Source organism: Hydra viridissima, unplaced genomic scaffold (genome assembly GCF_058129835.1).
Source record: "Hydra viridissima isolate aposymbiotic clone 2 unplaced genomic scaffold, HvirCarnegie_v1 scaffold_4, whole genome shotgun sequence".
NCBI lineage: Eukaryota > Metazoa > Cnidaria > Hydrozoa > Anthoathecata > Hydridae > Hydra > Hydra viridissima.
This window is the reverse complement of record NW_028324303.1, coordinates 17,771,397-17,913,893: the sequence shown is the minus strand read 5'-3', so window position 1 is coordinate 17,913,893 and position 142,497 is coordinate 17,771,397. Positions and strand designations below refer to the sequence as shown.

At 29.8% G+C, this 142,497-nt stretch overlaps 7 protein-coding genes, 1 long non-coding RNA gene and 3 pseudogenes across 19 annotated transcripts; 9 read left to right on the top strand and 2 right to left on the bottom strand.

Moving 5' to 3' along the window:
* Window positions 1-5,417: 5,417 nt before the first annotated feature.
* LOC149890232 (uncharacterized) lies at window positions 5,418-8,908 on the top strand (annotated as a pseudogene). The gene is made up of 3 exons (XR_016451500.1): window positions 5,418-8,124; window positions 8,256-8,472; window positions 8,616-8,908. The product of XR_016451500.1 is annotated as an uncharacterized LOC149890232 (transcript).
* Window positions 8,909-14,802: 5,894 nt separating this feature from the next.
* On the top strand, window positions 14,803-18,232 carry LOC149890231 (uncharacterized; annotated as a pseudogene).
* Window positions 18,233-30,577: 12,345 nt separating this feature from the next.
* LOC149890230 (uncharacterized) lies at window positions 30,578-33,525 on the top strand. The gene is made up of 6 exons (XM_090084054.1): window positions 30,578-30,593; window positions 31,289-31,442; window positions 31,887-32,059; window positions 32,332-32,399; window positions 32,605-32,719; window positions 33,378-33,525. Exons 2-5 carry the CDS (start codon window positions 31,364-31,366, stop codon window positions 32,714-32,716), a joined length of 432 nt encoding a protein of 143 aa, XP_089940180.1. The 5' UTR covers window positions 30,578-30,593; window positions 31,289-31,363; the 3' UTR covers window positions 32,717-32,719; window positions 33,378-33,525.
* A 2,830-nt stretch (window positions 33,526-36,355) lies between these two features.
* Window positions 36,356-40,226, bottom strand: LOC149890229 (uncharacterized). 7 transcript variants are annotated; one of them, XM_090084045.1, is made up of 7 exons: window positions 40,052-40,216; window positions 38,858-38,901; window positions 38,320-38,473; window positions 37,699-37,871; window positions 37,359-37,426; window positions 37,039-37,153; window positions 36,356-36,469 (listed from the first exon to the last, which is right to left on the bottom strand). In XM_090084045.1, the coding sequence occupies exons 1-6, from the start codon at window positions 40,089-40,091 to the stop codon at window positions 37,042-37,044; spliced, it is 591 nt and encodes a 196-aa protein (XP_089940171.1). In that variant the 5' UTR covers window positions 40,092-40,216; the 3' UTR covers window positions 36,356-36,469; window positions 37,039-37,041. The 7 variants fall into 7 exon arrangements, with proteins under 7 accessions (XP_089940171.1, XP_089940173.1, XP_089940172.1 ...); XM_090084047.1 differs by having other exon boundaries at window positions 38,861-38,901; XM_090084046.1 differs by having other exon boundaries at window positions 37,359-37,423; window positions 40,052-40,212.
* A 1,965-nt stretch (window positions 40,227-42,191) lies between these two features.
* LOC149890228 (uncharacterized) lies at window positions 42,192-44,318 on the top strand. 3 transcript variants are annotated; one of them, XM_090084056.1, is made up of 6 exons: window positions 42,195-42,446; window positions 42,689-42,745; window positions 42,933-43,072; window positions 43,344-43,408; window positions 43,615-43,730; window positions 44,066-44,310. In XM_090084056.1, the coding sequence occupies exons 3-6, from the start codon at window positions 42,944-42,946 to the stop codon at window positions 44,080-44,082; spliced, it is 327 nt and encodes a 108-aa protein (XP_089940182.1). In that variant the 5' UTR covers window positions 42,195-42,446; window positions 42,689-42,745; window positions 42,933-42,943; the 3' UTR covers window positions 44,083-44,310. The 3 variants fall into 3 exon arrangements, with proteins under 3 accessions (XP_089940181.1, XP_089940182.1, XP_089940183.1); XM_090084055.1 differs by lacking the exon at window positions 44,066-44,310 and having other exon boundaries at window positions 42,192-42,446; window positions 43,615-44,033; XM_090084057.1 differs by lacking the exons at window positions 43,344-43,408; window positions 43,615-43,730 and having other exon boundaries at window positions 42,196-42,446; window positions 44,066-44,318.
* Window positions 44,319-56,904: 12,586 nt separating this feature from the next.
* On the top strand, window positions 56,905-78,544 carry LOC149890227 (ribosomal protein S6 kinase-like 1). Of its 2 annotated transcripts, none has more exons than XR_016451501.1 (12): window positions 56,905-56,990; window positions 57,104-57,214; window positions 62,395-62,433; window positions 67,134-67,248; window positions 67,920-68,035; window positions 74,326-74,416; window positions 74,616-75,837; window positions 75,945-76,072; window positions 76,195-76,272; window positions 76,403-76,498; window positions 76,646-76,676; window positions 78,318-78,544. XR_016451501.1 is itself a non-coding variant. In XM_090084037.1 (12 exons), the coding sequence occupies exons 2-12, from the start codon at window positions 57,107-57,109 to the stop codon at window positions 78,407-78,409; spliced, it is 2,121 nt and encodes a 706-aa protein (XP_089940163.1). In that variant the 5' UTR covers window positions 56,936-56,990; window positions 57,104-57,106; the 3' UTR covers window positions 78,410-78,544. The 2 variants fall into 2 exon arrangements, 1 of the variants encoding a protein (XP_089940163.1); XM_090084037.1 differs by having other exon boundaries at window positions 56,936-56,990; window positions 76,195-76,277.
* A 4,438-nt stretch (window positions 78,545-82,982) lies between these two features.
* LOC149890226 (delta(14)-sterol reductase TM7SF2-like) lies at window positions 82,983-94,746 on the top strand. The gene is made up of 10 exons (XM_090084039.1): window positions 82,983-83,271; window positions 83,497-84,312; window positions 84,511-84,568; window positions 84,716-84,898; window positions 86,571-86,674; window positions 90,899-91,018; window positions 91,373-91,541; window positions 92,946-93,026; window positions 94,068-94,190; window positions 94,316-94,746. The coding sequence occupies exons 1-10, from the start codon at window positions 83,089-83,091 to the stop codon at window positions 94,474-94,476; spliced, it is 1,998 nt and encodes a 665-aa protein (XP_089940165.1). The 5' UTR covers window positions 82,983-83,088; the 3' UTR covers window positions 94,477-94,746.
* LOC149890225 (uncharacterized) lies at window positions 88,238-98,525 on the bottom strand. The gene is made up of 3 exons (XR_016451503.1): window positions 95,741-98,525; window positions 95,359-95,590; window positions 88,238-88,424 (listed from the first exon to the last, which is right to left on the bottom strand). It is a non-coding gene; the product is annotated as an uncharacterized LOC149890225 (long non-coding RNA).
* A 3,003-nt stretch (window positions 98,526-101,528) lies between these two features.
* On the top strand, window positions 101,529-107,446 carry LOC145182720 (meprin A subunit beta-like). Its single transcript, XM_090084038.1, has 16 exons — window positions 101,529-101,943; window positions 102,055-102,102; window positions 102,452-102,511; window positions 102,623-102,694; window positions 102,923-103,078; window positions 103,154-103,268; window positions 103,700-103,884; window positions 104,548-104,769; window positions 104,846-105,016; window positions 105,093-105,269; window positions 105,355-105,498; window positions 105,880-106,142; window positions 106,228-106,318; window positions 106,568-106,591; window positions 106,716-106,852; window positions 107,217-107,446. Exons 1-16 carry the CDS (start codon window positions 101,874-101,876, stop codon window positions 107,355-107,357), a joined length of 2,076 nt encoding a protein of 691 aa, XP_089940164.1. The 5' UTR covers window positions 101,529-101,873; the 3' UTR covers window positions 107,358-107,446.
* Window positions 107,447-114,432: 6,986 nt separating this feature from the next.
* LOC149890223 (uncharacterized) lies at window positions 114,433-131,230 on the top strand. Its single transcript, XM_090084040.1, has 6 exons — window positions 114,433-114,494; window positions 114,622-114,757; window positions 124,849-125,013; window positions 126,599-126,854; window positions 129,958-130,246; window positions 130,441-131,230. The coding sequence occupies exons 2-6, from the start codon at window positions 114,659-114,661 to the stop codon at window positions 131,084-131,086; spliced, it is 1,455 nt and encodes a 484-aa protein (XP_089940166.1). The 5' UTR covers window positions 114,433-114,494; window positions 114,622-114,658; the 3' UTR covers window positions 131,087-131,230.
* On the top strand, window positions 114,769-124,827 carry LOC149890224 (uncharacterized; annotated as a pseudogene). Its single transcript, XR_016451499.1, has 3 exons — window positions 114,769-117,128; window positions 119,073-119,159; window positions 119,239-124,827. The product of XR_016451499.1 is annotated as an uncharacterized LOC149890224 (transcript).
* Window positions 131,231-142,497: the final 11,267 nt, after the last annotated feature.

The following is a 142,497-nucleotide window of genomic DNA, read 5'->3' as shown; positions in this document are numbered from 1 at the left end:
TGATATCACAGAGTCCACAATAATCAGGGACATACCCCAGTTTTTGAATGAAAATGAACTTGCAACTATGCAACTAGGACAACATAATCTTATGGAGGTTGGGGCAAGTCAGTATAGTACAAGTTGCAATTAAAGCTTTTCTTCCTTTCATGGCACTTAAGAAAATAAAAGGTGGTCAGAACAAAAAATCTCGTAAAATTGTTTCAGATGAAAAGAAAGTGGCTGGGAATGCTCAAATTGCTATGTGGAAAGAGATGACGAGATGCTTATTTGAGAGATGCAGAGTATAATGAAAGACTTAATTTGAACAAGTGTAACATGGATTGAATTTTCCATGTGTAATTTTCTGAACAAATATTGGGTCTACATTTTTATATATTTGTAATATAACGCTTCATTTGATATTAAAAAGATTGTTACATTGAATTTGGAAATATCGTACTTGTATTTATTCAAACCAAAGTATATGGAAGAAACGCGCGATCTATTGTTGATACTGGATGTTCAATAATAAGTATATTTCAAAGACTGGTTTCGAACGACCGACTCGAGCGATCAAGTGATGTAAAGTTTACAACATTCGGAAGCGAAGTTCAAAGTTGTGTTGGAACGGCAATGGTTTTCCTTGAGGTTGGTAATAACTGCACGTGGGATCAGGTTCTAGTGGCAATTTTTCGACCTTTTGGAGCAGATGTAATGCTTGGAATGAGTTCAATACAATTGCTAGGAGGGCGTACCATTTTTCCGTTAGGTAAAGCAAGTTTTGGAGGGAATGTATGTGTGTGTGCGGTAGTAAAAAACGAAGAAAAAACAAGTCTCGAGATCTAGAAACAGGACCACGAAGTAGTGTTCGATCGAGTGGACTGGACAGTTAAGGGGATATGGAGAAATGGAGATAATCCGAATTTATCTGTAAATACTGTAGCTCATTACACGGTTCCGGAAGACGTTAAGCAAGAGATGAGAGCGAATTACAGGAGTGGATAAAGCAAGGATGGTTAATTGAATATGATGAACATACGATGGGACCGCCAAAGGGTCAGTTACCACTAATGGCAGTGGTTCAACGCAACAAAAACAAAGTTCATCCGGTACTAGTCTGGAGAGAAACCAATTGGTCCATCAAGGCGTTCACAAGAGATTCGGACGTCTGTGCTGAGATGCTGAGGCAGTGGAGACAATCGCTAATAACCAAATAATTATCGATTTGCGCAAAGCATATCTCCAGCCGAAAGCTGAAGAGACACTGCAGCCCTATTAAACGGTGATATTTAAGAACACACGGTATTGTTTGATGCGACTTGACTTTAGACTTAATGTGGCACCGATGATCATGAAATCCATAGCGCCATCGTTTAACAAGATAACAAAGTGAAAAAAGGGACATTGACATAAATGATATTTTCGTTAATGAGAATGTAGTTAACAAAGAATATGTTAGAAAACATTTTTTTAAAATAAAAGCAAGGATGGTTAAAAGTTCGATGGTTGTAGGGGAAGAGTGCTCAGATTGGCCATGAAGAAGGTCGGCGGAAACCTAAAGTAGTTGAGAGGCAATCGACAGGAGGAAATTCCGCGGAAATCATTGAAGAGTTTTTTCTATTTGTGGACAGTTCGCGAGTCACTTGCCGGGTAGTTGTTGGTTACGTTTTTTTTTTGAGCATTTTCAAGCGGAAGGTAGTTTCTTTGACAAGTGAGTGAGATGATGAGGTCAATGATATGAGGGTGAGGTGTGTGCTGGAGGAAGTGTTAAAGACGGTGGCAGAAAATGACCCTGCTCGTTGAGAATGGGAAGTACGTAGTGGTGAGGCTAAAGTATAGGTTGAAGCTAGCTTGTTGGCATTAGGAGCTCTTGTCTAAACTGGAGGAGTCACTATTGAAGACTCAACATGGCTGCGTAAAGACGGATCTAAAGTTCACATAAATATGGCAGAGCTGGACGCCGTATTACACGGTTTTAAGATGGCTTTAGAATGGAAGCTCAACAAACTCCAGTGGTTAACAGACTCCATAACGGTTTTTCACAGGATTTTTATGCTGTGACCGGATAGTCTGGACTGAGATCAAAAGCGTCAGCTGAACTACTTATACAGCGAAGAGTGAACTTGTTCCGGGAGTTGGTTGACGATTATTACAGTAGGTCGAGGTAAATATGATATCTTTTAAGGACAACTTGGCCGACTAGTTAATTTGAATATCTTGTCGGTGGATGAGAATGCTAAAACTTAACGACCTTACAAGTTGTACCTGAATTCGAGTCGAATGAGTAAATTGCATAACTACACCGAAATGGTCAAAGGATTGGACGGAGTTGTCAATGAACGTACCCGAAAATTCAAGAGCTGGCAAGAATGTGTGGCTAAAGCCACCAGAGGCACTGTGAGTGACAAAATAGGGTTAAGACACCATTTCTCGGAATGTATTGGAGCAAGTAGTCAAAATGGACTGGATACCGCGCCACCTAAAATACATTAGACCGAGAAGAGGAGCGCAGCAAACTTGAATAAATAATGTGACAGATGTGGAAATAGAAGTTGGAAATAATGGTATATTGAATGGCGAAAACTTGGAAAACACGCCGGTAAGCGAGGACGTGAATCATCTGGAGGCTGACGATGAGGTGCGGGAAACCGATGTGCCCTGCGTAGGAGCAATCGAGAACGACGGATACCCCTAATACACTCTGAACAAAATTGCTCTTGATTGTGATTCCTAAGGATCAAGGAGGAGTGTAATTGAATTACGTGGAAGAAATTACATAAAGCGGATATTGAAGTAGTTTTCCTTGAAATATTGTAAAGATAATTCGAGCCGTTTTTTTTATGAGCGTATTTGAAGTAATTTGTAAAGCAAAAATTGAAGGCGAAAGTTTTGTCGAGAGAGTTTTTAATCAGTAAAGAAAATTTAAAATTGCCACGTTGTGTTCACTGCGAGAAGACTGCAGGAGCATATGATTTTTTTTTTTTTTAATTTCAACCCATTTCTCATACAACCTTGAATAGCTCTAAAATGGTTTAGGCTAATGTAATGCTGTCAGCTAATTAGCTCTTAAATAAGCCATTTTTCTGGTTCAAAATTTGTTTTTGAATGTTTAATACTGAATTTTAAGATTTTTAGTTTGTTTAGAATGATTCTGAGAAGAAAAGCTTTAACGATTCAACAAAAAATTCCTTTAATATTTGTCATGTAAACTGTCTTAATAACATGTTTTTGCTGTAACTAAAACTCACTTCTAAAAGAAAAGTACGTATTGGTTTTAATCAACAAAAGTTATCGAAGAAAGAAGCTTTTTTTTGTAATATAAAAATTGTAAACTACTAAAGATTGAGTTTTTAGATTCTCTTTATTGAAAATATTTTATTGTTTTAAGCGCTTAAAAATAATTTTCATCTTATCCTCTCCCATCCCCCTCCATCCCTTGAAATGGCAAAAAAGCATAAATTGTTATTTACTTAAGAGCCATTGTCTGAGAAATGTAGGCAAAGTCTGGAAGTGATGTCTTCAAATTGTACTCATTTTTAGATATTTTGTAAAATACAATGAAAATGGGCCACTGGTAAATTTTTTTTCAAAAATTTTTATTAATTACGGAGATATTGGGTCCCAAATTTTGGCCCGTTTTGAGAAAATTTTGCGCATGGAGTGCAATTGCTACTTTGAGGAGTAGTTTTTTTTTTTTTTTTCAGTTTTACATTTAATTAGTCGTAATATAATAAAGTCTGTGATATATGCTCTCATAATACAACAAAATCCATGACATGTGTTCTCGTAATACATCAAAATCCGAGATATATTATTTCGTGATGCAATTAAATCCGTGATATATAGACTAATTTAAATAAAAACTTGGTATCTGATAGAAGATCTAATGATCTTGTCGCCAGAACCATAAAAAGTTATAATAGAATATAACTAAAGCCATTAATAGATATAGACAAATAAAAATGACAAAATACAAAAAACAAAAGAGCGTGTTTATACAAATTTCTTAATTTTAAAAGTATTTCAACATATTGTCATTAAAGAGAATGAATTTTTTAAATTTATTTTTAAAGAGTTTTAGCAACATGAATATGACAGAAACATTTCTTTTTAATTTTTTTACTAATCTGGGTAGGTTTCTACAGTAAAAGTAAAAATTCAACATGATTACATTTTCAGTTGTCTAGAAATCGTGGTCCGAAACCACAACATTTGAAATTTTACCCTAACTTTGAGCTCTAATATCTCTTAAGGCCAATACTTGCACGTAGTTGTTTTAGGTGTTTTTGAAAGACACTAAGACATACATTGATTTTTTGAAACAAAAACCATGTGCATGCAAGGACCTGGGAAGGAGTAACCTGCCAAAAATCGCTTTTTGCGTTCAACGCGCTTTGATAGATTACCCATAACAACTGTGGCCTTAGGTCCACCATGAACAGTATAAGTTATTTATTTTCCTTAAATATGCATCTTCCAATATATGAAAAAAAATCCATGTGCTCTGGTGATAAAAAACCTACAGAAGTCCTAGAAGTAGCCTTATTTTGCCAATTTTTTAACTAAAAAAATACCCTAGCAACGGTATAGATATACTTAGCAACGGCTACTTTACAGCCATATCAATTAGTGCTGCTATTAAAAATTTTAATATAATACTTTTTTAAAAAGAAACTGTACAAGAGAACTTGAAAAAAACACATATAGCACATAAAATAAAAACAAATAAAAGCTATATATAAATAAATACAATGTTCTATCTAATTTAATATATTATATCAGGTGGAACATTGTATATATATATATATATATATATATATATATATATATATATATATATATATATATATATATATATATATATATATATTGTGTTTATTTTATATATTAAACAGAACATTTTATTTATTTCATTTGTAGATAGAACGAGATAATACTGCGGGGACGAAATGACTGCCGACTTAGTGTGACATTTTTGTTAATGACTACTTGGTACATACCATGGTTTACTTGAGTTACATAGCATAATTTTTTTTCAGCAGTTTACAGTAGAAGAATTAAAATTTGTTAGTAAAAACTGCATTATTTTAATATTAGTCAATAAATAATTATCAATAAACAAAATATGTCAGAGAGCAAGAATAAAGTCAGTCCTTATGAGAAATGCATATATTTTAATAAAGAGAAGACTTCTTGTGGTCCCTTTAAGCGTTGGAACAAAGATGGAATCTTTCAAGTTAATGAATTAACTGCTGACATAACTAATCATTTACAACCTTTAAAGGTATGAATAATATTAGAGCATTATTTGCTTTTTTATTAAAAGAAACAGGATTTCTAACTCCATAGGCGGAAAATCTAACGTTACTGTTTTATAGCTACTACCGATAAACCAGTGAATGAAAAAACCTTGATTGATAGCCGGCTACAAGCTTATCTTTTACGCTATTACTCATTATGTGCGTACCATTGTTATTCTTTTGGTATTGGCTGGAAGCAGACAAACAGTTGTCAACACCCAATACATGAATTTCAAATCGGTAAAAAAGCACCAAAAATTAGATCCGTCCCTTTGAACACCCTTGCTGCTTATAGTAAAAAGAATTTATCACTTCCTGTTGGAGCCGTATTTTGCTTCAGCCACCTAAAAAGTATTTCTACAGGTAACAATATTGACATCTTAGAACCAGCTCCAACACCAATAAAGTCTTGCTTTCCTGCTGATGACATATATGTTCCAGATATAACAATCATTTCAGATGAAACTATCGAAGAATCAAAAAAAGCAGCTAGCTCTTTGTGTGAAACATTTAGAGCAAGTCCACTGTCCTTTCAGATAAAGCAAAAGTGAATAGAAGACTTAACCCCAGGAACCAAACAGAAAGTTAAGAAGAAATTTGAAAAATTTAAAATGCAGCTTGAGAAAATATTTGCTGAAGCAATTGCACCAGATCAATCAGAGGCACTAATTTCTCAAGTGTTACACAATGAGGATGAAAATGGTTCAACACAATTGGTTCCAGAAGACCTTGTTGTACCAGTTAAGATGTTTCAAGAAAGCGATTCTGTAGGACAAATTTTTTTGCTTTCAGTTATTAACCATAAAAAGTACACTAAAGAAGCATTAATGAAAATCTTTAATTGCAAAAAACATCAAATTGAAAAAGCACGCAAGTTGCAAAAACAAAACAGAGAATTTTCCATACCAAAAAAGGAAAAGGTAAACATATGCTGAATGCCACAGGAAAAAATAGAACATTTTTTAGAATTTATGTTTTGTCGAGGTTTGCTGCAAGATGTAGCTTATGGTGTAAATAAAATAAAGTTTGACAATGGAGAGGAAAAAAAAGTGGCTAATTCCATTTTAATGATGAAGTTTAGCCATACAATCACATTTTATAAAGAAGTTTGCCAAGAAAGTAATTATCTCCCTATGTCCGATACTTCTTTATGGAGAATTCTTCGTAGAATAAAACCTTCTCAAAGGAAAGCTTTGGCTGGTCTTGATGATGTCACGGCAGCTGGTATGGATGGGTTTCAAACTTTGATTGCTATTTCTGAAAAGTGGAAGTATAAAAATATTACTAAGTTCCTTGAAAAGGGTAAAAGGTATTTGAAGAGTAATTATCCTATCAAGTGTAGTGAAAGTTCCACTTTGCATAGTCACTCTACTTCTTTTGCTCTTTCAGATATAGATCCAGACTTGAATCAACCCTTTATAGCTGCTGAAAATGAACAATGTTTTGACTGTGCAAACCTCATTTCAGCAATCAACCAGGTTCGTGAGTTAGTTATAGAAAGTAAAGATGAAGATCTTCTATATGATTTAAATGTGGCTACTGAAGATGTTGAAGCCTATATGAAGCATCAAATACGTGATGCACAACAAAAAATGGCCAAAATAATGGCTTTTGAGCAACTTGATGAGGAAACTGGTTTTTGGCTGAAAGATTTTTGTCAGAAAATTTTGCCAGCTAAATTCCGTGAAAGCCAAAAGGATTATTTCGGGAAGAAAGGAATGACTCTACATGTTGATGTCTTCTTCTTCCATGAAAATGGTCAAATGAAAAAAAAAGTCTATTTCACTACTGTCTATAGCTGTCAGCAAAGCCTTGTTGATGTACTCTGTTTCGCTGATGTTGTTTTAACCAAAGTTCGAAATGATTTTCCTTGTTTAAAAAACCTTTATGCTAAGTCAGATAATGCATCATCTTATCATGGCAACTTCTACTTAGAAGCTCTTTACAAAGTTTGCAAAGCAAAAAATTTCTTTCTTAAAAGGTATGATTACAATGAGCCGTCACGTGGAAAAGATCAATGTGACAGAGAGTCAGCAGGAGCGAAATGTGTCATAAGGAGTTTTATTGATGCTGGAAACAATATGTTGACTGCAGAAAATATTTATGAGGCTCTTCATTATGGCAATGGAATTCAAAATGCTGATGTCGCTGTAATTACAATAGACTCCAAAGCTTCTACTTTATCAGGAACAAATCTGATTCCCAACATTAACAGTTATCATTCTTTTCAGTTTTTCTCTGATCACATGATAATGTGGAGATACTTCTGAATTGGAAAAGGTAAAAAATGGAACTATACTAATGTGACATTCCATTCTTCAGTTCAAATTGTTAAGCCCTATAGTTCAACTTGCAAAAGTTATACTGCGCCATCAGTTTCCAAAAAAAAACGTGTTGATAGAAGTGTTAACACTCTTAAGTTTTGTACACAAATTGGTTGTGCTGAATCATTTTATGATACTGAATTATTAGCAGAGCATATACTTTCAGAAAACCACACTTCTCAATCTGTGGCAAAATCTATGGTAGACAGAGCAAGACTTTCCTATGTCAACAAAATGAACCTAAATTCGAACCTTAATTCTTCTGATCACCTTCTATTATCCCATTCTATCATTAAACAAGGGATTGAAAACTTCACAAACATCACTGGATGGGCATTACCAAAAAGAAAAGTATTTAGATATTCTTCAAAGCAAAAAACATTGCTAATGCAGATGTTTATGGCTGGAGAAGAATGTGGGAAGAAAATGAATCCAGAGCAAGTTCACTAACAGCTGAGGACAATGTTAAAGCCAAGTGAATATGTGACAACTCAACAAATTCGATCATTATTCTGTAGGCAAGTAAATTAACTTGTATATTTACAAATACCCAAAGTATGTATGCTAAAAAATGTGACTTTTTTTCTTTTCTTGGGACTTGAGATAAATATTTAGCAATTTCCTTTATCCTTCAAATGTAATTTTTTAGATGGAGTAAGCAAAAAAGAACAGGAAGGTTGGCAACCACTTTTTGTGAAGAGATTAACTTAACTGATGATGTGATTGATGAAACTGTTGATATGAAAGACGCACTTGAAAACAATGATATTCAGTTGATTGCAAAGGAGTTAGCAGCTGATTTTCAAATTGGTGATTGGATTGTTGTTCCATACTTTATGCAATGGTATCCTGCAATAATTAAAAATGTAAGAAGTTTTAACACTATAATATTGTATTTTTGTGTATTGAGATCTATTACAAAATTATTGGTTTATTAACCATATTAATTAATTTCAAGGAATATTTAGGAAGCAGCAATGATTAAACGTTACTTTACCTCAACCATTAGGTCAATGATGATGATATATATGTTTCTTGTATGGAATATTCTGTTACACCTGGAAAGAACTGCTTCAAGTGGCCAACCAAAGAAAATATTCTCCAATGTTCGTCTCTTGACGTTGTTTGTAAGATTGATGCACCAACACCAACTAATCAAAGAGGAGATTATTCACTCTCAACAGACGATATTGACAACGTGGAGATCAGATCGGCCATTAATAAATTTATTATATTTTTTTGGTGATTCTTAGAAAACTGTATTTCCCATCAGTTTTAAACGGAAAAAACGTTGATCTTGAAGTTTAATGGTTCTTTCTTTCATTGATAAAGTTAAAAAAAAAATTTTTTTTCAAGTTCTCTTGTACAGTTTCTTTATAAAAAAGTATTATATTAAAATTTTTAATAGCAGCACTAATTGATATGGCTGTAAAGTAGCCGTTGCTAAGTATATCTATACCGTTGCTAGGGTATTTTTTTAGTTAAAAAATTGGCAAAATAAGGCTACTTCTAGGACTTCTGTAGGTTTTTTATCACCAGAGCACATGGATTTTTTTTCATATATTGGAAGATGCATATTTAAGGAAAATAAATAACTTATACTGTTCATGGTGGACCTAAGGCCACAGTTATTATGGGTAATCTATCAAAGCGCGTTGAACGCAAAAAGCGATTTTTGGCAGGTTACTCCTTCCCAGGTCCTTGCATGCACATGGTTTTTGTTTCAAAAAATCAATGTATGTCTTAGTGTCTTTCAAAAACACCTAAAACAACTACGTGCAAGTATTGGCCTTAAGAGATATTAGAGCTCAAAGTTAGGGTAAAATTTCAAATGTTGTGGTTTCGGACCACGATTTCTAGACAATATTCTATCAGATACCAAGTTTTTATTTAAATTAGTCTATATATCACGGATTTAATTGCATCACGAAATAATATATCTCGGATTTTGATGTATTACGAGAACACATGTCATGGATTTTGTTGTATTATGAGAGCATATATCACAGACTTTATTATATTACGACTAATTAAATGTAAAACTGAAAAAAAAAAAAAAAACTACTCCTCAAAGTAGCAATTGCACTCCATGCGCAAAATTTTCTCAAAACGGGCCAAAATTTGGGACCCAATATCTCCGTAATTAATAAAAATTTTTGAAAAAAAATTTACCAGTGGCCCATTTTCATTGTATTTTACAAAATATCTAAAAATGAGTACAATTTGAAGACATCACTTCCAGACTTTGCCTACATTTCTCAGACAATGGCTCTTAAACTTCTCATGTTAACTTATAGAGTTTGCGTAAATTTAAAAAAAAAAAAAAATCAAAAAATTGATAATAAAAAACTTTTAACTTCGAAGTATTCAATTAAATTAAAAAACATTTCAGTATTTTACAATTGTTACATAATTATGCTATAATTAAGCGCTTTTCTGTTAAATCCCCAAAGTTGCGCTTTTTACTTTTTTAGCTCACGTACATAAAATACAACTCAACCAATTTCACGTTCTCTTCTCTTTATTATTTATTTGTTATTAACAAAAAAACTAAAAACTCAAAACTAAAAATTATAAGCTGACGATAAATTGAAATTACTTATAAAAAATACTTCTATTGTAACATGGCGTCAGATCGGAAGTTTTCACGAACTCACCGAGATAAATATACTTAAGGAGAAAAAATACTTTAGGCAAAGTTTGCAAAAATTACAAAAAAGGGTACGAGTTATCGGTTTTGAAAACTCCCAAAGAGTGAGCTATAGTAAAAAAAGTTGAAAACACTTTAAAACATTGCCACGTGGAGGTTACGTTGCAAGAGCTGTGTTTTATTCAGACCTTAAAGACGTTAAACATGATAATCACACATTAACAAAAGACCTAAAACTTGGGAAAAGATTTCTAAGCTAAGTTGAGGCAGATGAAGATGCTGTAACTGCCCCTCCAATAGTGATCGACCGAAACAGAGATTTTGCCGGAACCAGAACCAAACCGGTAATAGATTCTAAATATTTCTAACAGTAACCGGAACCGAAAATTAATCCAAACCGGAACAGGAACAGAAACCGGAACCGAAAATAAGTAATATATTTTTAAAAGTTAGTTTTTATCTAAACAAAAGTTAATGTAGTAAAAATAATTAAAATTTTACATTTTTTTAAAGTTTTTCCTAAACCCAAGGCACAGAAAAGCAATCGGACAATCCTAAATATCATTCAACACTTAAATGATTTTTTGGATTGCCAAAATGCACATTAATCATTTTCCCCTGTTCGAGATTGCAATAATTTTTAGAATGTGCGAAAAAGATGGAATTTTTTTTCATTGTCGTCAGACTTTGAGCTGCAGGAGCAAATTCATCTTTAGGAGGTTCAAAATTGTCCATTTGGATCATGACAATATGTTTAAGAAAATGAGCTGGTAAGAATCAGAATGGTGTAAGTTCAGCTCAAATAATAGCGATAAAAACATTACAAGATATGAATATTAATTTAAAATTAATTTAAACAAGAAAATTAATTAGTTTTCAAACAAAGTCAAGTTTTATTTACATTAATGCTCAAGCTTAACTACTAATTTAGAAAAATTTTTAATTATTTTTATTAAAATGATAATATCGGTATTATGCTAAATAAAGCTTTATAATATATATTTCCGATAGCGTTTTGAACCGGAAATCCGGCCGGAACCGAAATCTTAAATATACCCGGAACCGAAACCGGAATTTCGGTTCCGATCGTAATTTTGGCCGGAAACCGGATCCGAACTGAATTCCGGTCGATCACTACCCTCCAAGCAAATCAAAGAACTGTCAAGCAGGAGGAGGACAAAAATTAACCATCCCAGATGTCAGACAAGTTTTATTTGAGTGGTTTGTAGACATTCTTGGAACCCTTAAAGCACGTTTTGCCAGGAAAATGTTTACCACGCAATGCAGAAGATGAGAAAATTACTTTCTCCAACCGTTGGATGAATAACTGGATGAGTGAGTATGGTGTCAGTCTGCGCCATTCTAAAAAACGCTTTCAAATAATGCAGACAGACCGCGAAGAAAGAATATTTGAATACCTGAAAAACATTTGAACTGTACGAAAATACTTTAAAATTGAAAATTTTGGAGTCAATCCACCTGTGCTGAATGGTGACCAAATGCCTCTCCACCAGAATGAAAGTTTTACCCAAAGACTTTGAACTTCACTGGTTTGGAGAAATACTTCAAAGAAAATTATTCTCTTTCAAGAGAACGAATTACTGTTTACACTCAAATTTTCAGTGACCCTAAAGTCTTACTTAAACCAGAATTTGTGTTTAAAAGCAAAGGTGTTCAGGTGAAGCTTATTCCTCCTCAAGATGTAAAGTTTTAATGGGCACCTAAAGGTTCATATCTCCTAGAACATATGCTGAGTACAGTAGCTAAACCACCAAACAGGCACAATATTTTTACACATCAAAATTACGGGATTTATGTTCTAGATGACTGTAGTGTTCATATAATGCAAGAAATCAAAGCTGCCTTACTGAAGAAAGGCTACATTTTTGTTGGAATAAGTGGTGTCACAAGGGATATTCAAATTAACAATATAGATTTCCATAGCCCTTTAAAAGCTAAATACCGAGATTTGGAGCAAAACCTTCTGATGGAGCAATTAAGGTCTGACCCCAAGAAAATTCCACTGCCATCCAGGCATCAGATGATGTAAATGCTGCTAGAAAGTTGTAATTCGCTGGAGATTGATTTAACTAGTCGATTCAAGGCCCTTTGGGTATCCAATGCTCTGGACGCAAGCGAGGATTATCCTGTTTCAGAAAGAGTGTTTGCCTAAGTGAGAGAAATACTTCAAGCATTTTGAAGAAACCTGATGCTAATCCCAAGCCCAAGAAAATTGAAAGATCCCAGGGACTAATTGCACCTCCTAAAGGAGTGAAACGAAAGCAAGGATACAAAACTAGTGAAACGGAGCCGGTAGATGAGAGAGATGTATTATTTGATTGTGAAAGTGATAAATTAATTATAAATGAACAAAATGAAGAACATCAGTCAGTCGAGAAAAACAATGCAAATTTGGAAGCAGGTGCAATTGAGAATTAAGATGAAAAACAACAGCCTTGATTTAGAAGGTGGTGACAATCAACATATGGAAAACGAAGTGGTGCACCACGATGAAAATGATTTATTGAGGAATGCTTTTGAGGATCTGTTTCAATAAATGGATCATGTTTATGTATTTTTTAAATGTTGATAATAAAACCTGTTTTAAAAGTCGTTCATTTTCTTTTGGGAAATCATTTTTTTACGTGGGGGATTCATTCCTCTGTCCGTCCTATCCGTCCCTCCGCGAGAGTATGATAGAGAATTTTATGCTGATTCAGAAAAATATTAAAACATACTTGAAAATCAACGAAAAGTGACTACAAAATGGTTTGCAATAGTTCCTTTTTTAATTTCGATTTTGCAATGCTGTAATTTAGCACGAAAGAATTTTATCGTTTGCGCCAGATAAATATAGGTTTAACTTGCGCAAATTGTACAAGATAAAAGTACTTTAACGACATTTTAATGTAAAAACCATATTGTTTTTGTATTGCTTTTTCTGGCTAAAACATCATTAACTTGTTATTCTCAAAATGGCAAAATGAGGGTTTTTTGTGAGGTTTTTTAAAACTTTGACTTCGAATTAGAGCACTTTCCGTTAATTTTCAGGCTTATATTTTTCTGAATCAGCATAAAATTCTCTATCATAATCAATCATTAAAAAAAAAAGGGGTTGGGGGGTGGGGGTGGGGTGGGGGGACTGCAGGAGTGCTTAATTTTGTAACAATAAGTTAACCATGGTATTTTAGCAAAGACTACAAATCTCCAAATATTACCCAAATGTCTTCAAGTCTTTGATACCGAATATGTCTTGAATAAATATATAATATAAACACCAATTGCTACTTTTATATTTAGGAAATATAAGTAAACAAGCTTTGAACTGCTTTTTAAAAATAAGATATTTAGTGCAGCCAATTTTTTCGAACAAGAATCAGTCTCTAAATTTCCCCCTCAAAAATATAAGATATACGACCGTTAATATAGGCCATGCATTAACCGATCGCCAAAAACGAAAAAAATGTTGTAAAGAGCGTTTATTATTCAGCGGAACAATCGAAAATGATTATCTTTAGCGATGAGTCTAATTTCGAAATTATTAACAGAAAAAATAAGAGATTTGTTTGTTGCAAAAATACGGAAAAATGTTTGAAGTAACACATAGACAGCCACATTCACAAAGGCGATGGCTCTGTCGGTACATGGGTATGCATATCAGGTTCAGGCATTGGCAGTCATAAAATATACGAAGGAAGATTGAACCAGTATGGGTATCGTGACATTTTGGAAAATTCACTTATCCATAGCTGTGATTTATTCCAGGCTGATCAAAACTGGTTAATTGAACAAGACAATCCTCCGTACCATACACAGCATTCAATCACCGATTATTTTGTTGAAAGTAATACTCATGACTTGGCCAGCACGATTATCTGACTTAAACCTAATCGAAAGTTTATGGAGCAGAATGGATTATCAACTAAAATAAAAGCAAATAACTTGTCACGAAATACTAAAAAAAGAACTAACAAAGTTGTGGTTTGAAATACCAATTAAGATGATTGAAAATATGATTGAATCAATGCCAAGGCGATTACAACCATGTATCAATAACAACGAGGTCATATCCCATATTTAAATATTTCCATAAAAAAAATTTAGTGCGTTTAAACTTTATTGCACTTTCCTCTCATTAATTTTGAGACTACCTGTATTCAAAATTTCATTTTAGAAAAGATATTGTTTTTTCTTTCAAAGTTGTGTTTTTTCTTAATAATTGGCCAAAAAAAAATACGTGGACTCTGCATCGGAATTTCTCTTTGTACCAATCAAATTTATATATGTAAATTTTATATATATACACATAAAAATGCATACAAATTAGTATATATACTTACATGACTATATATATATATATATACACACATATATATATATATTCATATATATATATATATATATATATATATATATATATATATATATATATATATATATATATATATATATATATATATATATATATATATATATATATATATTAGGGTGGCCCTTATTTTTGAAGTTTTAAAATATCATTGTCTGACCCCTCAAATGAGTTCCAATATATAAAAAAATAATTCAGGCCAAATATGAGCAGGATTGAACAATATTTAGAGGTGGCTCAACTAAGCTTTAGTTTTGTGAGAATACCAAAATCGGCGAAAAAAAATTTCAGGTTCTTTTCAATAAATGATTTTGAATATTAAATGAATAAATATATTTCAATCAATAATTTGAACTAGATATCATGTTTCAATAATGTACTAATCTAAAAAATAATTAAATATAAAATTATAATAAATATAAAGGTAATAACGCATAAAAAAATGTTCTTCAATATATCTAAATAAATAATTTATAATTTTCCTCAGTAATTTTATTAATTCATAATTTTCTTCAGTCATTTTTTTCAGTAAACAAAACTAAACATGTAATATAATTTAATATTAGCACCTATTGGGCATCTTATATAATATTTAAATAAATCTTGTGCTAGTTCTTTGTAGCCATCTTGTATTATAAATTTCTTCTTCTACTGTTGTTTGTTAATTAATCAAAATAAAATTTCTATTTAATAGTTATCAATAATCACAGATATTAGCAATCAGCAAAGGTTAGTATGTCAATTTAATTATAAAATATATTATGTTATATATATAATTATATGAGGGAGTCTGTATGACTGTAGATTTCGTTTTGTATTATTGCATGGCATGTCAATGGCATGTGTAATTTTGTAATTTGTTTATGCCAAAAATTGCATAGTTTAATATTATGTTATAATATTATGATGATTAGTATAAATCTGTTTGGCATTTTCAGATGGCATTGCGTTCACAAATTTATCTTGTTAGCCCTGCTGAAAGAATTGAAGGTAGTAAATTGCCATCAGGGAAGCAGGTTCTTGGTCACTTTCTACATCTCCACAATGTTTTGAAAGAGGATATTCGAAAGGCTGCAACCCACGCTATTGAGAAAGTTGAAGATTTCTGGTTTCGAGCTAAAATTCCAACCAGGCATCATCAAGATTCCATCAAAAAGCTTGAGCAATTATTCTTCGAGTGGAAAAGTCTAAAGAAAAACAAGAGCCGCAAGACCGAGACTCAACAAACAAATGAAACCGTATTTTCAGCCGCAATAGAAGAACTGTTCGACATTGCACATGCTGACGCCATGGAGCTAATTGAGAATCAAGAAGATAAGGTCTTTCTGGAATCTCAAAGAAAAAAGGGACGACCTGGCTGCATGGGCGGAATCGATAAGGTTCTGCTTCAACAACAAAAAAAGCAGAATGAGAGAAAGCAGATATTGCAAAAGAGAGTACATCGATCTCAACTTGATAAAAACACCTTGCTAGATAAAGCTGTGTTGGAGAGCAGCAGCGCTGATTCAGAAGAAAGTCAGTCTAAACCTGAAGATGAGGATCCAGTTCTAAGCACAAGTACTGTTACTCCTTCTTCTTCATCACGAAAGCGAGGACGCCAAAGTGTTGTTTCACCACAGCTGGCATCTATGCTTGATAGATGCTATGATGGTCATCGTTGAGGCTTCGAGGGCTCTTGGACAAGACGCTGAATCACTCGCTTTGAATAGATCAACCATCCAACGACTCCGTCGGAAACACCGACAGCAAATTGCCTCCGGAATCATTCAACATTTCAAGCCAAATACTGCTCTTACAGTACACTGGGATGGCAAGCTGATGCAAGATCTGACTGGAACAGAGAAGGTGGATAGGTTGCCCATTCTTGTCACAACAATGGGGAAGACAAAGCTTTTGGATATTCCAAAGATTCCTGCAGGTAATACATAATGGTATAATATATAATGGTATAATATATATGCCTACTTTTATTTTAGTTAAATGTTTTTATAAATTTCGAAATCATTTATTATTATGAAATGTGAATGTGAAATCATGTCAGACAAACTTTAATAAAGACTACTATAAATTACTTTTTAGGCACTGGACAAGACGAGGCCAAAGCAGTCTATGATGCTATCCGAAAATGGGAGCTGGAAAACTTTGTCCATGGTATGTGTTTCGATACAACCTCTTCCAACACCGGTCGGCTGTCTGGCGCTTGCGTTCTTCTCGAACAGCTACTAGGGCGGCCTCTACTGCACTTTGGTTGTCGACATCACATCATGGAACTGGTATTGGCTGCTGCTTTTTGTGTCTGTATGGGACCCAGAAATACAGCTCCGGAAATACTCGTTTTCAAACGATTTCAAGCACAGTGGTCATCCTTTGACCAGGAAAGTTATGAAGATGCCTTTTCGGATGATGTTGCCTCAGCTGAACTCTCCGAAGTCAAACATGTAATCATTGTTTTCTGTGAACAGCAGCTGCAAGATCATCAGCCACGAGATGACTATCGCGAGCTGCTCAAACTGATGCTCATCTTTTTAGGAAGAAAGCCTACAGATTGGAAGAATTTTCGAGCGCCTGGGTCAATGCATCAAGCTCGATGGATGGCGAAAGCCATTTACAGTATAAAGGTTTGGCTGTTTCGATCACAGTTTAAGCTGACCTTGCGAGAGTCTCGTGGCCTCCTACGTGTGAACATATTTCTTGCAAAGGTTTATATCACGTTCTGGTTTTTGGCGCCTCTGGCTTACAAAGCCGCTAGGAATGATCTACAACTTATTCAACAACTCCAGGTTTACCCTGATCAAGATATTGGTGCCGCAACATCACGCAAGCTTGCGGGCCATCTTTGGTACCTGTCAGAAGATTTGATCCTTTTCAGCCTCTTCGATCCAGAAGTGGATTTCACTACGAAACGCGAAATTGTTAAAAGATCATTAGAACAGGAAGGAGAAGAAGTACCTTTGAAGCGTGTCGTGGTGGACTTGGCGACAGTACAACAAAAGACGCTTCCTGATTTTGTCTCAAAAAGAAGCAGAAACCTGTTTTCTATTCTGGGCATGCCAGATGGATTCCTGGCCGAAGATCCTGAATCATGGAACAGGAGAGATGACTTCAAGGTTGCAGAGGCAATCGTGAAATCCTAGGCAGTAACAAACAACCATGCAGAACGAGGAGTTGCCTTGATCCAAGATGCAACAAAGTCTGGCCGATTTAAAAGCGAAGAACAGCTGCAATATGCTCTGCAGGTTATCGAACAGAACCGGGCAAACTTTCCGAATGTGAAAAAATCCACCTTACTTCACAATTAACTAGTTCAACTAAGTGAAGATGTGTAACTTTGTGTATTCTATTGTTTCTGTGTTTGTCTCTGTAATTAAGAACTGTTTTTAGTAGTTAGAATTAATTTTCTGTATGAAACTGATGGCAAAATGTGCTGAATTCTGTCACAGACATCAAAAATTCGTATATGAGAAAACTTTGACGGCGTTGAGCCACCTCTAAATATTAATATTTTTTTATGAAACTTTACACATAATTTTTTTGTATGAAATGGAACCATTTAAAATGGTCAGACTTAACATTGCTCTTATTTAATTTTTTATCATCATATAAGGGCCACCCTAATATATATATATGTATATATATTCTTTTGTATATATATAAATATAATTACATATATTCATATGTATATACAGTACGTTTATTAAATACCGAAAAGAATAAATAAACAATATCTTAAACATTTCATTAAAACATATATACAACAAAATTTCATAATTATAACCACTCTTGGAGGTTTTATTTTACATGTTCAATAATACCTCCATCAACTTGTACAACCAATTCACATCGATGAAAAACGTCGGTCACAGAAACCAATAATTCATCCTGTGATACATCAGATATAACCTCTAAAATTCTTCTCTTAATTCATTCATGTTTTGGACACCACCTCTTCGATAAACTCTTGATTTAATCACACTCCAGAAATAAAAATCTAAGAGATTAAGATCTGGTAATCTGGCAGACCAATTGAAATCAAATCTACGACCAATGACACATTCATGGAAGTGCTCCTCCAGCACTTCTAATGAGGAGGTGCACCATCGTGCTGAAAAACTGTTGAGGATAATTTACGTTTTTCACGCAATTGTGGGAGAACGGGAGTCTCTAGCATGTCTGGATAATTTTCTCATGTTACAGTATCCTCAAAGAAAAATGATTGCGAAAATGAGGCTATAAAACCCACCCAAACACAAATTTTTTATCTGCATGGAGCATCTTTGGTAATGTTTTAGAAAGTTTTCTATCAACCCAAATGACACAATTGTGTCTGTGAACATAACCGCCCATGTAAAAATATGTCTCATCACTCCAAAGGATGTTCGGTAAGAGATACTGATTTTCAACTTTTTTTTTTGAAAAAATTGACAGGTGCAATCTTGTCAGCTGCTGTTATGGCCTGTGTTAAACGCAACTTGTAAGGATAGTGATGCAAATGATGTCGCAGCAAAGTGTAAACACTTGATTTGCATATTCTAGTTTCTCTTGAAATATCAGATGTTGTTGCAGCACAAAAAGGATGATTGCATTGAAGTTCTTTCAGAGCATTGAACACAGTGCCACTTCGTTCATCGATGGACGTCCCGATTTCGGAGCATCGTTAACAGACTCAGTGGTTGCAAATTTGTCAACTAATCTAGTGATTGAGGATACTGAGAATGGATTCTTATTTAAACCATGATTTGTTTTAAATTGCCTAAGAGCTGCAGTTGCACATTATTTTATTTTCATAAGACAATTGCATTATCTAAATGCGCGTTGCTAAATCCATGTTAGTTTTAAATACGCAGAGAAAAAAAATATTTTTTCGAAAAAAATAAGTAAACCTCCATATATACGCCATATATTTAAAATGTGTCAAAATTCTGTTGGTCAGAAATATAGTTCTATGATTTTTTGCGTTACTTAATAAGCGCACTGTATATATCTACATATGCATGAGTATTAATGTTGATATTATATATATACATATATATATATATATATATATATATATATATATATATATATATATATATATATATATATATATATATATATATATATATATATATATATACATATACATACATATATATGCGTTTATGCGCTTGTACGCGTTTTGTAAATGAAAGTGCTTTGATTTTTTAAGGTGTTTACCAGTGAACTGTGAAGCAGAAATATTCAGTGTGCAAGCCATGATATTTACTTTAAGCATAACACGGAATCTTTTTATTATCAGTTTAATCGTATTTCTGATCCTGCTTGTACTTATAAGTTTTGACCAAACGCTGCGCATTAGTACCCCCACTTTTAGGCATAAAGAAGAACCATGCCCAATGCCTGGAACTGATATTGACAAGACATGGTTTAACATTTCATTTCGTCCATCTAATGAAGACAGCTATATTTTTCTGAAGTCAATAAATGGCTGTAACCAAGTAAAGAAAGTAGGAGGTGACTTTTGGTGGGTAAAAGTAGTTGGCTCGGCATCTTTTGTTATCCCATTAATAGATGAAGATGGGGAGTATTACAGATTTTTCCGAATACCATTAGAAGGAACTTATAGTGTCACCATTACCTTAGACTTCAGTATTCATGAAGGGGAAAAAGATCCTCCTAAAGACTTCTTTAAAAAAGGTAAATTAACATGTGTTTAAATTGCAGATACGTCATAAGTTAACTTGTTTAATTAGAAGTTCATTAAATAAGTTTGCAATCTAAATTCTTTGGTGTATTTGATTTGGTAAGATAACTAAATGAAGCTGAGCACTTCATTTGAATTAACTGCAATTTTCTTTTAAACATTATATAAATAAAACAAATAAAAGACTAAATGTTGCTTAAAGAAATCTTTTATGGAAAGAACAGTAGCTGCGCTCATCCTGCATTACAGTTCCTAGAAAAATTAAAAACAAAAACTAAAGAGAAGCGAAACTACTTTTTAGTTAACTTGTTGTATTTTTATATCAAAAGTCATAATAATTATCATCTTAATCTTATTGTAAGTATATTAAGTTATGTTACTCGGTGAAAATTTTAGTGGTTTGCCACAGTCTAAACCAGGGGTGGGGAACCTTTCTGAGCTTGGGGGCCGCATAACCCTTAAAAAAAATTGTTTGGGGGCCGCACTAATAAATATGCAAATTTGGTGTATAGTACTCGTACTAATTTTATATTTCCTAAAGCATCTTGTATCGCAATATTTCTTAACGCATGTATCACAAAAGTTATCAATGGCTTTTCTGATTCTGTTTCTTTTGAACCAAATGTTTTCATAATGTCTCTTTGAAGTAGCATTCTTCAAAGTAGCAATTGTGAGGTCACACAACAAGCAAAGCACTTTATCCTTGGTTGGAATCATGAAGTAATCTTCCTCCCATTTTTCATTAAAAGACCGATTTTCCTCTTGCACTGTTCTTGCTTTTTTAGAGAGAACTGACATTTTGACACTAGTTGAAAAATTAGACATAAATAGAAAACCATGATATGCATTATAACACAAAAACTTACAGTCAATTGATTTCTACTCCCACAAAAAAAAATCCGTACGTTGTTTTTATTTATTCATTTTCTTTCGTTTTGTTGTTATTTCTGTCAATCAATTACTACTGTACCAGCTTTGCCAAGTTAAACAATTTTTTCCCCTAATTAACATTAGCATTCATACACTTTACTATAACTAAAATTTAAAAATAAAGTAATTTTTTAAATTTCACTTTATTCTCTAAAATATTTTTTAAAAAATTTAAGTTCTTATTTTAACGTTTCGGGGCCGCACAAAGAGTGTCTGGGGGCCGCATACAGCCCCGGGGCCGCAGGTTCCCCACCCCTGGTCTAAACAGTTTCTTAAGTATAACAAGGACATAAATGACTTTCATAAAGCTTAAACTTTGACTCCATAAAAAATGATGCATTTTTTGTTTCATGTTTAATGTAAACCACTTTTTTGTTAGATTTTAAAGTTTCCTTCCATATGCAGTACTTTCCCTTTTTTTAAAAAAAAGTAGCCAATCAGAAATATGAGATAAGCATTTCGATAAGATTTGGCGCTAAGCTCAAATTATTACACTGATCATGTTCATGGGTATTAAATCCTTGGCATTGTCATCGGGTTCCAGGAAACTGACCTTGACTAACATCTTCAGTAAAATTTATCTGAAACCAGATTTATTTTTTACTTAGTCGATTTGATTGCAAATTCAATTACTAAGACAATTCAAGTTGCATTATCAACACTGAAAAAACAATTAGCGGCTTTTGTTAAATCTAATTTCTTGCATTTATAAAAACTGATTTTCTCTGTTAAAACTTATTTGTTATATTTCTTAAAACAAATTTACAATATTTGTTAAAGCTAATTTCAAAATTTTACCAAAACTAACTTTCAATGTTCGTTAAAAGTATATAGCTGTTTTAACAAAACCACTCTTTTCAAAAGATGAAAAAGATTTACTTTCACCCCATGAAAGATGAAAAAGATTTACTTTCACCCCATAAAACTTTTGGGTCATCTCATAGGGATATTTCCCTATGAGATGACCCAAAAGTTTTATGGGGTGAAAGTAAACCCATTCTGCGCTCAAAATAGACGTCAAAGTTGATGCTTTTTCGCTTAGTATTTTTGTTGTTAACAGGTTGTAAGTTAGGAATGCATTTAAATTTTTGGTTAAAATCGGATTTTTTAAGGCTTCCTCATACATATAGGAAGAATTTCTGAAGATGTATTCGCTAGATGAATTGGCCGACAATTGTAGTTCGATGGAGTGCGGAATTTGCTTTAAGATGTTTGGGGGATTGTTGGATTCAACATGAATATAGCTTAAAACCTTGTCGGGTTTACTGTAAGGCCAGAAAGAGTAGTCATCGAGGTTTAAAGTAACGTCAAGATAATTGACACTTTTCATATTACATTGGATGGAAATAAGTAGGTCATTGTCTTTGAAGATTTGAACAAAGTATTTTCTGATTCTTTTCATCTGTGGACTTCCGGTGTTTTTAAATACAGCTAAACCGTCGTCTCAATATAATCCAAAATCAGTCTTTTTATAATGTTGCGATAGTTAGAAAATTAGGAAAATACCAACAAGTTCACAAATTTCTGCTCCATCAAAAGCACCATGGTAACATCAAACAAACCGCTTTTCTTTTTTACCTAAACTTGTTCATCATTGAAGAGCAAGGTCTATAATATATATATATATATATATATATATATATATATATATATATATATATATATATATATATATATATATATATATATATATATATATATATTATAGATATTTAGTCCTCATATATATATATATATATATATATATATATATATATATATATATATATATATATATATACAGTATCGGACAAAACATGGTGGACAAACTCAAATTTAGAACAAAAGTTGATCAAAAGCTAAAAAGAACTAGTAAAACAATTGTATATATTAATTTTTAAATAGTTTATTATGTTCTTAACAAAATTTAAAACGTTTGAATCATACTAAGAATCACAAAAAAAATTTATAACACATTTTTCTCAACAAACCACATTTTTCCTTGGACAAAACAAGGTGGACAAATCAAAACGAAGCTTTTTTTTATAAGATTTCATTGTCTTTATTCAATTTCCGCATTCTTTTGTTTTCACTTTTATCATAACATTACTCTAAAATAATAAAATAGATTTTGGGACGTCTGGCCAATTATTTTTTCAATTAAACTAAAAATAGATTTAACTCGTGATATATGGGGTAAATTGCAACTTAAAATGGCTTACGACAAATTAGGAAGTGTTTTACGTGAAAATATTATTAAAGATTTTAAAAGCGGAAAACGTCAAGCTGAAATTTGTAGAAAATATAATATAGCTAAATCGACTGTAAGCAAAACTGTCAAATCATATGGATCTCGTGACTGCTATAAAACAAACCATCGGGGCGGACGTCCAAGAAAAACATCACAAAGACTAGATGGAATAATTGTTAAAGAGCTTAAAAAAGATTCATCTTTGTCATCCACAAAATTAACCGAAAAACTTGAACTACAAATCTCTAATCGCACTGTGCGACGAAGAGCTAACGAAGCAAAATTGTTTTCTCGAATGCCTGCCAAGAAACCGCTAACTTCCTTTAAAAAAAGAAAGCTAAGACTTGCGTTTGCCAAAGCACACCAAAATTGGACTGCAGACCAGTGGAAAAACATTTTTAGTGATGAATCAAAATATAACCATTTTGGAAGCGACGGCAAGAAGCGAGTCTGGAGACCAAAGAACACCAGATTCAATACTAAATATACCAAGAAGAGTGTTAAGCATGGAACGTCTGCTATGGTTTGGGGATGTTTATCAGCACTAGGAACTGGTCCTATTCACAAAATTGATGGAATTATGGACCGCTTTGTTTACAAAGATATAATGGAAGATGTTATGTTACCACATGCTGAATGGGAGATGCCCCTAAAATGGATTTTTCAACAGGACAATGATCCCAAACATATGTCAAAAATTGTAAAACAATGGTTCAAGGACAAGAATATCACCATAATGGAGTGGCCTGCACAAAGCTCTGACTTGAATCCCATCGAAAATTTGTGGGAAATAATTGACAATAAGATTGAGCGTGCAAATGTGAAGACCAGTGAGGAATTATTTGAACAAATCGAGAAGGCCTGGCGAGAGATTGATATGAGAATTGTTGACTCATTAATTGTGTCTATGCCCCGAAGAATGAAAAAAGTAATTAAAAGTAAAGGAGGTCCTACCAAATATTAAGTTAACTTTTGAAGTTTTTTGAAAAATGATAAGTTAATTTTTGAATTTTTTTGAATTTTCAGTCGATTTTTTGAATGTCCACCTTGTTTTGTCCAAAGAAAAATGTAGTTTGTTAGGGAAAATGTGTTTTAAAACTTTTTTAGTGATTTTTAGTATGATTTAAAAGTTTTAAGTTTTGTTAACAATATAATAAACTACATAAAAAATAATATGTTCAATTGTTTTACTAGTTTTTTTTAGTTTTTGATCAACTTTTGTTCTAAATTTGAGTTTGTCCACCATGTTTTGTCCGATACTGTATATATATATATATATATATATATATAGATATATATATATATATATATATATATATATATATATATATATATATATATATATATATATATATATATATATATATATATATGAGGACTAAAGCTGCACTAAAACTCACGGCTTTTTTGAAATAAAAAGTGTTTTCAGTTCATTCTTTAGTTATTAATTGCAACTTATGCATGTATATTAAATTTCAGAAATCAGAAATATGAATGAGATCCGATTGATTTTTGAATTGGCAGGTAACCAAACAATGACAGAATTGATGCACAAAAACTGCTGCAATCTAATAAATTGGTATAAAGAACCCATTTCACTCATGCTTTGGCTTGAATGGAAGAAAAGACGAAAAATAAACGAAAAGAAAAAAAATGCAAAAAGAACCGTTTTGGAGACCACATCACAGTAGAGCTTTAAAATGAACTTAATGTTGATTAATTTAAATTTTAAAAATAAATTTTTTTTACAATCGGAAGTTAAAAGAATTTATACTTTATTTTACTTCAGAGTGGATTTCTGATTTCTAACAAAAAAAGTGACTCAAAAATGACACTTCGATTTATTTGCCACGTCAAGTATGGTTGGTAGGTACTTTTTGAGGTTTGTTAGAATAAGTTTTATGCCTTAAGAAAAACCAAACTTTTGATATTTGAAAAAAAAGTTTGATGGAGTTAACTGAAAGCACTATAGTGCTTTTCTAGAAAACAAAATAATAGAAGAATTGAAACAAAATAATAGAAGAATTGAAACAAAATAATAGAAGAATTGAAACAAAATAATAGAAGAATTGAAACAAAATAATAGAAGAATTGAAACAAAATAATAGAAGAATTGAAACAAAATAATAGAAGAATTGAAACAAAATAATAGAAGAATTGAAACAAAATAATAGAAGGCATGTGAGCCATCGTTCATAATGTTTTATGGTAAATACATGTTTAAAATACTTATTTACAATTGCATAAGCTAAACAATTCTTGTTTCGCATATTTTATAAATGTATTTAGTTTGCTTTCGTATTTCATATCACAATGTCTAAAAATCTTTTTTTATATCACAAAGTCTAAAAAAAATTTATTATTTCTCAATAGTTTTCAATACTTATTATGAGAAAAGCACATGTAATATACGTGTATGAGTAAATTAAGCCCTAGAGTATTTAACTTTAATCCTTTAAACACTCCTGGGAAGTTTTTCGAGATCTATATGGTGTCTTTAATCCATAGATGGTACTTTATAAAAAAACTTTATAAGGAGACATGATGATAAATTTACTTAAAGGTTCTCTCCAGTTCAACTTTTTTAAGAAAAAAGTTTGCTTATCTTATCGAAGCTTTTTGTGTTTTCTTGGCACGGAATCTTTAAAGTTTTCAATCCTTCGAACTTTAAAAATTTTGTACCAAGATGGACAATGTCTTGGCGTTTGTATTAAACGATATTTTAAAAAATTTCAAAATAGCTCCTTTTCTCCATTTCTCATTTCAATAAAAAAAAAATTTGTTTTCATCAGTTAGAGGTAATTTGAATATTGATATTAACATTCTTTATTCATTTTTTAAAAAAATCTTTTATTAAAACAAAATTTTGTTTTATCTAAATCTTCATCTTGCAAAATAATAAAGATAATATTTGTAATAAAATACAAGATTTTTTGCAAAGGTTGTAAAATTGAGGAAGGGGTGTCAGATCAGCTGTAACCGTTTGCACAGCAATACTAAAAAAACGGTATTAATTTCAGGGTTCAAAATTAACATTTTAAAATGTATATAAAAAACTATACATTTCTAATGTTTGGTTTTTAATTGACATATGGTTGAATCGGATAAAAGTTTGCTAAAAATGTGTAAAAATTAGATATATTTTAAACTTAAGTAAAACTCTAGTTGTAAAAGCATTATCTAAGACTGAAACGTTTTATTGCAGCAAAACTACTTTATGCTGGTTTCATAATAAAATCCAGGAATTTATACCATAGGAAAGAGGTATTTTTGAAATGAGAGGAATATAGTAGGTATACGAAATGTAAGCAAAAAAGATAAACTAAATTAAAAATACCTCATGCCCTTATCAAATTTAAAAATTAGCAGAACTTGCAATTTTGTCGGTTGTATCGGTGATGTCGGTTGGCTATTTAATTAGGAAAAAAAATGTTTGCTTCTTAAAAGCATATTTTAATCAAAATTGGCGTACATCAATTATATTATCAGAAATTTATTTCTTATGATACTTCATGTCCAAAATGATATTATATTTTTTGCACGATTTTCTTATTTATGATTAGTTTATTTTTATTAGATTCAAATTTTAAGTTAAAAATAAAAAGCTTTTGACTTTTTTACTACATATAAATTAATGCTTTTTTAGGGACATACCAAGGTCAAATGCAAGATTTGGAGTATTTTGGATTTTCAGCTTCTCATCCTATGTTTAGCAAAAAATTTTAGTTTGAGGTAAAGTCAAATAAAACTATAGCTAATAGTGTTCCACAACCTTGGTACGATCAGCATGTTTGTATAGTTAACGATGGGTATGGTGTTTGGATAAATAACAAGTATGTTACACCAAAAATATCCACATACAATAATATTAAAGAATCCTTTGCGAAAAGAAATCCGGAGCAAATAATGGCTTCAACCAAATCCACTATTTGGTTTTACGGAGATTCAACACAAAGAAGCATTTATCTTTACATGCAAAATCATTCACCGTTGTGTATAAAATATAGTTGTCAGTTTACTTTCACGTGGACTTATACTATAATAAAAAATGATATAACGGCAGTAGAGAATACTTTATTTGATGAAAACGATTTCAACCAGACGCATTTTCTAAATGATATTAAAAATACATTGATTTCTAGTCCTATGAGAGACAATAATAGCATACTCTTTCTAAACTTTGGAACACACCAGATGAAGAATTTAAACATGAGCGTCTCCGAAGCTCTGTTAGATGAATTCATAAAAATGATTCAAAAAATGAGACAAGAGTTATTAGCACATGGCTTTGCGAAAATTCTTTGGAGGTTAACTACACCTGTTCAAGTTCAAGACGGAAGAAGAAGGTATCTGACAACGCAGGTTTGTTAAATTATTGAATGAAGTGGAACATACAGCTTTTATAGATTTATACATGCATAAAACTATAAAAACTGTATGCTCCAATAAAAACGACAAAATGATTATATAACCTGTAATTTTTTCGTTCTTATAGAATTGATATTTAAGCTTGTAATCTTATACTTTTTATAATTTAGTGTGGTTAAACTGTAACAATAAAGTGTTAAATGCTTAAAAACTACATAGGTAATCTCTATTTACAAAAATTAGAATTAAAAAAACTTCCATCATAAAATTGTTTAATTCTTTATCCATACGCGTATAAAGTAAAATGAAATTATTGGTTTGTGCGAAAAGTTTTTCAACAAAGAAGTCTTTTTCATGAATTAGGAACAAATGTATATTAATCATTAACCCAAGAATTTGGTGTCACAAAAAAGTCATAGTCCTTATAAGTGTGTGTGTGTACCCAGCAAACATGTCAGCGTTGAATCAACGTTGAAAACCGGTCGCAGCGTAGAAAAAGCGTTACAGTGACAAAAACAACGTCTTTTCAACGTTGAATCAATGTCCGTTTTTGTATACTAAATCGCGGTAAATTGAAACGTTGAATAAGCGTTGAAATTGTAACGTAATTTAGCTTCTCAAAATGAAACGTTTATTCAACGTGGAATCACTTTACGCAAAAAGCCACTTTAAAAACGTTTCAAAATTTATGCTTTATCAACGTTAAAAATAAACCGCTTTTTAAACGTTACATTTTCAACGTTGAAAAAGCGTATAAATTTCAACGTATATTATCTTCTGAAAAAATCGCGTTTATTCAACGTTGAATAAAAGTACGCAAATAATCACAGTAAAAACGTCGCAAAGTTTAAGGTTTATCAACGTTACACATTAGCTGCTTTTTCAACGTATTTAAGCTATTTATAAAACAACGTTTATTCAACGTTACATATACCAACGTTGAAAATGTGGTAATTAAAAAACGTTGAAAAAGTGTTTTTTTGCCAAAGTTAATAAAACGTTGCTTTTGCAACGTTGAGGAAGTAGCACACTGACAATTTTTGTCTCATTGATGTAGCCATTAGAAAAAAAATTTGCCGTAATGGAAAGGCAAGGAAAATTTAATAGAATGCATGCAGATGGTAAAAAAAATAATTTAAAGTTATATTTTATAACCTATTTTTATTGCGACTAATTTAAAACTTTTAGATTTTATATCAAATTGTATATAATATACATAAATCTCAGGGTAAATTCGATTTATTCAGGTTATTTTTGTCTACATTTTTATTTTATTTTAAGTTGACCATTTTAATAAAATGCTCAACTTTTTAAAAAAAGTTATTTCTTAGTTAGAAATAGGGCGCTACTGCAGTTTCTCCCCCCCTCCCCCCCTTTTTTTTTATTTTTGATTATGATAGAGAATTTTATGCTGATTCAGAAAAATATAAAAACATGGACCTGAAAATCAACGGAAAGTGCTCTAATTCGAAGTCAAAGTTGTAAAAAATCCCACTAAAAACCCTAATATTCGCCATTTTTTTTCAAAACGCTTTCATTTTTAACGAAAGTTAATTACCGTTACATTGCGCAATAAAAAGACCTGGTTTCCATCAGCCTTTGCATTAATATTTTAAAGTATTATAACGAAAGTGTTATAACGAAATGAAATTAATGGAAGATTTTAAATGAAGGTTGCACGTAGAATGTGAGAATGTAGACAAATTGATGAATAATTATCATCGTATCGTACGCTGGTTTTTTTTTATTAAAAAAACGGTTTGAAGGTTACTATTTCTAAATTTTACATGTGATAAAACAACTATGAACTTAGTTTCAAAAGTTCTTCTTTTAGGAAACAAAACTGTTGAATACTTTTTTAAAATTCATTACAAAAGTACATTACTTGCAATATAGTTTATTCTCTAATAAATCAAAAAACGGCTATTTTCATTGCCACAAAAAATTGCGCAAGATAAACATACTTTAACGACTTTTTTTAACGTAAAAACCGTGCTATAAATCTATTGCTTTTGTCAGCTAAAAAATCATTATCTTAATATTCTCAAAATGGCGAATATTAGGGTTTTTAGTGGGATTTTTTACAACTTTGACTTCGAATTAGAGCACTTTCCGTTGATTTTCAGGTCCATGTTTTTATATTTTTCTGAATCAGCATAAAATTCTCTATCATAATCAAAAATAAAAAAAGGGGGGGAGGGGGGAGAAACTGCAGTAGCGCCAGAAATAGTACCTCATTTTAATAATGTTCAGATGTACAAAGTAATATCAAAACTAATAATATATAATAAGTCAGACTAAATTTAGTATGTTAATAGACTAAATTTTAGAGACATATTGTGTGTTTGTTTGTCTGTATAATATATACATGCTTTTTTTAAAATTTCACATAAATGTATACAAATATAATTTTCAGCTCAGTCAGTAGCAAACTTTGGACATTTTAAAATTAGTTGTTGGAGTAATAAATCATTAAAAAACTTTTGGTTAGAGGAGGAATTTAAGTGGGCAAACATCCTGTGGTAGAAAAGTTTTTGAAACATTTTCAAAACATGACAGCTATTTGTATATATACACGTAAATTATATATATACATTACATACATATATATATATATATATATATATATATATATATATATATATATATATATATATATATATATGTATATGTATATATATGTATATATATACATATATATACACACACACAATGGCTGATGATTGTCGAAAGGCATGAAACTCAGAGTTCCATAAAAAGGTGTTTTTATTCATTTTAATAAATATATATATATATATTTATATATAGGGCTACCATAGTCCTGATTTTCATCAAGACTGTCCTGATTTGAAGGGTCTGTCCTGACTGTCCTGATCAGGTGCCAAAATGTCCTGATTTTAAAAAACCATAACAAAAAAGAAAAAAATTTCATTTTGACAAAAACTGAAAAATAAAGCAAAGAGAAAAATGGTGACTTGGCAACTCCAACTTCTCCATTCAATTTTTACTATTTTCTTGCAATTTTAGGCAGTGCTGGCAGAAATGACAGTGGTAGCAGACATGATAAGGCAGTACTTTACTTTTGTTTTTGCTGGTTTGGTACTTTCCACTTTCACGAAGTTTCTACTTCGTGACAGAGGGTTTTTTAGTGTTAAACTTTTACTTTAACTTAAAGTAAAAAAAAATCCCAATCTCCAAGAAATAATTCTTGTAGCCATTACAAAAATGTAAAATAAAGCTGGTTTTTAATGTTGTATTTTTTGTCATTTTCACTTTTAGTGTGACGAGCTTTTATCCTGATTTAGACTTTCTGCTTATTTTTATTTGTCCTGATTTGACAGGTTAAAAAAGACATGATGTCCTGATTTTTCCAAAATTTCATATGGTAGCCCTATATATATATATATATATATATGTAAATAAAAAAAATGATATCTATTTATTTTAAAAATTAGATCGAAACAGAGGCAGTTGTTATATCTTGTTGGGTAAAAGATGGTTGTTTGTTTTGGCCAACTGGTGTTCATGTAATGAAAGCTGCCTATAATAAGTTTCCAATTGATGATTCCTTAAACAAGCTCAGAGTTAAAAGAATTAAAGTAACTGGAGGTCATTAAATTTTACTGTATTCTTTGCTATTTTAATTGTTAAATATGAATAAAAAAAACTATTATTAATGTTTTATATTAATAGTGAAGTACATCATCAAATAAACTTTTTTCTTTCTAATTTGGGAAAAGTAATATTTTGAATCTGTTTATTTTATTATTATTGCCTAGATATATATTGTAATCTGTTTACACTTATTCTACATTTTAGTTTTTACATTTATTGTTTATATTTATTTTACTAAGTAATTACTAATAGATAAAGAAGTATGTGAAGGATTTAATTTCATGACTCTGGAATGAGGAAGATTTGTGAATAATTGTGTTTCTTTTTGGATTTGTCTTTTCTTTGTTTATTATATGGTAAAGAATAAAAAAAAAAAGAATTGTATGTATTAAAAAAAAAATGTATATACATGCTCAATAAATTGCATTTTTTATTTAGAATTTCAGAAAAAGGTTTTTAAACAACTTTTAGAAATTAAAAGTATGGTAAAGGATCTTCAAAATGTTTCTTTAGTTGTATGCAAAGATCTGCAAATAAATGCATTGAGTTCAATAGAACAACTTATTGAGCTAGATACTACATTAAATGACAGTGTCATTTTTTCTAAATGGGTTAGTTGCCCTGTTGCTATTGCTAGTTTGATTTTTTGAATTTTTTGAATTTTTCTTTATGTTGTCATGGTAAATTCATTTATATTATTAACTGAAAAGTTGATTAAACAATACAATTTTATTTTATTTATTATAATTTGTCATTCTATACATACTTTTTGTTTTTTCAAGTTTCAATGCTTTTTAATTTGTTTAAAAATGTAAGGGATTTTATAAAAGATTGCCTTTTATTATATAATTATTTAAACATTGATTCAAAATTTTTTTGAAAGCAGGTATCACAAATAGCAAAAATTGGTGGAGTTAACTTAAAAGATAATGTAAAATATGTTATTGAGCGGTAGGTAAATTTTCTACACCTTTCCAAGCCGAAATGGCAATGGTTTTTAATGGATTATTTAAAAAGTGTTTGCAAAATATGTTTATTATATTAAATATAATTATACGCTTTTTTAAGCATATCATTACATGTTTCTTTCCTGTAGCATGAATGTTGTATTGTACAATATTGTAAATATTGATTCAAATAATTACTAACTTTTTAGGCTGTTAACAATCGAGTTGCGCTGTTTGTTAAACATGAAGGGGCAACCAATTCTACGAACAAAACCAAACAAAAGTTTGCTTTTTCAAAGACAAAATTGTATCGTGTTTTAGTTGGTAATATATTTTGTATAAACTTTTTAAGTATGCAAATTTTTACTAATAGCATTTAAGCAAGAAGTTTGAATTTTATATTTTAAAGAGTGTCTCAAAAAGATACCCAGATGAAGCAGGGATTTATGAAGCTGTAAAATCAATGAAATATTCGCCAATAAATTTTTGTAGAAAGCAGAAATCAGAAGTTTAGAGTTTTTTAATGACATTTTAGGATATGATATGATTTTGTTTGTGTCTTGTGTAAAGCGCTTTTTCTAAAATATACGTTTATTTATTTAATCTTTCATTGTATTATAAATTGTTTTATTGATAGTAAAAGTTTGTTATATATATATATATATATATATATATATATATATATATATATATATATATATATATATATATATATATATATATATATTTATATATATTTATATATATATATATATATATATATATATATTTATATATATATTTATATATATATATATATATATATTTATATTTATATATATATATATATATTTATATTTATATATATTTATATTTATATTTATATTTATATATATTTATTTTTACTTTATAAATTTATTTATAATCATACTAATTCATTAACGTTTTTTTTTTACATTTGCTATCAGACCACTAATGATAAAAGTTCTATTTTTTGGTTTAGATTCTGTATCTCAATGATATCCTGGCCTATCGATACGATATCCTGTAAATTGTATTTTTATATATTGTATAAATGTATATACAGACACTCACACTCATAAATCTTTGAAAAAATATTTATATTTTTATATATATCTATTAATTGTATATTTTAGGCTTTTTTTATATTTATCATTCTATATTACTGTTGTTTTAAAAATCGATTTTGAAAATATTGCAAGTGTAGAGTTCAACATACAATTTTGTTTTATTTGCCAATTCAATATATATATATATATATATATATATATATATATATATATATATATATATATATATATATATATATATATATATATATATAAGCGTTGATTCAACGTTATATTTCAACCTTTATTCGACGTCTTTGAGTAACGTTAAATCGACGTTTTACTATCAACGTTACAAATCCTTGCAAAATCGACTGCTTTAACAACGTTTAAGCAACGCTTTTTTAGTAACGTTTTTTCAACGTTATGTTGCGACGTTTATGCAACGCTATTTTAGTAACATTTTTTCAACGTTTAGTTGCGACCTTTTTGTAACGTCTTTTAGTAACGTTTTTTAAACGTTACGCAACAACGTTTAATCAACGTGTCTTTAACAGCGTTACATATCTTTGCAAAATCGATTACTTTGTCAACGTTTCCGCAACATCTTTTGCGACCGGTTTTCAACGTTGATTCAACGCTGACATGTTTGCTGGGTATGTATGTATGTATGTATGTATGTATGTATGTATGTATGTATGTATGTATGTATGTATGTATGTATGTACACATATGTATTAATAGTTATATATATATGTAGATACATATATCTGTGTGTGTATGTATATATAGCTATAACACATAATATCATGTGATTTAGAGAATAATTAATTGGAACAACTACTGCATTGCAAAGTTATGTGAATCTAAAATACCTATTCTAGATATTTTTTGGATGGCAGCGTCTCTTACATGTTTTCGTGCAGTTATTGGGGCTAGAGCAGTTTCTCCCCGCCCCCTCCTTTTTTTATGATTGATTATGATGGAGAATTTTATTCTGATTCAGAAAAGTATAAAAACATAGACCTGAAAATCAACGGAAAGTGCTCTAATTCGAAGTCAAAGTTTTAAGAAATCCCACTAAAAACCCTAATATTCACCATTTTGAGAGTAAAAAGTTAATAACGTTTTAACCAGACGTAAAGACAACATGGTTTTTACATTGAAAAGTCGTTAAAGTACGTTAATCTTGCGCAGTTTGCGGAAGTTAAACCTCCGGTAATTAAACCAACGGTTTTTGCTATTAAAATTTGTTTGTGGTTTAATGTGTTTGTGGTACACCAATTGGAAAGCAGCAAGCGGAATATGTTAAGAATGAGTGGGATAAACATGGGTTTGATAAAGTTGAAATAAAAAGTTATGAGGTTCTTTTGTCTTATTTTTATGAATTTTGTTTCATATTATAGGTTTGCATTGCTGAAAAGTATTAACAACGATATACTTGTAGGCTAAATGTCTAACTTAGAAATTGATTTTAACTGTTTTTTTTAATTAACTTAGAAACTGCCAGCAGGTAATACGAGTGGTAAATATTAAAAACTGTCCAACTACACCCTCCCCTAGCCTAAGTTTTTTGAAAAAATGTTTTAAACAAATTTGTGGCTATGAAAATATGAAAATAAAAATGAAAATAAAAAAGCCGCTTTTTTTGGTTTACCAGAGTATAAATTGTAAATGCAAGTATAGTTCTCTATGCACACAATAAGAATCATGCTGATCACACAGGATATGTTGTTGTAACTTGGTCCCAAAAATGAGAAAAACGATGTTCGTTGAATCGTTGTACCCACATAAATTCAGATAAGTAATCTCCTATTATCTCGCGATAAGTTGAATCCATCATTCATTTAAATTTGGCTTTAGCTCTATACCATATAGCTTCCACGTGATTTGTGGTCACTCAAGTCTGCGGATCTTCGACATAAAGCCCCTTGCAAATCATTATAAGCTGCTAACATATCGCTCCAAATAGTAGTCCCAGGAAGGATCCACTCATGTATAATTAGAATCAATTTTGCAGCGTCACGATTTTGCGCTGGAATTAAAAAACCTTTCTTGGTCGTAGGTTCGTAACCACCAAATATCCACTGCAGCGGAATTATACGACCAACGTGGTTCTTTCTTCTACAAGAAACGGATTCATCAATTTCAACAATGCACCCAGGCGCGCTTATTGGGTCAGGGTTATTGATGAAATATTCGACGCAAATAACCTCTGCAATATTGATTCCAATCAACAATGGTGCGATCAGATTCAATGAAAACGTTTAATGAAAACCCTCGACTTTTACCTGCACCTCTACTCCAAACGTATGTCAAGCCTAAAACCTGCCTTAAATGTAAATGCGATTTCTCGAAGAAAATGCCTTCCCAGCAAACATGTCAGCGTTGAATCAACGTTGAAAACCGGTCGCAAAAGATGTTGCGGAAACGTTGACAAAGTAATCGATTTTGCAAAGATATGTAACGCTGTTAAAGACACGTTGATTAAACGTTGTTGCGTAACGTTGAAATAACGTTACTAAAAGACGTTACAAAAAGGTCGCAACTAAACGTTGAAAAAATGTTACTAAAATAGCGTTGCATAAACGTCGCAACATAACGTTGAAAAAACGTTACTAAAAAAGCGTTGCTTAAACGTTGTTAAAGCAGTCGATTTTGCAAGGATTTGTAACGTTGATAGTAAAACGTCGATTTAACGTTACTCAAAGACGTCGAATAAAGGTTGAAATATAACGTTGAATCAACGCTTATATATATATATTGAATTGGCAAATAAAACAAAATTGTATGTTGAACTCTACACTTGCAATATTTTCAAAATCGATTTTTAAAACAACAGTAATATAGAATGATAAATATAAAAAAAGCCTAAAATATACAATTAATAGATATATATTAAAATATAAATATTTTTTCAAAGATTTATGAGTGTGAGTGTCTGTATATACATTTATACAATATATAAAAATACAATTTACAGGATATCGTATCGATAGGCCAGGATATCATTGAGATACAGAATCTAAACCAAAAAATAAAACTTTTATCATTAGTGGTCTGATAGCAAATGTAAAAAAAAAACGTTAATGAATTAGTATGATTATAAATAAATTTATAAAGTAAAAATAAATATATATAAATATAAATATAAATATATATAAATATAAATATATATATATATATATATATATATAATATATATATATATATATATATATATATATATATATATATATATATATATATATATATATATATATATATATAACAAACTTTTACTATCAATAAAACAATTTATAATACAATGAAAGATTAAATAAATAAATGTATATTTTAGAAAAAGCGCTTTACACAAGACACAAACAAAATCATATCATATCCTAAAATGTCATTAAAAAACTCTAAACTTCTGATTTCTGCTTTCTACAAAAATTTATTGGCGAATATTTCATTAATTTTACAGCTTCATAAATCCCTGCTTCATCTGGGTATCTTTTTGAAACACTCTTTAAAATATAAAATTCAAACTTCTTGCTTAAATGCTATTAGTAAAAATCTGCATACTTAAAAAGTTTATACAAAATATATTACCAACTAAAACACGATACAATTTTGTCTTTGAAAAAGCAAACTTTTGTTTGGTTTTGTTCGTAGAATTGGTTGCCCCTTCATGTTTAACAAACAGCGCAACTCGATTGTTAACAGCCTAAAAAGTTAGTAATTATTTGAATCAATATTTACAATATTGTACAATACAACATTCATGCTACAGGAAAGAAACATGTAATGATATGCTTAAAAAAGCGTATAATTATATTTAATATAATAAACATATTTTGCAAACACTTTTTAAATAATCCATTAAAAACCATTGCCATTTCGGCTTGGAAAGGTGTAGAAAATTTACCTACCGCTCAATAACATATTTTACATTATCTTTTAAGTTAACTCCACCAATTTTTGCTATTTGTGATACCTGCTTTCAAAAAAATTTTTAATCAATGTTTAAATAATTATATAATAAAAGGCAATCTTTTATAAAATCCCTTACATTTTTAAACAAATTAAAAAACATTGAAACTTGAAAAAACAAAAAGTATGTATAGAATGACAAATTATAATAAATAAAATAAAATTGTATTGTTTAATCAACTTTTCAGTTAATAATATAAATGAATTTACCATGACAACATAAAGAAAAATTCAAAAAATTCAAAAAATCAAACTAGCAATAGCAACAGGGCAACTAACCCATTTAGAAAAAATGACACTGTCATTTAATGTAGTATCTAGCTCAATAAGTTGTTCTATTGAACTCAATGCATTTATTTGCAGATCTTTGCATACAACTAAAGAAACATTTTGAAGATCCTTTACCATACTTTTAATTTCTAAAAGTTGTTTAAAAACCTTTTTCTGAAATTCTAAAAAAAAAATGCAATTTATTAAGCATGTATATACATTTTTTTTTTTTTAATACATACAATTCTTTTTTTTTTTTATTCTTTACCATATAAAAAACAAAGAAAAGACAAATCCAAAAAGAAACACAATTATTCACAAATCTTCCTCATTCCAGAGTCATGAAATTAAATCCTTCACATACTTCTTTATCTATTAGTAATTACTTAGTAAAATAAATATAAACAATAAATGTAAAAACTAAAATGTAGAATAAGTGTAAACAGATTACAATATATATCTAGGCAATAATAATAAAATAAACAGATTCAAAATATTACTTTTCCCAAATTAGAAAGAAAAAAGTTTATTTGATGATGTACTTCACTATTAATATAAAACATTAATAATAGTTTTTTTTATTCATATTTAACAATTAAAATAGCAAAGAATACAGTAAAATTTAATGACCTCCAGTTACTTTAATTCTTTTAACTCTGAGCTTGTTTAAGGAATCATCAATTGGAAACTTATTATAGGCAGCTTTCATTACATGAACACCAGTTGGCCAAAACAAACAACCATCTTTTACCCAACAAGATATAACAACTGCCTCTGTTTCGATCTAATTTTTAAAATAAATAGATATCATTTTTTTTATTTACATATATATATATATATATATATAGGGCTACCATATGAAATTTTGGAAAAATCAGGACATCATGTCTTTTTTAACCTGTCAAATCAGGACAAATAAAAATAAGCAGAAAGTCTAAATCAGGATAAAAGCTCGTCACACTAAAAGTGAAAATGACAAAAAATACAACATTAAAAACCAGCTTTATTTTACATTTTTGTAATGGCTACAAGAATTATTTCTTGGAGATTGGGATTTTTTTTTACTTTAAGTTAAAGTAAAAGTTTAACACTAAAAAACCCTCTGTCACGAAGTAGAAACTTCGTGAAAGTGGAAAGTACCAAACCAGCAAAAACAAAAGTAAAGTACTGCCTTATCATGTCTGCTACCACTGTCATTTCTGCCAGCACTGCCTAAAATTGCAAGAAAATAGTAAAAATTGAATGGAGAAGTTGGAGTTGCCAAGTCACCATTTTTCTCTTTGCTTTATTTTTCAGTTTTTGTCAAAATGAAATTTTTTTCTTTTTTGTTATGGTTTTTTAAAATCAGGACATTTTGGCACCTGATCAGGACAGTCAGGACAGACCCTTCAAATCAGGACAGTCTTGATGAAAATCAGGACTATGGTAGCCCTATATATAAATATATATATATATATATATATATATATATTTATTTATTAAAATGAATAAAAACACCTTTTTATGGAACTCTGAGTTTCATGCCTTTCAACAATCATCAGCCATTGTGTGTGTGTATATATATGTATATATATACATATATATATATATATATATATATATATATATATATATATATATATATATATATATATATATATATATGTATGTAATGTATATATATAATTTACGTGTATATATACAAATAGCTGTCATGTTTTGAAAATGTTTCAAAAACTTTTCTACCACAGGATGTTTGCCCACTTAAATTCCTCCTCTAACCAAAAGTTTTTTAATGATTTATTACTCCAACAACTAATTTTAAAATGTCCAAAGTTTGCTACTGACTGAGCTGAAAATTATATTTGTATACATTTATGTGAAATTTTAAAAAAAGCATGTATATATTATACAAACCCAGCTAACACAAAACGTTCAAATACGTTCAAAGAACGTTGGAAACGTTCTTAGAACGTTCTTAGAACGTGCCCAACCGTTTCTAACGTTCTACGAACGTTTTTTGAACGTTTTGTGTTAGCTGGGAACAAACACACAATATGTCTCTAAAATTTAGTCTATTAACATACTAAATTTAGTCTGACTTATTATATATTATTAGTTTTGATATTACTTTGTACATCTGAACATTATTAAAATGAGGTACTATTTCTAACTAAGAAATAACTTTTTTTAAAAAGTTGAGCATTTTATTAAAATGGTCAACTTAAAATAAAATAAAAATGTAGACAAAAATAACCTGAATAAATCGAATTTACCCTGAGATTTATGTATATTATATACAATTTGATATAAAATCTAAAAGTTTTAAATTAGTCGCAATAAAAATAAGTTATAAAATAAATCTTTAAAATATTCTTTATACCATCTGCATGCATTCTGTTAAGTTTTCCTTGCCTTTCCATTACGGCAAATTATTTTTGTAATGGCGGCATCAATGAGACAAAAATTGTCAATTTGCTACTTCCTCAACGTTGCAAAAGCAACGTTTTATTAACGTTGGCAAAAAAACACTTTTTCAACGTTTTTTAATTACCACATTTTCAACGTGATGTAACGTTGAATAAACGTTGTTTTATAAATAACTTTAATACGTTGAAAAAGCAGCTAATGTGTAACGTTGATAAACCTTAAACTTTGCGACGTTTTTACTGTCATTATTTGCGTACATTTATTCAACGTTGAATAAACGCGATTTTTTGAGAAGATAATATACGTTGAAATTTAAACGCTTTTTCAACGTTGAAAATGTAACGTTTTAAAAAGCGGTTTATTTTTAACGTTGATAAAGCATAAATTTTGAAACGTTTTATAGTGACTTTTTTGCGTAAAGTGATTCCACGTTGAATAAACGTTTTATTTTGAGAAGCTAAATTACGTTACAATTTCAACGCTTATTCAACGTTTCAATTTACCGCGATTTAGTATACAAAAACGGACATTGATTCAACGTTGAAAAGACGTTGTTTTTGTCACTGTAACGCTTTTTCTACGCTGCGACCGGTTTTCAACGTTGATTCAACGCTGACATGTTTGCTGGGTTTTCTTATACTAAAAGTTCTTTTACACCGCTTAACGGGACATCTCTAAATTAGTAGTTCGATTGTGCTGCTTTTTACTTGATGTGTGCACGGAACTGCTAGTAAACCATGAGTTCTGCACCAGCGAATCCCAGCAAACATGTCAGCGTTGAATCAACGTTGAAAACCGGTCGCAGCGTAGAAAAAGCGTTACAGTGACAAAAACAACGTCTTTTCAACGTTGAATCAATGTCCGTTTTTGTATACTAAATCGCGGTAAATTGAAACGTTGAATAAGCGTTGAAATTGTAACGTAATTTAGCTTCTCAAAATGAAACGTTTATTCAACGTGGAATCACTTTACGCAAAAAGCCACTTTAAAAACGTTTCAAAATTTATGCTTTATCAACGTTAAAAATAAACCGCTTTTTAAACGTTACATTTTCAACGTTGAAAAAGCGTATAAATTTCAACGTATATTATCTTCTGAAAAAATCGCGTTTATTCAACGTTGAATAAAAGTACGCAAATAATCACAGTAAAAACGTCGCAAAGTTTAAGGTTTATCAACGTTACACATTAGCTGCTTTTTCAACGTATTTAAGCTATTTATAAAACAACGTTTATTCAACGTTACATATACCAACGTTGAAAATGTGGTAATTAAAAAACGTTGAAAAAGTGTTTTTTTGCCAAAGTTAATAAAACGTTGCTTTTGCAACGTTGAGGAAGTAGCACACTGACAATTTTTGTCTCATTGATGTAGCCATTAGAAAAAAAATTTGCCGTAATGGAAAGGCAAGGAAAATTTAATAGAATGCATGCAGATGGTAAAAAAAATAATTTAAAGTTATATTTTATAACCTATTTTTATTGCGACTAATTTAAAACTTTTAGATTTTATATCAAATTGTATATAATAAACATAAATCTCAGGGTAAATTCGATTTATTCAGGTTATTTTTGTCTATATTTTTATTTTATTTTAAGTTGACCATTTTAATAAAATACTCAACTTTTTAAAAAAATGTTATTTCTTAGTTAGAAATAGTACTTTATTTTAATAATGTTCAGATGTACAAAGTAATATCAAAACTAATAATATATAATGAGTCAGACTAAATTTGGTAATTTAACAGACTAAATTTTAGAGACATATTGTGTGTTTGTTTGTCTGTATAATATATACATGCTTTTTTTTAAATTTCACATAAATGTATATAAATATATCTACACAAAATGAATTTCAGCTCAGTCAGTAGCAAACTTTGGACATTTTTAAATTAGTTGTTGCAGTAATAAACCATTAAAAAACTTTTGGTCGGAGGAGGTATTTTAGTGGGCAAACATCCTGTGGTAGAAAAGTTTTTCAAACATTTTCAAAACATGACAGCTATTTGTATATATACATGTAAATTATATATATGTGTGTGTGTGTGTGTGTGTGTGTGTGTGTGTGTGTGTGTGTGTGTGTGTGTGTGTGTGTGTGTGTGTGTGTGTGTGTGTAAATAAAAAAATATATATCTATTTAGATAATCTATTATAATGGCTTCACAATCTTGGGCTTTAGTTGTTTATTTTGAAAATAAGATTGAAACAGAGGCAGTTGTTCCATCTTGTTGGGTAAAAGATGGTTATTTTGGCCAACTGGTGTTCATGCAATGAAAGCTGCCTATAATAAGTTTCCAATTGATGATTCCTGGAACAAGCTCAGAGTTAAAAGAATTAAAGTAACTGGAGGTCATTAAATTTTACTGTATTCATTGCTATTTTGATTGTTTATTATGAATAAAAAAAACTATTATTAATGTTTTATATTAATAGTGAAGTACAATAACAAATAAACTTTTTTCTTTCTAATTTGGGATAAGTAATATTTTGAATCTGTTTATTTTATTATTATTGCCTCTAATTACACTTATTCTACATTTTAGTTTTTATATTCATTGTTTATATTTATTTTGCTAAATAATTACTAATAGATAAAGAAGTATGTGAAGGAGTTAACTTCACAATTACAGAGGAATCTGAAGAAGAATGTGAGTAATTATGTTTGTGAATAATTGGTTTCTTTTTGAATTTGTCTTTTCTTTTTTTTTTATATGATAAAGAATAAAAATAAAAAAAAGAACTGTATGTATTTAAAAAAAAAAATGTATATAGATGCTTAATAAATTGCTTTTTTTTTAAAAAAATTTCAGAAAAAGGTTTTTAAACAACTTTTAGAAATTAAATATATGGTAAAGGATCTTCAAAATGTTTCTTCATTGGTATCCAAAGATCTGCAAATAAATGCATTGAGTTCAATAGAACAACTTATTGAGCTAGATACTACGTTAAATGACAGTGTCATTTTTTCTAAATGGGTAAGTTGCCCTGTTGCTATTGCTAGTTTGAATTTTTTGAATTTTTCTTTATGTTGTCATGGTAAATTTATTTATATTATTAACTGAAAAGTTGATTAAAGAATATAATTTTATTTTATTTATTATAATTTGTCATTCTTTACATAATTACTTTTTGTTTTTTCAACTTTCAATGCTTTTTAATTTGTTTAAAAATGTAAGGGATTTTATAAAAAATTGCCTCTAATTATATAATTATTTAAACATTGATTAAAGATTTTTTTGAAAGCAGGTATCGCAAATAGCGAAAATTGGTGGAGTTAACTTAAAAGATAGTGTAAAATGTGTTATTGAGTGGTAGGTCAATTTTCTACACCTTTTCAAGCCAAAATGGCAATTGTTTTTAATGGATTATTTAAAAAGTGTTTGCGAAATATATTTATTATAATAAATATAATTATACGTTTTTTTAAGCATATCATTATATGCTTTCTTTCCTGTAGCATGAATGTTGTATTGTACAATATTGTAAATATTGATTCAAATAATTACTAACTTTTTAGGCTGTTAACGATTGAGTTGCGCTGTTTGTTAAACATGAAGGGGCAAACCAATTCCACGAACAAAACCAAACAAAAGTTTGTTTCTTCAAAGACGAAATTGTATCGTGTTTTAGTTGGTAATATGTTTTGTTTAAACTTTTTAAGTATGCAGATTTTTACTAATAGTATTTAAGCAAGAAGTTTGAATTTTATATTTTAAAGAGTGTCTCAAAAAGATACCCAGATGAAGCAGGGATTTATGAAGCTGTAAAATCAGTTCTGAAATATTCGCCAATAAATTTTTGTAGAAAGCAGAAATCGGAAGATTAGAGTTTTTTAATGACATTTTAGGATATGTTATATAATTTTGTTTGTGTCTTGTGTAAAGCGCTTTTTCTAAAATACACGTTTATTTATTTAATCTTTCATTGTACTATAAATTGTATTATAAAAGTTTTATTTTTTGGTTTAGATTCTGTATCTCAATGATATCCTGGCCTATCGATACGATATCCTGTAAATTGTATTTTTATATATTGTATAAATATATATACAGACACTCACACACATAAATCTTTAAAAAAATCTTTATATTTTTATATATATCTATGAATTGTATATTTTAGGCTTTTTTTATATTTATCATTCTATATTACTGTTGTATTAAAAATCGATTTTGGAAATATTGCAAGTGTAGAGTTCAACAAACAATTTTGTTTTATTTGCCAATTCAAGATATATATATATATATATATATATATATATATATATATATATATATATATATATATATATATATATATATATATATATATATATATACATATATATATATATATGTATATGTATATATATATATGCATATATATGTATGTATATATATATGCATATATATGTATGTATTATATATATATATATATATATATATATATATATATATATATATATATATATATATATATATATATATATATATATATATACACATATATAAGCATTGTTTCAACGTTATATTTCAACCTTGATTCGACGTCTTTTAGTAACGTTAAATCGACGTTTTGCTATCAACGTTACAAATCCTTGCAAAATCGACTGCTTTAACAACGCTTAAGCAACGCTTTTTTAGTAACGTTTTTTCAACGTTATGTTGCGACGTTTATGCAACGCTTTTTTAGTAACATTTTTTCAACGTTTAGTTGCGACATTTTTGTAACGTCTTTTAGTAACGTTTTTTCAACGTTACGCAACAACGTTTAATCAACGTGTCTTTAACAACGTTACATATCTTTGCAAAATCGATTACTTTGTCAACGTTTCCGCAACATCTTTTGCGACCGGTTTTCAACGTTGATTCAACGCTGACATGTTTGCTGGGATAGTACCTTCTAAGTTACACTTAAATCTTGCTCCAATATCTGTTAGGTAAAGAGAATCAAATTCGTTCATTATCGGTCTTCGAAGAGCCAAGTTTCTTAGTACTTTATCACTTTTTGAAAGTGTTGATTTTCCGTCGGTATTTGAGTATTTAATATATATTAAAACGGGGGTTATATGAAAATGAAAAAAAAAAAACTTTAAAAGAAGAAGTTAACATTTTTAAATACATTTTTTTAAAATTAACAAATTTTTTTGCTTAAATATTTCCTAATAGAAGAATTTTCGAAATTTAATTCCTAAAGGTTTTTCAAAGTTAAAGTTTTAAAAATACAACCCTTAAGATGTCTTAACCATCGTACGACACGATAATTATTTACCTATTTGTCTATATTCTCACGTTCTATATTCGACCTTTCTTTGAAATTTTCAATTGATTCAATTTCATTGTAACATTTTAAAATGCTGATAATAATAATAATAATGATAGAAACCAGGTCTATTTATTGCGCAAACGGTAATTAATTTTCGTTAACTTTCAAAGCGTTTTTAAAAAGAATCTTGAAAAATGGCGAATATTAGGGTTTTTAGTGGGATTTTTTAACACTTTGACTTCGAATTAGAGCACTTTCCGTTAATTTTCAGTCTATTTTTTTATATTTTTCTGAATCAGCATAAAATTCTCTATCATAATTAATCATAAAAAAAAAAAAAAAAAGAGGAGGGGAGGGAAACTGCAGTAGCACCTAGTTATATAAACCTTTCACACTTCTTTTTTGTTGTGTATTTTAATTACTCTCTCTCTTCTTACAAAACAAAACCAGTTTCTCAGCCCTCTGTTTTGTGGTTAAATTATGAACTTTTTTGTATCTTATACAAGTAATAAACATGGAACCCATGGATTAAATATAAATAAAGTACGGATGGCAAAGAATATAAAGTATAAAAGCGAAGTTCTGATAAATTGACTGGAATATATTTCGTTAACTTATTTACTTCTTTATTATTGTGTAAAGTCAAGACGACTATATTTCTGTTACAGTTATCTATTTCACTGCTCTTTTTTTGCTTTTACAATTTATATAGGTTTTCAAATTCATTGTGGCGTAATTTCTTACGCAATCGTCGCGACATAACAGCTGTACAACGTCAAAACACAGTATCTGTATTTTTCATAATTGGATATGAAAATGATTTTGTAAAGTAGGTTGGGCTGCCTCCTTAACTTCATACTTATCACTTGAAGCTTCATAGTATGAAGTTTCAAGTGATAAGTATGAAGTTAAGTTGGCGGCCCAACGAACTTTACAAAATCATTTTCATATCCAATTATGAAAAATACAGATACTGTGTTTTGACGTTGTACAGCTGATAAGTACAACGAATTATACAACGAACTTATACAATAAACTTATACAACGAATTTATACGACGAATTGTTACAACGTATTGTAAGTGCGATTCGGAATTTGAAGTAATTTGTGAAAAATGCGCTACTTGATTGTTCTTTTAACTTTATTTCACATTTGTTAAATAAAAGTTTATAAAAATACTTTATGGTGATTTTATTTATTGTGATAAAATGTTTACTTAATTTCTTTCTGCATTAGTATTAAAGCGACATTCTTTCCTAATTTAATAACCATTGGAAGACATTTGATTTGCCATCAGATGATTTGCCATTTTATAATTCGTCATTGAGTAGCTTTACTTTAAACAGCGATTTCGATTTGCAATTTTGCTCGTGCTTTATTGTGAATCTCATATCACGCTCCAGTCAGTTCAAATACTAGATTATCATTATTATCAAATTATAAAAGTTTGTTAATTTAGAATGTTAAATCTACAATCCAAACATAGACTTAAAACCGTTTATATAAAATTAATAAAGAGCATTTATGAATATTAGTTCGAAGTTCTGGCAACAATGAGGAAGATTAATATCAAGTTTTAATTGATATTCGTGACACTATTACTGAAAAATTTAATAAGGTTATTCAATTGGATGAAGAAATTTTCATGCTTATTAAAGATCATGATGAACAACAGCAGAACGCTGTTCCATCTATAGAATTTACACTCTTATGAAAGAAAGACCCAGTGGGCATGCATCGTCCGCGCGGCGTCCGTAGGACATCCATAAGACGTCCAGACGACCTTGGGACGTCCGTGGGACGTCGTGCGGACAATGCATGCCCACTGGGGAGCTTCCTGTTATTAACAAACATTTGATAAACACGATCCCAAATCGATTCTTTAACTTTTACAAGCAATTCAAAAAATAAAACAAACATAATTCCTATATTAAAACTAAAACCATGTGATGGGAGACCAGAAAGCTGAGTAACATTTATAGAGAGCTTTAACTGTGCAATAAATCTTAAAGATGATTGATCTGACTTCCAAAAAATGACTTATTTACGTAACTTACTTTAGCGACCTGTCTCTATAAATAGACTTACCTTGGCAAACAAAAATTTCAAGACCGCATTAAATGTGCTTAAACAAAGATATAACAACAAGCAAGCTCTTGCATCAATATATATGCGTAAACTCTTGTCATTAGAGAGAATCCATAGTAATAATAAAATAGAGAAGTATAATATTTGGACAGTATAGAAATCCAAGTAAGAACCCAGTGAACCCAACCTTTTGGGGAAACATTGGGACCCGATTGGTATGGCAATTGGGTCCCACTAGATTTTCCCATCGGAATCCCAACGGTTTTTGGCATTGGTTTCTAGATGGAAACATATCGGGCAACCCCATTGGATACACCGATCATGGCCCAAATATATCCCTATCGCTTTTTAATATTAAACCTATATACTATGTTTGTTAAGTCTAAGTACCTACGAATATGACTTATCGGGAAAGTAAAGTATTATATATATATATATATATATATATATATATATATATATATATATATATATATATATATATATATATATATATATATATATATATATGCACACACATTTTATACATGTTTTAGGAGAAATACTGTAACAATGGGAACACCTGAAGCAGGTATATTTACTGTACCTTGTGCTCCAAAACCTAGAAAATCTTTTTTAAAACTTGTGAGCAGGATGAAACGTAAAAGAATTGATAATCTTCAGGAAAAAAAACTGGAAAAACTTCAACATGTTGTAAAAAGGTTTGCATCTAATCACTTTACTGCACCCAGGTCTACTTTATATGGTCCAAAATTATTATTGCATACTTTTTGCAATTTGAGACTAACAGACATGAGCAGGTTTAACCAAGTTAAAAAAATACAAAAAATTGACATATCCATTATATATTATTTATGACATCAGACATGTACTGCAAGAAGAACAAAAATGTAAGAGGTATAACTTTTCGAAAAATCGAATTTTTGAAAAGTTACTTATCGAAAATAGTGAGTGAGTATATTAATTACTTAGTAATGGAAAGGTTTATAACAACTTTTTATTAAACGCATAAAACGTTGATTGCATAAACGTAGCAATTGAAAATCCTCTTTAGTAAAAAATAAGATTCGAATGAAACCGCTAAACCTGCCTTTTTACATGAAAAGCAATTAAAGAAGTGTAGAGATATCAGACTATTTGAAGGTGTTTAAAACATGGTTGTCTATTTATCGATCAATTTGTCTTTTTTTCATAAAGCGTTAGTGGTGCATCATTGGTGCTCTTGTTTTACTTTAATGCTCTGTTTAATTCTATCTAATCTGGTTTTTACCCTTACATTGAAGAATAAGAAAGTAACATAGTAAATAAGTTTTTTGTCCGAGGAAAGGAACAAATATAAATACATCAACTTTCAATATTTCATTTAGCCCAATTGGTTTAAAAAGTTTCATAATTATTTTTTTCGTTGAAGCTTTGTAATCACTTAAAAAATGTTGGAGACTTTGGGTGGGTAAATATTAAAGACTACATCCTTAAACAGACCTTTTAACAGAAAGAACTTTGGATTGCAACTAGATGATAACTATAAGCTGATTATAATACTGGAATTTACCAATTATGATGGACTAAAGGATCCTCCCGAAAGTTGATACAAAAAAAGATAAATTAATTCTTATTTTTAAAAATTTTACATTTACCAATAGGTTTATAAGAAAAAAATTGTTGCTTGATGTTGAAAAGTAATACTAAATTTGTATATATCTTTTTATTTTATTTACATGAAATTTTTTTAAAAAAAATTTTAACTTGCAAATTTAAATATTGATACTTTTTTAATTATCTTATTAACTAGAATCAAATTAAGAGTGGAAATTAAAAAATGATATAATAAATATTAGACGAAAGTATGGCAAAAAAATATTTTAACAAATGATCAAAGGCAGTCTTAATCTAAACATTATCTGTTTATGTTCTCTTTCGAATTTTAACTGATTTTTTTTAATGCATAAATTTATCTTTAAAAGATTTAAAATGATTTTCAAAATTTAGATGAGCAGATATTGATTGTATTTATGTCACCAATGTCATTGCTATTTTTTACCTGAGATATCTTAACAAGCAAATTCGGTCACTTATGAGCTATGATTTCATTATTGCAATTATTCATACTCTCCATAAATCTTTAGACTCTCCAGATCAGTGAGCTTTAATGGCTAACATATTGACTGGTGGTATCTAAAGTACAACTTTTGACTTTGTCAAGTTTTTTACAACTTAATTATGTGAAAAGTTTTTTATTGATTGGGCTCAAAACTTTCCGGCCTGATATTATTAGCAATAACTCTAGAAATGCTTAATGAATTAATTTCAAATTTTTTTATATCGAAGTTTATTGTATCATTTAAGGTTGTTAATCAGTTTAAATAGATTTCAAAAGACGCTTAGAAAGTAATCAAATTTTTTTGAGATTAGGTGACATCATGACCTAGATCTTAATCTCAGTGACCTTTTTCGATGCGGCTTTCTATTTTTGCTTCAATTCTTCGTTATCTTTCACTGATTTGTTGCTTTTCAACAAGATTTCTGTTACAAGTGCCCAGTAACTTTCAATTATGCCCTGCTTAAGGCAATTCGGAGGATTGGCATTTTTTTCTATCTAATATCAAATTTAATCTATCAAAGTCTAAATTGGCTGTTCAGAAATTGGATACCACCATTTCCAATGTCACACAAATGTATTGATACACCAGATGGTGTTTAGAAATATAAACATAAATATGATTAAGAAATGTCACAAAAGTCATCGAGGGATCATTAGAAAGGTATTCATTAAGTAATTGTAATTAAATGCAAATTATTTTATGAATTTTTTAGATTAGGGTCATGTTTGAGTATTTTGCACTAATTAAATTTTTAAAAATATTTTGAATTGAAAAATCTTTAGATTAAAATTGATGTCTAAAATTTCTACTTTTTACTACATGGAAAATAGACCTCGCAAGTAACCAGTTAAAATGATTTTGTATAGTTTACTAGCAACAAACACATCAGTAAAATGGCAATAATCTTCTCTTCAAACGAAAACATCAACTTTACACATTTTCTCGTTCATTTATACTTACTTTATTTGTATTATCCTTACAGATCATACAAATAGCAATCGAAGTATTTTAAAGCCGACGTTCCTGAGCACTCCGTCACAAATGCACCTAGATTACTTGGGGTTCACTTTCAGTTTAATTTGCTATTCATTGTTTTTCGCGTTAATTTGCTATTCATTGTTTTTCGCGTTCTTTGGAGAAGTCTCAGTACGTAATTCGAAGTCTAATGTGTTCCACATGAAGTGGAAAGCTGTTCACTTCTTGTTCGCTGTTCAATTGTTATTGTAGCTTGCTGCCACCTAGCATGGTACTTCGCATTTGGTTGTTTTAACCAAACTTTATCACATATTCGAAATCTTTTGTCCATGTCATTTTTTGCTGGAAGGTTCTCTTTTCTCAATCCTTTAACACCGATTTGATAGCTATATATGTTTTCTCAGGGACTTACACCAATTTTAACGGCTGAAACATTGTACCAATATACCGGTTCTGGTATTGAGATTTTAATCGTTTTGTTATTCTTTTAATCACACTGTGGTTTCTTTCCACAATTCCATTTCTATCAGGTTAACAAACGGCTTGCAACTTTCCATCTCCACGGTTCCATCTATCTCCACTGCCTCTTTTAGATTGGCTTTTACCACTCCTAAATCCATCATATTGATACCACCTCAAAGCCACCATCATGTCCTTTCTGCTTCTTCCATCTCTAGGAGGTGAAGCATTAGCACAAGGTTTCTATTACCAAACTGTGCACCGTCAAATTTAATAGCACTTTAAGATTTCTGATATTCAAATTCAATATAGTATAGTTCTTTGAATTTGTCAGTTTCTCTATCGCAAACCAACCGTACATTTTTCACTTATAGGTCACTTCGGTCAGCGTAAAAGTTCCTCTTTATTTGGTTCTTTGAACACTTCTTTGTAAAACGGCCATCTATCCTGTCACTGACCACATCTAAAACATCAAAAGATCTTTTTTGGAGACAAGTTATTTGCAAGTAAACAGTTTTTTGCATGGTGGTGAAAACCTTTGAAGTTGCAACACACTAAAGATGTTTTTATGGGATGGTGTCAAGATATAGCGTCAATAGCATCACTGTCAGTCACATCTACACGGCTCAAAGCAACTCTTAATAGGGTAACATAATATCAATCAGGTCCGTCACGGCTCAAAATCTTAATAATAAAACTTTTGGCAAACCTACGATAAATTCCAAACGCAGACCGTTTTGAAAATTTAGCCAGATAGGCCAATCGTCTTAAGTCAGCTAAAAATACATCAGCTTTTTCTCTGTAAATTAATTTTCGTTTTGTAAAAAGTTCGTATGCAGTGTAGGGATCTACAGAGAATGCTGTTAATAAGATACCCTTAACTTCTATCACATTTTTTTTATCTTTTGCAGCTAAAAGATCCAATAATGCATCAGCAGCTTTTCTGAGAACAATCTGAAAAAGTAGTTCTAGCTTTAGATTCTGAATATTTAGAATCACTTTCGTTTGTTATATTCAGACAGCAGCATCCGTAGTGCCATCATACGTTTCAAACATATCAAATATATTCATACTTGGTTCCATTGCACGCTTAGCTTGTAGTTTTCTCGCAAAAAAAAAAAAAAAAACGTTTAAACGACAATAACCTTCTCTCCAAACAAGAAGCTGCCTTTACAAATTTTCTCGTTCATATCGGATAGCTTTCCAAAAATCTCACTCAAAAATCGTCATAAAAAATCTCTCACACATGTTTGCAGTTTTTTTATTTTTAACTGGTAAAAACTATTAAATTATTAACACTATAACGTCGTTAATCGTTCCAGCATTTTCCACAACGGATTTACAGCTTCACATCTTTACCTTGTTCTTTTAATGACAATGCGTCTTTAAGGCTTAAATCTATGGGAAAAACAACAGAGTTACATTTTTTTTTTTTTCCAAGGAGTTTATTTTTAACAAATTTTTTTTTTTAATGACTCAGTGTTGCTATTGAAACCGAAATCAATTTTTTTCAAAAACTGTTTATGAAATAAGCTTGTTTCTTATAACAATTTTTCTTAAATGTTTTGCTGTATTTTTCCCGAAGAGTTTAAAAAGTATATTCTAACTTTTCCAGTTGTCCAGCACAAAAAGTAACTCTTATTTTCATTGGTTGTCAATTAATTCAATATAATTTATGAACCTTGATTCACTAGCATCATTCAAGTTTAATACAACAACTTGTTACAATTTTGTTTTCATTAAAAATTATTTTCAAATTTAAATAAAATATAGCAAAACAGCAATGCCAGTAAAAGCCATTTGTTTTCTCAATACTGGTTTCTTGCTCATCGTAAAAAACATTAAATCTGACCAAATGTTACTTACAATAATTGCACCTGATGATTTAAGCATTTGTTTTTTCTTCTTCATAACTTCAGTGTTAATTTTCTAGTTTATTCATACTATATGTTTTTACTATATGTTTTTACTATATGTTTTTTTACCTGATCAATTACAACATTGTGGCCGTTTTGTAACTTTTTGCTTCAGTACCTGAAGTACTGAAGGTGGGTGTAGCAGAAGGTGGGTGTAGCTTGACTTTCTTTGTACGATTTAAAACTTCACACCTCTTGATTTTTCTTTATTTCTATCAAATGTTCTCAATTCTACCAAAACATGCAAATCATTTTAAGATTAGCAAATAATCTTTTCTCAGCTTTCACCAAATTCATGGACAGGTTGCATTGGATCCCGTTATATCAAATAAAAAATATCCTTTAAGTTAACTGCATTCATAAAGCTTAAAGTATCTAGTTTTTATAACCTTTTAGAATTGATTTAAAATTATGGTAGTTTCTTAGATATCTTCAAAGATTCCTAAAATCAAAAGTTTTTTTAAGCTACATTTTTTAAACTCCTTTGCATGTACAAATTACAAATACTTTGATCTTTTTTATTTAAAAAAATATTTTTTTGTCAGAAAGTTGATTGATTCTAATGAAAAAAAAAGTCTGTTAATAAAACGATCATCGATACTTCGCTTAGGAGTATGTAAAACTTTAAATATTCTCCCTGTAGTTCGATGAAAATTTTTTTCTCATAAGTAGGGAGCATTTGATTGATTACTGATTTACTTGTTAAAAAAAAGACTGGGGAGAAACTATGTTTCGATAAATACTTAAGGAGTATATATTTTGGGGAAATTACTAAAGGCCGCAAACACTGAAATATAAGGGTCTGCGTATCGTTTCATTTCCATATCGTTATCATACCGATATGATATCGGAAAAAAAAGTGTTATTGGAATGATTACGACTAAGGGTCTGCGTATCGTTATTTTTTTATCGGAATCAAATGAGATTCACATAACGATACGAGAAATCTCGTATCGTTACAGGGGCGGGTTTAGGGTTTGTCTTGTTAGGCGCGTCGACTAACAACTTTTTTGGTAAACAATTTTTAATTAAAAAGCTTTCTAATTTTAAAAAAATACATCCTTCAATTTTTTTGTGATTTTTTGGGTGTAAATTAGCGATATCTAAGGAATTTTTATAAGTATAAAGTTTTTTACCGGCTCGTTTTTTACCGGCTCCGAATTTAAGAAATATTTGTAAAGTGGATTCTAATTTTGCTATCGGTAGCGCAACTTCGGACCATATTAGGTGCGCCTAACCTGGCCCGTTTATTTGGCTGACGAGGTTTCGAAATCGTATAAATTCTTATTAAATTCTTTTCTTTTTATCCTTCAGTAGCGTAACTTCAGTTCAAGCTAAACAAACCATTTTTGTGCCTAACTTGGCCCGTTTATTCGGCAAAGGAGAGTCCAAAAAATTATTAAGTTCATTTAACTAGAGGTTTTTTTCATCGTTCGTTAGCGTAACTTTAGGCCAAGTTACGCTCCCGCCCCCGCCCCTCTCTATACCTAGAAGCGTTAACATTTCTTGACTAACTTCATTAAAAAGCTAGACCCACGTCTGCGTTATGTACCGATACTCGTCCAAAAATAATCTGTTATTGGAATAAAATAACGAGATTTTTTATGTATCGTATCGGTATAATAAGGAGTCTCGGTAAAAGTATCGTTATAACTTTTTAATTATTACTGATATTTTAGCGATTTATCGAAATGTTTATATTATTTTTTTAATTATTACGATACAAAACGATGCATAACGAGATATGACGATACAGTACAATCTCTCGAATTTTATGGGGAAAAATAAAAGTTCGAATTTAAGAGATTTTTGAATTATAGAAAGTTGACTTTTCTTTTGCACATTTCACGGTGACTTTACATTTAATCGAATTATGGAGGTTTTCGAACTAAAGAGATTCGAATTAGAGAGATTATACTGTATTAGCTTTTTAAATTAACAATTTATATGTTTTTAACAACTAAATCCATGGGCACCGGCAGGCAGGGGCAAGTGGGGACAGTTGCCCTCCCCCCCCCCCCCCTGGAAAAGCAAAATAGCAAATTTTAATATTCACATAATTTCTTTTAACTGTTAAAAGATTTTATTTCGATATCTCATCAATTTAACTCATTTATAGTTTACTCACCGTAATGTAAATGACTCCAGTTTAAATGAAATATTACTATCAAATGCAATAACTTCCACGATGGCGGAATGTTTTTTATAAAGGCATATTTTATATTTTAAAAAAAAGATGTTTGAATGAAAGTTTAAAAAAAAAAGATAGAAATAAATCATAGAAAAATAAAAAAGGAATGAATAGAAAAAAATAATAGATAAAGGAGAAGTATAGAAACCAAAAAGAAGAGAAGAAAAAAAAAAGGAAAATAAAGGAAATAATAATAATAAAAAAAAAGAAATCAAATTACAATTACAAAGTTCTTACGCAAACAAATAAACTTCGAACTAACGAAGAAAGAATTGGATGCAGTGATCAAATTTTTTAAATTATTTTTTAATGTGTCAGTTTCATTTACTTTTTTATGCTGTTGTTTTTTTGTTTGTTGGCAAAATGTTTCTTGTTTGTTTTGTATTTCTATTTATTTTTTTTTCCAATTTATTGTGTTATATTCATTTTAGTAATACTATTACCTTGTGTTTTTTGCTAGCTAAATGTTAATTATTATAATTATATAGATGGCCGCCGAAGGGGGGGGGGGGGGAGGGGAGTGGGCGGGGAAGATTCCCGAGGCCCCGTGTGTGTACGAATATTTTTTTAAAACAATTTTTAAAAGATTTAAATAGTTTTGACTTTTAAAAGATTTAATTAACTTTTATTTTTAATTTTCAATGACCAGAGCACGCTTCTTTTAGTCCTGGCTATGTAATTGATCATAATAAGGGCCCCTTAAGAAAATTTCCCCAGGGCCCAAAATTTCTCTCGGCTGCTATGATTATATATATTTAATTTGATTAATTTGCATTAAACTGCTGTATTTTAATTTTTGTTTTGTTTTTTGGAATATGTTTAATTTGTATTTAATAAATCATTTAACGTTTTTTAACTAATCATTATATTACTATATAATTAGGATTATTAAGTATAATTTAGCATTAGCATTATGAGCGTTTGTCTGGGGTTTGCATGCTGAGCGTGCATCGTGAAAAAATACGCTCCAGAAAATCTAAGTTTATGGAACAAATTGTAAATAAGTTTGGCAGTGAACGCAGACGACTACAATTTCTATTTAACTGAATAACAATGATTTAATTCTTATGTTGTTTTTTTTTTACATTTTCTTTAATTTTCTTTTGTCACTGGTCTAATAAAATGACTTGATTAATTGATGCGTTTATGTAGTTTTTGAAATATCACTGTTGAATTTTACTTTGCCCCCCTTGTAAAAAATCCTGCCGGCGCTCATGACTAAATCAGTTTATTTTTAAGTCCTGAAGTAGAAACAGCTCCAATAAAAGTGACATTTATTGGGTCTGATTACATTTAGCGTCAATAAAAAGCACAATATTAACTTAAAATGTATGTTTCTTATGATATCTCCTTACATTTAATAAAATATCGTAACGTATCGGTATGTACCGTTATATATCGATTTTACAAAATTTAACGATTTTAGTGATATATACCGAGATATATACCAATAACGGTACAAATTTTATTTGGTTCTATAATTTACCGAGAATCTCGGTATCGTATCGCATCGTACCGCAAAAAGTCGTTAGAAATAAAAAAAATCGTAACGTATCGTTTCAAACGGTACAAAAATCAAATCTCGTATCGTATCGTTTCAAAAATATAACGAGACGCAGATGCTTAATTATGACGTAATATCGTTATAAAAATTTTAACCGGTAATTTTAACCGGTTCGTTTAAACCTCTGTATAAACCGGAACTCTTGTCATTCCGATAATTTTTTTTTTCCGATATCATTTCGGAAAAAAAAAGCTAACTAAAATACCGAATAAAACTTTTTTACCGATTTTTTTGTCGTAATTACTCCGATGACACTTTTTTTTCCCGCAATCATTTCGGAATGATAACAATACGGAAATGAAACGATACGCAGATCCTCAATACCAGTAAAATATGTTATTACCGCAATAAGATGTAATATAGCCAAAGCTGATTATGTTTATTTTTAACATAGCATAGTATAGGTATTAATATATAGTTTTTTTAAAAATTATAAGATGCATAAATATATATATGCATTTATTTAGTTAATGGATTTTATTAATGATGCAATAAAGCATGGCTTAAATGTGACATTTGATGTGACTTCACCAAATAAAGCATATGCTGGCCATACAGTTTACAGGTTATCATTTAAAGTAAGAAACTAATACTCTTTGTATTAGATAATATGTTAAATGAGTTTTTAAAACAATTGTTTACATGAAGTTACATTTTTTTAATGCATTGATTCAAGCTTTAATTTTTATTCATAACTATAAGCTTTTAAATTACATAAAAATAATAATAATTAATATAACAGAAAAAAAGTAGCAAAAAGAATTTTTTAAAAAAGAAGTAAAGATGTATTGGTTTTAGTATGTGAAAATGGAAAAACTGTTTAAAAATCCTTTTTATTATAAAATTGAAAAAAAAAAATTTTTTTTACTGATAAATATAAAATTGTAATTAACATTTGACAATACCAGTTGAGTTTTTAATAACTTAGACAGCTATCAGTACATAAAAAAGTGATTGTTAATTGATATATGTTGCTTAGGCTTGTTTTTGTTTTAGATATGTAAATTGTTCTCATAACATAATAGTATCTAGTTAACATTTTTGATAGCATCTGGCTCTTATAACATTTGATCTGATTCGGTTATTTAAAGAAAAATCTGTTATTTTAGAGCTGTTACATTTAAAATCATTTTGCATCCAAGATTGCAATTCTTTCAATAACCAGTTCATTTTAACTGTTTGTTATACTTTTAAAATCATGTATCTTTCAAGTGGTAGCTATAATTCACCCAACTTTTGTAGTATGTTTTGATCTTTCTTTGTCAATATTCACATAGGGATGATTTAGGAAACTTTTACTGGAGAAATCCATATCTTACAGCTTTACTTGAGATAATACGAGTGTTTCCTTTTTTAAAAACTTTATTTCAATTTGATTAATATGTTCATGATTCAGATTCTTGTTTCTCCACTACAGTTCCAAATGTTTAGTAGTTTTGACATGAAGACCAACCAAGTTTAATACTTTTTTTCTTGTTTCATTATTAAGATACTATTTTCTACATAAAAGAAAAACAGTATTTTTTTTATGATAAACTGTAAAATATAACATTCTTCAGTTCAAAAGTTTGACACTAATTTTAAACTTCAAAACTTATTTAAACCATAAAAATTTCTGTGAATATTAGGTGAGACTTCCAAACTAGATTAGTTGATTGCAAGTACTTTTTCTCAAGTAATTTGATTTCAATTCAACAACCAAATTTATCTAACTTAGTTTTTTTACTTGTAGAATTATCCTATTTCAAATATTTATTAAATTTCATAGTTATAAAAAGACTTCCAAAATCCATGATTAAATTTTTACTATTTTCTGACAATTTTTTATAATATAACTAAATTTTAAAAATCCCTGCACAAAGTTTTCTTGGTTACCCAAAAAGATGGTTACCCATGATGGTAGCTTGGAACAAAATTTGTTATCTTTTCAACTATTTTATTACGATTGCAATTTCACATTAACTTAATTTAAAAGAAGCCACCTTTATATTATATGTATTTTTCATAAAAATACAATAGATTATAGTTAACAAATAGAAAGAATTATTTAATATATTTTATCTTTGAGCAAGAGTTGTCTTTGATATTCTTTTAAAATCTTTTGTATTTAATCTTTCAACACAAATTATTTTTGAACAAAAATAAATTGAATGTACCTTCATATCTTATCTTTAAACACAAGTTTGACCACTGTAAATTGTCTCACATGGTTCTGGTGCCAAAATTGGCCTGACAATATCTGCTGCTTTATACCAAGTTTGTTGAGATTCATGAGGCCACTTGCACTGTTGCATGACCTTCACTTGGTGGTCCATAATTGTGCTTTTGATTTTTTCACTCCATAAGTTACAACAACCTATCATTTTTTTTTTTATTCACAGGATTAGTTTTTTCCTTATATTATTTGTCAGCTTCAACTTATTTCACAAGATTCTTCTCTGCTGTAATTATCTTTGCTAGATTCATGTTTTTCTTGTCTTTTCACTAGTGGTTTGCTGCTTGTTTGCATTATTGAAATCAGTATTATTTGTACAAAAATCAGTAGATACACTTTTACTTGAGACATCATTAATTTTCTGATGCTTTAGACTGGTTTTCTTCTCAAATCCAGAGCTTCTTCAAACAATCAAGGACAGTATCTGATATTGGACTTGTGCCAAGTGTTGCATGTTTAGTTTATTGTTTAGTTTACTTGGTAATAGAAACATAGAATGTAATGTAGCATGTATAAAAAAACAGACTAATAACAAGTATAACAAAAACTAGAATTTACAAAAACCTATAGTAAGTCAACCTACTCTTTAACCACAAAGTGTCAATGTGTTCTGACATCAATACTGTATGCACATTTGAAAGGAAATATACTTCAAAGTTATGTACATTCTATATAGTTCATGTGGTATATTTGGTATGATCCATCAATATTTTGTTTTAGGAGTATTAAGTTTTTTGCACAAGCTAAAAACTCTAATTTTTAAAAATCATAATATGAATATGTTAAAATGGAGAAAAGTAATTAACTTTTTTGATTTACATGATAGTTTTCATTGCCCAAAACATAAGGAAATATAATTTAGTTTACAAAAAAAAGAATGGTTATGTATTGTAGATAGTGCAGTAAACAGGGTGACTTGAAATAAACTTTGTATTTTTTGGAAAAAAGTCATGAAGTTTATTCCAAGTCACCCAACAATCCCAAGTCATCCTGTTTTACAGTACAGAAAAAACTTATCTGCTTATGTCACATAGGTAAATTACTTTATGTAAGAGCTTTGGAAATTTTGAAAAATTTTCAATATTTCAAATATTTAGCTTAAAAAGATAAAAATGATTCAGAGAACTAAAAAATCACATTATTTTAGTTGTGCAGATTTATTTGATTTTTTGCTAATTAATAGATTGTAAATAACCAGTATTACAAAAATAAATTTTAGCTTTCAATTAATTTTTATGAATTTTTTTTTTTTTTTTGCACTTTCAATATATTAGCTCTGTTTTCAAATAAATAACTTTGATATGGTATAAGTAAATCAATCAAATATTTGATTATAGTAAGGTCTATATATGCAGTAAGTATGTTACAGATCTACTTAAACTAACAGGTGAACAATAAAATTTGAGATTTTTTTTAAACACTCTAACTTTGCAGTGGATCAATATTTTTTGATAAAATATAAAACAGCTCGTAGATTTATAATCAAATAATTTATTTTTGAAGTTGCAATAGATTTGTTTTACTGTTTCGTCTTACAAAATAAAACTTGCAATACACCCCTCCACACATATTCTGTACAGCATTTACATCTACTTTCTTCAAACAATATTTGATCCGTTGTTTTAATTTATCAATTGAAGTAGCCTGCTAATTGTTTTTATGAAATTGACCAAAGTTGACCTTCAAAATTGACCGAAAGTTCTCAATTGGACGAAGTTCAGGCGCTGCAGGAGGATCATCGGCTTTTTGTACAAAAGTAATGTTTTTTGAGATCAAGTAGCTTGTCACTGATTTAGCATAATGGGCCAAAACCAAGTCAGGCCAAAACACAAAACATCACTCTTTTGATAATGCACTCTTTCAAATACACATTTTGTTTGACAGCAAGGCCCAAAGGAACAAATTAGGGTGTTAAGATGCCTCGAGGTGAAGTTGCTAACCATACCAGCATTTTCTTTTCAAAGTTTGCCTTGGACTTGTAATTCACACCGCAAGAAACTGCTTTTGGATTGCTTGACCAATACCCAACGTTTGAGTTCTTATCAGAGTGAGAAAATGTGAAGTATGATTCATCATCAATTATGAAATCACACCCATAAAATTTTCTACACAATCTGCCACAGCATGTTTGTAACTTGGACACTTGCTCAGGAGTACAGGCTGGAATGATCTGTTATTTTCGGTAAACAGTATTTGTGCATTGCTGAATTGTATACACAATGTGAGATTGGCTGCACTTGAGCTTTCAAGCAATTTGTCGGGTGGAAATGCCAGAATGACCATCAATCATGCTTTTCAACTTGGTAATATTGGTTTTAGTCATTATTTTAGCTTTTCAACCAGAACCAACAACACGAAGTTTTGTTTGCCTTTTTCCCACATTGAAATGTATCTTGCTCTTGGGTGATTTTCTTTCAAAACAATTCAGGAGGACTTTTCTACCTTCCTTGAAATGCGAATCACAATACCTGTACATATGATCAATCAAATTTTCACACATCATTTTGATGTAGATTACAAAATAGTGAGAATATATTCATAAAACTTTGCCAGCAGCAGCTACAGAGAGTGGGCTCTTAAATAGAAACAATAAATAAATCAGTGCACAAAAAAAAGTTCAAAAATAAAAACCCATTAAAAAAATCTCAAATTTTACTGTTCACCCGTTAAATCCGTTAAATAGAGTAATTTAACCTGGGAGAAATTTACTGTTTATGGATCACCCAATCAAGTCACTTTTAAGTTTCAATAGTAAATAATGTATCAGTATATAGGTATTTATTCATTTAATTATGAATAGTTAAAACAATCCTAGACACCCTATCAAGAGAGTGAGAAGAAATAGAATAATAACTTCAATGCGTTACATCAACTTTATTATTGAATTGTTTATAAACAATGTTTTACACATTGTGCACAAGCACAAGCAGTGAACTGCTAACAGATTGTACAAATATTAAAATATTCTGACTTGTCTACCATATTCAGACTTATTTTATAAAAAAAAACTTATGCTTGTAAGCATAAACTAAACTAAATGATAATTTCAAAAAATAAAGCATAAGATTTTTTTTTATATCTTACTCCAGTTCTCCTACCTTGAGCAACTTTGAATAACTCTTAAATAGTTTCAGCTAATTACCTTATAATTATAAAAATATACTAAAAATAATAACTGGGAACTAACTTATAAAAGCATGGAATGTCAATCCTGTTAGTTAATAAACTCTTAAATAAGCCATTTTTCTCATTCAAAATTTTCAATACTGAAAATAAAGGTTGTCAGCTTGTTTAGAATGATTCAGAGAAGAGAGAAGGCTTTTTTTGTATTAAAAATGTTGTAAATTATTAACAATCAAGTTTTTGAATGCTCTTCACTGAAAATATTTTATTGTTTTAAGTGCTTAAAAATGATCTTCACCTCATCTTCTCCCATTCTCCATCTCCAATCCCCTACAATAGTGGAAAAGTATCAATTGTTATTAACTTAACATTCCTGTTACTTCTTGATTTTTTTAATGTTTTTTTCTCTTTTTTTTCCAGATACAAAATGCTATTGATGCATCTAAAACAAGAAATGAGGTATAAAAAGTGAAATTAAATGTTATTTTCAGGTTAAATGAGATAAGTTTTGCAAATTTCATTTTCTGCTTAAAATCCTTGAGAAAAAAATCAAGGCTACCATTATTATCAAAGATATTATTTCAGATAACTATGTTTGTGTTTTTATTTTTAATTATTTTACAAGAACCTTGGTAAGATTTTTCATAGCAAGGATTTTATTAAAAAGTGCAGATGATTAATTAAAAAATGAATACTTTATTTTAGAAGAAAATCATAACAGTTTTTTTTTTTCTCGTTATTTATAAATAAGATGTTAAAGTTTTGTTAGATCATCTGATTCTAAATTGTTTCCAAAATTATTTCCAGTTGTCTCATATATTCCAGTTGTCTCCTTTTCAATATCATAGTATCTAATTAGTGAGAGTAAGTTCTAAACATTTTTAACTCTATACACTTCTAAATATTTTTAAATCTATACACTTGTTAATGTTTTCTAATGTTTAAAAAAGTAAATAAAAAAGATTAGAAAACAAATCTTACATTAAAAAATGTTTGAAAAAAGGTTTTCACATGAGTGAGATGAAGACACCAATAAACCACAAAAAACTGTGAGGAAAAATTTGAAATGCCGTAAACTTCAAAATACAAAAGTTTATGACAAACTTTTGAACTGTCTTTGGGTGGAATAATTAACTTTTTAGTTTTTCCTAAGAGCTAAGAAAGTTACAAAAAAACTTCAGGTAACAAAGTTTTAATAAAAATTCACATTTTTATCAAAATGAAGTCCTGTTTTATTTTTTCAATGAATACATATTATACAAGAAAAAGTGAAATAGTGGCACAGGGAATCCATAAGAATGATTTTACTGAATAAATGCAAACTGTTTTTATCATTTCTTTACAAGAAAAATGTAATTTTACAAGTTTAGTGTGATTTTTTTAAAATAATCTTAACTATACAATCAGAAAATATCAGTATTGTAACCTAGACAAGGATATAGAGGGTGATTTGAAGATTTCTTGTAAGCAGCTAAACTATGGGTCAATATACAGTTTTGTTAAAATTCACTCTAAAGAATTGTTCATAATTTTGCTGCACATAAACTTCTTAGAACTAAGCCTAACATCTTTTAACTCTGTCTTTGGTTTGAAAAATCAAACTTTTCCAAAGTCTTATGTTATGTGTGCACTTATAAGGAGTAGTTTACTTACAAGACTTGTTAGTGCTTTCTTTGTACTTTTACTAACTGTCTCTGTGAAAAATGATGATATATTATCAGGTGGTATATTATCATTTGACAGAAAACTAAATTTTTTTTTTAATGTTGCCTTTAATTTCTTTTCCTTCTTTGAAATTTAATTATCATTAATTTTTGATCAAATAAAAGTCATTTATTAGCCTTCTGTTATATCCAAAGAATGTCATTTTTAATAACATGAACATTTTCGTAGTTTTGTACTTTTACTAACTTTCTCTATGAAAAATGATGATATATTATCAGGTACTTCAAGACTGAAGAGGAGAACTTCTTGTGCATCAGAAACTAGAAAGTAAATCTGATTAAAAAGAAAATTTGTCAAAATCCACATAGTTCTAAGTGAAAATTAGCCTGTGATCCAAATTTGTCTCAAGCTACAATTTACTGCATTACTAAAGATGATTAACAAATGTCAGCATTCAGATGTTAAAAAAAATAAGCTTTTATACCCAAAGAGTGTCATTTTTAATGATATGAAAATTTTCACAGTTTAGGAGAAATTCAACTTCCAAAACCACTGCGTGTTTGCTGTCATTAGAGTTGTTGACACAGTTACTGGTGCAACTTCCCCTGCAGAGTTTATACTCATGTTCTTGAATTTTGGGGACTGTGAGAATAAGATTTTTCTTACTTTGAACATGGATGAACTTGTCCTCTTAATTTGAAGTTGGTTTAGGCCTCCTAGAGCAATGATGAATCAAGTTATCTATATATGTAAGGAATCAAACCACCTTCCAAATATTATTAAACAAATACCCATTTGGTTAGAAAGCAGATTATCAAGACAATCATTCAGTGAGAAATGGTTTGACTGAGAAGTTATAAAGAAACATTAAATAGGGCAAGTTATAGTTATAAGTTCAAATATAATGATAATACAGTACAATCTCTCTAATTCGAACTTCATGGGGAAAAATAAAAGTTCGAATTAGAGAGATTTTCGAATTATAGAAAGTTGATTTTTATTTCAAATATTCTGGTCAAACTACAAATAGAGATGAAAAAACAAACAAATAGTGACTCTTAGGCCTAAATGCAATAGAGATTATGTGTTTTAAACTTTTTTATTTTAAAAAAAAACTCAGTAATTGTAGATCGCCTTTTTTTGAATATAAGCTCATTTGTATGAAACATTTAAGTAAAGCTTTGTTGACTTGATAATACGTATCAACCTTCACCCGTTTAGACAAATTTCCTTGACGAAAAGCGTCAAAGATTTTATCTTTATTCTTTTTCCAGGTTAAAAGAATGTTTGGTGGAATATCAAAGATTTTCAAAACCTCTATTTGTTTTTCCTTTCTCCAATTCTAGTACAACATCGTGTTTCCGCTTTAAATTGGTTTCTTCATGCGGTCTCTTTGATGCCATGACGTTTTTTAAACAAAAGATAATAATTCACGTTAATCGTTTTTCAAAAACTCAAAACATTCGAAATTTGAAAAAATAACTCAACGGTTAACGAGCTTTTTACACGTCAGAAAATAAAAAAATCGATTTACAGAGAGATTCTCACTAAAGAGTCCGAAAAATCCAATCGAGTTACGGAGGTTTTCGAATTATAGAGATTCGAATTATAGAAAGTTAAACAAAAGAGTTTCTTAAGCGCATGTCACGGTGACTTTACATTTAGTCGAATTACGGAGGTTTTCGAATTAAGGAGATTCGAATTAGAGAGATTGTACTGTACTCCTAATAAAAATGGCACAAAATATAATCGCAAGCATATATTATATGGTTCAATCCAGCATTTAGCAAACATGAGATAAAAGTTGGCAAATCATTTCTTGATTTATTTGACAAGCATTTTCCAACAAAGCATATTTTCACAAAATATTCAACAGAAATAGTTTAAAATTAGTTACAGCTGCATGTTAAATTTAAAATCTATAATAAACTTTCATAACCATAATATCATTAATGAAAATTGCTGACAAAAATAAGAAATCCTGCAATTGTATCAGCAGTTTGGATTGTCCCCTTTATCAACTTTGCCTAACTATACACTATACAAAACTCTTATTTCTTCCAACCTTCTGAACTATTTAGATAGAGTATATATATAAGTGAACCACAATTTAAGTTAAGTTACGCAAACCACATTAAGTTGTTTAATACTGCAAGTTACAAATACAATACCAAGCTATCTAAGAAAATAAGGCACATAAAAGAAAAAAATGGAAATCCATTAATTAAATGGATTTATCAGGAAATGCCAACCTTACCAACCAACGACAAGAAGATGCACCCTACGTTTAAATGAAAAAACTGAAATTGCTATCTATAGGGGCACAAGTTTGTAAAACAAAAAACAAGAACTGTTGAGCAGGTAGGCATATGATTAAATACATGCTTGTGTCATTTGATAGTACAGATTAATGTGAAGTCATTAATAAGAGCAATTCATTTTTCAACTCTATTTTTAATGGTTTTTTCTTTTTCTTTAATGTTTTCTCTTGTAACATCTTTTCATTATGTATTTTGACTGATGATTGCCAGTATGCTGGTATGAAACTTTATGTACCAACAAAGATATCATCCTTTGCTGTATCTTTAAAATATATATTTATCTTATATCCATATTTAAATTTATGTCATCAAAATCATGTTCATGTGAGGGAAATTGTCAGATTAGCTAAGGAAAGCTTAGACTTGTTTTTAGACAGTGCTGGTACAGGGTGTGTATAAACAAATTTTACCTCATGATGACCAAAGCTATGGAGATGGAAATTTATATTGCATCAAATATATAATCTCTCAGATATGACCTTTAAAAGGTAACAAACATCCTGACTGATTGACCAATAAAAAAAAGATTTAAATCAAGAAACACTTTCTAACTGACTAGAAGTGAGCATCTTTTCCAAATGTTAACACCCAAAACTGTCTCATTTTGTCAATGCCAAGAAAACTGCTGAATCTCTATAAGTCTGACAACAAGAAAATCAGAAAATGTGTCTGCTGTAAGTTATTAAAGAACATCATGAAAAAATGTAATAGCTAAATAATGGATTAACTTTAGGACTATGGTACATATCAAAGAAATTACATCAACATTTAATTTGTGAAAGATACATTTCAATGTATTGGTGCTGCATATCAAGAGTTATGAAAAACTGTCAAATTAGATTTAAAAATTGAAACTTAGTTGCTATTTAGATAATTTTTTTTTAATTTTGTTTTTGGTTAAAAATAAAGTCAAAATATTAAGTCTATTAGTTTTGAATCACCGTAATATTCATATAAAATGGTTAAGTAAAATTTTGTGAGGTAAAAAAAAGTTTCATTTGTTAATTATTTGTCTTTTTGTGTTGTCTGCTGTAAGAAAACTCTTTTTCACATCTCAACTATTTCTTTCCTTTTTTTCAATGTCACTAAACTTATCCAAAAAAAATTCTAAATCAGCAAGAGTTAAATAATTTAAACTGTTAAAGTCTTTATTATTTTTATTATTTATTTTAGTTTATTGGTTGGAAAAGATTTAGTGAGTTCCAGAAACTTTACAAGTTATTAAAGGCTGATTTTGAAACAATATTTGCAAGTTGTTTTCCAGATTTTCCAAAAAGAAAACTATTTGGTAAGGAGTTTTACATTTTGGCTGGTTATTAACTCTCAAGTACATTTTCTTTTATCTCTATTTGCTGCAACAGCAGCATAACAAAGAGATCAGCAGTAGTAATGCAGAATAATAGTATACATCTCTAGATATCAATTGAGGGTCTAGGGTACTTTAAATCTTCCTGTCAAAGAATTTTTTAAATTTTGACCTTTTATATAATTCTCTAAATACTTTGATAAAGTATAGAACTCTTTTTAAGTTGCTTAATGATAAAAATTTTAGCCTTAAATAAACAAACTAAAAGATAGTAAAAATGATGAAAAATTTTTCTAAACATCAGACTCATGGAGAAAAAGATTTTTACAAAAAAAATTTTTTCTTTAATACTGACAACATTACATTCAAATGTAATTACTTTTAAAAAATTTTTAAAATTTCATGGGTATCAGTCACAGTATCTTAAAAGTTTCCCTGCAACCATTTCTCCTTGTTTTGCTCGCTTTATTTTTCGCCTTTGTTTTTCTTCTTGGTTTTTTATTTTTGAGTAAAAAACTGCTTGAAAATTGTTTTAGTTAACAGTACTGTTTAATTGCATTCACATTACATCAAAATTATACTGATTTATGACATTACATTAAAATTATACTGATTTATGGCATTACATTATAATTATACTGATCTAATTTTAGGAAGGTTTGATGAGGCTGTTATTGAAGAAAGACGTCTTTCTTCAATGAATCTTATGAATTTTGTTGTGCAATACCCTTTAATGACTCAACATTTCGCTTTTCAAGGATTTGTAAAGGTATTTTTATATATTTTATTAACTTATATAGTTTGATGAAAGAATTGTTTAAGAAGTTCAAGTTTTCTCATATATATATATATATATATATATATATATATATATATATATATATATATATATATATATATATATATATATATATATATATATATATATATATATATATATATATATATATATATATATATATCTGTGTGTGTGTATATTAGGGTGTCCTAAAACTAAAAAAAAAGCTCTTTCTTAATTCCAAATCAATAGGCACTAAGTAAGTCATAAAACAATCTCTTAGGGTTCAATAAGGAAGTAATAGATGTTAAATATGATTTTTATAGTTTAAGCTGACTCATCCTCAATAGAAAACACTAGTTTTAAATTGTGGATTTTTCTCATTGAGAAAGTGAGAAAACAATAAGATTGTATAAATATATTGCCACTATTTAAGCTTGTTAACTCACATTTACAAATCTGAAAATGCAATAAAAGCTAATAATTGTTAGTAAATCAGATGTTACTGTGGTGAAAAATTAGACAAAAAATACAAATTTCTCAACAGTTTCCAGTCTCTTTTTTAGTCATACTCTTAGAAAAAACTTTTCCAGGCTACTTTCTATAAAAAGACTTTATCTCTATTATTCTATCTTTCATATTTTGAATTTCTAACTACAAAAAGGACATTTTAAAAGTGATCTTTATCTCTGGTAGCTGCAATAAAATCTTTAATGAGCTTAATGTTCCTTTCTGCAGCATCATTAATACAGATTTGTATTTGATCCATACAATAAACTCCTGCAGCTGAGTGTGGTTATGATCATCTGTAGTGTTGCCCTTGATGTGTTGAAATCACACCTGTCCGGAGAGCCTCAAAACATAAAAGTCATGCTCAAAAAATAAAACTAATTACGTTTGGTAGCCCATATATTGATGTTTCAAAAAAAAAAAAAAATTGAAATCATCTGCCTACGTCCAAGGAAAAAAAATGACTTTGAATTTTTTCATGTTATTGGCTCCTTTCCTAAAGGCATAAGGAAAAAAAGATGATACTTATTTATGAATAACTATAAAATTTAATAGATAATCACTAGAAAAAAATAAAATTTGATAAAAAATAACCATATAAAATAAACAAAAAGAAACTAGCTTTTATTGCTAATCCATTTTAAATTGCATAACCCAAGGGGTATCTTTACCTGCTAATTTGCTTTCTTTTAAAAGTGAAGTGTTTTAAACGTTTTTTAAGCCCATATTTTTTGAATAGCTTTGTCCATTTTATTGCTTAGTACTTAATGTTACAGTGTTACATATTTATGTCATTTAATAGTGAAATAAGGAAGCTGTAAAAACAAAATTTTTTATTAGTTGCTGACAATAAAATAAGTGCTTTATCAAATGAAAACACAAACAAGTACTTTTTGTAATTTTAACTTTGCTTGGACTCTTTCAAAATGCCCAATATAGCCAAATCTCACGAAGAGTGTAGAAAAACAGTGTGTGTTGTATGTATGAAAAAGTGCAATTCACCAATTTCCGGTGTAGCCTTTGAGAGGTTCAAAAACATTTTTTCAACAGACATTAACTTTTTGGACTCTAGAGTTCCAACTGGAATGTGTGGAACGTATAGAAATCAACTTAAAAGGGTTGAAAGAGGAGTATCTGTCAAGCTGCCTACTCTTTACAATTTTCAAACTATCAATGTCAAGACTGTGACAAGAGGTTCCAACTGTAACTGCCTGATTTGCCAAATTGGTAAGCTGAAGCTGACTGAAAAACATCCTTTGGATAATTCTACAACTTCAAATCCCGCAAATCCCCTGAAAAGATGTTCAGATTGTTTGTCATCACTAGGGAAAGGCTTACCTCATAAATGCAACTCTACTTCTTTGAACTTAAACCTTAGTGAAATTTCAACAGAAAACAAAAAAGTTTTTGAACAGATAGCCTCTGCAACTATCAAAGGTCAAAAATCATCATCAGGTGGGACAATCAGGCTGTCAGTGACTGAGGGAGGTCGTCCATTACCTGTTACCCTCGGTAACTTAAATTTTGTGTCTTTCCAGTTTTTAATGGTCCCATTTTGTCTGTTCTAAGATTACATTTCATAACAAGGTTTTTTAAAATTTGTCTTTAGGAGCATCATGTTCAAAATCAACAACTGCAGAAAAGTATAAGTTAAGTGCCCAAGACCTGGTGCAAATTCAGCAAGCTACAGGCATGTCTAATATTGGAGTCAAAAACCTTGCAACAACACTAAATTTGGTTTCCAAATCGCCTCTTTTTGAGCCAAACTATTGTGCAAATTTTCATAAAGCAGGGTTGCAACTTGAAAATTTTTTACAAAAACTACAATTGCATCATCAGGCAAAAAAATCCCACACAAAGAGTACACAGTTGTTCACTGCAAAAATCTCTCTGACTTTCTAGCAGAAATTTCACTTAAGAGACAACTTCAAGCAGGTCATCTCATAAAAACTGGAATTGATGGAGGTCGAGGCTTCCTAAAGCTTACAGTAAGTCTTCAAAGAATGAATGATGAAGATAATTCAAGCAGTCCACCTTAAAAAAAAATTGTCACCTCTCGAGCTCTAAAAGACAGTGGAGTTAAAAAGCAATTTCTAATTGCAGTTGCAGAGGATCTACATGAGAATTTCAGCAACATCAAAAACTTTATTGAGTTTGTTCAACCTGAAAATGTAGACTTTGTGGTTTCTTGCGACTTGAAAGTTGCTAACATTTTATGTGGTTTGCAATGTCACTCTAGCTCACATCCATGCCTATACTGTGATAGTGAAGCAAAGAACTTAGCTGAAAAAGATGCGCTCAGGACACTGTCTGATCTTCAAAATTCTTACACAGACTTTCTTTCAAAAGTTGGTGACATTAGTAGGGCAAAGTTTTTCAACAATGTTGTCAATAAACCGCTTCTAAAAGCTGATCCAAGCAAATTCATTTTCGAACTAATTCCCCCAATGGAACTTCATCCGCTTATTACTGCCAAAAAGACTCAACATCACAATCCAACCATATCATGGCGGACAATTTGCTGGCAATGATTGCCAAAAACTCCTGAAAAATATTGAAGTGATAGATCAGCTCTTTGAGAACCTAGATTCATCAGTTTTGGCCATCATTGATGCATTCAAAAAATTCAGTGCTGTTGTTATAGCCTGCTTTGGAAATGTCCTTGACAAGGAATATGAAAAAAAAATCGAAGAATTTTGGACAACTTTTTTAAGTCTAGGATTTGTAAGTGTGACCCCAAAAGTGCACATCGTTTTTTTTCACATTGATGATTTTATCAGAATGAAGAAAAAATCCCTTGGTCCTTTCAGTGAACAATCTTTAGAAGCTCTTCATCACGATTTTTCTGTTCAGTGGCAAAGATACAAACATTCAAAATTACATCCACAATATGGAAATTGGCTTGAAAAATGTGTGGTTGAATACAATAGCAAGCACATTTAGGTAAAACATATCTGTTGTATCTTTAATGAACATTGAAACCTTGCTACTTTAGAATAAGTGACAAAAAAAATCAACTGAGAAAATACCTACGGATTTATTTCAACTGACTCAAAAATTTATTTATGAGATTAAATCTTTTTAAATATTTATTTGTTTAACCTGTGTGTAATTGTAACTTGTAAAAAAAAACCCACAGTAAATAAAACCTATGGTATTTAGAATTTTGAAACAGCCATTGCCAAAGTTTAATTATAGACACTACTTTAATAGTTTTTTTTATTTTGCGACAGTGTTTTAAGTTTAGAAATGATTCAAATTCAAAGAAAAAATGGTAATCAAAGAAATCTTTTCCATTAAAAGTAAGGTCAAAATGACTGACAAGTTCAAAGTAACAATGATTTCCTACACATTGACTGATGGCTTAATTTTTTATTTTTAAAGCCTCTATGTATAGACTACACATATCAATAATAGTAATATAAGTTTTATTATTTATTTCTTATTTTTGAGTGTGTCTTTTGTGGTTTGAGGCTCTCCGGGCGATAAAGCAAGGAACAAAAAAAATCCAAAAAATCAAAGTCATTTTTTTTTTCTTGGACGTAGGCAGATGATTTCAATTTTTTTATTTTTTGAAACATGGATGTATGGGCTACTAAACCCAATTGGTTTTATTTTTTGAGCAAGACTTTTATGTTTTGAGGGTCTCAGGGCAGGCGTGAAATGTTTAAAAAGAATGTAGCTGTACACAGAAATAAATTCAGGTAGCTCTCTGGTTTCTCCAATTTTTATATTTAATGGTTTACAATGTTGAAATTCCTCTGGCTCTTAAAACTCAACAAGAGCTTGTAGCTTTGTTTCAGCTGAGACCTCTTGATCACTCAAGGACAACACACCGAGTTGGGGGGGGTAAGTATTAGGTATAACATCCCATTCTCAGAAGCAAACCATTCCTAATCTTCTTATTGACCTTTCTCAAAGCATAGGCTTTCTGGATAGTTTTTAAATCATTATTAGGAGTCTGGAACCCTAAAAAAATTTTCAAGAACCATGGAACATAGCAAATTGCAATAAACAGGGTTGCTCCTTTCAGCTGTAGTGCCTTTTTGTCTGTCAAAGTATTAGACTTTGACAGACAAAAATGACTTTGGCAGTACAGAGGGTAAGAATGTAGATGGCACTGTTAAAATTGTTTGCCTCATGACAGTGCCCAGGTTTGTGAAACTTGAAATCTAGTGTTTCAATTTTAACAGGAGAAAGAGACTAGCTTACAGACTATTCTATAATCATTCCTTAGAAATACCATAGTAGTAGTTACATTTTAAAAAAACTTCTTTTCTTTCTTTACAACTGTGAAGAACTGAGCCAATCTTTAGATCATCCCTTTGCCGGTCCAATTTACATACTTGAAACCCATTCATAAGGAAAACTGTATGAAGTTTGTGCAATAAAATATAGCTTGTGAATGGAATCAGGTAATTTGATAATAAGAAATCGATGAGATTGTAATAAATTCATTATTAATTTAAAAAGGCTTTCTAATTTCAAAAAAAGGTGGTCCTGATGGATTGGTAGATATTGGTGTGATTTGAGAAAAGAACTTCAATATTTTTTAGAGGAGGTTTTTTGATGGACAGGTTTGGTTTCTGTGCAACTGGAAAGTTGAATCCACACATTTTTAAAAATAAGTAGATGCTACTATTTATCCAGTTTTTGTTTATAAACATAAAACTCCTCACAATACCCCAATTTACAGACTCTGCACTTTAAGGCAAAATCTAAGGCAAAGTCATAAAAAAAATCAAAGAAACTGTGCAGGTCATTTTAGAATAAACCATTACATATATCATTGCAATTTGTATTACATATTACTTATAATATATAAAAACTTTTGCTTTTTTAATTTAATTTCTATCATAACAAAACTATGTTTGGTCTTGTTTATTTCAATTTTAACATGATCAATGCTATACTTATCCAAGTAAAAAAAAAAATGTTATCATAATTGCATTGTCTAACATAAAGTAGGAAATAACAAAATAAGCTTCTAATTTATGATTAAAAATTCTTGGTCCACACAAGGGTCAGCACTGATTCTATTTAAAAATATGCACCACCATAAACAGATCACTTTCAAACAAGACAATCCTAGCTTCTTGGTTAAGCTAAGAAAATTCATTTGCTGTAGTGGCCATCTCAATATCCTCAGTTAAATCCTGTGGAAATGTGTGGGCCAAGTTATTAAACGCAATAGAACATTAATAAGTTATCAAAGCTAAAGCACATTAAACTTGTAAGCTTCTTGATTTTTCTCCAATTTATTGTTAATTTCCAATGATATCCTCATTCTAATGTGATATTTTTCTTATTATGTGATACATGAATTAAACTTAGTATTTTTGAATTTTTTGAATAAAGTTTTATATAAATTTCAACCAAAATTTAGGTGTGCCTATAAAACTGAGACAGTATAGAATGGATATTTTACTTTGAGTTGTTTGAGAGCTTGCTCAATCTGATTTTTTCAAGCTAATTTTTTTGCTTGTCAAAATAGTTTTTTAATTGTTTGTTGTAAAGGAGTATTGCTCTAATTTGGAAATCTTTCACTCCTGCTCCTTTTCCTCCTCTTTGGTGTATATTACTTCCTATATACATCAACAAGAATGGAAAATTTATAATAACCTGTTATTTTGTTACTGTTTCTCTCCTTTCTTATCTGTATACATTTTTATGAATATACAATGTATACTTGTTAAATGTAAATTAATAGTTTGTTATAAATATAGTTGAAAATATTTTCCCTGTAAAAATGCTTTTTCATTTGCTTACAGGCAAAACGGACATTTTCAACATCGATATCATCAGCCTCCAGTCTCTCTATATCACCTTCAGAGAACTGTTCAATAACTTCATGTCATTCAGGTGTTACTTTTTGCTATGGTACCTTTATATTCACAAAAGATGGCTGTAGTAATTTAGCTTTTGTCTTTTTTTTTTTTTTTTTAAGTGTTTGTGAGTTGTTAAATGATATTAATCTTAAGGATTGTAAGTTCTTCTTTTTTTTTAAACAGGTTATTTACTTGAAGGAAAGAGCAATCTTAAGTTTTCTTGTTTTTCATAGAAATAATTCCAGAATCTAACAATATGGAGGTATCTGAAGCTCAAAATATTGAGCACACGCTGGAATATGATAACTCCAATGTCATTCTGGATACAGATGAAACAGATGAAACAGATGAGGTTTTTCTTACTAATCAGAATGAGGATGGGAGGAAGTTATGGTTGAGGGAAGCACATTCAATTTGTGGTGACGATTTAGAAAGTCTGGCTTTAGAAGCACCTTGTAACTTTTCTGTAACTTCAAGAGCAGGCCTCTTTGATGATACAAGTATACTTTTGACAGAGTCACCTGATGATTTTTTATCTTTAACTGATAAAAGTTCTTTTCAATCTGATGTTATTAGATCCTGTCATGATTTACAAATTCAATCAAAACTTCAAGATAAGTTTCTTGTTGATGATAAAATGTCAAGAATCATCAACCAAACTATTGAAGAAGATGACTATATTTTTCAAGCAAGTGTGTCAATGAGTAATGCCATTGAACAGGAAGAGCTAGGAAATTTTGATGCTGCATTTGAAATGTATAAGTTTGGGATTGGGTTGTTATTGCGTGGAGTTCAGATTGATGATAACACAGATCGTCAAGATGCTGTACGAAGAAAGACAGCACAGTATTTACTGCGTGCTGAACAGTTATATATATCAAAACTTCATCCTAAAAGCAGTAATATTCCAGAGGAAAAGATTTTATTGGAAGATAATAAATGGAGATTTAGATTAAATGATGTAAGAGTTTTTGGTGTTATTGACAAAGTAATGTTAGTGCAAAAGATATACACAGATGAAGTGTACATTATGAAAGTTCTTCATAAACAAGGTGGTGTATACAAACAAAAGTTTAGACAAAAAAAACCAAGAAATCTTTACAATACTCACTTTATGGTTAAACTTATTAACTGCGTTGAAACACAGACAGGAGTTTATCTTTTGTTACAACATGTCCAAGGTCGTCTTTGGGATTTCCTAAATCTCCCTTTATTTGTTTCAAATCGACTCCCAACTTATTCTGTAGATGAATATTTGAATGGTGAAAATGTGAAAGAAACTTCTAAGGATGTCAATAATGTTGATTGTATGTGTGATAAATTTTCAAATTCATCTTCAGATCTAATTTTGAACAGAGAATTAAATTGGCATAGTTTCAATGATAGAATTAAAATATGGGCTGCACAAATCGTGTTGGGTGTTTCTGAACTTCATTCAAGAGGGATTATATGCAGGTTTTCAATTAAGAAGCATCTATCAGGGTTTTTTTTGTGTTAGAAAATAGGTAAAACTGATTCAAAAAATTGTTACAAATATTTAAATGTGATTTAAAATTTTATAGAGATTTGAACCCTCTCAACATTTTGTTGGATTCAAATGGTGTTGTTAAGTTGACATATTTTTCAAATGTTGAAGGCATTGATTATAATCTTAATGCTGATGCTGTTCAATTTCTGTATGCATCTCCAGGTTGTGTTTTTTTCTAAAATTTTATCAATCAGCACAATCATGGTTTAATCTATTGTTTGTAATTTGATTTTTTAACTTTTGGTGGAAGATAGGTTTGTGTAGTTAAAGGTAAATTGTTTTAGAGGTTAATGGAGTATTTGAAACAGCGTCGTCAACTGATTGGTGGAGTGTTGGAGCTATTTTGTTTGAATTAATCACTGGTAAGGTAATTATTTTGTAATTATTCCTAATTTCACATATACATGTATGTGCATAACCATTTTTTTTTTTTTTCTTTTTTTTTCTGAGGTATTTTTTATTTAAAAAATGAAAATCTTTAATTTTTTCTAGTCACTATATAGTTGTCATCCAGGTGGTATAAACAATCGTTCAGTTATTGTCATACCCTGCGAAATATCCAATGAAGCTCATTCTCTATTGGCAGGAGTGAGTATTCAGTTAAAAATAAAGTTTTTTAAAATGTTGCTTTCTTTTTAAGATCAAGTTTCGAGACTTTATGGTTTTTAAATTCACTTTTTGATATTTTTTTGTGTGTTAAAATTTTTAAAACATAAGGAAATTTTTTTTTTTTAGCTTCTGAAGTTTCACCCGACTGAAAGACTTGGTAATTTTTTACTGTTATTGTTTTTTAAAGTTTATAAAAGAAGGTTTTTACACAGCTAAAAACTTTTTGTATTTTGCCAGAAGAGGGGCAACTTGTCATATTTTTTTTCGTTATTGGCTGTAGAGAAATTTGTGATGGTCTAAATTTTTTTTTTTTTTTGGGTCAGAACATAGAGCTACACATAATTTATATGGAACTACACATACAGACTACACATAATTACATAATTATATACACATACAGACTACACATAATTTATATGGAAATCAAAGAAAGTGATTACTTTGAAAACTGTTTTAAAAAAAGTACACAAATGAACATGTGATATCTTACCCTGCAACAAGAGTATGTTATCACAGTTATGAGGGTAAATTTTCATAGACATTTTACTTTAATGAATGTGAAAATAAGAAAAATTGCTAGTAAGTTGTTCATAATAAGTCACTCAGGACATCCAAAATCTCTAAAGTCAAGTTTGCATCTTCATCGCCCCAGATGTTACACTCATTAAGTTATCCTTGTTTTGCTTGGTTAACTATTAATATTTTTACCTCTTGGTGTAAAAATACTCTGCAAAACGGAGTTTATTTTTTTTGTAAAATACATTTTTGCCTGCGTAAAACTATCTTTTGGAAATTGAATGTTGCTTTTGTCTTGTAATCGGTTTTATTTTTTGTTTCTGTTAAAATTTTTTTTTTTTTTTTTTTTTTCCTCTGCGTTTTTTAACTGGCGATATTTCTGTCCCTAATATTCTTTTTAATTTGGTTGGTCATGGTCTTTTCTTTCCTTACCAGCTTCTGGAAGGGCTTTATTGTTTCGGGAGAAAATCTTGTAAAGGGTTTTTATGTTTAAGATCTTGTGGGTAAATTGTGATATGAGGTAGAGGTGTAATTAAAAAATGCTCTGTAAAATTGTTTAGACGGGCTAGGTTTTAAAATTGCTATTTGCTGCAGGGCATTAATGAGTTACTGTATTGTGCATAACGTTTTAAACTGCTATTGTTAAAGAAGTTCATGTGGCATGAAGAGTAAAATTTTGCGTCTTGAAATACAACTTGTTTGATGGTGCAATGGTTAGACAACGTTACAGGGGAATCTCAAGTAGTCATTGTTTTACCGAGATCATCATTTGCACCATAAATCACTTTATTCCCATTGTTAACATATTTCTTAAAAAGTTAATACGCATTGCGATCTAACGGCTGTAATTTATAAGAGGAATGAGGAAGAAACGAGAATTGAATCTATCAAGAAGTAGTATACCTGGATGACCCATAGATGTATGAGAGATTAAAATAGAATTATAAACGAACTGAACAAACATCGGTTTGGCCATCATGCTGTTGTCTTTTCAGTTTCATCCTCATATTATATTCATAGGTAAATATTCGTTGCAATGATAATTCATTTTAAAAGATATCGCTTTAACGAGAAATTACTTACAAATCTCTATTTAGAATCCACTATTTTGTTTAAGTGTAAAATAGCGTTCCTAAAGATTTATGTTTCTTTGGTTGCAACGACAGGATAAGTTGTCACTGTATCAGTAAGAAAAACTCTTCTAAATCTCTCTGTATGAGAGCAACTATGAGTTTTATGAAATTAAGAAGATTTTTTTAATAAGATTTTTTGCTTGTTATAGGTGCTGGGCCTACAGGGTTCGAAGAAATCAAATCGCATCCTTACTTTTCTGGAATTGATTGGGAATTATTGCTTACTAAGAAATCGATCTGACTGAAATTTTGTTCGTCAGCAATTTTGAATTTTTTTTTTTTTTTTAATTGGTTTTAAAGGATTTTTGTTTGTACAGTTTTTATTTAGCTGAAATTTTTGTTACATAAAATAAATGAAGTTTTTTGATAGTGTGAATAACATTGATGTTCATTCAATAACAGAAGTTTTAAAGTAAAGTACAACAAAATATTTTTAAGAAAATATTTATAAAGATTGTTGCGGTCAAAACTTTGCACTATGATTGATACGGGACGGGAAATAAAAACGCTGAGAGAACAGCAGAATTTTAAAATTTTAATAGGAAATTTTTTTTTAAATTTAAGCAAAGTTTAAACTTTGAGGCAGAAAAAAAGCTATTTTTTTTTTTTCCCTCAAAGTCTTGTTTTTGTTTTGTTATATAATATAAATTAACTAATTAATAAATTTTTTTTCGGTGTAAAGATAACAAAAAACTTTTTTTTTTTTTTTTTTTTTTTAATTATTATTAATTTCTTTTATTTTATACTTATTTTGAATTATTGAGAAAAAATGAAATTTGCATGCAAATTTCATTGGATATTTATTACACTTGACAAAGATATACAAGAAAACGCATTTATTATGAGGTAGCTGTGAGGGCTATATTGAGCAAAATATCCACTTACGAATTTGTATTTAAAAATGAACATATGAAATACTTTGAATACTTTTTTATGATTTTTATGAAGATTTCTCCATACAAAACTTTGAACTATCACTCTATGCTTACTGGTTAAAAGTTCTTGCATCGTATTACATTGTTTGAAATTTCGAAATACAAATCATGTCATTCTTCCCTATAAACTTTCAATAAGGTTCAAGTGGGGTGAACTTCCTGGAAAATGCAATACAGGTATTTTTTTTGTAAGCATTGTTTTACATTTCTCGCCGAGAATAAATCTACTTCTCAATAGAAAAACCTTCACCAAACCAAGTTCTTGGTATCTTTTGTCATTATCATGCCAATAATACTTAAACCTTAAAGAACGAGAGGAAGGGGCGAATATTTTAATACCCTAAGAGGTTTTACTTTTACATGCCACAGCTCTGCTTATCAGATTACAAAGTAAGAAAAACGCTCCTCCATGGGAAGTGCAAATGAAAAACTCGTGGTAGATATCCTAAAGTTAACTTTGGTCGTTTATCATTTAATGGCTTTTCACACTCGGTCATGCAGCTAAAAGTTCACAAAGGTATCTATATCAATAGGAATTTATAAAACCTATAATCCAAAGTTTCAACTGTTATTAGGAAGTACTGGCAGTAGAAGTGTATGTAAACTTTCTTTCAATATATAACCTTTTATTTGTAGTTTCAGAAGATGAAATGTTAGAAGAATGGTTTCAACTAAAAAAAAGAACATTCAAAAAAAAAAAATTGAAACAAAGCAGTGGACACACGTGCTTGGACCAAAGATGTCAATATATTCAAAAAAAAATTTCTAAATGTTTGTTAAACCTTCGCCATCAGTTTATGGAGCAGATAAGACTCTTAATATTTTATCAGATAGTGAAATATCTAAGGCAGAATTGCAAAGATTGCAACTTGAATCTTTAGAAGAAAGACTTTAATCATATCCTCAATGTAATTATGTTAGAATAGGTCACAAATATGTCAGAGTTTTACAAGTCAGCAAACTACGTAACTTTACTTTTAAAGTCTAGTATCATTAATATGGAAAGATTGAAACACGAATACAGATACTTTAGGTTCAGCCCTAAAGTATCGATATTCACCAAACGCAAAAACTTAGGAAAATTTATGCAAAAACTTGCGAAAGTTTTTTTGAAACGCAACTGCGCATGTTTCGTGAAAACGACTTTCACAGCTTTGAACTTACGCCAAACTTACGCAAAAGAAAGTTTGGTGAATAAGTTCCCTGCTTTACTCATTTGTTACAATACGATGATATCTAAAACTCTTCTGGGACGATAGCGAAAAATGACGAGTGTTAGTCAGTGATAGTCCGTGATGGTCATTGATGTCGAGTGATGTCGAAAGGTATCGAGTGGTGTTGAGTGGTGTTGAGTGACGTTGAGTGATGTTGAAAGATATTGAGTGATAGCAATTAATGAGCAAGTGATGACTCGGTTTTAAATTACACAGTGACTGAATTCCCTTTTCAAGATACCACTTAAGTTTTAAAAGTTCAAGCAGAAATTTGTTGATGAAGAAGTTGCTTTGAAAGAGTCTTAAAGGAATATATAAATGATATTTTACATTTAATAAATATAATTTAAAATATAATTTAAAAATAATACTTTTTTTTACAAGAATCACCCAATATTGCCTGGTAATAATTCTTTTTTGTGTTAATTCTTTACGCTATCTGAAAAAAAAAGCTTAAAAAGATGATTTATTTAATTTCTGTGACATCATTATTAAAGATTAGTTACCCATGCATCAATGAATAACTTTGAATAATGATTTGGACATAGATAATGTACCTTGTTTAACTCATAGACGAGTAAGGTGTGTTGAAAAAATTACGACTAAAGCTCTTGTGGTGGTTAATCGAGTTTCAAATTACTTTAACCATTTTTAAACGACTGTCTTTACGCAGGTGACAACATGTTCGGTGACAACATGACAGGTGACAACATGACAATATATTCGGACATCTTTTAGGTTTCCGTTCAAAAAAATTGCTTTTCTAAATAATTTTGAGAAAGTGTTTCTTCAAAATGGATTTGGTGACGTGTCGCGATTAATTAGAACTTTTTATGGTTTGATGACATTGAAAACCTTCATTTCAACATCCTTTCTAATACAAAACTTATAACCTTTCGTCTTTGTAGAGTTTTGTTTGGTGTTAATTCTTTGACGTTTTTTCTTTATGATTTAAAAGTTAACGTGAAAAAGTATCAAAACTTGATTACTCTTAATAAAAATAACTCTATTCTCCTGACCACTATTAAGGCAAAAACGGGGAAGGGAGGTCCTTTATTAGTTTCAAAATATTTAAGAGAATTAAATTTCGAGTAACAAAAAGAATTTTTAATAAATGGTAGCAAATTACCGTTGACTAAAAACTATTGAAACAAAGAGGCCGTATATAAAAATGGTCAGATTAGTGACATATACAGTAATGGCAAATGTTCAGTTTTTTTTAATAAATTTTTTTAGTTGTGTGCACTTAACGTTTTAAAGACAATTTCCTTTTTTAAAGAAACATGTATCAAGGGGATACCAAAAAATTAATAACTCATGTATAATTTACGTTCGCTTTATATTAATCTTATTAATTAAAGTTCATGTTATAAAAAATATAACAAGAATTTAGCATTACTTTTTCGTCAATTTAAAGCATGACGAAGTGTTATTATTCTGTGTCAGTAACCAGAAACATTGTTTTGAACTTATTAATGTCGAGGAAAATGGTTTTGCCTTACACTGATATGACCTATGTCAGTTGTAAATTACTAAAATAATGTTAAATAATTGGTAAATTATTTTACCCCCGCATACTTTTTATTTTAATTTTACAGATGGTTTAGTTTTTTCAATTTAAAGGATTTTTTCTAAAAGGGCATAGTTAAGGTTTCGCAACTTTAAATTGTGGAATACATCCACTACAAATTAAGTAACAGACCAACCATAACCCGTATTACGGGTTGCTTTTTGCTAGTTTAAATAGTTATCCCTCTTGTGATTTTAAACTTTTTCAAAAGCCTTCATGTAGATGGTTTTCTTTGATGTAAATAATAAGGTATATGAATCTACATTCGTATTTTTGATGTGTTAGAGACTTACTATCGCTACTAGACTTCCAACAATTAACCAATTGCTTTCAAGTTCAAGCTTTTTTATTTGCAAAGGGGCTTATATGATGAAAGAATATCTTTCTTAAATTAGCAACTTTATTTTATGAAATGTTCTTTTTAAAATATTTTCGTATGATAATTTGTGATAACCATAATGTACACTGAATTTGGTTATTTGGTTTGAAATTTTTCAGGAGCGTATTGTTGTAACTTTATGCTTCATTATTTGTTGATATAAGCACATCATGAGCAAGTCGAAAAAAATGATTATCAGTGTTGTTATTTAATGCTGACAAATTTTCAATATTTCGGACAAATTTTCAATATTTCGGACTAGATTTAGTTTTATAAAACTACCCAGCAATGAAACTGTTTTCCAATTAAGTTCCTCTCAAGAAAAAAAACTGCAAGGTGCTTTCATGAGAGGAATTTCTTTCATAGGCATTGTTTCATTCTCGCTTGTTATTTTTAGCGTGCGATAATTAGCGAAAATGAGATGGGTTTCGTGCAGAAAACAAAATGTTGTTAGGTCATGTCAAACTTTTTAAAAAAGCTATATCAGGGAGAACAGTAAGCTTTAAAACTCAAATACGACCTTACGGTTTCTTTTCGCAAAGTTTTATTTTTCTATTTAAAGATAATGTTAACTATAATTTATCTTTATTCTTATATATGACAATTTATATGTAAGCCATATAATTTTAACTAACTTTCTTTCTTTATTAAGTTATTTCAATTAACCCCCTGTGTTGTAACTTTGGTGGTTTAAACAACCAATCAAAGATAAAAGCGCGCATATTTAACCGTCATTAAAGACAAAGGGTTCATGAATGAAATTTTACAACTAAAATACCACTGAGATAGGTTTTCTTAATTAATTTGTTAAAAATTAACAGTATGCCGTCAGCAAAATATAAAGATGGAGATGTTATATATGCCAAATGGCCTGGAAGTGATCTTTATTACAAGGCATTAGTTACGAATTTTAATCCAGTTGAAAACCAATATCGCGTAAAGTTTATAAATGCAGAAAGCGAAGCTGATGAAAACATTTTTGATATTCCAACTAAATATTGTTTAGTACGTATTGTGTTTCTCTTAATTGGTATAATTATTGTTATGTTATTGTTTCCTGAAATATCTTTATAGCCCCAATTTACATAGTGATTTGTATAATAGACTCAAAGTGATTTAAAGAAAGGTTTTTATGTAATATCAGTGAAAATAATTAACTAATGAGTTTCTTCTATTTTATTTTTGAATTCTTTATAATTTTTTTATAAATGGATTAATTCATTTTCATAGAGTGAAAATTATATTCTACCAAAGTCACCTTCAAGGCGAAAGTCAACAAGTCCTAGTCGTCAAAGAAGAAGGTCAAAATCACCAGCTAGGTCCCCTTCAAGAAAAAAAGATAATAGTTTTTCAGACCAATCTCCCAAAAGAGAAAAAAAGGTTTCTGTACCAAGGTCTCGATCTCCAACTCGTTCTGTCTTGCGTTCAAAGATCATAGAATCTAGTAAAATTGCTACTGTTCAAGTTGAAAAAGTTGATAATGATGAAGTGTATTCAGATATAAGCAATAAAATTAATGCAGTTAATCCAACAATTACAGTCCCAGATCTAAAAGCTGCTAATTCCTCTAATTTGTTTGGACTTGCAGAAAGTAATGGTAGGGACACTCGATCTACAAAAAAAACACAGCATACTTTTAAGGAGGATAAACTATCATTGCAATCTAATTTCACAGATGAAATGATAGTTACTAGAAGAATAACTAGATCTTTATCTAGTCAACAAGCTGAAGAAGTGGATTTTCCTAAGCAAATCAAGGCAACAGAAACATGTCTTGAATCAAAAACTCTTTTAAATTCAGTCCAGTGTTTCTTAAAAAGTTTTGTGTCGTTAGCTGGATGTTTATTTTTACTATTTTTCCCTATTGCATTGCTCTTTTTGTTATCTTTAAGTTGTAAAGAGCAAGCAAGGTGTGGTCTAGCAAATATACTAAGCTTGAAGCTGGAGAAGATTATTGTTAATACATTTATAAATTGGAAGTCAATTACATATGTGTTTGGATGGTTTTTACTTCAAGCTCTATTTTTATCACTGCCAATTGGAAAGGTAAAATCATAATTCTTGTGAATAAAATTCTGCTGTCAGCACACACATATTAAGAGTTATTTCTTTGATGACCAATTCTTTTTAGTTTTATCAGTTTTTTAATAAGCTACAAGTGAAAGATCATTTAGTTAGGATGATGCTTAGTTCTTAGCTATTTTCAAATTATCTTATTTATCAAATTGTATTTTTCATTTTAAGCTTGCATTTGGACCTCCAGTAAGTCAAGGAAAAAACAGGGTCATATACAGATTAAATGGTAAGCTCAAAAAAGAATATGATTTTTTTAAAATTTCTCTGATTTATCTATGTATAAACAAACATAAGTCTTAATTTTACTTTAAGCGATGTTTAAAGGCTAAGCTTATGGCATTGTGTTTTTATCTGTATTACTTTTTTTTTACAGGTTTATGGGCATTAATGGCATGCAGTAGTTTATTCTTTAGTCTTTTTCTTTGGGGTAAATGGCCCTCAAAACTTATCACCATTAACTACTTGGCAACAATCTCCTCAACTTTTCTATTTTCATTATTCATGGGTTTTTTAATCTTCTGTCATACTTTTTTTGGCGTAAAATCTCAACCATCAGGTAATTTTTTAAAAAACTTTTAAGATTTTTCTGTGTTTCTCATAGGTTGATCAGTTAAGATCAAGTTGAAGTAGGGTAGAAGATTTATTTTTTATGGTGTATCTATTGTTAGAAACTTTGAGCACTTATAACTTTTGAGTCATATGCTCTTTTCAAGTGACACTTGCATTAAAATGTGTGGTAATGAAAATATGCACATTACTATCCAATTTTCATTGCACCTTGATGGTCTTACTAAAAAACAAAGTTACTAACCAATCAATTTTTTGTAGTATTTAAAAAATAACTTATAAAATTCTTACCAGAAACGATGTGATAAATTTAAAAAACATTACTGTTGATTTGTGTTTATTTTGTTATAGCTTATAGCAATGGAAGAAATTCTAATTTAGTTTCTCAAAATATTCACAGTTTCCTTAAAAAACATAATAAAAAAGTAAATATTATTGAATATTAGCTGGTCTTCCACCTCCTTTTTAGCAGGATGTTAAAATGTCTTTGATTTTTTTTCTTTTGCTTTTTATCATCTTTATTTGTTAAATCTGCTCTTGTATTTTTTTTTTTTTTTTCTCCTTTTTCTTATTTTTCTTTTCTTCATCCTCTTTTTCATACATTTCCAAATATTTGTCACTCATAAAGATTCCTTAACTAATTTTGTTGTGTTGCCTTTTTGTTTGTGCTTAATTTGTTCTGGAAATTTAATCACATCCTGAATTGAAGTTGAAAGGGTTTAAGTTGATGGTGAAGAAGTTGAAGAAACTGGAATTTCCATTTCAATATGAAATGCTGATGAAAGTATATAGAGCTGTCGCTTTATAACTATAGAAGTTAAAACATAGTCACCAGTAATTTAAGCCAAAAGATTATGCAATGGCTCTATATAATCCTGTATTTTAGAGATGTAATGAAGAATAGCTGTTGCCATATCAAATGGTACCCCAAAGGAATCTACTTGAAAAAATTGGTGCAAGAAATATTTAATCAATAGAAAAATCATTTTATTTATACTGAAACCTATACTATTACCTATAATATCTTCCCATTGAGGAATCAAAACTGTTAAAAATGATTTAGTTTTCTCAAAAATTAATCGCCATCTTATAAACTGATGTTCCTAAAGTGTTGAAAAATCTAATAGCCTTGAATCATCCTAAATTTACTTTTTTAGAAAAAGAATTTGAATCATTTAATTTTAATTATAGTTAAATCCTAAATCATAAATTTTTATTCAGAATGGTTTTAGGCATTTCTAAATGTTGTGCAAGCTAGTCAGAAGATGTCAAGTACTCTAAAGCATATTTTATAAAAATGTAAATACAGTAAGAGAATAAAAAAAAATAAAATTTCTGCAAAAAACGAATCTTTTACCCTAGTTATTTTTCAAAACATTTTTTGATAAAGCGATTTTATATGAATATAAAAAGGCTTTACAAAATTTAACCATAATAGTATTGAATGTAATTTAAAATAATAACATTAATAAGCTTATCCATAACCTGTAAACATAAAATAGCAGAATACATTTTATAAACCTTTTTACCAGCCATAAAAAGTATTTTATGGCTAGTAAAAAAGTTTATATGATGTATTTGTTTTAAGTTTTTTTATACTGGAAATGTGGTGAAATAGAAAGTGCTTTTGTCCTGAATTTGTTCTACTTTTTTTTCTGCAGGTGGCATTATCAAAGACTTTATGTTTGGTCAAGTTGTTTCACCATCCTTTTTAGGCAGATATGATCTGAAGGCTTTCATCTTTAAAGCTGGGTTGATTAGCTGGGTAATTTATAAATATTTTAAATATTGCTAATCACAGTTTGATGCTCTAAATATAAATTTTCATTTCTTTATTTGCTATTCTTTTTTAAAAAAAGTAATTCAATAAGCTTTACTGGTATATTTTATACAAAGATGGATGTGCCTTAAAAAGAAATGAAGCAAACAATAGGTTATTTTAAGCATTATTTGGCAATTGTCTTCTTGGTAAATCCAGTATATATTTTTAAAAAATTAAATGATGATAAATTGGAAAAAAGAGGAAAGCTGAAAGAAAATAATTCAATAAGTGAGCATGGGGTGTTTATTCAATAAAAAATGTCTTATCTACTGCTCTGTGATGTTTAAAACCATTGTTATTTCAGAAGATTATTTAGCTTCCATTAATATATTTTGCAACTAAAAAAATGTGTTGTATATAATAGTTGATGAACTTGACTACTATTTGATTGTTATATGCACAGAATTCAGTTACAAAAGTAATTCTGGTAATTTTCTCTGATAACTAGGCCTATTATTCCAAGAATAAATAGATTTTATATTTCCTTAAAGTTACTCTTTTAAGATTAATAGCTGATTTTTTAACATTTTTTACTTGTATAATGAAATGAATCTAATATATAAAGCCTAAAGTTTGTATGTGGGTGTTTTCTTTATACAAATTGACAGTTTTGATCCAATCCTTAACAAATTTTGCACATGGGTCTAATTTTTCCCAGGGAAGGTTTTAGGCCAGGTTTGGAGCAACCGGGACTCCATATTCAGGGTGCTTATGGTTGGAACTAAGTTCCAGCCCCATCTGACCAGTCCTTTCCTTTCCCCTGGTGAGGAGGTGACTATGGAGCTAATAATTTTATGAGTTTTTAACCAGTGAAAACCAGAAAATTGTAAGTATGTTAGCATTTTTTATGACCACTCTTTGAGGGATGTTTTTTGAAAAGTATACCGTATAAATGAACAAGCAAATTTATAAAGACAGGTTTTTGTTTGGAGAAAAGATTATTGTGATTTATCATTGTGTTTGTTGCAAAAAAGCTACATTAACACAATGTTGTTTAGTTTCCAAAAACACAACAACATAGCTACAATTGCATTTTTGTTTAATATAGTAAAGTTTAATATCTAATAGCTGGAAAATCTGGCATATAGTATATTTATAAACTTCTATTGATACTTTTGTGGTTGAACAAAATGATAGGAAGTTATATGGAGCAAGAGAATATATTGATTCAGTTTATTAACATTAATATTTATGATTAGTAAGCAATAAAACTAAAAAAATTGTTTCTAAATATAGTCTATTACTTTTTTGTGCTTGCTTTTCAGAGATTTGGTTTTAAAAAATCTTGATAAATGTATTTTTGGCTTTTATATTCTACTATCAAATGTTTGACTATTAAATAGTCTAAAAGCTTCACTTAGTATTTTATTTTCTGTATGCATTTTTTCAAAATGTAAAGCTATCAGTATTTTGAGAGTATTTTTCAGAACTACCAGAGTTTTTCAACAAAACTGTTATTAAACTTTTGTTTGTTTGTTTTATTGTTGTGTAAAACTTAATACAAAACAACACAATACATTTTTATTTTCATACAAACTTGTTTTACAATTTTTATTTAGTTCTGGAGAAGTTTCTGTGTTTTCTTCATTTTCCTCATTTTCCTTCATTACAATATCTATCATCTGATTGAATTTCCACTTTCTGAGATGAATTTTTCCACAATTTTGAATAGTGATAATTTTTGCATCAGAAGCTATTAAGAAAAGAATGACAAGTATTTCAATTAGTTTACATTGTGAAATTGAATAAAATGTTTATGCTAAGCTACAATTACTGAGTTTGATTTAGTATTAATGTTGTCAAAAAATACCTGTAATTTTTAAAAAAAGAAACCAAAAAATTTCCAATTTATTTAATTTTTGTTTTGGCATTTTTAAAATGTAATACCAGTCAGTTTGAAGCAATCTTTCTTGATGACCTGTTGAAAAAGGTCTGACTGATAAGATTGAGAACATTTTTTTTTTAAACTACATTAGGAAGGTTTGATAACGCTTTGATCAACTTTACATATCCCTTGAGTAATCTATTAATCATGAAAATGAAATAAAGGAATTACTTCAAATTTATATTTTATGTTATACAATATGTGAATCCTAAAAAATGAATGAATCGTTTATATTTTTTCTCATATTTTTTCATTTCTATACTTTTTACTAAAAATTAGCATGTGTATTTGGGCACCAGTGTAGCAGCTGTTATTTGATTGGAGTTGTACTGTCTTTAACACTATTTTTCCATTAAATTTTACAATCACTAGTAATCATCACAAAATAATGAGTATTTAAGAATTTTTCAATTTATTGAATCTTACCCTAATATTCAAAACCAATTTTTCCTTCTTTAAATAGTATTTAAAGAAGGAAAAATTGGTTTTGAATATTAGGGTAAGATTGAATAAAAAATAATTTAAATAGTAAATAATAATGCCACTAAATATTCCTAAAATTGTTTATTAATTCATGTGAAAATGGCACATCATAAAGGAATGTGAAATTAAATGTCAAGATGCAGTTATAGTAGAATATGAAGCTAGTTGTGATCTTCATCCAAGTGTAATTAAGCTGTTAAAGGGTCAATAACCAGTCTTAAAGATAATTTTTGATTTTGTGATTTTTTTTTTGTTGAATCATGAAGGTTTTAATAAGATAAGTAAATTTTAGCAATTAAGTTTATGATTGCTAAAGGAAAAATATTTAGCATGATATTAGATGAGTATTTTGCACTAAGAGTTTGACAATTTATTGGATATAACTCACACAATGGAAAAGATAAGCAAATATTTAATAAAGGCCTAGTTTTTAGATTTAGTCTAGTTGAAAAAATGTTAACGCAAAAATATATGAATCATTTATGTTTATTTGGTTTCCAAAGAGATTTAATTGGATCAAACCCAAGTTGGTTCAGCTAAACAAAAAATTTAAGATAACTTTGATTGTTAATGAACAGTTTTATAAAAGCCAAGCAATACAATTGGCAATTTGTGATACCCCTGTTCAAAAAGTTCTCTGATTCACATCTTCAATCAATTTTGAAGGAATTAGTGATTTGGAAATATTGCACAAAGAAAATGATATTAATTTCCATTAAGTTTATTCGGAATCCAATAGTTTGCAATCACATTGTAATCAAATTTCATTAAGGAATTCAACTCGGAAATTGAATTGTATCATGACTTCAAATACAGAACTATAACATCCTGGCTTTAAACATGGAACTCAATTCCTATAATGATTGCTCCCCTCATTAAAACTAATTGTTCTCTTTTTGAAACCTTTTGCAAGCTCAATTCATTTCATATGATAAATCAATTGGGTATCCAAGTTTTACAAATGTTTCAAAGTGTTTTAGCTCTTCTAAAACTTGCATCAGAAATATTAAGTTATGATGATTCAATTCTCTTAACAGCAGAAAAAGTAATTGAATTTTATGTTGAGTTAGCTTTTGGACTTAGACAGTTCTATTAGTTATAAGTTACATGAAAATATAAAGAAAATAACTCATGAGGTTGTAAATAACTTGAAGGATAAGCAAATGTTTGGTGCCAAACTAGAAAGACATCTATTTTGTGATCATGTAAATGAAGATTTGTAATCAAGATTCAAGTCAAATATGAATGTGTCTCTTCAGGTTGAGTTACACAAAGTATTTCAAAAAACACTCATCTAATTTAACAGCAGATGAAACTGCAGTGTAATTTATATAAAAAACTGGAAAAAAGATTGATAATTTGCACAATTTATGTAATGCTTTTCTAAGCATTAAACGTAATTGACAGTTTTTGTTCAAGTTTTTTTCTACTTGCACGAACTATCTAATAAGTCAATAAACTTTCTGGTTTTCCTTAAATTGTTTTACAAAAAAAAAAAGTGTAAATATTGAACATGTTTAAATTAAGAATAGAATAAGTAAAAAGTAGTTATTAAATTTAAAAAAAAAATATTTAAAAATGTTGTTAACATATTTTTGTAAAAATATAAATGAAAAATGGTTGTTATTGAAAACAAGTGAGTGTTGTATAGAATGCAGATATATTCTTTCACAATATTTAGTTTCTTCAAAACCTGCTGCTGCGTATTTGCAGAAGGCAAGTCTGATAGTGTCTGATTATTTCTTGAGTTTTTTTTTTTTTTTTTATAGGTTTGAAATTAAGTATTTTATTGTTTTTAGGCTATCATTGATTTTTGGTATTTTGCAAAACAGTGGGAAAGCAAAAGGCTATCTAACACTTCTTTATTGATGGTTTTGACAATGCAGCTTGTTTATGTGCTTGATGCTATGATATTTGAAGTATTATAATGTTGCTGTTTAATAACTATCTATATACTAGAGTAGAGTACTTCAAGATCTTTAGTTTTATATTTTCTAATGTAAAGAAATAAAGAAAAATTAAACTAACCTTTAATGTCAGTTTCAGATATTATTATTATTTTTTATCTTGACTTTAAATAGGCAGTGGTTGTATGTTGCAAATAGTTTTTTGATCATTTTAATGAAGTTTATATATTAAAATATGTTTTTCTTTTTTGAATAGTTATTATGCAACCTTTTGAAGTTCTCTAAAATAAACCTCGATCGTTTCAAATTTATATAAAGCCTTTTAACAAATTTGATGTAATTTTTCCTTTTTTTTTTTAATTCCAGGAATCATTTTATTACAGCGCATCTTTAAGTCAAGAAAAATGTGGCTTGTTAGATTCTCTATTGTTCTTTGTCATTTACCCATTTTTTAACTCAACTCAGTTGCGGTATCTGTCATTATTCCCAATTTCATTGTCCTGGTATTGCTATATACCAATTGTGGTTGTATTTGGTATGTTATTTTTATGTTTTGTTGAAATTTCTTTAAGTTAAAACTTGATGCTTGAGTGAAACTAACAGTTTTGTGACTTTTTTTGTCTCAATTTTAAAAAAAGAAAAGTTTTGGTATTTTATATGTAGTAAAAATTAAAAACTAAAAAGATTCAGATAATAAAAAATAATAATAATATTTTTCAAATTTTTTAAACTTATTTTAGTAATACATTTTTACATAATACAATATATCTGCAGTTTCTATTTTTTGTTGTATCTTTTTATTGTTAATGAGTTCATATATTTAAAAAGTCTTTCAACTACAGTACAATAGGTGCACCTATGTTGAAGGTGTATGAGGTCAGAAAAAAGTAACCATCCAAACAAGGAAATAAACATGGATTGCTGCATTATGTCAGAATGTAAAAATGTCAGAATGAAAATTTGTATGCTTAGTGTGGTCAAATATCAGTATGGAAAAATGACATAGTGAAAAATGAAAAAATTTAGAAAGTACTACCACTGCCATTCATTCTGATTTTATTAAAATTCGGAATGGATGGTGGTGGTGGGACTAATTTTGCCTGAACATAGTAATTTAAGTGATGAAATCAAAAGAAGTCCAACTGTCATCCATGATAGTTAAATTCTCTGGACTCTGAGCTGAGATAGTCTATACTTGCAATAGATGATTAAGAAGCTTTGTGAGAATGTTGAAGCTTATTTATAAGTCACCATTTTTCATTTGGATTTCTTTGTCTGTGAAGACCTGAAACTAGTCAGAATATTGTTGGCATCCTAAATCATTTTGTTAAGTATTTGTGTGCTTTGTGTAAAGGACGTCAATGATTCTATACAACATTTACACTCTTGGCAAGATAAAGTATTAAATGAAAGCACAGAAAAACTCAGAATTAGGGCTAAGCAAACCTAAAAAGCAGTCATTAAGTATAACAGTGTATGTGTGAATTATTATTTCAAGACAGCTTATTTGTGGTGAAATATATTTCTGGTTTGAAAAAGTTTAAAAGTAACTTTATAGCATATTTGTCAAGTACTATTACACCAGTTCAAACTCAATTTTCTTGCTTGGATTTTGGATTAAAACCTTTGAAATTGTATCTTTGTATTGTAATTGGGCAATATCCCCCTGGGGCACTTTTGATAGGCTTTTTTTTATCTAATATACCTTTAACTTAGGTATATTAGCTGTTTAAAAAATTTCTTAAATATAATTTGTATATATAAAAATCAAATGAACAGATTAACAGCAATCTTCTTTTAAAATTTTGAAATTTTAGTCCATGCTCTTTCAAAATAAAAAATAATCATTCAATGTTTTTTTTTTTTAATCCTTTTTTCTTTAACCGGCAGATTTTTTTGCATAGTTTTAGTTTCACATAAGTGTATTTGTTTTTATTAGCTTTTGGTTATTACATATATCGTATTTCTAACCTTCAAAAGTTTCATTTTTACAAAGACCCACAAAGTGCAAAGATTTCAGGTAATTTTGATATTAGGTTCATTTTGTGTAGGCTTGCTGACAAGTTTATCAATATTGGTCTAATGTCAATAATTATGCTTTTAAAAGCAAAATGATGTTTCTCTGTTCTTCTTCAGTTGGTTATTTGTTAAACATTTTTCTCTTTTAAGTTTCAATCAATCGCTAAGTCATGATAAAACATTAACTTTGCTACATAAAGTTTGGTGTTATGAAAAATTCATTTTCTAATGTCACTATGTTAAAAAGCAGCATGAAAAAAGTTTGTTTCAAAAATTTTAACGGAATTTTAAAAAAATCAAAAAGTTCAGTTCTTTATGAAAACATTGTAAAGCACTTGGAAGATGTTTAAAGTTTGCCAGAGAAAAAAATGCAGTTTCTGTTGAAGTAATCTGAAAAATATATTTCTTTCTGTAAAGTCTCCTACAATATGAGTAATTAACACAAAAAACTTTTGATGAAAATTTCTGACTTCCTTAATAAAGTGGAACTTAATTGAAAATCTTTTTGTATCAATATAAATACTATCATTTCAAATGCATGTTGATCATTTAAAGCGCAAAAATATAGGTTTGTTAAAAGAAAATTTATTTTATAAACTGAATTCTTATTAGACTTTGATATTGTGACTTATTTATTTTGATATGGTGTAATTCTTGACATTTTCAAGACTTTAACATACAAACAGGGAAGAAATATCTCACTATATCGTATTACCATTATTTTACCCACAATATATCATAGCTTGTGTTAAGTTAAAAGATTTGAAACCTAAAAAAAACATCTTTATCAAAAACAGAAACTTATCAGTTTCTAATCTAAATCAATATTTTTAGAATTACTTCTTATTAATATTACATTTCTTTGTATTACAGTGTATTACTATTATATTAGACTTTTTAAGTTTGATGAGCAGAAATGTTTTTTTTCTACAACTATATTCAACTTAGATATCTTTCTACTCGTTGTTGTTAATTTCCTTGTTTTTCACTTCAAGGAATCTTCTTCTTTGGTCATATATTTTTTAAAATGTATTTTGTTAAGGTATAAACTGTGTAAGTACAGGAGCTGCGGAAGATTTGTTGGCTGATGGATGGTGGGGTAGTATGCGTTATCCCAACTACTTGGGGGATTTTCTTGTGTGTATCGCTTTTTCAGCACCTTGTGGTGAGGTTTTTTTTATATCTACAAATCGTACAGTCTTGTAAGAATTAATTAATTACTTATATATATGTATACGTATTTATGTGTGTGTGTATATATATATAGTAATTATTTTGGATATTATCCAGGTTTCAATCATTTTCTTCCTTGGGTGTGGCCGACCTGCTTGCTATTCATCTTTATTTATTCAGCGATAAAGGAAGACGCAAAAGGCTTGGCAAAGTACGGTTCTGCATGGAAACAGTACTGCGAACAGGTAAAGTATAGGATATTTCCATACATCTGGTAAAAGAATCGGCTCACATATGAAGTTGTTGAGGACTTGAAGATTTTGGCAACTGTAGTTAGCTTTTTTAACTGAGAAAAAGAAGTTTAACAAAGATATTTTAAATCATAGATTTTTGTTAGTTTTTAACTTGTAAAAATGTTTATGGGGTATGTTGAATTTTTATTGGTCATTATTTGCTTTCCAGTAAAGTGTCATAATTGGGTACGATTCTACATAGGATCTTAATGTACATTTTTATTGTTAGAAGATAACTATTTATGGATATTTTAACTACGTAGATTTCCGTTTTCAATATTTACGTGTTTCTCTTACTCTTGTTTAAGTGCCATGTGGTTCGTTGAACTAAAAACTTTTAGTTCAGACTAAAAGTGTGAATTTTTAATTTATAAAAAATTGTTTTTATAAATTACAAATTCACGGCTTAAAAAATCTTTTTTTGAAATTTAAACATCTGTAATTTAAAAGGCGACAAAGTTTTCTGACTTTTTTAAAAGGAATATCTAAGTAAAGGTTTAGGAACATCAAATTTTCAGTGGTTTAGATCACAACATAGATCTAATAAACTTGAAATATTTTTCTAACTCAAAAAACAGAACATTTCTTGATAGTATTTACAGTTTCCCACTTTTTTTTTTTTTTGCCCTCTTGCAAGATTGTACAAAGAAGGGGTTATTCAGATTGTCATGGAATCCATGTTAAAAGCCAAAAAAAAAAAAAAAACAACTAGAATTACTGTCAATCTGGTGCCAAAATTTCACTTAAAGAGATCTGGCTTGCTAAGTATGGTTATCATTAGGCTTGTCAAAAAGTATTCGGAAGAAAACAACTCATAAAGTTTACACATATCCAAATAGAAAAGACTTTATTAATCAAAGCAATTACCTTCATAATCAATGACCTATCTACTCTTCAAAAAATCAATCGCTCTATCCTTATTTGCCTCTTCTGGGAAGTGAGGAGTCCGTCAAACTCAAGAACATATGAATAGCTCTGAATAAATAATCTGTAAGAAATTTTTAATCTGAAGCAGAACTTCCCATTCCAGGTCTATCAGCTCCTTTTTGGTCTTCCTTACCACGTGTGGAATGGCATTAGTTTGGAGCAGAGGACTTTCCTTTAAATTGAAAGCTAAGAGTTTAGATTTTAGTAGAGATTAGTACAGTATAACACAGTAAATTGAAAGCTAAGAGTTTAGATTTTAGTAGAGATTAGTACAGTATAACACAGTAAATGTTAACAATAATTGTTTGCTCGCTATCATTACCTCACAATGAACAAAGTACACAAAAGACGTCTGCGCAGATGAGGGTCAGTTTTAAACAACTTCTTGGATGGCTAATCTGAATCCAGCAAGTGTACATTCGCAATTGGTTGTCCCAAAGGAATCTTTCTCAACTGAGGTGAGGATGCGACCAAAAAACGGATCTTCCTTGTATCTTGAGAGCAGCAATGTCCATCTCGTGTCTCGCTGAATTTGTTCCTCTTCGGCAATTTGTGTGGATTCCATTTGTGCAGCTTTCTCAGTTTTCCTATTGCATGTAAACTGATGGCGTGGTGTTTCGAGACTCACGAATAAAATTCCCTCATTACCTCCTTGAACATACCCATCATTTAAGACTGGTTACTCACGATTCGTGAGCACTCTAGTTTTCTTGCTAAGTTGTCTAATACCTAATGGTATTAAATCAGTTAATTATATTAACGCAGTTTTACTTAGGTTACTATATTTTATTTTTGTTTGAAGAAGTTATTATTACATTACTAACAAATATTATCATTATTTTTATCATTTTTTATTGCTAATAAAAAATATAGCATAGAATAACCAAGAACTGAAAAGGTGTGCTCCATTTATTTTATTCAATAATTTTATTTTAGAAAGTACAATTCAAGCAAGAAAACGTATTGATAAGACTTTAGATGAGTTTTAGGTAACAAAAATCCATTTTAATAAAACCTTGTTACTATTATCATTATTAAAATTAAAGGTTCCTTTTAAAAAATAAAAGAGAAGAAGTTGTTGCGGTTGGGTGAATTGTTATTAAAGCGTGGCACAAAACGTCCAGGGTTGTCGTTTTTTGAAAGAATCTAATTGAAGAAATTTTTCCTTTAGTTCAGTATATTGTGAGGGAGTTGAATTAGATTAAAAACAATGATCGGAAAAGACGCACACAAGATCATACGTCCACTCTTCATATAAATAAATGATATAGCAAAAAGAATTAAGTTAAAAACAACAACTGAAAAAAGACGTACACACAGAGACTTATTCAACCAGCCATATCAATAAACGATAAAGCGGAAAGTAAAAAAGTTAAAAAAATCAACTGGAAAAAGACGTAAACACGAAGACTCGTAAACGATAAAGCGATAAGAAGAAAAGTTAAAAACAACGACCGGGAGAAGACTTACACATTTGATGATTCATCAATCTATCACGTAAGTAAACGATAAAACGAAAAAATGAAAAGATAAACACAACTGGGAAAAGACGTAAACACGAAGACTCATCAACCTGCCATATAAATAAATGAAAAGGTATCGCAACCGGAAAAACAAACAAAAACTGTAAAATCTCAAAAAAAAAAAAAAAATGTTTTACGGTTCGGACAAAGTTTTAAAAAGGAGGAGGAAGACGTAGTTTTAAAGAGAAGTAAATTTTTCAGTTTTTAAGAATTCTAAAACGAGAGAACTTTTGTAATTGAAAAGTAATTTGATGAACAGGCAGTTTTGAAAATCGATGAACAGGCAGTTTTATAAGTGAAAAAAAAAGAGAAAAAGAAGAAGATATTGTTGATTATCAGAAGAAGTAAAAAAATAAAATAAAATTCAGAAATAATATTGATTAAAGAGTAACCAGAGGTTTCAAATAAAAAAAGATAAATTCGTATAGAAAAAGAAGAACAAAAAGAGGAGTAATAGATAAAAACAAAAGTAAAAAGATAAAGAAAAGTAAGAGAATATTATTTGTATTTTAAAAACGTAATGTAAGAGTGCTAACCATGACACACTTATAAAACGTTTATTGAGTTTTATTACATAACAGAATATACTGAGGACAGCAAGCACAACCTTTACCCTTTAACAATTAAACCTTGCCCATTTCTAACCAAACTATTCCCAAACCTCGCCCTTTCCTAACCAAGTTGTTCCCACGCCATTAACCTCGATTCTAACCTCCATATAACCCTTCCACACAAATTTAGAGCCCAAACTTCCCTATATGCCTAAATCCTAAACTTTACTACATAACACCAACAAAAATTAAATCATTTTATATTTATTGAAAAAAACGCCACCCTCACAACATTTATTAATTTGGCAATCAATTTGTGTTTTTTATGAATCTAAAATAAAATATTTTGGAGTTCTATTTGGAGTTTTTTTTTGCAAGGATAAATGCAAGGAATCTAAAGCAATTGATCGCTGTAAACCAAACAACTATTATGCATTCTTCACTATAAATGCAGTCTTGAAAGACCTGAGTATGCTATCTTCAGCAACAATGATTGATCCCAATAAATGACTGCTTCTTGGTATCGATTAGTAATGCCCCGTGCTTCTTCAATGTGATTGATTCTTCAATGACTGCATTGTTTTTTCGTATGGATGAAATATTTCTTACAATTTCTTGAAATCATTGTACATCTGATTGATAAACTAGTAAACTGCTCATTCATACGAAATGAATCTGTATACCTTCTCGTAGAGAAGAACTTCAGTGAAGTAGTGCTCGCAATCGCAGGATTGCAACCACTATTTTACAAACTGTTAAAAAAGATCCAGATATATATATGTAACACAATTTGTTAGTAGTTAATCAGATCAGACATGGTTACTTAAATAATATTTGTAAATGAAATATTTATTAAAACTATTAAAACATTTTATAACTTAGCATCCTTGAACCTCTTCTCTTTCTTTAATTTAAAAACGAGAATGCAAAAAATGTCTCTATTGCAAGCCTTCCTTGTTTTACCTGATTTGTTTTTTATTTCTCTCTGAAGCATTGTCAGGTCTTCTACCTCAGGCAACTGAAAAAATTCAGCTATGATATATCTTTACCTGTTAAAATATAAACATAGATACTTGCATCAGAATTAAATGATTAAATATTCTGTTTAAATGGTTAATATACAGATAAATGTTTATCAATAATAAAAATCGGTGAAGCAAATCGGTGAAGCAGATCGGTGAAGCAGATCTTTTTTCCAAGAAAAACTTCTCTTCACATGTTGTAAAGAAAATTATAAGTATAGTTATTTTCAAATAAAAATATTTGTGATTCTAAAGTTTATTTTCCAAGTTGTTTTGAAGAAAAGTTCAATTGAATATATTTTTATCCAGCGAGTTACATTTCAGTTCAGGATTTATCAACAATTACAAAACCTTTATATTATATTTTTTTATTTCTACTTATATTTGCTTTTTTCAATTTATCTTGTCGAGGTATTCACCGTTTTTCTTCATCTAAAAGATTTTTGTATTTTTTTAACAACGCGCCATTTTTCTGTTAAGGTTGGAATTTAAGCTTTCCAATTAATTAAAATTCTGCTTTACTCACTCAAATTCTGTGTCACACATATCAAGCTAACCACCTTCTTTAAAAGTTTTAACTCATGAAAAATGTTCGTCATAGGTTAGTCAGTTTAAATTTTACGATAACGAAATAGAGCATCACGTTTCACGAACTGTGAGCACCCTAGTTTTTTTGCTAACTAAGAGCTGGTGTGAAATGATTTGGATGGATTTCAGCATGTTAACTCAATGCAGGATGGTGAATCTAAACGTGGCTGCCTGCTGAAAATTCCACAGACTTTGATTCCAACTGCGAACTTCGCAAGCCAGCCTTAAACGATGGGTATGTTTATAGAACATATCAGGGTATACTGTCATTATCGTTTGAACTGCCTCACTTTTGCACAGTACTTTATCGAACTGATGATATTAGCAATCGCAAATATATATGGTCTTCATACTTCTTATTCGACTAATGCCAAAAAGTTGCGTTGTCTTTCCTGAAAGCTTTGTAAAGAAATTCTTTAAAAATAGTTGCTGTTGATGCATATAAGCATAACTAAGAAATGAGTATAGAACCATTTTTGCTTAAGCATTCAGTAAAAGTTGGATAAAATTACGGTGACTGATTCTGAATACTTTTTGACAGCCTACAATTTTACGCATTTCAAAGCTCGTGTGAACATATCTCCTAATTTTTGGAGGGCCTTATTGGCTATTTTCTTTTTAAGATGGGTGCAATGTTAAAGAACCCAATTTTTTTACCACTTTAAATCATGTTGCATTAAGATGTAGCGCAATCTTTCCTTTAACATGGTGGTTTGACAGATTTTTCTTACAATTGCTTGAGTAGATTCATAGCGATTACTACTGATCTATCAATCATATTCTTACTCGAGTGACAATAAAAAAACTTCTTCTTTCTTATGTTATTTTCATCCTGTTGTTGCTTGGAACTACTAATTGGATTGCTTTTATTATAACTCACTAACCACTTTGCATATTTTTCTGTGCATATAAAAGAATTTTCTGCAATTGACAAGGAAAAAATTTAAAAACTAATTTAAGAGAAGCACTTAAACTTTTAACCCACTTTGTTTTACCTACTTACAGGAAAGAAGCCCGGGAGTAGAAAACAAACTAATAATACATAATTAGTTAGAAAATTATTAATTACTTTGTATAAACAATTTCTAAACTAATTTCTAAACAAAATGTAAAAAAATCATCACCCTTTTAAATACTTTATATTTCTATAAAACCCTGTTTTTTTGTATAGAAACATTTTTTAGAAAGCAGCAACCTTTACTTATTAACAAGCTCTTTAGAAGTAAAAAAAATCAAATGGGTGATAATAATAGATAATAATAGAGAGAAAAAACAGTGTAATCTTACTATATAGGATTAGATTAACTGTATAGGATTTTGATGTAATGGCTTGTTTTTAAATGAAAATGAACAGCGGATTAAATGTGTTAGAGCACTATCTTTTTAAACATTATCTTAAATATATTTACTAATTTAAAAATTTTAAACTTCGTTTTTTGTTTAACAATATTGTTAAAATCTCATTTAATGAAAATTATCTCAGGTTTACAATGTCAAATTTCTTTAAGAGTTTTAATTAACCGTAAAACTCTAAGTTGAGCCTAAATATATATTATTAAGCCTTATTTTATGGACTAACATTCTTTTAAAAATTCTTTTATATTTCAGAGTTCGTTTTATTGATATCATGTTAATACGTTTTTCTCAATAAAATTCCAGTTTTATTTCTGAGCGTTTTTTAAAAAAGAGAATAATATAGCAATTTAAACTTCTCCAATTGCGCTTTCAAGCTACACTTAAAGGTTTCTTTTTTTTTTATTTAAAGCGTGAAGGAAGTCTTAAAATTCGCAAAAAACTACGAGAAAAATTCTTCTGTTTTTTATTGAGTTGTTGAAAATACTTTAAATTTTTTGTAAAAGAAAATTTTAATGATCTCGAATTATCAGTCAACCAAACAGGAAAAAAAAAATCGACTTCAAAGAATGAAAAATGCAGGAAGGTTTTTTTTCTTTCTTTCTCGTTCAGGGAAACATACAACTAACATGATTGGAAATTTAAAGCTGTAATACTTAATTCTTCAACTATTTGACAAAGTGTTTTTTATGTTAAATGTTTGATTCTCTGCATGAACTGTTTTTCAAATTACCAAGTTTAGGTTATTTTCAAGTAATATCCAGTAACGCACTCCGATCTTTCTTATTAAAAACATTTTTTGGTGTCCAGTTCATTGAAGGACGCTATAAGCGCTGCTACGGGTCAAATGGCACTTAAATACTTTTATAAAAAAAAAGCTACATTTTTTAACGGGGAAAGTATTATTAATGACAAAAAGATTTTTTATACAGGGAATTTTTAATCATTTCCTGATTCTTAGACTAAAAAGCATTCATAAAATTTTCTCCTCTGAACTGTTACTAAGCACAGTATTTAACGTTTCGTCGTTTCACTTAAAATAATTGTTGCACCAGGTTTATTTTCATTCTTCTAAAGAGCTTTTCATTTTAAACATTCGCTGATGTGAACACCTCCTAAACGTCATAATTTAGAATTATTTAGAACCTTTTCAAGCCTTGCGCTGCAGACCTTGCATAAATCCTTTTATAAATATTTGTTTTCTAAATGCTGAGAAGATTGCCTTGTTAATCCGCACTTTAATAACGCAAATGATCGATTGTAAAGAGATCTTATAACTCCTAATTTGTAAAATGCATAGCGATGAAAGCATTCAATGTCTTCGAATAAAGGTTGTGTGTCCTTATAATTATCAGTTGGAGACTTTTTATTAAACCAAGAGTTGTTATACTTAATGAATAAAGGATTCATCATAAGAGATGGGCTGGTTGTTGCTCTTCTATCTGGTTTTTTATACCGAAAAGGTCCTTATGAAACCTGTGGAGGAAGGTGATAACGTTGGTTTGTTTTTAATAACAGTTCGTTTTAGTTAACTTTGTCTTTTATTCGCTAGTTGTTAAAAAGCTATGAAAAGATCTATTAATTTAAAACCTTTTTTAGATGTTAACTCAAAATTGCTGGCAAACATATTTTATCAAATTGACGAGAGTAAGTTTTAACATATGGCTTTTTCTTTTGCTTTCTATATTTACAGTTTAATGTTTATCGCTATTATACGGAAACTCGAATCCCAGTTCAATTCATTTAACCGTTTAGAAAGTCTTTATGCTTTTTTTTTGTTTGTTCCGAAGAAGAAAATTATAAAAAAAAGAAAAAGAAAGAAAAATATTTTTACGACGATTTTCTAACATTATTGTTTACGTAAGTTGCCTTTGAAAATTTTTCTTTGGCTTTTTGTTATTTTTACGATTGTTTAATTTTTGGAATTTTCAACTTTCTTTGATTTTTATTAGAATTTTTAAAAAGTGATCGAATGATAAAATTCTGTTTATTACAGTTGCTAAAGAGACGCATGTTATAGAAAAAGAGATTAGGAATTTAAAAGGAAAACATGCTGGTAATTTTTTAATAGATAATGATTTAAGTCGCTAGTTTAATCATTTGATTTATAGTTATTATAGTTATGTTACGTTTATAATAAATAATTCATTTAAAACGTGTTTTTTAGGTTCCATTAGGTTGAAATCTGAGTCAAATGAAAATAGAAGTGCATTTGACAAAATAATTTCGGTTAATAAAAGTAAGTGTTGCATTTTTGGGATGCTATTTTTTATTATTTATTTATTTATTTATTTTTTCACAGCATCCATCGTATTTGCTGAAAATGAATTTTGTTATCTCCGCTATGATACCTTTGTATCATAATGGAGATTTTGATACATCCATTATGAGCATTTTTCATCCGTAAAAAAAATTCTATAGTGCTTTTAATGAAAATGCTCTTTTGACAATTATTTCCATTCCTTAGAGGTTTTCAACCCTGACAAGCTTCTTATTGAAGGCGACATCCGTCTTGATGGGAATACATACTATACCGATAATTCCTTTAAACGAACTGCTATCAGAGATCGCAAATATCTATGGCACGAAAAAGTTATTCCTTATGTCATCGATAAAAGCAGCGGTGCGTTGTTTTTTTTTGCTTCATTTTGTGTTTTATCCAACGACAAAATCTGAGTTTTTTCGTATTCTGTTTTAGTTGAAGACGAAGCAAAAATAAAAGAGGCCATGAACGAAATTGCAAGCGTTTCATGTTTGACCTTTGTGCCATATAACGGACAAGATAACTGGATAAAGTTTGTCAAAAAAAAAGGGTAAAAAAAAAAAAAAAAATTGATTTAAAAATTTCTTCCGCTCCCTATTTTTTCAAACTTAATATTGCTTTTTGAATTACTATAATTATTATCACGGATGTAAATATTGGGGCTCAATTTATTTAGACCCTTAGTCATTCACCACACAAACACACATTTTGAGGAGAGAGGGCCTAACATATAATAAATTTAGGCGCCTCCACTTTTTAAGTATTGTGTATAATTTCACACCATTATGCTTGCCAATCTCTTCAGTGACCATCTCCTATTCCTTCCCCGCTACCTTCAGTAGATTTACACTCGTTTTGTTCTAATTATTATTTAATTATTGCTATAACTGTTATAACTACTATTTCTATTGTTCCTTATAAAAATTTGTTTATACAATTAAAAGTTGGTCGTCGCAAATTTTAACTTTAACTGATTTTTAGCTGCTGGTCAAATATTGGAAAATTATACTATCGTCCTGGATCTCAAGATATTAGCATCGGAATAGGTTGTACAGAAAAATCCGTGATAATGCACGAAATAATGCATTCTCTAGGTTTTCAACACGAGCACGTGAGAAGTGATAGAAATGATTACGTAGAAATAATGTGGGAAAACATTGACCCCGGTAATATGAATTTAATTTTTCTGAAAATATTTTTTTTGTTCAGTATAAAAATACAATGCGAAAATTTGCTTCATTTACATTCTAATAGCATTTAAAAATCTATTTTTATTTTTTTTAAAAATGTCATAACTCTAGGGATCGCCGGTTACATTATACGGCATACTAACTTTACGGTATACTTTACCGTATACTTGGTATACTAAGAGTTAGTATACAGATTAATATACCCGTTTACTTTTATTTGTGAAATATTTTTGGACTTTCTTGATAATCTGGTAATTATATTTTCTCAATGAATTAAATTACTGGACCATGTCTATTATTTGACTTATCATGATTAAAGTGTTTTTTTTTTAAATTCAATTTTTGTTTCTTAGATTTACTTAGTAAAAACTTTAATTTGTTAAGTTGTTATATTTTTATACCACGCTGTTTGTGCTGCTCTTCGCCGTTTTAAGATTTAAGATTGTTTATTCTATGGATTTTTCTGATCTGAAATAAGTTAATAATATAAGTAATCAAAAAAATCAATAAGTAAGAAGTTTAGTTTACGTTATACTTTACAGTATACTTTACTATACGGTAAACTGTACGCTAGACTTTTAGTATACCGTACACGAGCGATCCCTGCATAATTCACAATAACTTCTTTACATCTTTAAGATGAAATGTACAACTTTAACAAAGAAAGCGAGGATCAATCCGACAATCAAGAGATTGAATATGATTTTGATAGTTTACTTCATTACGGATCTTATGCTTTCTCAAAAAGTAAAGATCTTAAAACTATTGTTCGGTTAAAAAACCCAGAAATACCAGTTGGAGGTGGCAATCGACTTAGTGAAAAAGACATTATAGGATTGAACGTCTTGTACGACTGCAAATGTAAGTCTTATCTTTGTTTGCATGTACCACAAGTTAAAGTTTTTCAGGCAGCTAAAACGATCATAAGTCTTTTTAGCCGACTCAGCTAACATTGTTAGTGAATGGTCGTTATTTGGTCCATGCGATGATTCATGTACTAAATATCGTCAGCGATATTGTGTAAGCCAAGACAGATCCATATGTCCGTATGCCGACAACTTTGGCGTTGAAACTCAAGAAGAGAAATGCAGTGACGCACAATGTCATGGTGAGCATTTCTAATTTGTCATTTAAATATTCTTTTGACAAATTTACTTGAAGCTTTTGTTTTTTAATTTCTCCAGCTCCGATTAATGGTCACTGGGAACGCTGGAGTGATTGGTCAGAATGTAGTCAAAGTTGTGGGTCAGGCCGAATGACACGAACAAGAAAATGTGAAGATCCTGCTCCAAAAAATGGCGGTAAAAATTGCACTTCGGAAAGTTCTCAATCTGCTTCTTGTAATACGCATAAGTGTTTAGGTGAGTTTCTAGTCAAAGTCACTTCCTGAACGCATAAATAGATATAATTCAAATTACATGTATACGAACGTAATTTTTATTAAAGGCCCAAATGATTGTTCGTTTGAACTAAACTTGTGCGATTGGGTACCAAGCAACACTCCATTTAAATGGCAGCGTTTTACTGGCAAAACACCAAGCAGTAATACGGGACCATCTTTTGATCACTCAGAAGGAATGAATGGAAAAGGTACTTCTAGATACCAGTTTGAGTAAAACCCGGATTTTATCTCATCCTAGCTAAATATATATTTTCCTACATTATGACATTATTTGATCAATATATGACATCCTAAATATAATACTTCATATAAATATACAACTAAATATATAACTAAATATATAACTAAATATATAACTAAATATATAACTAAATATATAACTAAATATATAACTAAATATATAACTAAATATATAACTTCCTTCATATTTAACTGTGGCATCATTTGATCGAAGAACTTTTCTCTAGAAACTAAATAAAGAATTTGCTTTTGTTTAGAGGAAAGAAGCGGAAAGTTGTTTTGATGACATTTTTAATCATATTTTGATTTTAAACCTTTTTAAATCTTAGGCTATTACTTGTACACAGAAGCGTCAAATACAAATCCGAACGACGTTGCATTACTGACTAGTAAGAGCTTTCCTGCAACTGCTGGCAACTGCTTTTCGTTTTGGTATCACATGTATGGATCAGGAACTGGTAGTCTTCTAGTATTCCAACTCAAAAAAAACGGTCGTGAGAATGACAAAATTCCTCTAAAATTCCTTACAGGTGATCATGGCAATAATTGGCTACTCACAGAAGTGACAGTCAGGTCAAATACCGAGTATCAGGTTATCATCATTAGGTGTTTTAAACAAAAAATGATTAATGCTATTGCATTTCTAGTGCTAAAAGAAACTTCAATATCTTTCATAGATAATCATTCATGCAATCAGAGGAAGCAGTTTTTTGTCCGACATTGCTATTGATGACATCGCGATGAGTGAAAAAAAGGTGTGCGCTTCAGGTAAAAGTTTTATTGTAACTTATTATTTAAAAATTATTTTGAAGAGTTTTTTATAACGAGGTTTTCATTTTATTTTTAGTTATCATGACTTTTAAATAACTTTCATGTTTCTTCAAGTAAAAAAGTTCATTATTTTTTTTTTATATCAAAATTTCTTTTTTTTTAACGGAAGATTAGCACCTGTTGGAGATGATCACCTGATTGAAATGATCACTTGATTGACAAATAATTTTTTGTTTTTTGTTTTAGATGAATTTAAAAGTGTTGCAGGAGGTAAAAAAATTACTCTTTAAAGAAAAAATTTCAATACTTTTTTTTTTTTTACATTTTGTTCTTTTTTAAATAATTCTAAAAGTGTTTGAAAAACAACATTTTTTTTTAACACATTTTTTTAAAGCGAGAAAACTGGGCTGTTACAAGAGTTCAACGCAAGCCTTTACTTCATTTAAAAGCATGAGAAACATTATAGACTGGTACAACATCGAGATTGTAGTAGAAGCGTGTGCTAGCTTTTCAGAAAAACAAAACTCAACGGTAACACGCCCTCTTTGTTAATTTTAAATAAAATTCAAGTAAAGTAAGGTTTTTCAAAAGTAAAAAAAATCTTGTAAATTTAATGAGGCCTCTGAAATTTGTAAGCCACCTGAAGAACAAACGGGTTTTAATTGAAATTTAGAATCTACGACCTTGAATCTATATTTAATTTTTATCTAAAAAAAAAAACATTTAATAGCAATTCGTTAAAAAGTTGTCATTATTATGTTACTTTGTTACAATTTTTTTATAACTATTGTAATTATCGTATTACATCATACTGATTAACGCATACAAATTGCAGGATTGGTCGGGACATAATCTACAAACAATTTTTAAAGGGATAAAAAATCTTTACGTTTAGTATTTTGGAGTACAATTTTACGGCGAGTGCTGGTACAACCTAAAACATGATGACGCATTTAAAAATGATAACGTTTCCACCGACTGCTTTCAATATTTGGTAGGAAAAGAAACTTCGATTATGGTGTATGAACGATTATGAAAGAGTATGAAAGAATAAAGTATGAGGAGAAATTTTCAATGTAATATAATACATGTAAGATAAAAATAAATACAATTCAACTTTTCCCACGTTTTTCGCGTTTTATGTCATTTGTAAAGTTTGTAATAATTTTAAAAAAGTTTGGCATAGTTTAAAAAAGGAAGATAAATTTTATTTTCAGTAAAAAAAAAGGGGAGATTAAAAAAAAAAGAAAAAATAGAAATTGAATTTTGAGAACAAAAAAATACGGTCAGAGTGCAATTTAATTGCACGCTTTAAGGTTTACTTCTTGACAGGGATTTATTAGCAAAAAAAAAACAAAAACGAATTGAGTTCATATTTTAAAAAATGTATAAAAAATTGTACTTTACTTTGATAACTTTATTTTTGTCGGCCAAATCATAGTGTTTAAAATAAATTTTCAAAGTAAATACTCGTGGTTATAAAACTTGATTGAAATAATAAATTTATAAGGATAATTTTTAGTTAGAAAAATATTTTAAATCGCTACAAGTTTGAAAAACAATCTTAAAGAGTTCAAGGTGTGACCGGTATTTTTTTTGCGCAACTGGAGTAGTGCTTTTTTGATAATTGGGATTTTAAAAAATTAAATTTTTAAACTTTTTACTGATAGTGAATATATAACTCTTAATATAAGTTATAAAAAAAAAACAAAGTCATAATCATAGTTTAAACTTGGCAAATGACCAAAAGTATATTGGTTGCCATTTAAAATTTTCTTTGTCGCTAAGAAATTTCATTAAAGTTCTCAAAGTTTCAAAATCCTACTGCACATGATAATAACTTTGCTACATATAATAGCTTGCTGATGCTGGATCACCATGTTAATATGATTAATTATAAATTGTAAAATGTAAGTTAACAAGTGCCTTTTTCCTCGTAGTCCCTCACCTGGCTGGGTGTTTGGGGAAATTTAAGGATTGCACTGTGGTTAGACCATTTTTGAAAATATTACTTTGTTTTACCACGCATTTTTGTTCTCTTTGTTATCTATAGCATTTAAAGATTGAGTTAGAATTAAAAAAGAATGAGGCAACAATCGAACACTAATAATGGTAAACAAGTTTCTAATGTTCATGTCAACCCATGAAAAGCCGTTTTCCTGCTCATTTTATCCATTATCTTCGTGAAACAATAATGATAAGTGTCTATTAAAGATAATCGATTGAAAGTCGCTCAAAGAGTTATAAAACTTTTGCATATTGGAGAGAGGAATTTAAAAAAAAACTAAAATATGAAAAGGAAAGAAATTAAGTAGATAGTTCACGAGAATAATATGAAGACTGAACATACTTATGTTTTGTGGTTTTTTAATGGAAAAGATTTTTTTAACTTTTAATACGAGGGTTTTGCAGTTAAAATTTGTATTTAATATTTGTATCTAAAATTTGTATCTATGTTCTTTTTCTTTTTCTTAAGATTTTCTCAACTCTTTATTTTCGATTCGTCCCTAAAAAGTTTCTTAAATCAAGTTCAAGAATAAACGTTGGTTTTTGTTAAACATTCTTGTTTGCTGTTATTATTTTGACTTGTGAGTTATGATACTCTGAAACAAGTTTTGCCTGTTTTCTCTTGATTTATTCAGCGTTTGTCTCTGGTTTTGACTTCTTAGTAAAAAAAAAAATGCAAAAGAGCTACAGAATTGTCGCAAACCTTGCAAATTGAGCTTGTATAAATTTTATCGATGAAAGCATAGTTGAACTTCAAGTTTATTTTGTAAAACCAAATTTTAAATTTTAGTTTAGTTTTAGTTATTTTAACTATGTGGTTGCTTTATCTGTCCTGTAGTTGTACAGATGCGAGTAAAAAGTAGGTTACTCTACCTCTCAAAAAGACATGACCAATTACAAGAATAGGTTTGGAGATAGCTGGTAGGTTCAAGAGGACTAAAATTAGCCATTGAATGCTACTCGCATCTAAGAAGCCACTGTTCAATTGTTAGACCAAAATCCAGTAGAAAGTTCGATTAATCGAGTATACCTAAATTGTATTTTGGTGTATCGAGAAAACTTTATTTTGAAAATTCATGCCTGAAATTCCACCCACAATACATTGGGATGGAAAGATTATTGCGTGCCGATTCATATAACCTCTTGTAACGTTGGTCTGCAAACTGGTGCATGCGTTTTGACAAAACTTAAATTGAAGATATTTTTAGCATTACCTTCAGATATGTACATAAAAGATTTTTGATAGCTTGAAGACAGTATTCAATTATGAAATTATTAAGAAACTTGAAAAATACTAGAACTTAATTAACACATGTAGATATAAGAGTAGTATGACAGACTTTACACAACTTTGGCCAGTTGACTAATTGTATAAAGCACAAAAAATTGTTTGTTCAAATTTTTTATTATGATTTATACGGTGATTTGAATCATATGATGTAAATGAAGTAGTTGAACCAAACAAAGCGCGCGGTTTCCAATCTTTTTACACAGATGGATTTATTGAAACATTTTTGAAACGATAACTAATCTATAAACTCGAATGTCAGAAGTAATTCCACATGCAGATTATTCCTATGTACCGAACATTCTTAAAATCTAGTTTCAGCTGAATGTTGCAAGCAAGCAATTTCTTTATTCAGTATAATCCCGGAAATATATAACTTTTTGTCAACTTCTTCTCAACGATGGGCGAAAATAATTGCATGCATAAAAAATAAGGTGTATGCTGTTAAAAAACTTCACTCCAAGACGAGGTCCGTTCGTGCAGATGCAATTAAAGTCTTGGGGGGGGGGGGGGGGCTAATTAATCAGAAGTGTTGGAAACTTCATGAAAATTTTTTCGGATTTTACTGATGAGATCATCTTCATTTTACTGATGAGATCATCTTGTTCTTTGAAATATTAAAAATGGATGGACATCAAGTAAAAACACTGGGGTAAATGTTGCTGTATTTTATCGCAAATAAATGAACTGTTGCTTTCCCAAATGAATGCTTTGCATTTCCCAAATGAGATGCATGATTTGCATTTCCCAAATGAGATTTCCCAGATGAGTTTTGCATTTAGGATTTACTTGAGCAACTTGGCTGATTCTTGTATCAACAATAAAAAAAGTGAAAAATTGATCTCGCTTTTCTACGCATTAAACACGGATTTGATGAAAAATCTAAAAGTAAATCACATCATCAGTTGCTATGCATCTATGAAGCACAGATAAAAAAATGAAATAAAAAAACATTTAGTTTTATAAACCTAGCAAAAATGTACGTTTTTAATTTGTCTTATTTTTTTAGTAATTTTCTTTTTAGAAAAATTTTCTCAACGAATTTTTTAAAAGCATTTTTTGGAATATAGACATGCCTACTATAGATATATATTATACATATCTACTATACATATACTATAGAATGTCTACTATACACATATACTATAGACATTGTGCAAACTAACAATAATTACACAGGTCAACAGCACTTTTGGGGCCAAAGATATTTCATCGAATTTAGGGTAGCTTTGGAGTGCTGATTCTGAATATGTCATCAGTTTTGCCAGATTGGCTCAAGTTTTTGAGATTTTTCGTGAAATGTGTAAAAAAAAAGACGTAATTTGCTACACGCGCATTAACTTTATTGATATTGTCATGAATACAATAAATTTAACAAAGTAAATGTTGATTTTAGTTTATTTTAACTAGTTTTAGAAAGTAATCTTCAAAAATGAACAAGACATGAAAGATAGGAGACATTTAATGGCTGGAAAAGCGCTTTTTATATGATTTTCTTCTTACGTGAGCTATTCGGGCAGTCACGCTGTAGATTTCAACAGTAATCAGCCATCATATGTCTGTCCCATCTGCCTTGGTACCTTTCCTCCATCACCTTAATATCCTGATGAAATCTCTCCCCTTGTTCTTCGCTAAAATCTCCAAGGTTTTCTGGGAATCTGTCCAAGTGACTGTGAAGATAATGCAACTTAATGCTCATGTGTACACCCAGATTTCTAAATCTCAATAGTATGTTTTGTACCAGTTCTTCATAATTGTCTGCCTTTTTATTTCCCAAGAAGTTCTTCACTACCAACACAAAACTACACCATGCAGCAGCTTCAATGTCATTCATTTCCTTAGGAAAATTTGAATCTTTAATGAGTTTCTGAATTTGAGGACCATCAAAAATTCCTGCCTTCAATTTTTCACTACTAAGACCAGGGAAAGATCTGCAGATGTACATTAAGCAATTACCATCTTTGTCTAATGCCTTTACGAACTGCTTCATTAATCCTAACTTTATGTGAAGTGGTGGTAGAATGATTTTTTCCCTGTCCACCAAATGTTCGTTCACTATGTTTGATGCTCCTACTCTCAAGGTGTCCCTAGGAGGCCAATTCAGTTTCTCCCAGTGCTGATGTTTTGCTCTACTATCCCACATGCAGATGAAGCAAGGATACTTTCTGTATCCACTCTGCTGTCCAAGTAAAAAGTTGAACATTTTTAAATCAACACATATCAGCCACGAATGTTCATGGTAGCACAGTTTCTCCAAGACCATTTTAACATTTTTGTATTGTTCTGCAAGTTTAGTTGAGTGAGCTACTGGAAGAGATGCACACTGATTGCCATTGATCAACAAAACACATTTCAAACTCCTTTTAGAACTATCAATGAAAAGCCTCCAGTCTTCAGGACGATATACTTGTAAACCCATTAGCAGCATCAGGCCAGGAATATCCTTACAATATACAAGTAGGTCATCTTCACAGAAAAATTGAAGACGTGCTTCTTCTCTAGTCCTGTAAGATGTAATTTTAGTTCCAGGCGTCAGACAATTTTTTTCACTTAGCCTTGAAGTTAAAAGTTCAGATGCACTTTTTGAGAGGTTGAGGTCTCTTATTAGATCGTTGAGCTCTCCTTGGGTAAATTCGTAGGTGTTCTGAAACTTCCTTCATATTCTGGTTCACTTCCAGAACTAATGCTTAGCTCCATACCCTGCATTTTATCATCATCAGGTGGGGGAAGGTCAGATAACATGGTAAACACAGGTACAGGCACATCTTCACAATGAGGGATAGGCCTTCTTGCAGATTCCATGTTAGGATACTCCCATTTTTGTTTCTTACGCTTATTGAATCCTTGCACTTGCACTGCACAGAAATAACAGTCATCATGATAATTTTTTTGCTCTCTCCACACCATTGGAACACCAAATTTGAAGCTTTTTCTTTGTCCTTTGCTCCATTTTCGTAATAATTCGATAATGCTTTGCACACTATGTGTGGTGCCCAAGACTTGTCTTGACCCCCAAGCATAACCCCAAAATAGGCCAAATACACTTTTTTTATGAAGTCTGTTATGTTTCTTCTATGTTTTTGCAGTGTATATTCACCACAAATGTAACAGAATGAGTCTGGATCGTTAAGACAACTTCTTCTTGATGAGTTCATGCTTTTCACTGGAAAACAGACAACAACATAAATTTAGTGCAAAAATCAAGCTATGAACAAACTTTTAGAACACTAATTAACAAAAAACTATATTGAGAACTGCTCAGTTCAAGTACTAATCCCAAGAAATTAAGGAGATGATGCGTCGCATTTACCAACAAGTGCTATAAATAAGATACCAAAAATATCAAAAACTTGAGCCAATCTGGCAAAACTGATAGCATATTCAGAATCAGCACCCCAAAAATACCCCAAATTCATTAAAATATTTTGGACACCAGTAAATTTTTTTTTTTTGTTTACCTGTGTTATATTAATGTTTTTTTAGAATGTTATGTTGTACCTCAGGCTTACGGAATGGTTAATCCGCCCCTCAATATTTATAAAAAACTCTCAATAAAATCTACAATATGATCACTTTCAATTAATTACCACGTTCATTGTGCTATTTGAATTGGAATGCATTGGAATGCATTTTTTTGAATTTGAATATATCAACTTCAGTTAAACTATACAATCGTTGTAAATAATAAAATATCTCTATTTTCTCCTGTTGTTTAACACAGCTATATATTCATGAAAATATAAATCTCTTAGAAATGATCTCCAAAAAGGTGACATAATAATTCAGAGAAGTATAATTTTACATAGAACATAGAGCATACAAATATAATTTTACATAGAATATAGAGCAAACAAATATAATTTTACATTGAACAATGCAAAACTTTATTTTTTTTATTGATCTATGCTCTAAATATAAATTTACTTTCTAAAGTAGATAAATATTGGAAAGGTGTAAAAATATGGGTGCTCCCATAAAAAGTTAACGTTAGTTTAAAATAAAAACTTTACAAAACAATTAAAACTTTGTTAAACTTATTAAAGTGTGAAGCATATGGAAGCACGGGCCTCAGTTCATAATGGTAATGAGTGCGTACTTTAGCACCATGCATACGAGATTAGTAAAAAAAAGTTGTTTGTCACTTCTAATTCTGACAAACACTGATTCACTTGTTTGATAACCGAGGTTGAAACAGTTAAAGTAAAAAAGAATGAAGTTTTAAATTAAAAGTAGCATCTACTTTTTTTTACAACTTATCAAATAATGCACAAATAACTTTGTTCGATTTTTTTTTTTGCAAATATTATTTCACTAAGATGGCACACAACAACAAACTAAAAAATTTGTTTTATAAAACTACAAAAATCTTTGACCAACTCTGATATTGTATATGAAAAAAAAAACGTCAACAATTCATTAAATTAAGACTAACGTAACAGCTATTAATATTTTAAATCTGACCCCATGGTTTGTTAATAATAATGGGTTTTAAGATTAGTAAATCTAACCGTAATAATAGATTGATAAAAGTAATGGATTTAAAGTAAAATGACTGTTTTTTAAAAAAAGATTAAATTTGATCATGTTTGTTAATTGCGATTAACAACGATAACATCAAGTTATTATGCACCAGATATTCAAAATATGAACATTTTCAAACTGATATTTTAAAATCTACTTCCCTTATGTTATGTTCTTCAATGATTGGTAGGAATATTTGGGACCAAAAAAAGTTTCTGTTATTAATTGTTAGAGCCCAAAGGATAAAATAGGTATAAAACGGGATAAAAAAAGTCAAAATCAAATTTAAAAGATTAGTTTCAATCGGTTTCCGTTTAAAGTTTCAGCATTTGAAACAATGCGAAAATAATTTTCCCGGTAAGTGAGGATTTGATAAACAGAAATTTATCACACAATGTTATTCAGAAATACATATTACTTGTAATGTTTTTTTCTATTTTATAACATTACCAATGTTATATAATTTTTTTTGTTTATGTTGAAGATATTTAAAAACGGATTAGTTCTAAGTAAATAACCTTATGGATGAAACGATCCCTCTTGATAGTATCCAAGCCATAGCTGCAAGCTTTGGTGCTTCTTTTTGTGCTGAGAAAATAATCGATACTGTTTTGGAAAAGGTATGTAAGCGTTAAGGTACTAATTTGTTATAGTTTAAAATGCAAATACTACACATGCTTTAAAATTACTCTATAAAACTTTTTTTCTTGAGATGAATAACAATATGAAACAATAAATGTAAAAGTATTCTTATAGCTGCAGACACCAAGTATGATTGTTTATGTGGAATTAATGTAGGAGTTGAAATAATTATTAGAAAATAATTACTTGTTTATTTTATCTTTTTGATATTGTATTCAGCATATTGAATATTTTTAGTGAGTTTCCCTAAATACATTCTGAAAGTAGCAGTTGTTGTATACTTTTTGAATTATCTTTCTGAAAGTAAAACTGAATGCATGCTGCAAATGGTTTTTTAGGTATAGTTGGTGTATTTCTAAAATCCTTTAAATAAGAGTTTTTGAATGGATAGCAAATGTAAAGGTAATAAACAAATAATTTATAAAATGAAAGAAGAAAAAAAAAAGGCTTTTTTTGATATCTACTTTTTTTTCTGGCTCTTACGCCAGAGCATGATTTTTGATAATATTAATAATATTAAGTGATGTTGATATTATTTTTATATCACTTTTTTGTTTTCACTAGTTTGATATAAAAATATTTGAAAATACATGTACAAGGTTTTTATTTAGTTTTCCAATTCTCAAAAGGATGGTTCTTATCTAAGCAAAAATAAATTTTTAAAGTTTTTGTAGTTCTGAAACCCAGAAGCTCTTCCTGTTAACTAGAAAACATATTAGAAAAAATTCATGCAAAAAAGTTAATATTTAGAGGTAGCTCATGGGAATTGAAGTTTCTAAATATTAGCTGACACTGAAATAGTTCATTTTTTAAAATAGTTTTTATTTTATATTGTACTTTTTTTAAAAAAAAGTAAACACAGTTCTTGTAACTGCCTACTACAGTTAATTAATTCTGACTGTTTTGAATAAATTCTTTTTATTTCATTAATTCTTTTAATTCTTATTCATTTTTTTTTTCTTTGGTCCTCAATGACTTAAAGTAGGTATTATTTTTGTTCTGTCAAACTACAGTTAAACTCTTGAATCAATGAAACCCAAAGTTTGGCCAAGTCATTGATGACTTGGAGAAATTGCACAAGGCATTTACTTTTTGGATACTCTAGTTGAGGCTCCCACTTACAGGGATCGACCTGCAAGAATTCCTGGTATATTCCAAAAATTATGATAAAAAAACTAATGCTCTTTGTAACAAATTTGTGAAGTTTCTTTGTAGTCAGATGCTGAAATAGCTTAATTTGTTTTCAGTTTTTTTTTAATTTCAGTGTTTGGGTATTCAGATAGAGCACGCAGCAGTGCAAAAGTCTTGTTATGGAATACAGTTTGTAGCTGTACTTTCAAACCACTATTTCAGATATACTTCAGTGATAAAGAGATTTGCTTCTTACAGGTGATGTCATATTTTCTGACCATAAAAAAGGCCTTAAGACTTTTGACACCTGGCACCTGTGTATTAGGGTGTGTCGATTTTTAAGGTAAAATGAACTTTTTCAAATTTCGAAAAAAGAGTAGTGAAAAAATATAACTTCGCCATTTTTTAAGAAAAGTAATATTTTCAAAAATGAAATCATTTTAGTGCTAGCTTGGTAAATTTTGATTCTTAATTCACTTATTTTGGTTATTACCAATAATTTGCAAATTCTCATTTTTTTCTTTAAAAAGTAATTAATACATCATAATCGGACCAAAAGGAAAGCTCCGGAAACAATTTGACATAAAAATGTCAAAAAGAACAAGGAATGCATTATCTATTAAAATGAGTAATCTTGTAGGAAGTGGAAAAGAACTTTATACATCTGAGCTTCCAACAGCTAGAGATATGCTAAGATATGGTATATTTTTAAGAGAAATTAATGATAAAAATGTTAGGAACTATACTGTAGATCATCTAGTTACCGATATGTTACCCGCTTTACTTGCCCAATGGTTGAAAGCAAATGCACTTTTTACTTATCCTGTTATCATTCTTGAAAAAACAATTTTCAAAAAACTTAAGTGTTTATGGAAATCAGCTGTTGGTTTTAGTATTGGACGTGGTAAAAAAGCTGAAAAAGAAAGATTTAATTTAAAGTTAGACAATCTTGTGGACATCTTATTTTGCAAATGTAAACTAATCCTTTGTTCAGAGTACAAATGTGGTTCAGAATGTATGGAAAAAGTTCACATAAAGTGTCAATGTAAGAGAGATGAAAAAATACCGATTCTAGAGCTTCAGTTCATCCACTCTCAGAGGACTAAAATTGGCAGTTTTGGAACTTTCCAAATTGGTGGTGCAGATAGGAAAGAATCCAAAAAAATTAAAATAAAACAACAAAAACAAAGAACAATGAAAACAAATAAAGAACAAAAGGTAACTATTTAAGTAGAAAGCTTGAACAACTACATCACATACTCAAACATGTATATATATATATATACAGTACTGTGAATATGTTTTAGACCACTTACATTTTTTCAAAAAATCCCGGAGAATTCTTCTCTAATATTTAAGTTTGTAGTTCTATATTATAAACTTATTAAAACACATGTATTTCACACAAAAATATGGAACAATAACAAAATATTTAATGTCAAACTTCATAAAAAACTCTTAATATCTACTATGTCCTCCTTTTGCCTTAATCACACCCGATATTCGCCGGGGAATAGATTCATACAAATTAGTTATAAATTCCTGGGTATGTTGTGCCATTCTCTTTGAAGTACTTCATTCTTCAGCATTTCGGGGAGCATGTTCGGCCTTCTTTCTGTCCAGGTAATCCCATATATGCTCAATTATATTCAAATCTGGACTCTGGGGAGGCCAGGTCATCAATTGTAGTACTCCTTCCTCTGCCATTTTACTTAAATAATTTTTTGCCACTCGGGAACAATGTTTTGGGTCATTGTCCTGCTGCAGAATAAAATTATGACCTATTAGTCTCATTCCGGATGATACAGCATGGTGCCTTAGGATATCCACATAACGTTCCCCGGTGAGTTGCCCCTCTATTTTGATCAAATCACCTACTCCAGATGAAGATAAACAGCCCCAAACTTGTAAAGAGCCTCCTCCGTGTTTAATGGTAGGGTTTAAACACTCGGGCTTATAGGCTTCTCCAATTCTTCTTCGAACATATTGGCGTCTTTTTGTTCCAAAAATTTCAAATTTGGACTCATTGGTGTACAGAACCCGATTAAACTTTTCTTGGGCCCAATCTTTGTGTTGTTTCGCATATTTAAGTCGTTTTTCTTTATTACCACGCCGTAATAATGGTTTTCGAATTGCAACACACCCTCTTAATCCCGATTTGAGTAGGTGTCGTCGAATACAAGAAGAGCTGACATTTTTCCCAGTTGCTGTGTTAATGTCCTTTGCCAGCTCGGTTGATGTTTTTTTCCTATTTTTTAAAGAAAGTGTTTTTAAATATTTATTGTCATCTTTTGTTAGCTTAGGAGTTCTACCACTTTTCTTTCTATCTTCAAGCGAGCCAGTTTCTCTAAACTTTTTAATGATTTCTGTAACAGCAGTCTTTGAGTATCCTGTTTTGGACGAAATTCGGCGCTGCGAATAACCTTCTTCGTGAAGCACAATAACTTTTTGTCTCTCTATTAAAGATACTTTACCCATTTAATTAATCTAAAAATGCAAAACAAAACATTTAAAAATGAAAACTAATATATAATTTATCTAAAAATGCAAATTAGTTACTTTGTTTAATTATTTTTAACGATTTGTCTAACTGTGTTCATAAAAAATAACAATTTTTTAAAAATGTGCCAAAACCCATAATTATTGTACTAAATTCATTCTATCACTGCACTTTATAATGTCAAAAACAAAAAATGAAGGAGTATGAACCCGAATCACTATAAACCAGTTTATTTTTATTTCTTATTTAGATGAACGCTTGGTTGGTAGTTATTATGACACATCGCTTTAATAAATAAACAAACAAATCCCTCATGTTCTCTCATCAATTTTGTTTATTTATTCAAAATAATATACTCTTTCAACTTTTCTTGTATATTATTAAACTTAAGTACGCTTTAAAAAAATTATATAGGAAAAAAATTGTAAATACGTCTAATAATGCAAGTGGTCTAAAACATATTCACAGTACTGTATATATATATATATATATATATATATATATATATATGTATATATATATATATATATATATATATATATATATATATATATATATATATATATATATATATATATACATATATATATATATATATATATATATATATATATATATATATATATATATATATATATATATATATATTACTTATTTTAAAGCCAGATGAAACGTTCAATCAAATAGAACAAATCAATTGCATGCAGAAGAATGAATCCTTATCTCTTTTATTGCAACATATTGAGCAAGTAAGTTTAAAACTCTTAGTTGTATACACTTTAGTTTAAATACAGATTAAAAATATAAACAATTTGCTTTATTTTTCAGGATTATGAGTATAGTGAAAATGTTTAAACAATTTGTATAAACAGTTGCTCTTCATCATTTAAAGATGGCAGTGGTCAGAAAACAATCCAAGTTGATAATCAGACTCAATGTAAATCTTCTCTGAATCAAACATGTTCAATTTATAATACTATGAATATTGAAAATATTGCTCTGGCTAGTATGAGACATCAAACAAGTTTAAGAGAAACTGCTGAAATAGCTACAGCAGCTTTGATAGATGCAAAGATTATAAGCAAGAGTGATTGCCATCTTATTATAGATCATAACAAGGTAAAAAGGGCTCAGGAAAAATTGGCAAAAGAATTAGACAATCAGTTTGAGGTTGACCTAGAAAAAAACCCTGTGTCCTGTCTTTTTTTTGATGGGAGAATAGATGCCACAAAAATGTTTATAGAGGTAAATGAAAGAAGTTTTCCTAGTCTGATAAAAGAAGAACATTACTCTGTTGTAAAAGACCCTGGTGGTGACTATCTTTTTCATTTTGTTCCAGATATGACCAATAATAAAAAAAAAGCTGAAGTTATTGCAGATCACATAGTTGACTGGTTAAACAGTAAAAATCAAAATCTCATGGCTATTGGAGGAGATAGCACAAATGTCAATACTGGTTGGGCGGGCGGAGTCATGCAATGGGTAGAAAAAAAATTAAATAGAAGATTAGTTTGGATTGTTTGTGATCTACATACTGGTGAATTAGGGTTAAGACATTTAATTGAACATTTAGATGGTCCAATGCTTTCTCATAATAAATGGTCTGGACCACTTGGGAAAATGCTTGACACAGCAACTGAGATTGAAATCAATACCAATTTTGTAAAAATAAATTTAGGTCCTCTTTTGATTTATCTCAGTCAGAAGATTGTTAATGATTTAAGCACTGACCAAAGTTATGCTTATCAAATTTGTCAAGCAATAAAGACTGGAGATCTGCCTATCAGGTTAGCAATGCTGCAAATCGGACCAGTCTGTCACAGTAGATGGCTAACAACAGCACTTCGATTTTGCAGAATTTGGGTGTCTAATCATGGCCTTACTGGTACAAATTTAGATAATTTAAAAATAATTGTGAACTTTATTGTTAGTGTTTATATACCTAACTGGTTTAATATTAAAGTTCATTCAAGTTGGGTTGAGGGACCTAGACATGTCTTGTATCAACTAGAGTTACTTAGAACTCAGAGTAAAAATGTTTTAGATATTGTTATGCCAACAATTAGACGATCAGCGTGGTATGCACATTCTGAAGCAATTTTACAATCCATGCTTTGCAGCAAAAATGCAGAAGAAAGAAAAGAAGCTGTAAACAAAATTCTTAACATACGAGGAATAGGAGATGAGGTAACTCAAGTTGGAGATAGTAGTCTCAGAGTAAGAAGAACACCAGAAATAAATCTTAATGCTAAACAACTATCAGACCTTATAGCATGGAATTTAAGTGTAACTGAGCCTCCACTTACCTGCACTCTTACCTCTGCCACAATCAAGGAGTTTGTAAACTATCCTATGGAAGTTCCTCACTGGAATTCTCATACGCAGTCAGTTGAAAGATGTGTCAAAATGGTAACTGAAGCTGCAAGCCATGTTTACACACATGAGCGAAGAGAATCATATATACGTGCTCAGCTTGTAGGTAGACATTTAATGTCACAAAATAGAAGCAAAAAAGATATGGCAACTCTCGTAAAACTGTAGGGAAGTAGATAAAGACTTTCAAAAATGTTTAAAAAGCTAAAAACTTCGACCTTTATTGTTATATATACTTTTAATTTTTTTTACTCTTTTCCTACGCCTATGCATGGTGTACGTCGTACACCATGCGAATTGATAAAAAAAAATTATCAGTGCTATTCCATAAACAAATATAAATATAATGATTAACATCTAAAACGACTAAAAATGTGAAATATTGAAATCAAAATTTACTGAGCTAGCACTTATTGGAATTTAGTTTTTAAAGTTTCCCTCTATTTAACTAATCATAAACTTACATTTTTTTCCTACTCTTTTTTAATTTTTGAAAAAAAAAAAAAATCTACACACCCTACTGTGTATAGTAGATTGTGTTGCTTACAAATTAGCCACATCTTTATAGAATAAATGTCCCTCACCATCTAAAAAGCTCTGTAAATAGCTCTAAGGTACCTAAATCATATTCCATGTTCAGGTGTATCACCCAAGAAAATGATCAAAATTTTAGGCATTTCACAGTATTGATGACATCATCATTCCTAGGAGCAATCATAATTGCTTAAGTGTTACCTTCAACAGCTGTACAAAATGTGTTCTTGTTAATATCGTGCCAAACATCTTTGAAGTGGCTAATCAACTCCATGTTAGAAGACTTTGAAACATCATGAACAGTGTAAACCTTTTCAAAAATAATTTCTGAGATCTGGTGGCAACAGCCCAAATTAATTAGGATTGTTGATCAAGCTCTGCTTTCAAACAATTTTGTCAGATAATTGATAAATAAATGGTAGAACCATTCAAATTAGCAACTAAAATGTTACTTAAAAAATTTAATAAGAATTAGCAAGAGTTAGGTGAATTACAATAGTAAGGTGTTACTTAGCATAAACAATTATTATAAGTAATATTAGCTGTTAATTTTACATAAATAATGGGCCAGAATTTTTACATGCATTGCATAAATTTTTTTTTAACATTGTTGAGTTTCCTTTAAATATTGTCCAAACTAGCCCATATTTGAGCTAAAATATAATAAAATAGCTCTACATATAAAAAAATAAAATATCTCTATACGCAATTGAACACAGTGTGAGGTTCAGACAATAATATTTTGAAACTTCAAAAGTAAAGACCAGCCACATTCAACAAATGGAGGGTTTAAATGATAAAAAGACCCCTAAATGAATAATTGTATTTTAGTATATGTGATTAATTAGTCATAATTACATAGGTCAGACAAACTATCTATGAGCTGTTTGCATATTAATCAACAGTATAATTTTTATGTTTTTCTTTTTGTTTATATACGTAAAAACAAGTTTGTATGGCTTGTTGGTGGATATCCTACAATGAAGAGTATCAAATAAACAAAGTCAGATTTTATTTTAAATGTGTATACATTATATGGGATGGTTCACTAAATTTTCCCAGGCCAGATTTCATGAGTTGTCAGAATTGTGGAATGTACTGTAAGACAACACAGACAGCAGTAGTCAGTCAGTAGTCAGTGATATTCAGCTTCAAATATGCACATTTGAATGTTTTAATTAGCTCTTGTTTTAAATGTCTCAACATATGGATACATATTTTTTCTTTTTTTCTCTTCAGATAAATCTTTCAGCTTAGAAGTGTGATTAAGTAGTTGTGTACACATATTTTGATTCAGCATTTTTATTTTGCACATTTTCTCTTTGTCAAGTTGATTCTTATTGTGAATGATCAAGCAAATTTAAAAAAATTTTCCACTTTCATCAACACCAAATCTAATCCCAACATGGTCTGAATTCACTGTCCTTATCATGAATACATGTCATTACAATGAACAACTAGGATGTGATTGCGCTTTTCTACATTTTCAAATGTAAGGAAAAGCTTGCAACTGAAAATGTTGGGGTAATTTTTTCAACATCACACAATCACATAGGCAATGGACTGTGTCCTCTTATGGTAAGTTTTAACATTATTTTTTTCTTAACATTATAAATTCTACTGTTGATTATTTCTTGTGTTCTTTCATCAACATTACTTAAAATTTGGGAAATATTTCCTCATAGGCTTGTAATATTGCATTTATGCAACAGGTCCCATCTAACTGGAGATTAGTAAGAGGTGAATAAGCAAGTATTACTAATGAATGATTTAGCTTAAACACTGGTATCCAAATCTGTTGAGGGTCTACCTTTTTTGTGCTGAGGGAATTTTGTGCCAGAAAGTCTTGCTGTTGCACATGAAAATGACAAACATGATTTGGATTTTGCACAGGTAGAATGTAAGTATTCTGGCACTATTTCAGCAAAATCAAAGACTTTTGATTTGTTCAAAGATGACATCAGTAATTTTATATTTTCCTTTCTTTATACAAATAGCATAAAGCTTCTCATGGTTTTATGTGTTAAGATTGTTTTGTTGTTCATGTTTTCTACGCAGCTAAAACGAAAATAAGATGTGCATGCAGTAATAATAAGTAAATTTTTTAATGTCTAACTTGAAAGGACAAAGTTAAAGCTCATGTGATTGTATATTGATATGAAATTTGAAATCACATTCCCTGTTCCCTGTTCCCTATTGATTATGGTTCAATGATGAGCATAAACAAAAATTAAGTTTGTTTTTTAAATTATTTCAATTGAAAATATCAAATAGTGAATATTTTAAATTGTTTCTGAGTAAAATTTTGTAATTTACTTTAAATTGATGTATTCCACATTTTGCTATTTGCAAACAGCTCATAGATATTTTGTCAGACCCATGTAGTTATGATTAATTTATTACATATGCAAAATATGCATTTTTCCATAGGGTTGTATTTTTTATCACTTAAACCCTTCAGCCATAGTTATACAGTTTCAGTTATAGTGCATCTTCCAATCATAGTTATACAATTATAATTCATAGTTATACAATTTTATCTCATAGTTATGCAATTTAATCTCATAGTTATACAATTTTATCTCATAGTTATGCAATTACTTCTTATAGTTGCACAATTATATTTCATAGTTATACAATTTTATCAATGTCAAAATCAACTAAGTACTATTACTTACGTTTCTTTACTTCATTTTAAAAGTTCAGTTTCAACATAGGTTAATACCAATCCTTTAAAAAATTTTGTATTGTATTGAAAGAACTTAACTTAATGTTAAACTTTCTTAATATGTACAATCAAAAGAGCAGTATAAATGCTCTGTAAGCATCCCAGATAGATATTTAAAAATCCGAAACATTAAGTTCAAAAACCTAATGTCTCACCCAGAAAAATGTTTCAATTTCATTTAAATATTTTTTTAGAAGTGTTAAGTAAATAATGCAGTATACAATATTTTTATTTTCATTCAAAATGTTCTTTGAAACAAAACACAAAACCCACAGATTTTTTTGTTTATTTTACAGTTTGGTATTAAATATTGAATTTGGGCAATCCAAACCTTTCTATCTAAAAGGGTTGTTTTATAGGGTTTGTATTATTTGATGTTGGATTTTAGTAATTAATATCATTATCCAGTGATTAATTTTAATGTTATCTTCCTTCCAATTACAATAATTCATTAGTTAGCTGCATCTTACCATTTGTAGCTTCTAAGTAAAATAGCCATTTCATAAATTGCAAGAACAGCATTTGATAACAATATTTTGAACATGTTATTTATTATAAATAGTATATTATTATGTTTTAGTAAGTAGGATATTCTATGTCATAATAGCAATCTTTATTTTAAAACAAGTAGCATATTATTTTATGTTATATAAGTCACATTTCATTATATTTAGTTTATGTCACATTTCATTATATTTAATTTGTCACATTTCATTATATTTAATTTGTCACATTTCATTACATTTAATGATAAGCAGCATAATGTTACCAAAAAAAGATATTTTGCTTTTGTTTGAATTAAGGATGGGACTCGTTATTACAAAGTTCGATGGGTAAAGTACTCTTGGGAGCCCACATCAAGTTTCATACATCTTGAACATCTTATTCGAGATTTTTGGATTGAGTTTGAGCATCACATGCCAGGAGTTCAAGAAAAAGTTACTCTTCCATCTAATGAGATTCTCAATGTGAGGTTTATTCAAAATTACTTTATAGTTTCATTTCTATTTTTATATTCTAAGTATTATTATTATTACAATTTAATGCAACAAATTCTTTGTTGCAATATCTCAAAGTTTTTCGTGTAAGAAAATCAATCAAGTTTTGAATCTAAATACTGCACTACCATATATGCAAAAGTGTTAGTTATCCATTATTTTTAAGAGTAAAAAGTACTGTTTTGGCAAAAAATGAAAATAAAATTTAGTTAATTATAAGGAATAGCAGTTCAAATCTGCTTTAAAATTATTTTCTGTATTTAGTACTTTAAAAATTAGAATGGTTATCGTAAATTATTATGGTTCGCATGTTTACAATTTGTATTTAGTAGAACATTTTTACATTCTATAGGCATGTGTTTATATGTATCTTGATGTATTAGTTGCAATTTATACATCAAGAAATTAACACTGTTGCAAATTAATTATCAATTGATAATTAATTTGCAACAGTGTTAATTTATTACTAAATAAATTAACACTGTTGCAAATTAATTATCAATTGATAGTTAATTTGCAACAGTGTTAATTTATTACTAAATTAACACTGTTGCAAATTAATTATCTTGAAATGCAGATAAAACCTCTCAAAGAGTTACAGAATGCTTATAAAAAGAAAGCTGTTAATACATGATATTCTACTTTTGTAACTGTAAACTTTGTAACATTCAAGAGATACATTGAAAGATGTTATGTTTTTGCTACTGTTTTTGAAAGAATTTTCAAATGTCACAGAAAGGTTCTGTAATACACATTTGTGGTGTAAACAAAGTTGTCTCTTATGCTATATAATTGCTGTAACTAATGACAGATTATTTGTAATGCACTCTGTTTTCTACTAAGATTTCTTACAATCTTAAAAAATTTTGAATTATAATAAGTTTATACAAGCTGCTAAATTTGAACAACTTACACTAAATAAAGAAATAGTTTGTGGAGATATGCGTGAAGAATACTTCACCTTCAATTTTAAATAATATTTAAAAATCTTTACTCAACACTAAAAGGTAGAAATTCAGTTAAAAATTGAAGAATATCATTTTACAAAACAAAAAATAGTGAATCTCATATAAGTCAAAGATTTGTTAAAAGATCAAACTGTAATTGCTGCTTTTTCAATTTTATGCTGCATTCTACTAATGTAAGTTGCATCCTACAAATGTAAGTTGCATCCTACTTAATGTATCTCTTTGTCATTCCAAAGCTATAGTTTCTTAAAAGCAAGATATATCAGATAAAACATAATTTTAATTTTGTTTTTTTAGTCATTAGTTCATTTGTTTATGAAAACTATCCAATAGTATATGAAAAATATGTTGGTTGTATGTTTGAAAGGCTGAATTCCCTAATAATTTGGACATAAGTATTGTAGGTTAATACATCACAATTGGCAAAGTCTTTTCATTTTTTGATTTAATCAAAATTTTTTGTAATAGTTTTTAGTTACCAGAGTATTTTTTTGTAAAATAAAAGTTTTTAAAATATTACATATTATGCAAAACACATTTAGTTTTTTTTTTTTTGGATAACAAACCAAATTATCATTTCTAATCAGGTACAACCTAAAGCTTCGAGTGACCATGAGTTGATTCCCCAGTTTGCTTCATTAGCTGCAAAACATAATGATAAGGATGAAATCAATTCCCTTCTTTCCACTTTTGATGCTCCTGCTGAAGATGTTTCCCAGGTGAATAATATTGATGTTGAAGTCTCTCATTCTTTTACACAACTGGCTGCTTTAAATGAGGTGCCAGTACCATTAGAAATATCTGACCATGATGTTGCTATGATAAACCAAATTACTTCACAAGGTAATAAATTATTAATAAATAATTTAAAAGAAGTTTAACCTGAATATTTTGTACCAGTTGTTTTTTTTATGTTGTGTATGTGGCGTGTGTTTGTGTGTGTATACCACATATAGACACATTATTTAATCAATGTGTATATATGTATTTAGTGTGTATATATATAATCAATCTATATATACATAATCAATATCTGTATATACATTTAGCTGCAAAATTAATGCACCACTTATTCATTTCGATTTATTTTAATTGTTGTCGTTATTATTATATTTTGACAAACATTAAGAATAGAACACATGAACACAGTTATTTTGATGATAATAAAATTTTCTTTGAGAATGGTGAAAAAATAAACTAAAACCAAAAATATGGTTCATTTAACAAAATAAAGTAAAATGATTATTATTGTTATGCACACTAATGCAGCTTAAATTGAAACATTTTTGACTTATCAATAACTAGTGTTACCACCTCTTGATGCTATGACAGCCTGACAGTGCTGTGGCATACTTTTAATTAGAGTTCTAATCGTTTCTTGAGGGATATCTTCCCACATGCAGTTAAGACTTTGTTGGGGCTTGTCTAGGCTGTTTGGTGTTAGATGTTGGCTTCTAACCTGGCATCCCATTATGTTCCAAAGATGCTCTTTTGGGTTCATATCTGCACTGCCAGCTGGTCACTCCAAAACTTAAATATTAACATTATTTAAGTATTCAGTAGCAATATGTGCCATATGTGGTCTAGCATTATCCTGCATAAGATGAAATCCATCTCCAATGTACAGTGCAAAAAGTTCTAAAATGTCTGCTATGTATCGCTGAGAAGTCAGATGTCCATTATCAATAATAAAAAGCTCTGTGCGAGCTGTTAAAGATATTCCACCCCATACCATCAATGAGCTGCCTCCATATAAAGTAGTTTCTCTAATGTTACAAGCAAAATATATTACATTATGTCTTCTGTACACTCTTGGGCAGCAATCAGAACTTGCAAAGCAAAACCTTAATTCATCTGTAAATAAGATCTTTTCCCAATCATTTATCTCCCAATTCATATGCCGCTCTGCAAAAGCCGGTCTGTTTCTTCAGTGGTCTACAGACAATCTGGGACCAGTGACTGTTGTCCGAGGTTGTAAATTTAAAGCACAAAGTCTTCTTTTTATGGTATCTTGACTAACAGCAGTTTCATTAACCTCAGCAAGTTGTATTTGGAGACTGGTCCTCCATGGCATTGGTAGCTTGTGGTCTGCCTTGGCCAAGTTGTCTAGCGTGATCATTGGTCTATACAAACTTTTGTAGAACCCTACCGACTGTTGTATGAGACACTCCAAGTCTTCTAGCAAGTTCGCGATTTGTTAATCCTTCATCAGACAAAGTAGCAAATGCAACACATTCATCACAACTTAAATTTTCTCAAATGACAGTTATCTTTTCTACTGTTAAATCAATTTAAAAGCAATACGTACTTTTCTTTTAGAAGTGAGGTTTAATTACAACAAAACATTCTACTTATAAAAAGCTGCTATAGATTTGAAATTAAATAAGGGAAATGGAATAAAACCTACAAAAGGCGTAATAATAAACATTATCACCTTTGTAGTTGATAAATCCGGGAAGTAGGCAATATTTTTTGAAATAAGTTGGAGTTTATAAGAGGTGTGTTAATTTTGTGGTTAAGTGTATATACAGGCTAATGTGGGGCAAAGTGAGACACTTTTTGAAAGTTAAGCAAGACAATTTTGAAATGTTCTAACGCTTGACAATGACTCTTCAAAATATGTCTCATATTTTGAAGAGCTATTGCACTGCCATGGGGTGGAAAATGAGACATAATTTTGAGCTATAGTTAAAGAAATTGTAATAAGATGTATGTAACTTTGATACATCTTCAGTCACGTAGCTTACATAAGTCTTTACTTTGAAGGCTACAGTCTAAATGAGTTCAAGTAATTCATTTACTCCTTCAGCAGTTTGGCTCCATAATCCATTAAAGTCATAGCTTGTTCTTTTACTTTCTGGAGTGTCAAAAAATTGCTCAAAGAATTGCAGTTTAACTCATTGACACAATTTATGGATACACCTTGCAGTTTTTCTAGTGAAAGATCTAGGTTTTACTTCTAAAATCTATGATAAAATCTCTTCCCACAATACCAGATTTTTTATTGAAAGAGTGAAGTGTTGTAATTTTCCACATACTGGAATAAAATTGGCTAAATATTGATTATCAACAATTCATAGAACACTGCATCTAGACGTTTTTTGACTGCATCATGTGAACTCTTATGCATATTATGTAAATTATTTTACATCTTATGGGGTAAAGCACTTTTAAACTCGTACTAAGTTTTTTTTTTTATCAAAATGTTATAAAATGTGAAAGATATTAAAAGATCGAGATTCGCTTTAAAAAGGAAATCTTTTAAAAAAAGAGCTTCATTCAGTACGTTAGGTAATACTCATTTCACTTTATTTACAAATTGAACTTTAAAAATGACCAGTAGAATACCAATAACAAAAATAAAAAATATTGAGGTTGTGAAAGCTTGCAGTTAAATAAACACATATTTAAGCATTTAGTTAGTCTGATTTTTCACTTGATTTGGTCAAAAAAATAAAATACGGATGTCATACGGATGGCAAAAACTATAAAGATAGAGCGAGGATACAAATTTATTATGTCCACCTACAAGTTGATTGAACCCTAAACTCTAGAGACAGATGATGATGAGAAGTGATCTTAGGATATAAATTAGCAGCAAAGCCTAAAAATTGTTTATGGGATGTCCTAGGTTTAATTATTTAGTACCCTTTTTTTTGTAGCATGTTATTGATTTACTTCTCAATGGAATAGAGCCAATAAAAACCAACCTAAAGTAGCTCGCAAGTTACATGTACGTACATACAAAGTTGTGAATTGTACGTACAGGTGTGTAACAAAATTTGTTTAGATTGACAAGATATAGGATACTTCTAACATCGTTCTAGCATCTAACATCAAATCGTTTTCTCGAATCTGAGCTATTTAGGAATTAAGACTTTTAATTGTTTATTTAAAAAAGTTCTCCTTAACTTTTTTAAAATCCGTGACAATCATCTGCTTTTAGAATCTCGTCTTCATGAGAAACGAAGAAATCGCAGTCACGACGAAAATAATGGCGAATGTAAAAAACGCCGTAAGATCCCCGGAAATTGCCCGATATGTGGAAAGCATTTCAAATCAACCACAAACATTGCGGCCCATAAGAAACTACACACAGAAGAGCGACAGTTCAATTGTTCAGAATGTGGAAAGAAGTTTAGGCGCAAGTTACACTTGCGTCGCCATTTGGAGTCTCATGCTGGTGTAAAAAGTTTTGTTTGTGAAGTTTGTGGAAGCGCTTTTACTAGTAAATGGTGTGTGATTTTGAAAAGAACTTTTTTTTTTTTACTTCTACGAAATTACTCCTCAAACATTAAAGAAGTATTTCTAAAATATTTAAAAAATGAATTTATATGTTTGTCTTAAATCTATTGCATTCATGTTTGTAATTCGTTGATTAGTAAAAATGGAGCTCCATAATATTCAGGCTATCAGCGTTTTTTTATAGGTATATGGAGGCTCATTCTGTGATTCACACGGGCGAAAAACCATTTCAATGTGACGTTTGCGAAAAAAAGTTCAACAACAAAGCCAACCTCAATAAACACCGACAAATTCATCTAAACAAGCGTCCGTTTGTTTGTAACATTTGCGGTCAGAGTTATCGTCATAGTTATGACTTAAAGCGTCATATGTCTACCCACTCGGTTTCTAAAGATTTTACCTGTAGCGAATGCGGAAAAAAGTTTGCTCGCAAAACGTATCTTCAACGTCATGCGTTGACTCATACGACCGAGAAAAAGTATTGCTGCACGCTCTGCGATAAAAAGTTCTTGCAAAAATCTCAGTTTAACTTGCACTTAAAACAGCATTCCGAATATGTTAATAGAGTAAATGAGTCAGCGGACTGTAAAACAAAAGCTACTGATGAAGTGGATGAAGAATTACCCGAGTCAGGTTTCTTAAAGTCGAAAGACGAGCGAGAACTGCCGTTTGATTTCGCAACGGATGGTTCTCACCAAAGCATAAACTCTGATGCAATGGTTTCAACTAATCATTTTACAGAACACATTACTCATTACACCGGAAAATGTAGCGACCCAATTTCTGAGCAACAAAGCATATGTGATTTTAATTCTTGGCAAGGCATATAGTTTTAGGAGTCGTTCACTCTAATAGAACAAATTTATTACATAAAAGCTTTATTAAAGTAAGTTATTTATCCCAAATATTTTTTGTAAACATATTTATATTTCTAGAAAGTTCTAGGGTTAGAAAAAGTTTTTTAATTTCATGGATTTTAATTTTTTTTTTTTTTCATTCGATTACCCGACTATGCTGTTTATTTTTATTTTTCTTAGTCTTTATTTTTCTCTATTATATACAACTAATTCGTCTACTTAAAAATTTTATGTTAAAATTCTCCGTTAAATGCAGCGTACTAAATAACGGAGCTATCCGTTAATTTAACGGAGTTATTAACGGAATCAAATACGTTACAAAAACGTAACAAATCAATATCTAATTGTAAACAAATATTATGTTAAGTTAACACAATTCTTTGTTTCAATTATTTCATTTGTTTTGTGATCCATCTCATAAAAACCATTAATAAAATGAAAATAAACCCAAAAGTTAAAGCGGCTTTTTTTATTAGCATTTCTTTGAATAATTGCGATTTCATTAACAATGAGAATTCATCAATAATACACACTACTACTTGTGGAACTACTAAAATACATGCAATATACAAGTATAATGCTATATATAAGCAGCGTTGACTACATCACAAGAGGATCATAAGTTCATCTACTTTGGAAATAGCACAGGAGGATCACAATCAATCATCCAATATCTATACCGATCAAAATCTTGTAGGCAAAGATATGCTTGTATTTAACATTGTTATTAAAAGTTTAAATAGCACATAAAGAATGGCTGCTGTATAATTTTAGAATAATCGACGATTTTAAAGTTAAAATAACCGACGATGTTTCATCAAATAGAGTCACAAGATAATGATATATTTGATTATATTCATGTTGAACAATACAAGAAATGTAAAATAATCACCTATAAATGACCATTTACGAAGAATAAAATATTTAAAAGCTATTACTAAATCGAGAATAAAAAGTTATCAATAATTTCTCTAATAATTTCTAAAAATTGCAAACAGCTAATTTCATGTTGCACATCTGTAAACAATAAAAACTTAAAAACTGCTGACATTTCAACAATAAAATTCGAGCATTATAATAACAAATCTGACTAAAAATATGGCTTGAAATTTCTAATGAAAATAGTTGGACAGATAGTAAATAAAAATCTTAAGTCTAAAGATATATTGACAGTATTGAATTGGCTTGTAAATGTAACCATGTTAATAAGCTGCCATGGAAAAGCAACTTGATATATTTATCCAGTGTATCATGTAACTCCACGACACCCTTCGGCAGTTTACCATACTGCAAACCGTAGTCTTAAACAAAGTATAAAAATAAGACCGACTCATCCATCCTATTGCTCTATGACCGTAATGACAATGGATGTTATTGTGTTTTCGAATGTAAAAAGTAATTTTTAGAAATGTTTTTTTTTTCTGATTTTGCAGCAATTTTTGAAGTTATGGAAAATAAAATTCCATGCTTAAATAGATAGCAGTCTCTAGTACTACAGTGAGTAAAACATTCAAGCTTAATTAATGGTGTTTTTGGTGTGACTAATCATTTTTGGATGAAGTGATGCGCATATTGAATGGGACAAAGTATTACCTACTGAATGAATTCAACAAAGTATCATTTACAGCTCAGCAGAGGGATGCTGCAGTCCCTTACTTTTATCCCCACGGGTAATGGGTATTATTTACACACGTTTATACTGCAATAATGTACTTAAATAAAACTAACTAAATATAATATTCTAAAATGAGAAAGTTCTGCTTTGATTGAAATTTAATTAAAGTTAAAGTGTTTAAAGTTAAAAATATTTATTGTGTGGTCTTTATGTATGTATCTATATATTTAACTACATTTACAATTAATAAACTAATTTGAAAAATGATTGAATTAAATACGTTTATTTTTAATTCTTTTATGTTTGTCCCATTCAATGAGACATACTTAATGAATGGGACAAATGTCATGCTCCAATAAAACTCTCTTTTCTCCAATAGCCAAATGCAAATTCAATTTTTTTTTGTTTTACTATATCATTGAGCAAGAGTCGGTGGTTATCAAATATATTTAAATATATATATTAAAAAATTTTATCTACTTTTAAAAAGCATTTTGCAAAAACTGCCCCATTCATTGAGGTTTTCCCCTACATATTACTTTTCAAAAGAAATTGTCGTTGTTTTAGTTACTGTAGTTATATTGCAGTATGATAAAAATGAAGAAGCCTAAAACCATGAACTGATAAATATAGCATACGAAACACTATCATCCCAGCAGTTATATGTATATCTTGGTTTACAAGCCAATCATGGAACCGTCTTCTCTCTCTATAAAAATACTGAATGATAGTCTTTACACTCATTCGTACGAATACTAATCATTTTATTCCTTTCGTCGCTTGTGAGTGGATTTTATTGAAAGTAATATATATATATATATATATATATATACCTGAAAAATATTTTTTAATCATATTTTTTAGAACAACCTACATATCAGTCGCCGTTATATTAACCCAATCAGCTATATTCTCTCGACGTCCGATAGGGTTTTGACCTTGATACCGATTTGTCTCGTCAACAATCAATACTGAATCAAAAAAGTATTCAACGTAATCGAGAGGTTCCCAGTCATTAGTACCAATATTTAGAATTATAAGTCGACGTATCATCAGGTTAAATATTATCCAAATCGTTATTCCCTCTCATTCTTCACAAAAAATATGCTTAATTTCAATTCACAATAAATTTTTATTCGCACACTTTTAATGTAAAAGACTAACTCTGCAGCAAACTTCATTCTTAACCCTTTAAAACATTTTAAAATGATATCAAACATGATTACTTTAATCCGGTTTTGTTAATGACAAAATCTGCCCAAACTGCTGTCTCCTGTTGGAGACGCCTGCGGTGGAAGGGTTAAGATTATTCTTGACTTTGTTTATTACATAAGCATAATAGTACTGATGGAAATATAATGTTTCATACGGATGCAGTATAAGAAAGGTGTTTTGCAACAGAAGCAATGCAAAGTAATTCTCCAAGTTGGGGATATTTACATATTACATGTATATATACGCTTATATACTTTGCCATAAATTTAGGTTTATGCAACTGTATTGAATGGCGCGGAAGAAATTACGTAAGGCGGATATTGATGTAGTTTCCTTGAAATATAGTAAATATAGTTTATGCGGTTTTTTGAGCTATAGCAACATAAAGCGATGCTTTAAAATTCAAGTCAATTATCTGGATTTACTTTTAAAATGAGAGTAATGTTCTTTTATGTAAAATTTAAGTTGATTTACAAGACAAGCTGTTCTTTTAAGAATATATTTTCCAATCATTAGCGGAAGATTATTTAAAATACACCATGATTCAGCAGCTTGTTTACGTATTTTATCTAAGTTTATTTCTGGAGGCTTGCTATTTTTATCAGCCAAAGAGTAACTGTGAAGTTCCATCATAGATTTATTTTTTTAGAACTTGGATAGTATGAACAGTTTCTTGCTTTACTTGCATACCTTGTTCACTTTCCAACTGTTGCAATGGTTTACAACATTAGGGTCCAATTTTCGATGATTCATTCGAGCATTTACGTCGGTATTTTACGAAAAACACAAATAATATTGACTTCCAATGCTTAATCGTAGTTGGGTTATTAGTTTAGACTTTACGTAGCCTCAAAAAAAAGTTTTTAAAGGTGTAATATTACATAATCCTGGTGGCCAAATAAGCGTCCAAGACGAGAAATGAATAAGCCATCAAAACAATTACGCAATAAATCCATTATTTCACGGGCTGTATGGCAAGTAGTCCGTTATCATTATCAATAATGGATGCCTATAACAGCTATAATGTCCAATGATTTCACTGGTTCTAAAGCCACACCAAACGGTTGTTTTCAATGGATATAATAGTAGCTCTTGAACTGCATTAGACTGGTCTTTACTCCAAATGCGGCAATTTTGCATTTGACGTAGTCATTCAGCCAGAAATGAGCCTCATCTCCGAACAAAATTTTGGTTAGAAATAGCGAATCTTCAGCAATTTTATCCAGAGATCTATTACGGAAATTGTCACCACCGGGTTCAATTCTTGCATGAGTTGAACTTTATATGCCTTCAAACCACGTTCTCTGTGTAAACTTGCCCAAGTTGTTCCTTACCACAAGCCAAGTTGTTGAGAACGATGCCAAATTGTTTTTTCAAAGTCATCGTGACAACTCTCAGCCTCAACCGCTATGTTTTTTGCACTACGAACAGACGTGGTCTATTCGGTCGAGTATCATCTTATAATGTAAAATAATATTAAAATTTGTTGATAATATGCCTAATAGTGGGTTCGATTAAGGGTCTGCGTATCGTTTCATTTACATACATATCGTTATCACACCGATGTGATATCGGAAAAAAAAAGTGTCATCGGAATGATTACAACGTAATATCGTTACAAAAATTTCAACCGGTATTGTAGTTAGTTTAAATCTCGGTATATACCGGAACTCTTGTCATTCCGCTGATTTTTTTTTCCGACATCATATCGGAATGATAACGATATGGAAATGAAACGATACGCAGACCCTTAGGTTCGATAGGTCAATTATATTGACTATAATTTGGTCCATGGACGTATAAGAGATGGACGTGCAACTCATTGTTTTACATCATTGTTGTACAGTTTTCGACAAACTCTAAATTTTCACCCATCAACAAAAAAATCTATTAAAATGGCTACCCACAGTTTTAAAACAGAAACTCTGATTACGTGGTGTTAGTTTAAACTTTTATAGCATTTGTTTAATTAGACTGTTCAGGATAAAATAGCTACTTCACGCATTGACAAATTACTAAACAAATTACACCAAGGTAAAGGAAATCAGTTGTCGACACGAAATGATTTTCATCATTTTTTCAAGATGAACATTTGTAAATTTTGGAACTTTTGTGAACTTTTGACGTGTAAACAAAATCTGTTAATGATGAAATAGATCTGTAAGAACAATTTTAAAATGACTAAAAAAAGTATAGCAAAATATAAAAAAGCTCAAATGACATTTTTTTGTCAAAATCTGGTTTCATTCAATTCCTTGGTCCTTCATTCAACAACCTTAATTTTGTATATTTTTTTCCGATATGTCGCCATTTTTTACCTCGACAACTCTATAAGCTTCATAATATATATTCCACTATGCACTATTTTTTAGTAGGTATATTTTTTAATGGGCTTTTTTATTATTCATTTGATAAAGCAAAACTTTTTATAAAGATATTCAAATTTATAATTATCTTGCAAAATGCGGCCAGATATTTTATGTTTTCGTTTTTCACATTTCATATATTTCATTTATCATAAAAAGCACATAATAACCCAATTGTTTTTGTCAAATAAAAATTAGTTTATATATAGCTGGTAAATCATGCTATGTTAGTATTGAATACTTAGTTATTCTTGTGATTTGCCATAAGTTGGCTTTGTTAAATTCTTAAAAACAATGACAAATTATTTTTTTCTTTTTTGTATTTATATTCATTTTATCTATAAGTTATTTATCCATAACTGCATATATTTCTGCTGCTAAACATAAAAATAGAAAGTTCTATAATATTCATAAATTAGAAGTCTACAGCAATATAGTAGATGGAGTAGTTCCCTGGACACTGTTGTACAAAATGGCCGACAACTACTTTGAGGTGACCCGAGAAAATCGCTTTGACTGGGTGAAAGTACAATGTTTCCTGACTCCATAAATGTAAAACTTGAAATCCAACTATTTCTTCCGAGAAAATAAATTTGATTTTCAGCTTTAACCATTTTGCAAATTATGGCGAAATGACAGCTTTTCAAATTTTACATTTTTACAGCATTCAGAAACATTCTAAAAGTAATATTTATTACTCCAAACATACAAATATACATAACGAAGACAGAGATGGGTATTTTACAGAAATTTGAAACAACCATTCTTTCAAAGAATGTGAAACTGCAAAATAAATTTTCTGTGAAAACTTTTTTTTGATACTCTGCTTTAAAACACCTACTTTAGATTCTCATAAGTAAAAAAAGAAATTTGTAAATTTCTCAGTTTAGACTCTTTTAAAGACTAGATTCTTTACAATTGCTTGGTGTTATAATCCATAACACAAAAAAGAAGCTTCTTTGCATATGCTGGATGATTGCGACCTCGCTTGTACCTTTACCAGTGAGAGCTAAAATGATGATGCCTTGATTCTATTGCCTGCTCATTAAAAATCCCCAATGGACTCTTTTTCATCTCAATGAATTGCTTCACATGGAAGAAAAAAGCATGAACCTTTGGGTTACACTGATGTTAATAACTGCCAGGTATTAGTCTTTAAAGCAGTTAATTTTTTCTGTAAAATTATCCTCAAGGATCATTCCAAAACTCGATGTCACTACAGACTTAAACTTTCGAAGGGCATCAATGATTCCAAATACTTGAAAATGATATGGCTCTTGTTTGATGTGAATAGCTGAGGGCTACCTTAATGCACCAGGCCAAACTTCTGTCAAGGCTTTGTACAGGTGATTTACCACACCAAGAAGCAGATGGAGCTCCATTGGGGGTTTAGGTTCCAAGATGAGTTCGTTTTCAGATCCAGACAGCAATGGTACATGGACCACATTGCCAAAAGACTTTGTCTTCTTAATGTCATTGCCAGACTTAACAAACTCTTGATGGCGGGCAACAAGTGAGCCAAGTGTTCTCAATGATCCTGATTGGGAGAGATGCTTTGATTCAATGTCTCACCGTTAGCAAGGGTGAGAACTTGCGTGGTTTTGCAGCCCACATATAATGTTGGTGAGTTTCATGTCACATGAGACAACAAAGTTGACTGAGTTTAAATTGATGATTAATAATATTTGTGTCACATTTTCAAAGTTTTCTGGAAATCCCTCTTATATAGCCACAAGCATTTGGCGCTTGACACTGCTGTCTTAGGCTATCCTCTTAGTAAAAAGTTTTTTATGTGGTAGTGACCTTGAATCACTCTGAGAATCTAGCTCAATGACACCTAGTGACATTTTAGGAAATCCTCCACCACCATCAATTCCTAACTTGACTACATGGCTCTGGAAAACTCTTCGAGAAAGGTGTACTTCATTGAGAAGTTGTACAAGATCCTAGCAATCCACAACCACATAGTCAGTGGTGTCTACTGTGCACAGTCGGTTCCCGAAACTTTTTCATAAAGTAATTTTAGCACCTTGGAGGATCACTTATGTTTCATAGAAAGTTCGAACCATCAAATAAGAGTTTTAAATTGAGTCCAAACTACCATCTTTGTCTTTATCATGTATATGTGTATGTTTGGAATAATAAATGTTAATTTTAGAATGTTTTTGAATGCTGTAAAAATGTAAAATTTGAAAAGCTGTCATTTCGCCATAATTTGCAAAATGGTTAAAGCTGAAAATCAAATTTATTTTCTCGGAAGAAATAGTTGGATTTCAAGTTTTACATTTATGGAGTCAGGAAACATTGTACTTTCACCCAGTCAAAGCGATTTTCTTGGGTCAGCTCAAAGTAGTTGTCGACCATTTTGTACAACAGTGTGGACATGAAACCATTGTGTTCTAGGTAGCTACAAAACTAGTTGATATTTTGCATTATTTATTATATCTCTAGTTTTACATATAATAAAGCGTTTGAGTAAATGATCTATATCATCCAAAGCGTTATTTCTTAAAATATTAAGAATGTCTAGCTATATAAATTTAAGCTGAAAACTTGGTTCTATTGCTGTAACCTTGAATAACTAAAAGGAAATTGATGTGACAGGTTAGACGAGACCAAAACTTTTCGACGAATCCGACAGACTTTAATTTAATTTAATTTCTATTGTTTAAAATAAAAGATTTGTAACAATATGCAACGAGCATGGTTCGAAAAAAAACAATATCGTTGCACGTCCATCTCTTATACGTCCATGATTGGTCTAAGTGCATGAAAAACACTTTTTACAGAACGCTGATTTTCGTAATACAACTGTACGATTTGTAAACTTTTTTGCGGCGTAGTCTATCCATGATGAAATGCCAATAAATACTGAACATGTATATAGTTTGACAGTTTTCACGCATGACCTGTCAAAATGTCCCATTGAAAAAAAAATATCTAGATTGATTACCATTTATATGCTTTCATTTTTAGATTGATATTGAGGTAGAACGTTCCTGACCATCATATATAAAGCTTCAAGTTTATGTATGCCAGTATGATTTCCTAGCACAACTATTACTTTAAATGCGTCAATAAAAAAATGACACGTGCACATTTCATAACCATCGTTTCATACAGACACATAAAAAGGTTTTAATGTATCTGGATGAACGGATGGTTATGAAAAGTGCGCGTTTCATATAAGCAATTACCTTTGTAGGCAGAGAACTTGGACTGCAGTTTGAAAAAAAAAGACATTCCTGTTCTTGTTCCAAAATTTTGGCTCGCATCTGATCCAATGTAAAGCTTATCTTGAATAGTAACGAAATACATGGATTTTCTTGAATAGTAACGGAATGCGTGGGTTTTAGTGCTGCTGAACATTGCTTTTCTAATTGAACGTGCGAACAGATATTTTGTCTGCTTTTATACAAAACCCATGCTCTATTAAGCATTTTTCTCTTTTAAGTAGTCTTATGTGCCAATTAGTGATCGACCGGAACAGAGATTTTGCCGGAACCGGAACAAAACCGATAATAGATTATAAATATACCTAACCGGAACCGGAACCGAAAATAAATCCTAATCGGAACAGGAACAGAAATGTGCATTTTGACAATCCAAAAAATCATTTAACACTTAAATGATTTTTTGGATTGTCAAAATGCACATTAATCATTTTCCCCTGTTCGAGATTGCGCAATATTTTTTACAATGTGCGAAAAAGATGGAATTTTTTTTCATTGTCGTCAGACTTAGAGCTTCAGGAGCCAATTCATCTTTAGGAGGTTCAAAATTGTCCATTTGGATCATGACAATATGTTTTAGAAAATGAGCTGGTAAGAATCAGAATGGTATAAGTCCAGCTCAAATAATAGCGATAAAAACATTACAAGATATGAATATTAACTTAAAATTAATTTTAACAAGAAAAGTAATTAGTTTTCAAACAAAGTCAAGTTTTATTAACATTAATTCTCAAGCTTAACTACTAATTTTAAAAAATTTTTAATCATTTTGCATAATACCGTTATTTAGCATTATATTTATTTAGCATAATACCGTTATTATCATCAAAATGATAATAACGGTATTATGCTAAATAAAGCTTTACAATATATATTTTCGGTAGTATTTTGAACCGGAAATCCGGCCTGAACCGAAATCTTAATTATACCCAGAACCGGAATTTCGGTTCCGGCCGTAATTTTGGCCGGAAACCGGATCCGAACCGAAATCCGGTCGATCACTAGTGCCAATGCAACAATATATAAAACTTAAGATGTTCTTCAATTTCATGATTGTTTCGTTAACATTTGCGTCATTCTCTGGTACATGCAGTTGAATCGCCTAATCTTTTATTATTTATGAAGCAAAAGCTGTTGCATCATTCAGTAATCCAGTCACGTTATCCATAAACATTTCAGAAATAGTTAGAGTTATGTTAGCCTTGAGATTGACTCTTGTCATACGTTTCATGACTCATAGTTCCATTCCATCTTTTCTAACATGAGTCAAATCATAATTCATGTTAGTATTATTTTCCTTGTCAATGAATCATGAACAAATGAACAATGCTCTTCCCCTTTCATTTGTTTCACACAGCATTGTACTAAACGCTATTTTAGAACATAGGCAAAATGCTGCAACTCATATGGTTTTTTCTTTTACAAAAATTTGTGAAAGCTCTCGCACATTTTTCGAAAGTGCATTTTATTTCTGACTCACTATGGCCATGCCATTAAAATTGCAAAAAAGATGCGAAAATTGAAAAAATTGCGAAAATTGCAAAAAAGTTATGTTTAAACAAAAAAAAAAAACAATCGATTATTGTTGAAATAATTCAATAAATTTTTATTTACACTTCGACGTAAATTCTTCTTCAAGATCTAACTTTCAGTTGTTACGTATTGCAAATAAGTATCACCACCGTTGCTTAAACGAACATTAGCTTGCTGCATTCAACAATTAACAGAAACCTAAAAATAGTGCCTGTGGCTTCAATGTAAAGTTAAATAATATTTAATGAGCTTCTTTATTGAACAAACCCTGACATAAAAGGTTTTTTTATGTTGCTCTGTTAACTTAAACATACTTCGTAACTTACAGCTTAAAATAATGACGCGAGCGTCACAATTTAAAATGTAAGTCAGGAAGTCTGTTGGTTTAAGGTAACTGAACAGCACAATAAAAAAAGTGTAACCTGTCAAAATTTAAACATTTATACATTTATAGAGATCTGGGGCCAAAGATATTATAAAACAGTTTTCGGTCGTAATAAATTTCGAAGCTTGTAGGTGCAATAAGTTACTTAAAATAAAAAAGTTATAAAATCTTTTAAAATAAAAACTTTAGATTTTAATTTGTTTTCAAGCTTTTATTTTGAAAAAATTCGTATTTTTTCATATTTTAAGTAGCTTCGGAATGTGTTACGACCGGAAATTGTTTTATAACATTGGCCCCTGGTATATTTTATTTCGGCTTCCATCTTTTGCATGAGTTAACAAAACCTAGTTTGAATCGAAGCACTTTGTTTGAATTTACAAATAATTTGTTACAAATAGTTTAACAAAGTATTCTGTTTCGCTACTAGGTTTCTTGTTTACTTTCGTTTCTTGTTTCCGTAAATCTAACTTAGTACACCCACTGATCTCTATAATAACTGGATAGCGCACCTCTAATATCAAAACTGACGCCAAAATCGCCATATTGGAAAGCCCTAGAACGCTGAAATCTGATATGTGCGATAAAGTGATAAAGCGATAAGCCAAAAAACAGAACTTAAAGCTTACGGGATTAAAATTTTTGGGGCTTTCCAATATGGCGATTTTGGCGTCAAAAAATAAGAAGTTCTGCTCGGAGTTGCGCTATCCAGTTATTATAGAGATCAGTGAGTTATTATAGAGATCAGTGAGTTATTATAGAGATCAGTGAGTTATTATAGAGATCAGTGAGTTATTATAGAGATCAGTGAGTTATTATAGAGATCAGTGAGTTATTATAGAGATCAGTGAGTTATTATAGAGATCAGTGAGTTATTATAGAGATCAGTGAGTTATTATAGAGATCAGTGAGTTATTATAGAGATCAGTGAGTTATTATAGAGATCAGTGAGTTATTATAGAGATCAGTGAGTTATTATAGAGATCAGTGAGTTATTATAGAGATCAGTGAGTTATTATAGAGATCAGTGAGTTATTATA

Coding starts and splice junctions, on each gene's coding strand:
- LOC145182720 (XM_090084038.1), top strand. CDS start 101,874: ATGGGCTGGTTGTTGCTCTTCTATCTGGTTTTTTATACCGAAAAGGTC. Junction 102,512..102,622: donor TTTAAAAGGAAAACATGCTG/GTAATTTTTTAA, acceptor CGTGTTTTTTAG/GTTCCATTAGGTTGAAATCT. Junction 105,499..105,879: donor AGAAGGAATGAATGGAAAAG/GTACTTCTAGAT, acceptor TTTAAATCTTAG/GCTATTACTTGTACACAGAA.
- LOC149890229 (XM_090084045.1), bottom strand. CDS start 40,091: ATGGAAAGGCAAGGAAAACTTAACAGAATGCATGCAGATG. Junction 37,872..38,319: donor AAGAATTAAAGTAACTGGAG/GTCATTAAATTT, acceptor TTTTTTTTTTAG/AATTTCAGAAAAAGGTTTTT. Junction 37,154..37,358: donor GTAAAATATGTTATTGAGCG/GTAGGTAAATTT, acceptor CTAACTTTTTAG/GCTGTTAACAATCGAGTTGC.
- LOC149890227 (XM_090084037.1), top strand. CDS start 57,107: ATGGATTTTATTAATGATGCAATAAAGCATGGCTTAAATGTGACATTT. Junction 57,215..62,394: donor TTTACAGGTTATCATTTAAA/GTAAGAAACTAA, acceptor TTTTTTTTCCAG/ATACAAAATGCTATTGATGC. Junction 76,073..76,194: donor ATTTCTGTATGCATCTCCAG/GTTGTGTTTTTT, acceptor AAATTGTTTTAG/AGGTTAATGGAGTATTTGAA.
- LOC149890226 (XM_090084039.1), top strand. CDS start 83,089: ATGCCGTCAGCAAAATATAAAGATGGAGATGTTATATATGCCAAATGG. Junction 84,899..86,570: donor CGTAAAATCTCAACCATCAG/GTAATTTTTTAA, acceptor TTTTTTCTGCAG/GTGGCATTATCAAAGACTTT. Junction 91,542..92,945: donor ACCAATTGTGGTTGTATTTG/GTATGTTATTTT, acceptor TGTTTTTATTAG/CTTTTGGTTATTACATATAT.
- LOC149890228 (XM_090084055.1), top strand. CDS start 42,944: ATGGTAAAGGATCTTCAAAATGTTTCTTCATTGGTATCCAAAGATCTG. Junction 43,073..43,343: donor GTGTCATTTTTTCTAAATGG/GTAAGTTGCCCT, acceptor TTTTGAAAGCAG/GTATCGCAAATAGCGAAAAT. Junction 43,409..43,614: donor GTAAAATGTGTTATTGAGTG/GTAGGTCAATTT, acceptor CTAACTTTTTAG/GCTGTTAACGATTGAGTTGC.
- LOC149890230 (XM_090084054.1), top strand. CDS start 31,364: ATGAAAGCTGCCTATAATAAGTTTCCAATTGATGATTCCTTAAACAAG. Junction 31,443..31,886: donor AAGAATTAAAGTAACTGGAG/GTCATTAAATTT, acceptor TTTTTTATTTAG/AATTTCAGAAAAAGGTTTTT. Junction 32,060..32,331: donor GTGTCATTTTTTCTAAATGG/GTTAGTTGCCCT, acceptor TTTTTTTGAAAG/CAGGTATCACAAATAGCAAA.
- LOC149890223 (XM_090084040.1), top strand. CDS start 114,659: ATGGATGAAACGATCCCTCTTGATAGTATCCAAGCCATAGCTGCAAGC. Junction 114,758..124,848: donor TCGATACTGTTTTGGAAAAG/GTATGTAAGCGT, acceptor GTTTGAATTAAG/GATGGGACTCGTTATTACAA. Junction 130,247..130,440: donor AGCGCTTTTACTAGTAAATG/GTGTGTGATTTT, acceptor GTTTTTTTATAG/GTATATGGAGGCTCATTCTG.